Source organism: Argiope bruennichi, chromosome 3, assembly GCF_947563725.1.
Source record: "Argiope bruennichi chromosome 3, qqArgBrue1.1, whole genome shotgun sequence".
Classification (NCBI taxonomy): domain Eukaryota; kingdom Metazoa; phylum Arthropoda; class Arachnida; order Araneae; family Araneidae; genus Argiope; species Argiope bruennichi.
Genome location: NC_079153.1, coordinates 47,579,859 through 47,724,037, shown reverse-complemented (window position 1 = coordinate 47,724,037; position 144,179 = coordinate 47,579,859). Strand labels below are relative to the sequence as shown.

At 30.3% G+C, this 144,179-nt stretch overlaps 4 protein-coding genes across 4 annotated transcripts; all 4 read left to right on the top strand.

Moving 5' to 3' along the window:
* Window positions 1-29,181: 29,181 nt before the first annotated feature.
* LOC129963032 (uncharacterized) lies at window positions 29,182-40,479 on the top strand. Its single transcript, XM_056077043.1, has 10 exons — window positions 29,182-29,299; window positions 30,542-30,682; window positions 31,205-31,345; window positions 32,113-32,509; window positions 35,326-35,588; window positions 37,030-37,187; window positions 38,228-38,399; window positions 38,958-39,132; window positions 39,206-39,360; window positions 40,349-40,479. Exons 1-10 carry the CDS (start codon window positions 29,191-29,193, stop codon window positions 40,408-40,410), a joined length of 1,773 nt encoding a protein of 590 aa, XP_055933018.1. The 5' UTR covers window positions 29,182-29,190; the 3' UTR covers window positions 40,411-40,479.
* A 4,319-nt stretch (window positions 40,480-44,798) lies between these two features.
* Window positions 44,799-58,508, top strand: LOC129962831 (uncharacterized protein CG3556-like). The gene is made up of 11 exons (XM_056076830.1): window positions 44,799-45,025; window positions 47,444-47,562; window positions 48,451-48,591; window positions 49,081-49,221; window positions 50,015-50,402; window positions 52,845-53,107; window positions 54,229-54,386; window positions 56,195-56,366; window positions 56,978-57,152; window positions 57,225-57,379; window positions 58,377-58,508. Exons 1-11 carry the CDS (start codon window positions 44,799-44,801, stop codon window positions 58,436-58,438), a joined length of 2,001 nt encoding a protein of 666 aa, XP_055932805.1. The 3' UTR covers window positions 58,439-58,508.
* A 669-nt stretch (window positions 58,509-59,177) lies between these two features.
* On the top strand, window positions 59,178-85,882 carry LOC129962830 (uncharacterized protein CG3556-like). The gene is made up of 11 exons (XM_056076829.1): window positions 59,178-59,275; window positions 63,772-63,953; window positions 66,702-66,842; window positions 68,749-68,889; window positions 70,541-70,925; window positions 74,210-74,472; window positions 80,200-80,357; window positions 83,890-84,061; window positions 84,579-84,753; window positions 84,827-84,981; window positions 85,791-85,882. Exons 1-11 carry the CDS (start codon window positions 59,178-59,180, stop codon window positions 85,850-85,852), a joined length of 1,932 nt encoding a protein of 643 aa, XP_055932804.1. The 3' UTR covers window positions 85,853-85,882.
* Window positions 85,883-99,315: 13,433 nt separating this feature from the next.
* LOC129963033 (uncharacterized) lies at window positions 99,316-124,128 on the top strand. The gene is made up of 10 exons (XM_056077044.1): window positions 99,316-99,472; window positions 101,915-102,055; window positions 105,959-106,099; window positions 111,563-111,872; window positions 116,084-116,346; window positions 118,838-118,995; window positions 119,903-120,074; window positions 121,871-122,045; window positions 122,126-122,280; window positions 123,991-124,128. Exons 4-10 carry the CDS (start codon window positions 111,799-111,801, stop codon window positions 124,050-124,052), a joined length of 1,059 nt encoding a protein of 352 aa, XP_055933019.1. The 5' UTR covers window positions 99,316-99,472; window positions 101,915-102,055; window positions 105,959-106,099; window positions 111,563-111,798; the 3' UTR covers window positions 124,053-124,128.
* Window positions 124,129-144,179: the final 20,051 nt, after the last annotated feature.

The following is a 144,179-nucleotide window of genomic DNA, read 5'->3' as shown; positions in this document are numbered from 1 at the left end:
TTGTCGAGACAGTCAATAAAGTGTCTTTCTTTGAAGAAAATATAACTTTTGGTGATACTCGCTCAAAATAGGATTGTTAGTTAAATTTGTTAATTGTTGCACAGCCAATAGCCAGAAAAAGTAAATACACGGATATTCTCGAAAAGGAAATAAAAGCAAAGTTGTCAATTTTTCCTCCTGAATGTATGGCGGGATCACGTTTGCTAGAAATAAATCAGAAATTTCCTTCGCTAAATGATAGAAAAGAGAAAATTACCTCGACATCAGGACATCAACTTATCCTTTCTGATTATATTGAAAGTGAGTGGGCGATTGCCTGAAAATAACTATCCTGTTTTCGTCAGAGCTTAATCTACAGATAATCATTTTGAGAAAAGAAAGCAAATAAAACGGACTATTTTATGCATGGTGTTTATAAATATTTAGGAAATATAGCTTGAAAAGATGTTTGCCAGGTTGCAATTGCTTTTACAGATGATGAGTCTAAATATTAATTTCTGTAAGGTGTCTCAGTAGAAGGGCCAAAGAATTTTAGGGGAGGTGAAATATAACTAGGTGACTCGGAATCACAGAGCAATGTTGTGTCGGGAATGTTTGCCTTACGTAATAAATGGCATTCCATGTGTGCCTGATTCCTAACCGTTTGATAAATGAATTTCCAATTCAGTATTCAATAATAAGATTTATTTTTCATTACCTATGACATCACAGCTGTTCACATTGGGCAGAGAGCGATAATTAACCAATGACCTTCAAATTAATGTGCTAGTTGATCCAAAATACATAGTTAATGTAATGTTTCCATTGACTCCTTGAAATGTCTTTATAGGTAACATAAAACGCACCATGCATTTTGAGACCACAAAAATTCTGGCTATTTATTCTACACATTTTTTCCCATTCTTCTAATGAATTGTTTTATCAATTTTCTTGATGTTACTACAGATCACAATAATGGTATACATACGTAGGAGACAAGAAAGATTTTTTCTACAAATAAACTATTCATTTTGGATCTAAATTTTAGGTCTTCTGCTATCAGTTGTGACGTCATTGATTACGATCATGCTGTGCTCACTTGGACAGTTGTGAGATGATTGTTTATGATAATTAAACGGAATGCTGAAATGCAGAAACTCATAGAACGCCTTGGAGTCCTTCATATATGCAGTGCCTTTTATCGCTAAATCTTATCTTCGCATATTGTTCCGAGGTATGTAAATATATCATAACATTTATAGAAGTACGTAACCCTGATGCTGACACACTCTGTATATTCCTTTCTATACTCTGATAGTGTTTTTTTTCAATGCTTGACAATTATGTACAAGTTTGTTATTATATCAAAGATAATTGATTCTTATTCGTAGTAATTTTAAAATGCTATGATGAAAATGTGAAAATTAATGTTAGATATTTTACCCAAATATTCTTTATTTATTGCTTCTTTAATTCAGTATTAATTTTCCTGCAAAATTTTTTGAATATGAATATTATTCTCGAAAATCAAGGATTTGATTATAAACATTTAATACTAAGAATTATAATTAAACAATTGTGCGCAAAATTTGAGGGATCGTCACCTGCAATATGATATATAAAATATTGTTAATAGCAGGAACAAATAAAAATAAAATATATATTGAAACAATTGAGATTCAGAAAGAAATGATAGAAAAAAAATAATACTAAGAGTATAAATTTGAAATATCTTTTAAATACATGATCTTAAAAATCTTCAGAATGAATATAAATGTTTAAAAACTATTAACCAAAATAAACATCAAAGCCAAAAAAAAATAATAATAATTATTGAAAATATTATTTTTGAAAAAATTAAACCTAACTGCAAAATTACTTTGATTTTCAGAAAACAAAGAAACATATACTAATAAATATCATGTTCTTTAAAATGGCATGATAATAGCTTTTAGACGTGATATTGCTGAAGTAAAAACGTTAGTTAATTTTTAATTAACTGACATTTTATTCTATTTTTTATTTTAAAACGTTTAGTGCGAATTATAACTTGCTTCGAAAAACTGCGAATTTCTATTGAAAAAATTTTAAAAATCATTTTTATATGCATAGATATTCAATTTTGCATAAAACAATTTCAATGATTCAAACAATAAACCCTGATTTTGATTCGTTCTTTAATGATTGAATTAGTTGAAATAAAAGAGAATATAGTTCTGTTCAAATGAAAATGCAAACATATTCATGACATCCATGTTATTACAGAATATCATTTCATTATTTCATCAAAATAATGATAATACTACTTTTTCACCCAAGTTTTTGCATGTTATAGTTTTTTTCAACAAGTTTATACTATAAAATAAGCTTTTTATCAGTATATTATATATGGAAATCTATTTATCTGTTGCTTAATATATCGATTTTTTTACAGAAAATAAGCATTTAAATTAATAAGAGTAACATCTTGAGGAAACACGGAATATTATACGTAATAACTCATTACAAGGGAAATACTCATTGCTTTGTGTTAGTAAAGCAATTACATAAATTTTGTAAGATTTAGTAATGTTCGTGCATCATAAGGTGTTTCGAATTTTACTTATAAATTCTAGTTAGAGCACATATAATTTACTCGCGTGCTACAGAATTTAGAATTAATTTTTAATCAGCTATGCAGAGTGGGGAATCCGGATGCGTGAGTCAAATTAATACCGCTTGTGCCTCAAGTAAATGCTGCTTACATAATGAAATGACGTTGCTTGAGGGAATCCGTAATTTAAAGTAACATAAATATACTTAATGGTTTGTTTGGGAAAGATAAATATTTGAGAAATAAATGTTCATCACTTGAACGTAAATTAGACATAATGGTACGGAAGTTTAGCTACTGTAATAAGAGAAATAACGCAGGTAAAAATACAGCTAACAATTTGAACATCACTTTTATTTTTTTAAATGTATACCCAAAAGTAGATATTTATTTATGTGTTAAACAGAAAAAAAAGAGATAAAAAATGTTAAATATGTTCGAGAATTATAAAGGAAGTTGTAATAATGTTATGAAAATTTATTTCATATTATTCAGTTATTCATGTTATTTCAGTAAGATTCTAATCTAACTGAATCAAAATAATGATATTAAGGGTATGAATTATAGATTTCCGACGAAACTCGATGCGAAGAAACTGAATGCGAAGAATTTTGAGTGAAATACACTTTTATCTAAATAACTAGGAATATAATATTCATACCTAATTTTATATTGAATTATAACAAGAATATTGTTTCTAAATTTTATGAAATTTCCTTAAAAATTAAGACACCTGAAAATGTTTTTTAAAATCATTAAAATCTTAAAGAAGTATGGGTTTGAGAAACTGTCATTAAAATATATTTTCTTCTTTTAACCTATTAAGTATTCATTTTATTTAGTGAAACATTTTATAATATCACTTTAGTCACATATAAGCACATATTTTGAAGATGAAAGATTAAAAAAGACCTTTCACAGTCCACAAAGTCCACATTTCCATTATGATTCTAAGTAGAATTAATGAACTCTTATTTCATTTTTAACATATTTTAATTCAAACTTTTAGATTTAGATGTTAAATAATCAGAGAAAAATTTTGTTGATTTAGTAATAATGGCAAATCATAAAACACTAATTGAAACTGATTAAAAGTTGAAACGATTATCGGAATAGAAATTCCCTATTACAAGAATAACGATATGCAAAGAGCAACAATAAAAGACCAAAGTCATTCTTGAATTTTTGTCCAATTGAATCAAAGGATTTTATTTCTTCCGATGAGTTTTAAGATAAAAATCATAAATCCAAACACTTTTCGTAGGCGTATTTAAAATTATGAAGAGATTGTAGTCTTCAAAATAATGCTTAAAAACTTGTTCAACTTATATCAAGTTTAACATTTTCTTTTCACTCTTTATCCATTCTTAAAATAACCAGCAAAGGATATTGATATAAAAGGAAAAAAAAATGCATATTTATAGCCATAAATAAAATTCAAATTAGGAAAAGTTATGAATTCCCGAGCAGCTTAAGCAAATAATTAATTTCTGTGCTTTTACTGCTTACTTATAAATCCAAACTGCATCGAGAATTTGAAAGAATACGGAACATCTCTGCTGATCTATTTCATTAAGTTTCTTTCTTCAATTTTATACAATACCCCTAATTTAAAAAAAATCTATTGCAAACTTTGTGTCATTGTCCATTGTGACACATTTATTCTTTAAAAGAAATTCTTGACATCAATATCTTCTTTCAGGCTCTCTGTTGATATCTTCCACTATGAACAATTTTCCTTACCATATGAATTTTGTATGTTATTTCTTAACAAACTGAATGAACTACGCTTACATGCTGCCACAAAAAAAATTTATCAATAATTAAAAAAAAGTGACTAACGTACTAAAAGTCAAGAATTTTGTCAAATTCTGTACATCCATCTGATAAAGAATATCTAAATATTTTAAGCTGTAATCAGATAAGTTGTTACCCTGTGCCCTTACCAAATCAAAATGACATGGTTCAAAGTAAGTAAAAAGACATAGATTTATTTTATTTGCAATGTAGAAAGTATGCATTGTACAAATATTATGATAAACAATACATTATGACTATAAAAAATCATACATTTCAATATTTTTTGATTAAAGTGTTTACTCCAGATCATAACATTTTAAGAACTTTTTCTTTAACACGATTTATTTAATATTTATAAAAATTAAGCTTTGTAATTAATTTTTCGCTCCTTTACTGATATGGTAGATTCATGAGACTTCTTAAAATTACGAATTCTCGTTGACAATACCCTATTTCAATACTTATAAAACTTAACTGGTATCTAATAGGTAATCTTAATTAAAGTTGAATCATATAAGTGTGATAAGACATGACAGTTGAAGTAAGAAAATCATTTATAATCATTAAGTATTTTGTTTATATATAGGAAATTATAGTTTAAAGCCAAAAAAGTAGAAAATGTATTAAATTCACAAAAAAAGTCGTTTCAGCTACTGAGTTTGTTAAATTTATTGCAGACCAGCTGAACAGTACTAATATCTCGTTTCGAAACAACAGCAGATACACTGTGGCATATATTAGATCCTCAGTCCAAACTATCTGCAAACTTTTAGTTAATCCGATTGAAGAATGTTTAACACACCTGTTTTCATATGCATATTTAGACAAATGAAGATTTGAACTTGCAACTCAGTGATTCCCAAACCGATATATCATCAAAATTGCATAGCGGTGTCAAGTAAATGGGGCAAAAACGTTAATAAGGAGAGTTTAATTTATTCGAATATTTATTTCTCGATGAAAATATAAAAATTAAAAGAAAAAAACCCCGTTAAGTGAAAGGGAATACTTTTTATTTGGTACTTTTTAGTGAAAGAAATTAAAAATGATTAGAAAACAATAAATTTCATTAAATTTGAATTCAATTTATTAAATTTACAAGAAAATTAATATTTCTCAACATGAAAGACGTACTCCAATTTACAATATTCCTATTTACTTTCCCTTTTTGGGAAATTTTAAATGTACTTACAAAAACAAATCATAAAAACATTGGATATTGAAATAAATGTGCAATGAAAATAACGTTTTTATAAATGCCACAAAAAACTTTTAAAGAAATAGAAAATATTCTTAAAATATTTAAATATTGTTAATTAGTACATAGTTAACATACTAGGAGTAATTAGTATGAAATCAATAAAATATCTTCTTAGTGAACAAATACAATCTTTAAAACTAGTCATTTTATAATAAAAAAAGTAATAACAAGAAAAAATTTGAAACCAAAATATCTGCTTACAAAAATCACTTTCCATTTTATAAGCATGTGTGAAGAATTTGTTTTGAAAACTAAACAATAGTCAGAATAAAAAAAAAAATTTTAAAATAAATAATTAAATTTAGAAACACTTTGACAGTGCGAATGAACATGTCACAGCAGTACCATTTAACTTTCATTGACTTTTCGATTTGGACGAAGTATGTGCAGATTGGAAGAAGCATCAAGCAGAAAATTCATGCTTCACTAAACAGAAAATGGCAAGTCGAAGTTATACTAACCTTTAAGTTCTATGTAACAGTTTTAGTGCACTGGGAACAGCTGGTAGTGTTTATTGGACTGTAATGATTCGCTACGTTTCCACGACTGTTTTTATTGAACTCTGTAAAGTAAAGCTGTAATAAAAGAAACTTGACCGCCGAAAAGGTGGGGAGTTATATTTAAGAACAAAGTTATGGCTCTTGGTGGAAGTGTTCCGCTCGAAAAAGAAGTTCCGGATGACTTTCAGCATTATAAAAGGAAGTAAAAACAAACAAATAATATTGAGAAGAAATCGAAGGAGAAGGGAAAATGAAAAAAAAGAAAAAAGAAAAAATTGCAGTCAGAAAATCCAATGAAGAAAATGCTCAGTTGGATTCATGGTTTAATCAAGAAATCTAATTAAAGCAGGCTTAAAAATGAAAGTCGAACAAACTTTTAAGATGAAATAAAAGTAATGAAAGATTAAATTGCTGCTGCTTTTGAGTTTGCTTCACTAAAAAGAAAGTTTTGCTACTGTATATATTTCTCTTTAAGGAAATTAACTTCGGGAAAAGAAAAGAAATTCTATCGATTTTTATATTAAATGGAATTGCTCTTTTTACTTTACTTTTAAATTATAAGAAATTGCTATTTTATGGATATTTAAAAGCGCTATAACTATTGAATATTTTTATCAATTGTTTAATCTTATTTCTTTTGCTGTGAATGCTGCTTCATGCTTTTTTTATCAAATAATTTGTGCCTGTATTCTCAGAAAATTGAAATTATTGATTTGAACTTCCCGTTAATATCACGGCCTTTTGCACTTAGATTCGATAAGAATACTGTTTTGTGTATGAAAAACATATTACCTCAAAGTTAAGCAATTATAAATTTTGGAATTTTAAACCCTGATCAAATTATAAAGATTGTCAGGTTAGACTCTCTCATCTCTTCACAAGTATTCTTCACGAGAAGTATGCATGATTTCGAGAGTGCTAAAAAATAACTGCCCCCTCCCCAAAAAAAAGTTGACTTCAAAGTTATGCGATGGTAAATTTTGAAATTTTTATCCTGGTCAAATTATAAAGATTGTTAGGTTAGACACTTTCCTTTCTTAATAAGTATCCATCACGAGAAAGAAAGTATATCACTTCGAAAGTACTGTAGAATAACTGTGTGTTGGTTACAATGTTATGCTATGGTAAAATTTGGAAATTTTTGTCCTGGTTAAATTATAAAGACTGTTAGATTATATCATTTCATCTCTTTACAAATACTCCTCACGAGAAAGATGTTGTATGACTTCGATGGTGCTATGCAATTACTGTGTCAAAAACATTGGTTTCAAAATTATGCAATAATATACTTCGGAGTTTTTAACCCTGTCGAAATTATAAAAACCTTTAGACTCTCGCATCTCTTCGCAAGTATTCTATGATTTCGAGTGTGCTGTGTTATAACTGTGTCAAAAAGACAATGGCTACAAAGTTATTCAAAAGTAAATTTTGGAATTTTTAAACCTGGTCCAATTATGAAGATTCTTAAGTTAGATTCTGTCATCTCTTAACAAGTATTCTTCACGAGAAGGACAGCGTATGACTTCGATAGAGCTGGCAAGAACTGTGTCAAAAGAGCATTTGCTACCATTTCCTAAATTTCAATGAGATAACCATTAGGTTCCTAGACTAAAAAATTTCTTATCGGCATGGATAGTTCATAATAATTTGGGAATGAAAGTTTGACTTAAATACATTGTTACTTTGTATTATTATTTAATCTTAATATTTGCTCAATTTTCAGAAATTAAATCGGAACATTTCGCACTGATTGATAGATTAATTAACGATGGTATTTATTGTAACTGAAATGTGATATGTAAATAATAAGTTCAAAGGGTATTCAAGCAAAGTTTAATTTTTAGAAAATGAAACTAATAATTTATAGCTTTGAAAACTTTTTCCAATATCGTAAGCTATCTAGTCAAAAATATGCATTTATGTTAAAAATTTGGCAAATAATTATTTTTGAAAATTCTCTGTAATTTCTAGATACACAATTCAGCATATATATAATCTGTATGGTATGAGAGATACTACTACTTGAAAATTCAAAAAAATAAAAGCCATTCCTCATTTGAAAAGTATATGGATAGAAATTTTTAAAACATGAAATACACAATCAAAATGCTGACCTGTAGCAAATAAATTGTATGTATATTTTTTGAAGTGAAATTTGTTAGATGACACATTTTATATAGAGCCTCCAACATTTTGAGTTTCCAACTAATAATCAGATTTGTTCTTCCTAAACATCAATATATTCAAAATTGCCTGTTTATATTTCGCTTACATTTGTCTTTATATTTTTCAGATCCACATTAATTTTTATACAAGTTTTTACTCTCCTCGTCAAACAAGGGGTATTGCATCTTTAATGAGGGAAAAATATCAAGTTCTTCACTCAAATATAAAAAAGGATTGAGAAGGAATCAAACAAATTCCATCGTATTTCAAGCAATACTTCTTTCACATATGTGAATCTTTGTATGTACAGTTTACATTCTGTACCTAAATATCCCATTAGAAATATTGTGAGTAGTTTGTAATGACTGATATAAAATGAACGTGAACATGTGGGCTGTAATTACGTATTCATAATATTTATCACAATCCCTAAGATTATTCGAGAAATGTCAGAATGATGGAAATCTTAGCGTTTGCTTTAAAAAAAATAAGAAAAACTCTGTACTCATTCAGCAGCCATAATGGTAGCCAGTGTTTTTAAGGAAAATAATATACAAAAAAATACATGTGTGTTTTGACATCACATAATCTTAGGCAATACTTGACAGTCTCGAAAAAATTCAGCTTTAAAATTGGTTCTACTTGATCAGTTGATTGAAAAAATGAAATTGGATTTGAAAAAAAAGGTAACTCATTCTCTTAAAATGACGTATATGACAAGCGCATCTAGTTATTGAATTTTTAATTTTTAATCTGAAGTTGAGTGAAAGTATTAAATAAGAAAAAATGCAAGAATCACTTAGAAACAATGCAATACCTTATAATTTCATTATTTTATTACAGGAATTAAAGTAACAAAAAATATCTTAAATAGGATTCGTCATCTAATTAGGAAATTAAGTAAATTCGTAGATCAAATGGTTAAATAAATTGATTTATCTTTATAATACATTTTTACAGACCTTACATATCCAGTTTTCTTAAAAATAAAAACTTGAACAGTTAATTCAACGTTGGGAATTCCCCTGTAAAGTCATTATTATGAATATTAGATGTAATGCATTCTATTCAGTCGAGTAAAGATTTTCTGCCCATACAAATATTATATATTATCAACGAAATTATGATATATAATCTTCCTAATATTTATATGCATTATATATTGCATGGTCGATCAGGGCAAATTTAATGTTGACACTTAGCAAATATAATTACTCACAGCTATTGCGCAGCTGTGCAAATGTTTACAGCCCATTCCATTCTTTCTTGTGGCCTGAGCCTATTAAGAGTAGGAAGTAGACTCATTTGCATCTGCTACGTGGCACTGAGGAATTGTAGTCATGTGTGTTAAGCGATGTTCATTAAGTGCCTGTAATATAGGTGATATAATAAAAACTAATGTAAAAATGGCAAAAGTTTCGGGTGAAAAAACATTTTAGCTATTTTATACACTAAAAACAACTTAAAATTGATTAACTAAATTTTAAAAATATCAGTTCCAATTTTGTATTTAAAATAAAGCCATAAGGCCTCCAAATTTCCTAAACGCCTTATTTCCGGTCAATCTGGTGCAGCTTAATGATCCCTCCCGACCCTTGTAGAAATTTTTCATATCCGAAACTATCTTCATGAGCATGGCCTCCTCCTAAATTATTGGTCTGCAGCCCTTCAAGTTTATAACATTTTAGAGGAATCTATGGTACCATGAGATTTTTGTTTTATCTCCTTTTATATCACAGGCACACATCACTTGACTATTTTGTGCAATAGATTTGTTGAACACATTCAGTCGTATACAGAAAATTCTCACTGCTCCAACAAATCGAATTATTCATGTTATTAAATCGATGTATCAAATAAAAATAATCAAATTAAGTAAAAATTAGAAAGAATATTTGGAACGATTTTTGGTATTATTTTGTTTAATAAAACTTTTCGCAGAAAATGTGAATTCTGATGCTTCTTGTATATTTAAAAATCAATCAAATATAACCTTCCACTAATCGGAAAGTGGCTAGTTTCAAAGACCAAAATTATGTTACCTCAAGTATAAAAGCGTAATAAGAAAACACATAAGGGAAATTCTTAAAATAACTTGTGGCGATCGATTCCATGAGCATCATATTGATCCTAATTCTTTAAAATAACTTTTTAGATGCGATGTTTGCAAATAAGTTCAAACATTTTTCAAACAAAGTGAACTGATACTATATGTTGCACGATAATAATATGATATAAAAGAATATGATATCGTAAAAACAAACACACTCAACTGCGAAAAACGTGAGATGCAATAAAAAAATGGACTGATTGCCAATCCGCAGAAATAATGGAATAAACAGCTGGAGGGTAAATGTCTTTAACCAATACTCTCTGTATATGCATATGGTGTTGCTCTTAGTCTACATAAAATATATTTAAGATTTGGTTTGCCGATCACACTCATTTCTAAAACTCCTTATTACATTTAGTACTTTTGAGTATGAATTTTAATTTTAATTATGTGAAATAGATACTTTTAGTTAGCAGGCAGTTTTTATTTAATTCGTAGGCAATGGTTGAGATATACATTAGTTAGTTACTATCAACTCTGCACATTTAACAGAATTCTTTCAGAAAATGAGTGTTATTAAACATAAACCAATCAACCAAAGGCCATCTTTATCTAATATTACAGCCTTTGGACAAAACATAAACCAATTAAACAAATTTATTTGATATTACACCCGGCATAAAGAATTCAAAATTATGTAGCATAAAAAAAACTTGAATAATAATGAAAAAAATTAATTTTTTTAATAATCTTCTCACAATAAATGAGATACACGTATTGTATTATAACAAATCCTTGACCTTTAACATCTATTAGATACCTCTCCTCTTTAGGCAAGTCCTTTAACTGTATCTGACCTGTGATCGATGCCTCACTCACTGAAACCTGACGTCCAAAGTGACTTCATCTCGCTCCCCTGGAAGATAAATAATTTGACACGAGTTCCACGTGACACACAACGCTTAGTACTCCCCTGACACCTGGCACCGATGCTATTTAGACAGCGTGATCATTTTCCCATCAAGCGTTACGAGCCGGGACAGCGAATCTGCTCCAAGTTATCATCTCTTCATGCGTAGCGTGATCTACGATGAGCGGTTGTGTTATCTTTACAGTTGCGCGGTTTTACTCGATTTGCATGTACCCGTTTTGGATTTATACCCTCCAGAAACAAAAGTTTCCTTTAAAATATATGTGCTCAATTATCCGGGAGTAATTTAAGCTGAATTAGCTGCATAATGAGGTTCTAAAATAAAGATGGTTGGCTTATCACTAGGAAAATCTAAATGTCGAGGTAAAATCGTGTAGGAAAACTTATAAAATTTATTCGACCGTGGCTATATGATGCAAGGTTATAAGTAGATTAATCAATCGATATTTGAGAAAATTTATCGAATAAAATATCAATGGCTCTAAATATTACAGTTGAAATTCTTGTCAGCATCTAAATATTTGAAATAATTACATAAAATATATTTTATAAATGATTATATTACACATGGAAGTGCTACTTTCTATTGTCTGAATTTTAGGACTCCCAATTAATTTGTAGAAATATGCAGTTTTTGAGGTAAAAAGCAATTTACTAATTCTATTAAAAATATATAAAGGGTACAAGAAAGAAATTTATTTTGATTCAAACTTAATTAATAGAATTATTAATTAATTAAGAAATTAATTTAATTCAAAATCTAATAAAAAAATTATTTATTAAGAAGTGAAAGTCCTCAATTAGAATTCTGCAATGCTCAGGAGGTTTCTTTTGTTCATTATTTTAGTAGTTAGAGTGGTATTTGAATAATAAATATTTAATTAGTGCTATTTTAACAATCAATAATTAAGGATAGGTTTTTGAAAAAAAAATTAATTAAATTAAGTTTAATATGGCTTACAATTCTTAATCCTATAATAATTTTAATAATAAAAAGAAAAGTGTGTTTGAGTAGGGGGAAGGATACAGTAGAAGTATGTAGGGATGCTATCAAACCTTTTGATTGAAAGTTATCGAATTTCCTATAAATATAGTTTGAAAGGTTAGAATGTGCACCTTCATATTTTAAATATTGTAATTAGGGATGAGTTTTCCTTGACAATTACAAAAATATATTTACTTAAAATGTATTTCTACATTTATGAAAATTTTGAAAGCCTATTTTATAAATGATGTAAATTTTTAAAATATAATTTTTTTTGAAGATTATTCCTTTTTTTAATGAAATTTTTCACAGTTTTCAAAAATATATTTCATTAAAGCGACAATATTTTTTTCATTATTGCATCAAATATTTAATCTTGTAATTTTCATCAAACTTTAAAATATAAAGAAAGATTGTGGTTATTGTTTATGCATTGTATATGTTAATAATAAAGGGCAATGTGTGATCGTGACATACAAAGAACACCGTAAGACTTAGATACGCCTAATTTTACACAAATTCATTTTATAAATTGAAGTAGGGGCAACGTGTTTTTTGAAATTTTATCTTTTTAAAAGTTTTTTTTTACATTTTTGGTATTTCTTCCACAATAAATGAAAACATTTAATAGCATGAAAGGGAAGATATTTTGAAATTTATAGACAAGAAAAAATAAAATTATTTAAATTAAAAGACATCTATTTAGTTAACATGGATTTTATGATCTGTGAAAAAAATATAGTTGAATTTATTTAAATTATACTATATATTAATTATATCAATAGAAATCATATTGTTTTTGTTGTTGCTACAAATATTTTTTTAGAATTTTATTCCATTGCTGATGATTATGGTAAAAATGTTTTGGGAAAGATTTGCTTTCACGTATTGAGAAAGATTGTGTTAAAAGTATTCTTTTAATAGAATTTTATAAATTTTGAATTACTCATAATCTATACGTTATTGCACATGTCAGTAATGATAAAATATGTCTATTTTGCGTTCATTTATAATATAATTATAGATTTAATGTTATGTTAGTTTAAAAATTGTTTCCTTTCAGTTCTTATCCGAAATGGTACGATATCTCTACAATTTATTTTATATAATAAACGCAATATAATATCGTAAAGTATCGCAACGATATTATTGGGCATGTTTTATCTAACAGTTGATATTGTAGTACAATAATATTTTTTTCGATAAGATAAACTTTTATAGAATAATGACTATAAGCATCATAAATATAAACACAAAATGTTACTGCTGAATGATTCTTTTTTCCATCATCATATTTTAATGAACATGTTTAATTACAGGCAGGAAGTTATTATGCTTGTTGAGGTTTAATCTCTTTAATCTAATCGTTTCAAATGCAAATTTTAGGAGAGATAACAGAAAAGTTATGATATAGAAAAATAATTAGAAAGTATTATAACATAATATACCAAATTTTAAGTTAAAAATATTTAACTGACGAAGTCATTAATTGCAAGTTTAATAAAATATTTAATTTCAATTTTACCAACCATTAGCTCAGCAAAGGTAATTGGCCATCAAAGACGATTAGTGAGAAATGATAGACTAAAATCATAGCACCATAAAAGGAATCTATCAAAAGAATTTGACTTCATTTAGAAGATACATTCATACAATAGTTAGAACAAGTGTAAGATTGTTAAAATATCATCTTCTAGTGTATCGCAATTTAATGTTTAAAAATATAGTTTTGAATAAATATTAAACAATGAAGATGTATAACATTGATAAAATGTAATTTTCTTTGAATTGTTCAAATATGTTAGAAATAAATCGCTTTTACAAGAAATTCAATTAAATGTAAGTACATTTATTTTTACTGTTATCAGGTTTCAAAAAAATTTAAATTATTTTTTATAATTGCAATATGCTTTTTTTTAGTGAATAAACAAACATGTTTGAAATTTGGTAATGGGGCAAGTAGTAACAGATGCAAATTTGGGAGATTTTATTCTCAATTTGTACTTGATTCACGCATTTATGCTTCCTGCATTTAGTATATCATGCATTCTCAAACATCATGTCCATCTCTCTCAGGACTCTAAATTACTATAAAAACATCTATAAAATAGTCTAAATTACAAAGATAAAAAAAATAACATTTATTAACTCGCTTTTTTTTTGTAAAAAATCAGAGGATATAGAAAAGGATTGTAGTATTATTTTAAAATGAAAGCAAGAAGAAATAATATGAGAAAGATATAGGTTTAAGGTGAAAATGCAAATTAGAACATAAATGGGAAAAAACTAATGAAGATTTTGAACTCAATTTTTTAAAAAAAGATGGTATTTTTCCAACTTACTCAAACGTGTATAGCAATAGTGACCTTATATTAAATTATAGCACATCTCATTAGCATCCTATTTTGAAGCTATTTTGGTATGACCAAGTAATTTTGAACAGCACTCAGACAGCATGAATAACGCCAGAGTTGGAATTCCTTCACACTCTCCTCTACCACATAAGGGGAACATTAAGGCCTAACAGATTTAGCTTACACCAAATTCACTTACAGAATAATTCACCGATGAATTATGAAATTCGTAAATGTCTTAGCCTGAAATCCAAGCCATTACTATTAAAAAGCCATTACGATTCAAAATAGGCCTAGAAGGCCTCCCGATTCTGATAAAGAAAAATGGGCTCAGTGCTTAATTAGAACAAAAAATACAAAAAAAAAACACATTATTCTGTTAACCATAAATGTAGGTACAAAATATACACTACAGGAGGCAGTTTACTATATGTTTCTGTTCATTGAAACATTAATGCGGACTGACTTCTATATTAATGGGTTGAATAATTTTATCTTTATTTTAATGTAAACCCCTTGATATAATTTATGATCATAATGTTAAGTGATAGTAATTACCAAGTGCCTTTTAATTAATAAAAAAATGGTAAAAGAAAAAAAACTTTTAAATATCCTTTGTTTTTATTGTTATAATTTACTTCATATCCGGTTCAAGTTGAAACCACCCATCTATTTCTGGTGCTAAATTCAATAAAATTGTTGAATGACTTTTAATGCATATAATGAATGAATAGTTAAGCTATAAAAATAAGTTGTTATAATCAAGAAATCGTCAATACATCTAAAAATATTAACATTTTTCTCCAAAAAAGGTTACAATTAGCCATTTGTTACAAAAAACGTTACAACTAGTAGGGAAGCATCCGTCTCCCCGCTTTAAAATATAAAATTATAAATTTATTAGTTTTTTTCAGTTAGTTTAAAACGAATATGGTACTTCATATACTGAATTCCAGTGGTACAGTTTAGCTCCCGCACTTCAGGTATTTTTAAAATGTTCATACATTTTCAGTAATTATACTGTTTGATTGCATATAAAAACGAATCCGTCTGATATTATATAAAAGAAATACGTTACCTGTTAACCATTAATTTTATTTGCATTTTCACTTTACCTAATTGATTAACTTTTTTAAAAAACTCATCTTGTACATCTTGTATGAATCCAAGTATAAAATATCTGAAAATATGTTCCTGAAAAAAATATATCATATTATTTCAATGAGTTTTCCCTATACAATTAATGAGGGATCAATTATCTTCTCAACAAAAATGAGTGACTGATTTAAAAGTGAAATTATAATTCAGTAGGTGTCATTTGAACGTGTTCATGGAATATTTTTCTGAAGCTGTACAATTTATTCAAAAAAGTTATTCAAATCAAGAAATGCAATTTCTATATCACTAATTTCATTAATATTTTCGTAATTAATTTCCCAAACAATTATACAGTTCGTCAAAAAAAAAAAAAAAGCTTTTATTGCTAGAAAAATCTAGGAAAAAGTTTTTATTTTTTAAAATTTTGTACCCAAATTACAAAATTTTATTAAATAAGATTTGTAATTATGTGAACACATTTTCTGTGGAGATCCGTAAGAAAATATTTAAAATATATACGATTAAATTATATAAAGTATACGATAATTAAATACGATTAATAATTAATACAATAAATAATATGATCGAATTAAAAGAAATACGATATATTTTATATGATTCTATTGTGTAAACATATCAGTTAATATAATATTTATTTAAAGTTTATCAATCACACATAAAATTTAATGTTTCTGTTTATAAAATTTACTGAAAAAAGGATTTTTATTGATATAGACACATTTTTCTTACTTACTATTGGTATTTGAATGCTCTTTCGTTGTCTATTTCAGGAATGATACACATATTATTATTCAATTTTATTTAAAATGAATATTAATAAATAGTATATTAATAATATAAAATGTAGATTAAAATAATAGTATATTCAATAATTGTTATTAGATTTCAAAAACGTTTTTAATTAACATATTGATTGAAATGTTTACAAAATTAATTAGAAATATTTATAAAATTTATTAAAAATCAATATTTTTGATACCTATACTAATTTGCATTTTTCTAGTAGTCTTTATAAATGCATGCAGCTCTTAATGATTACGTAACAGTATAAATTATGAGCATTTCAAAATCTTCATTACAAATATATTTCATTCTTTTGAAAATCTTAATATCATATATGTATGGAACTGCGAACAACGGATTTTATTTTGTTCGGTATTCCAGCTCGGTATTTGTTCGGTATTCCAGCTCGGTATTTGTTCGGTATTTAAAGCTCAGTTTCTCAAATGTTGGTTTCCTTTATTACAAAGTGTGAGTTGCAACTCTCAGTGAACTAAAGTGAATTACATTATGAGTTATTAACAAATTAGTTTTAATTCGCATAATTATACTACTCTATTTCACATGACATTTTTTCTTCTATTGAAAAATCTGGATATCAATACAGAAACAAAAGTTTATCTTTGCATTTTGATTTAGAAATAGGAATATATCTGCTAAACTTTTAGATAAAATTGTGGAATTTTGTACGTAGATGAATGAAAAAAATATTTGACTTATTAACATTTGTTGAATATTGATGGCTGTGTAAAAATTAATGTTTTGTAACTTTTGATTATTAACTTCTTTAGAAATGAAAATAATCTCGTAAACTAGGGTCTTTATTTAATGAAATTTTACAACTGAAATTGCATATCTAATTGTAATATTCAAGGAAATAAATGCTGACTCAACAATTTATAAACCATTTTAATTAGTCACAAATATACAGAATATAATTTAAGCAAAAGTGTCTGATTATATCACCTTTTTAAATGCAATTATAATTTTTTCTATTAGTATACTTACAAGTCAAACTTGCAGTTATTAAGAGTAAAATCATATTTTTTGCAATGATTGTATTAAGACGCAATGCGTACGCAGTGATTTTATTAATGCTTCTAGCATCGTAATTCAACCTAAATTCTGAGTTATTAATATATAAAGATTGAAATAAGAAGGCATCTGTAGATTTTAATTTCAGTGCTTAGTTCCTTTAAAGAACTTTTTTCTTTAGAGGTCTTCATGTATAAATAATTAGCTATATATGTTTATTTGTTATGAATCAGAATAATGGTTTCGTAAACAATTAGTTCTCAATATTTATTCGATATAAATCAGAATGAGGCTTTATGCTTTGTTAACATGTCTTTAGCCTAAAAGAATTAAATACAAAGAATTCAGGTAATCTATTTACTAGATATGAAGAATGACAGATAATTCCTACCTTAGCTTAATTTTCTGCGGAAATCCATCAAACATTATTTATCCTGCATACTTTTATTTGAATTTCAGTAATCTTTGACTAGCATGAGATTAATGATTTTTTTTCTCGTTTTACTGAGACTCCATCTGATTTTCATTCATAATATAATGTAATTTTTAACACTGGGAAAAATCCTTTTTTGAGTTACAGTTTCCCAAATAATTAGTAACTTTAACATACAAATTATTATATTGGCATCTGCATTTTTGTAGCAATATTTCACTATTTACATCAATTATAGTTTAATTCCATTATTTCTAAGATTTTCGAGTGATTAGCAATTGTTTCTCTAATATTTATCCTTCTTGAACAGATAATTAAGAATATTTATTGAGCATTATGTAATTTACTGAAGGAACGCAATTTCATTCTGCAAGCAGTATTAACTTAAGATGTAAGCGGTATTTATTTGGCTGGTCTACATCGGGATTAACCACTTTGTTTTACGCATTAAAGATTAATTTTTAATGATATACAATGGGGGAAAATTGCATAACTCTCCTGACTGATATTCGTGAAATTCACTATTATCTTCGCATGTATGAAGCTTTACGAAATCCTGAAGAAAAAAAGAAAAAAAAAATTGAGTGCACTAATAATACTTTTGTTACGAATATAAGAATGCTTCTTAATTAAAACACCCATACTTCAGAATAAATGTAATTATTTGTTTTTTTAATGATAAAAGAGTTTATTGCTGTTATTAAAGCAGATGGATTTGTTTTATATTATACCATAACCAAATGACAACATCCATGCATATTCAGTGATTTCTACTTCAATAAGATATAAGTTATTATTTCACATATGTAATTTGTTTCACATCTAGTGCTAAAAGCGGAGTAAACAGTATTGTGAAAGCCAATTACAAATAGAAAATTGTTTTTTTCCGGCTAATTGAGCTTATAATGCCGTAATGAAGAATATGACTCCTTAGGATTTTAAATGTTTACCAAAAGCAGAACAGGCGGAAAGCTATTAAAATTATTCAGATTTAATATTTTTTCACAATTTTATGCTTAAAAATAATTTGTCATATCATCATATAGAACAAGTAATACGTAAGAGATTTAATTGAAATCAAACGCAACCAATAATCCTGGAAAATCTCCAGGTCTACATAAACAGTTACTAAAGAATATCATTAAACTAATCTACAAAACTATAAAAGGAATAATTCTTTGTGCTGTCAACTATTATTAACTCATCAGTCAGTTTTTCTTTTAATTTCCACAAAACATTTCCTTTAAAAATGGTAAATTATCTAAGCTACCGATATATAAATAATCTTATTGGTAATATCTAAAAAAATATTAAGCTAGCATTCTTTTTTTAGGAAATGCACGATTTGTGCTGCTTTGCTACTTAATTAATGGCATGCGAAATTCAAAAAAATCCAATTATTACAATATGCAATTAATTAGGCTTTGATTTCATTTTGCAAATTTTCAGACTGCTAATTAGAATGTATTATAAATATTCAATTTTTCTATTTTCAAGAAAAAAATATATAAATCAAACTTTAAGATCTCTTATATCTCTGTCACGTATCCCAAGGGAGGAGGCCACCTAGTAATTCAGGATGAGACGCTTACTGTATGGTAGTTGGTTCTCGTCACCCTTGTGGGTACACGAAAAGATAGGGGTCTGGATCCTCCCATCGATGACGGGACGTATTTCCTTAGGGAATGGTTGTACCGTGAACGGTGATGGCCCTTAGTACTCAACCACAGTTCCATCCAGAGTTGCTGATGAGGCGGTACGGTCATTCAAGTTATTCTGTATGCTTCAGGCGGGGCGGAGTAGTCAGTTTATGATACGTCTATAACGTGGCATTTCCTTTGTTTGATAAACATAAACCCATGCGAAATCTCACATCTGGTGATGTCATACCCTTTTATGTAATACTATATATCTCTTCATCCTGAAAATTGTGCAATAGATTGAAATACAAAATTCACCAATTTTATTTTCCACGTTCTCAGTAGACACATGCTACATTGAATTTTATGAATGTGGTTATTCCAATTAAGGAATAATGTTCCTTTGTTTAACTTTGCATTCACTCAAGAAACCACTTTTCTTCAACTAAAACTTTTTTCAAAATAATTATTAATAACAAAATTAAACTTACATTGAAGATAATGTTTTTTATACATATGCATATTCGGTGATTTAAATATAGTATATAGTAATTATATGATAATTTGCAATGTTATGCTACTTAGAATAAATTTTTATCATTTTTATTTTACTTACAATTTAGCGTTACCTTCTTTTTTCAATGTGATTTCTTTCCCAATACATAAGATTTAAAATAGCCTGAATTGACTAGTTAAAATATAAAAAAAAACCCTTATATATGATTTTTATTTTACAGTATTCCCAAATGAATTCGAAGCATGGCCATTGTACTGAAATTCCGTTCATTTCCCATTTTTGATTTAAATATATATGATTATACACATAACAGTATATTAGCCTTCTATTGTTTTCTTTACAATAGAAACAATGAAATGTTTATGTGTGTATTTTGTGTGGGAGTGAGTTCGCATTTTATAGGACGCATCATTTGAAACAGAGCAATCAAATTTTGCACAGATAAGCACTTTAAAGAGATCAGATTTTAAAAATAATTTCTTTTTAATTATGTCAGTTTAAATTTCTTGAAATTTTTTCCCTAAATTTTGGCATATTTTTAAATACCTTTTTTTCCTAACTTTCAAAAAAGGACTGCATTGTTATTTTGTAATTTGAACCTTTATTATATAAATATTAAATATTCAATTGTCTAGTTTTATTGTAGTGAGGAAAACTAAAGAAGAAGGATTCCGTAAAACTTCTAAGTAGATTGTAAGAAGAATAAAAAATAGTGAAAAAAATACCGCTAAAATTAGAAGGCATCAGACAGTTACGTTTTTAGTAGCATTATGGTGCCATGGGACTGATAAAACATTACAATTCATCACAAAATATAAATAAATGTAAGTCTACTAAAATAATATCATTTGAATATCTCTAAAAATTTGACTCTTAAAAATCGTTTGTTGACAAATTGTCATGAATTGATTTTCAAGAAATTTAATAAAATTAATATTCCTGGCAAGCCAGTTTTTAAAAACCATATGAATGAAATTCTATTCCTAGACGAATTTTTATTCAGTTTTCTGAATTGAGCCTGTAAAAGGTATTTCATTAGCCTGTAAATAAAAAGAAATCACAGAAATAATTCTTGCTTAAGTAATTTATTATAACAAAATCAAAATGTGTTGTGAATATAAAGCGCTATCCTCTTGATGCGCCGTAATTTTCTGGGCTTAGTCATTTTGTATTTATGTAGCTTATTCTACCTAAAATGCATGGCACACTCATCAGGTCTGTGTGATATCATTTATACATCTAGGTACCCATTTAGTGTCTTCCTATCTCCAAAACGACGAGAAAGGGATTGTCTTTGGTGAGTCATAAAGCAATAATTTATGTCTCTGAAATTGACATTAATTCATTACAAAGACTCAATTAATTAATTCGTTTTAAAAAATTAATTAAAATTAAACGAAAATTATATTCCTTGCAAGTAATTTCATCAAACCCATATGAATAAAATTATATTTTTAAACGAATTTTATTTCAATTTTCTGAATTATGTCTTTAAAACATAATTTCATTAGCCTATAAATAGAAAAATAACAGGAATATTTCTTACTAAATTAATTTCTTTACTGCATATTTATTATAAGATCAAAAAGAATTTTGAAGATGAAGCGCTATCCTTCTGATGCGCCATCTATTTATGGTCCTGGATACTATGTATTTATGTAGCTTATTCTACCTTAAAATACATGGCACACATATCATGTCTATGTGATATCATTTATACATCTAGTTACCCATTTAGTGTCTTTCTATAACAGAAACAAGGTGAAATTAATTGTCTTCGGTGAGCCATAAAGCAATGATTTATGTTTCTGCCTGATACAATTGAAGCCATCTTTTCCTAAACAAGATTCGGGATATGGATGGTCGGAATTAGTGTAACTTGCGGTGGGCGGTGGGTTGAACTTTTCGCGTTCTATAAATATTTAACGGGCAGAATTTATAGAGACAATTTGACGCTTCACGTGAAAAATGTCTGATCTAAAATGATGGACAAGTGTGACCTGCAGTATCCAAGAAACAATCTTTTCAGATAAGTATGTCCGGAGATCTATTTCCAGTTAGAAGAAGGGCGGCTATACTTCTGAATATGTTCAATAATAAATTTGGTGTGGAAATTTTCAGAATTTGTATGTTACAGAAACAATCCCACCTTTCAAATTTATATTCATATAAATTTAAACATTTCTTCGCATAAATTATTAAATAAGTAACGATTACAGGCTTTTACTTTTCATTTGCATTCATCTCAAACTGACTAGAAACGAGTTCAAGTCTTAGAGAAAGGATGCTTGTGGAGCCGTAACTGGTCAACGCACGTGCGGATTTTTTTGACCTAATGATTTATCTCCTTTTTTATATTTTAAGTTATTCAATTAATTTATAAAATGTATCACTCATTCCTATATTTTCATAAAGGAGTTAGAAGAAGAAAATCCTAACAGCAAAAATCAATGAAACAAGGTTTCTAAATTGCATGGATGTCGAATTGAAGCTTGAATGATTAGCATTTCAGATACATTTAAAGTCATGTTAATGGCGGAGCATGAACATGAATAGCAGAGATTCAGAAATCCTATCCCAAGTGTTCTGATAATAATAAAAATGTTAATAGCACAGATTCGCCTGATAATGATGAACTCTGGAAACTGATCATGATTTAGAATAAAAACATAAAGCAGATACTGATCGTCCTTAAAAATCAAATCGAAAGTCTTCTTACCTGTGCCGAAGATGTAATAGTGATTCTGATTGATTCATTTAATGCAAATTGCTTAAAGAAACAGAAATATTATGCAAAAGAAGGTAAACTTTTTTTCTAAGTATAGAATATGTAAATTGAAACATTTGATTATATCTATCATTCTTTGATTTTTTAACTTTCTTTTGAAACTCCAATGAATTCTTCTAATAAAAAGAATTTAATCAAATACTTTTTTTTGTAACGTCGTGGAATTTTATAAATTATATTAATACAAGTTATTCAAATCCTTTTATACGGATAGCAATAGAAAGCCCTTCAAATCCATGGATACAAACGTGATTTCTTAACTCTTAAGAAATTGAAATATAGAGTTCCAAATTGTTTTAATTCAGTTTCTTTACAAAATGATTTGCTTTCTTGTATTTTTTTCAAATATATTTCTTTAATAATAAGTTTGCAGCGTTTCCATGCATTTCTAAAGACCATACTCTTAAAAGAATAACCAATAAGAATGGCCTGCCTTAAAGTCTTTCGCGTGCTCTCTAATCCAAAGAATGCCTTGAATGGTATTGAAATTACAATTGTTACGGAATATTAAACTTTTGAGAGAACTTTTTCTAAATATATCATGTAATCCTTGGCTGAAAATCTAATTTATGTTTTAAACGCATTTTTCTCAACATATTGAACCAACATTTGATGAAAGACTACAACTGTAAATAAAGTTACATAACCAAATCAATATATTGAAATCATTGCGTTTTTGAAATATGAAATGTACATGTTCTGAAAAATCAGAACGCATGCAGTCCACCCTTTGTTTGATTTGTTTCAAAATATGATATATATCTAGACTATAGATGTCAAACCTGTGTATCAAATTTTATTTATTCAATTCTATTAGTTTTATATCCATCGTGTTAACTTATATTCAAACAGCCGGACAGACAGACTTATTCTGAAGGGTGTTTCTTCAAAATTTGATAGAAATATACAAATTTTGTGTTAAGTCCGTACACAATATTTCATTCAGCTATTTCAAAGGAGTTTGTATCATTTTTATCACAGAAAAAAAGAAATTTTCCAAAAGTTTGCATTTCGAGCCCAGGGAATTCTAAAACATGGAGATTCGTAAGACCTGGAGTTCAAATATTTTGATGACCAAAGTATTCGCATACGACAAAGTAAAAATGATAGAATGTGATAAAATATTAAGAGCAGTCCTTTATTGATTGTTGTTGATGTTTACCTTTGCAGCACGTCAATCTCCAGAAAAATATTTTTATACAAACGTCTGTACACAAACAAAATAAGCCAGTGACACAATATCAATAATGTATTATAGTGTAAAGCTATACTTTATTATATAATAACGTCTATTACTTGAATAATCATAATTAGTCAAAATCAACATTAATTATTATTTGACCGACATTTTTAATTTCATAAAATGTGTACAAACACAACAATTATACATTAGCTAAATAAATTTGCCTATTATTGTACATATCTTCTGAATAAGTTTATCCAAAGTTTCTTTTAAATTTATTTCTACACAATTAAATCCTTTTAATAAAGCGTAATTGTTTATTTCACTAAAATCTTTTTCATTGTTTTAGGTCTGGCTAAAATGGGAAATTAGAAGCCAGCAGGGCGTTCTTGGATTTAATTTTTAGTTGTTTCATATAGAGACTACGAGGATTTGGATGAATTTCATGTCTTTAATATTTACTTTTTTATATATATAACTAATGTTTAATTTTAAACTTTAAATGTTTTTCAAAATTAGATTTTATTATTAAAGCATGTTCAAATCTATATGCAAGAAAGTATTTTCTATATTCTATATTTAAAAAATATTGAAGACATTTCTGAACAGTTTCTATTTTACAAATAAATGATATTTCAATTTATTATCTATTTTAATCATTCTACTTTCTGTAAAAATAGCCATAGATTGAATTCATTTATTTTAAGCCAATCCATTTCATTCATATCAAGGCATATTGGCTTGATCAGCTAAATTCTATAAATGTCTTTATGAGAAAGTAATAGATGAGTTTCTATTCGAAAATTGAGAAACATGGAAATTCTTTTATATTCTTGATTATATCTAGAATATTTGGGATACAAATGAGGTTTTATTCTAAAATATTGAAACATGACAATACTTATCCATATATATTATTTTATAAATATACTAACAGTACCCGTATAGCATTGCATAACACCTAAGAGGAAAAATAGCTTTAAACTTATGTCTAGCCTCCACCAGATATGACATGATATGTCACGCGGGATCAAAAAGATATTGAGAAATCATCAAAAATAACTATTAAAAAATTTATATCACATATTCAGAAATATAAGCTTTGACATAAAATCATTTGGCGCCTTGCGAGGTTTGTAATGTTTTGGTGGCACTTTCTTTGGGGTTACATGACCACCATTTTTTTATTTCACTGTATGCTACTGTATTTCGATCTTTACTATTCATTTCCCTTGTTTTTTCCTGCTTCGCAAAATCTTTCTGTTAACTTTCATTTTTTGGATTTATTTATTTTTTTGCATGCATTTCATTCTACTCCATTTATTGAATTTATCTTCTATATTTCCGTTAATTTGCTGCAATTTTCCTCGGAAACTCACGATTGCTAACGCTATTGCTGCCGTTCGCGCCACATTCAACCATTGCTCAACAATTTTGTGATAAACTATTTTTTGCATGAAAATGACTGCTTACCAATGCTGTTCCATATTTAGACTGTTAAAATGGTTTCAGTTTTCCCTTGTAAACAACACATGCCTTTTGATTCATCTTTTTCATTTTATAGCTGGGCTAATCTTTGATTTACAGTCGCCTTGCGAGGTTGTAAATTTTTCGGTGGCGCTTTGGCTACCATTACCCCTATTGCTGCCGTTCTCACCACACTCGGCCATTTCGCTAAAATTAGCCGATAAATTATTGTTTGGCGAAAATGACTGTATATCAAAGCTGTTTCTAAAGCTGAACAATATGGGCAGACTATAAACATTGTTCCTATTGAAACCGAGACATCATTTCTGTAATCCACACATGGATCCAGAGCAGAGTACTCCTTTTTGGACCAAATATCAGTTCTTTCACTTCTTCTCCTGTGTCCAAATTTAAATGCCTTTCTCTGTCTGCAGACATGCGGAATTCATTCTGTCTCTGTAATTCAATTGCAGTGCGATTAAAGAGAGACTGTTTCTTCGCTCAGCAGAAGAATCTCCTTTGAAGAAAGTGTGGACATTCTTTCTGATATTCGCTAACCTATTGTTTTTTTCCTCTACATTTTCATTATCGCGCAACAGACGAGGAGTTTTGGCATTTCATGTGCTCCGGCCAAGGATGGATTTCCTTTTTTGTGGGGCATAATGAATTTTGAATCGCTGTTTAAAATCAGACGTAAACAAAGAAATGTATCACATATACATAACAAAATTCTTGCTACTTGTGCATGCGCAGTTGAGATTTCCGTATATGAACGGATAATAGCAAAGCCCAGATACTGATATTTTACGCATGAGGGAATCGTAGTAGGAAAATAATTAAATTCGTAATTATAACACTCTTTTTTATTTTGATATGACTTCAATGTACTAAAACCTTCAAGAATAAATGTTCTACTGCACCTATCAATACTGTTCAAATATCTCCGAAATTAGTTAAGTATTTCTCGAGTTTTTCGGGTTTAAACATACAGACGCTTTCAGGAGACTTCATTTTATACTATGTTTAAATAAAGTAATATATATACTTTATATCTGATATAATATATATTTATATAATATATATACTTTATCTGATATAAATATATAATATATATATATATATTTATTTATATCAGATATTTATAATATAATATATAATATATAAATATATAATATAAATATATAATAATATATATATCTGATATAAAGTTATATAATATATATACTTTATATCTGAAAGTAGTTTATACATATCTACAAGGAGTGTTAAATGAAAAGATACGATACATCGTAACAGCGTAACTTTTAACATATTTGCCTATGCCGCTATGGGAGAACGCAGCGAGTGAAACATCTAGGGATGCGATTGGAGTCTCCAGAGTAGGTTGGAGCATGCGCAGGAGACAGCAGAGGCTCTTATAAAGAGCGCCATCTAATTGACGCTATTTGTTGAATTCCTTTAGCAAAAAGAACCATTAACTCCGATATGAACTGTGAGACATTCCGGAAACTATGCAGGTCCATCAAGAACAAAAGATGATGACTACTCATGGAGGGTGTGGTTCTGCTCCATGAAACGCTCGTCACACGTTCCCAGGATCACACTAGTGGAACTATCCAAGTTCAAATGGAAGCAGCTCACGGCCATCCACCCTATAGCCTGGACATGTCGCCCTGCGATTTCCATATGTTTGGTCTCCTGAAAAACATCTGAAAGAGAAACGCTACAACTCGGGCGGCCAACTGAATTACGATATGAAGGACTGGGTCTCGTCAAGGCCACATGAATTCTGGGAAGAAGAAATTCTTCGGCTCGTTAATCAATGGGATCGTTGTGTTCAGGCCTATGATGTATACTTTGAATAAATATTCTGTTTATATCCACAACGCCATTTACTGCCACTTTATTTGAGCACCTCTTGAATTTTGAATATACATAATACATATATACTTTACACATATATAAAGTAATATATATGCAATTACTTTATATATGAAAATACTTTATACATCTATATTTTGATTATTTTTGGAGCATTTCGGATACAACTGAAATTTCAATAAAGCTATTTTGGGTCATTAGATATGGATTATGTGTTAACATTCAGATTTTTTTTTTTCATTTTTTTTTTTTTGTTAAAATGCAAATGATAACAAAAAAAAAAAAAAAAAAAAAAAAAAGAAGCTTAAAGGCCGTTTAGAGTAAAAATGGGAATATTTCTGACAGCAACATGTCAAAATTAGATCCATCTCAAGTGAGATAGATTTGATTTGAAAATTTTATCTATTAATAACAGCTCAGTTTAACCCTCCAATTGGAATATTCATTATCATGACCACTTAAACTGTTTCGTGTATAGTTTAATCTGTTAAAGAATCCTCCATAATGGTAAAATTTCCATTTTTTTTTTTTTGAAACACCATAGAGTGAAGGCACGGTTCTATTAAAAAAAGATCAAGTTCATTGGTTCTGGTATAAAATAAAATTAATATTTGCCATTTTGATGAGGTAAATTCATCCTGACTTGGTGCAGACGACATCTGAAGTATCATAATTGTAGAATTTTTACAAATCATAAAATGATGATCCTTAGAATAATTGCCTCATTAATTATAATGAGTAACTAATTAACTCTTATTAGTTACAATGGAATGTTAAATCTATCTAATCACTTATTACCATTTTTCTATTTAGATTTGTGTAAAAATTTTATAGTTTTGGAAAGATTTTGAAACCTGTTATAAATGTTCCACAAAATAATTGTTAGTTATTGTCCAGACATTTCATTTCTCTCGTTATTAGTATGAAGATTTATAATCATAAGTTATCAAAAAAAATCTAAGATAATATATATAGTAATCAATCAACTCCAAATATATATAAAAAATCAATAACTGCCTTCTAAATTGTCTGTTAAAATTCTTTAAGCCGCTTAAATTGCACAGTGACAATTTTCAATCAAAAATATAGCAAAACTACGAGAAGCAGGGTTTTCTTGAACAATAATTTACTTTGAAAAAGATAAATAGGTAAGAATTAGACTTCTAAAAAGAATTCCAAATTTTTATTGATCCAACAATGCCGTTAGTTTGCAGTCAGAATACATATGGAATGTAGCACCTGTATAAATTTTATGATTAGAGGAAACCAATCCTGAAGAAAGAGTCATAGATAGTAGAGGTCATAAATATCATGTTATGAAATTGAAAATAATTTTTGACAAATGATAAAAATATATATATAATTGATAGAGGATATTTGAAAACGATATTTTGATAAAGTAAAACACAAAATTAAAAGGGACGTTAAATATCATTCTTAACAGCAATTTCTAAAAACTTCCCCTTTCCACTTAACCATGTAACGGATTCGAATATATATATATATATATATATATACCGCTTTAGATATTAAACGATTTTGGAAAATGGCGTAGCAGAATCATCTAAATTTATATACTGAAACATTAATATATTAGCTAAACATTTATTCTTTATGAAAAAAAAATTGCGTATTATTGCGGAAGGTGACATGCTAATTATTTGGCGGTGTCACCGCTATCTCACTCAACTCAATAACACACCATTAGTACTATATAAGACTATCATGCTGTGGCTTTTGTACATTCTACAGCTTGCACAAAGTCTTGCTTTTCCATACTTCAGGATGAGGGTGCTTATTTGTTTAATATTTGTTTTTGTTTCTGTCGCCAGTGGTGAGTCATTTCATATTGATATATTTTTCTTGTTACTTATATATATTGCAATGATTATTACGGTTCCGTCCACCGGACAGTAAGTCTGTATGGATTGCATCGATATTGTATTTTAAGGATTAACCTTCCCTCCTTAAGTAGGATCCTTTATCGTTTCTAACTGTAACATCAATTGAAGCAATATACGAGTTTTGAAGGTGTCGTATGCCAGGTGATGAGGGAATATTGAGTTCTACATTCAACAAGGCAGTCGCCTCGGTCTTTTTAAATCATTAAGGTCGGAATTTAAATCATTAAGGAGTAACTATGCATTAACAAGATCATGTACGTTGCATCTTGAACTCCTTTGTGCATTGCGTTTTCTCTTCAGTTAATCCACTTAAGCTTGTTTATTGTCACAACAGTGCTGATTGAAAGTGCTGAGAACTTTTTTGGAACAGATTGTATATGGGTAGAAGATTAAGCAATTTATTTCTTTTAATAACAATGTAGCTCTATTGAACTTCTAGCTAGAAATCTGCAATATTTAAAAGACTAACTTTATCGTAAAAGAACTTTATAATTCGACTGAAAGTCTCAATGCCTGACGATATATAGTATTGTATCCAATTAACTAAGCGATTACGTATTCATAGAATAAGACGGGCCATTCTCCTATCTTTACACTTGCTACCAAATTATTTGAACACTAATATTTTTATCTTCTGTTCTTCCCACTTAAGTCGAATCATTGACTCTCCTCGACCCACCCGAAGGTCAAGCATAAAGATAACTGAATGGCCTAACCTCCGCAACAGCATCATTGGCGGGAACCGAGCCCTAAGGGCCATAACTAGGCTCGGTACAACCATTCCCGAAGGAACTACGTCTCGCCATCGATGGGAGGAGCCAGATCCTCCACCTATTTATGTACCCACAAGTTGGAGAGAGCAAAGCACCTCATCCTCATTTCGAGGTGACCCTAACGTACTTAACCCCCCCCCCTACCCTAAGGAGGGGGTTTAAGTAAAAATGCATTTTTCATTCTTAACCTACACCTTCGGATATATTGGCGAGTTTGACTTGTGCTTCAAATTATTTAATTTTTACACTTACAATCGCGATAAAAGAAACTTTAAATATGCGCATTGCTATCTCAATTGCCCACCCTCTATTAAAAGAGTTATTCTAAATCCCAGGTGTTGTACACTTTGGAAGTTCATCAAACTCGTGTGATGAAGTTAATTTCCGTTCTGTTTCTAGGTTCTCAAAAGTGCTCAGAATACGATTTCCCGTGCGATGATGGCGAATGTATAGATTCGGCACTGTGGTGCGACTCGCAGAAAGATTGCAGTGATGGATCAGACGAAAAATATTGCAAAAAATCTGGCTACTTTAACAAAGGTACGCATTCAATCTTGCAACTCTGAGCAGTTCCAGATGCAATCAATATTTTAAAATAAGAAAATGGCAATCGTATAAATTGACGTTCAGTTTTATTCAACTGTAAGCTTCAGCTCTTATCTGCTGGCAGACTGGATCGCGTATTAAATCAACTTGAAATTAAGAATCCCTTGATACGAGATCAAAATTATAATTTTTAATCTCTTTACTATATTCTTCCGATCTTTTTATATATTACATTTCCTAAAACTTTGTGACACTTCAGATATAAATGCTTTTTCATCAACTAGACCTTTTGACCCTAGTGCGTCTTTTTTGTATAAAGGAATAATCTTAATGTATTGCATCGTCAATTTTGGCGCAAGTTACTCTATAAATTGATCTTGCCCTAGACTAATACTCTCATTCCTCATTTTTGTATATACATTAAATGATATAAAATGCAGATAGAAACTTCAAGAATAACTTCTGGCTACATTTTATAATGTCGTCGTAATTTTCATAACCGAATTTTCTCTACAGATCCTAACAACTGTCCGTCAAGTTACTTCAAATGCAACAATGGACCTTGTATACCCCTAATCGGACGATGTGATGGGTACGAGAGTTGTGAAGATTCGTCCGATGAAAAGAACTGTGGAAATCCAAGCTCTGCTGAAGAAAGTAAGTGCTTTAAAGCCCAATCCTCAAAATGGGTAGATTGAAGACGGGTATTCAATATTTATTGCAATACTTGTTGGCATTATAATTCCATGCATTCTATTCTCCTAATGTTTGGAGAAATCATGACTATTCTTGCAAAGTAGCACCCAAATTCCCTGAAAATGGGCATAAGATCTTCCCGATCTAAGCGACTACAGTTGTTGTATATGAGCATTTAGTAAATAAAGATCGTCTTTAAAAGAGGATCAATTTTTGTTAATATTCTAACTCCAAAATTTAGATAACTTTGCATTAGCATGTAAAAGACGGGGTGGAAACCTTTATTCCTTATTCTTGTTTTAATGCTTCCTCGAGGAGGTATGCCGGATAAATTTATCTACATGGTACTCCACGAATCTAGCTAAATTGTGTGTACCACGAAGCTAAATTAAATATTTTCGTAATATTCGGCATTGAACCAAATTTGTCTTGTAAAATTTAACATCTTCACAAAGGAAGAATTTTACTCTACAGTGCGCCTTGCTGAATACTTTCAATCCGAATAAAGACTACAGTCTTTTCTCTAACTTGGGACGAACATATTTATAACAATAAAAACGAGTGCAGTTGCACTGTCCGAATTTGACTAGATAAAGAGAAATAAGTTATGGGGGGGGAACCGAATCCAAAGTTATAAACTAGTTATTAATGTTGGACAGTAATACGTGGAGATATTAAGTTCCAGTATGAAAATAAGTTTCACATTTTTATTCAAATTTGTTTTATAGGTGATGAGACACCTCCTTCCTCTACTCCAGTGTCTCCATTGGGAGTACGGATGTCACCAGCAGCCGCATCAACCCTACGTACTACCACCACGACCAAGCAGCCTCTGGTTAAACCAGAATCTCGTGCTCCGAAACATTCTGACACTGCTGATGATGTGCACTTCTCTGTTCAGACTGTATATTCAAATGTGCGTCCTTCTGGCTACACTCATCAGCGCAACATGGCTCGCACTTGGCTTATTTCACAAAGGAAAGGCGACTTTGGTTGGGGAGATGAAACTCCAAGGGCTGTAACTGCTCTATACCTCTCTAATGTGCAACAGGCGGCCAGTAGAAATGAAACCGACTTGCTAATGGTGAAACAACTTGAAGTACAGCTTTCTTTAGACATAGCCAGGTAAAACCGTTCGCAAAAGACTTTGAGTAAAGGCATCTTCATTAAACGGAATTCCGTTTCTGAATTCCATAAAACCACAAGATTATGGATCGTATTTAGCTTTTAATTGTACTGGTTTTTTAACTGATCAATCGATTTTTAGAAGTGTTCGTAATTTTACCGAGCAATCTTTCATGAGATCCTCTTAGTGGCCTATTGGCCTAGGTCTAGACATCGATAATGTCTGGGGTTAGTTTTAAAAAGTGTGCAGACTCTTGTCACACATCAGTGTTTACATCACACTTTCAGCGTCCCAATGCTGTGTGTGATTTTGATATTCAAACAAAACAAATGCATAGAATTTGCAAGAAAGTGTTACGGGCACATGTCGGAGGTCACTTGAAGACCTCACTCACTCAAATTTTACTTTCGAAATGCAGAATTGACAGTTCTGCATTTCTTTGCTGCTGAGTTTGGTCTACAAGCTTAAGACTAAGGCACTTGTATACTGGGACCTTTAACCAGTACCAGACGAAAAAATTTTGGACGTAAAAAGCAAATTATGTCCAGCTTCGTTATAATCAGTGTAGGCCTGCATTTCTAGTCTACGCGAATTAACGAGATTCTTTAGTGAAAGCTTAAAATCGTTGACTAAGCCGTTAATGTAAATACGATCGCAAATTTTATCTATACCCAAATTAGATCTTGGATTTTAATGCGAGTATTTTAACAATTTTGTCTCGCTGTAAATCGAAAGACTATGATCATGTAATTATCATTTGTATTGACTTTCCAATTTGGCTGTCGGTTTGTATGAAAATTGTGTGCCTCTGTTTATTTTTTCTTCCGCACTTAAATCGCGCTTCATCGGACCGGTTTTCCTCATGGATAAAATGTTTATTACCAGTTTTTGAGACTGATTATAGTAATATTCTCCTCTAGGCTAATCTTTATTCCGGTGTCCAGTAAAGGAAATGTCCCTTATTCGTACTTCTAATCCCTTAAATCCCAAGCTACTTCATTTCGGTCTCTCTGCCATTAAGCTGGTCAGTTCGGCCTAACTATCGGTAGACGTGCCTGATGGTTCGGTTTACATGGCTCCGTCTTGCGGCCTGAATTTTCCTGTTCATAGTGTTGCGGTTTCGTATCCCAATTCGCTCACTGTCCCATCTGGCCAGAAGATAAATATTTGGTGTAACAATTGAAGATTTGTATTCAAGCTTAAAGAATTCCGGAAGATTGCATTTTAGCTGAAGGTCGCGTAATCGCAGCATCCTTTAACGTCTCGGCATCTTGTATTGTATTTATTTTCACTCTCGTCGCTCGTTCCGAACCAATACACGCATCGTATTTAATGAAGGATAAGCTTGGAATCCTAGTGTCTCACAATTCGCTGATCTGGCCTAGTAACTAGAGAATCTTGCCAATGACGCTCAATATGACCCAGAAGAATCATCGGTTACACACGAGCAGTCCGCTTCCGTTTTCTTTGTTTCAAAGTAGTTCGCAAATTTTTGTAGACCACACGTTTTGAACTTTGACTTGAAAATAAATAAGTGGGCATGCGAATTAAGTTCAGTCCAGGCGTCCGAAGTTAACTCGTTGGAAAGAAAATGTGGACAGTACAAGCGACCAGAAATCGTTTACGGCTGGTCTGCATAGACTGGTGTCGTGTTTAGTGGGTTATTGCTCTACTGCTTTTAGAATGACTTTCTAAATTTTTGACACTTAAAAATCGAACTCCCCGTGTTACACTAGCCATGTGATTAAAAAAAAAACTTCTCGTTTATTCTTTACGGTATTGTGTAGACGCTGGTCCCAACTTTCTCCGTCTGCCATGAATACATCTTCGTGGTAAACTTTTTAATTTTGATCGGATGTCGTATGTTCTTCCAAATTGTACAAAGGAAGAGGGCAGGACATTTATCTAGAAATTTCAAGTCTTCCCCTCATTGGGAATACTTCCAGGAGTCGCTTGAATGCTTATGTAAATTGTATAGTGAGGGAAAACTTCATCTACCTCGAACAAGTATATTTTGCATTCGCGGCATGCGTTTCGGACACTTGCCACAATCGTGTACCAACCGGACGCTTTAATACTTATTTGATTCTGTTAAATTTTTGCTCGTAAACATCACTTACGCTTACTATTATTCCCAAGTTTAAACGCACAATTCTTAAGGCCGTAGATTCCAAGAAGGGATTATTTGGTTCGAAAGTGCATGATGCCCTAACTTTCCTCTGAACTAAACTTGGTCATTTAATTACAGCTTGAAGTTGGATGGACTTTTATTCACAACTAATATTTGTAATTGGTATTGTGAGATTTGAGCAATTCAAAACTCAATCGTTTTGGGTTAAATTAAAATTTACCTAAGCGTGAAAACCATGATAATACCTTGACTCTTCATTTTTGGAGCAGACGGTCATAGTGTAGATCGACAATTCTTTTATTTCTGCTTATCTTTCACTTGCACTAATTTGTTCTTCATCCGTATACTTGCACTAATTTGCTCTTCATCCGTATCTGGAGTTTAGAGTCCTACATGGCTAATTTCGGAATTTATTAAGTTAAAATACTATCCAAAACATTGGAATTCACATAGGCTTCCGCATATTGCTCAGTGTTGCCTTTTATACACTGTTACTCTCGCAACTCGCATTTGTGCGAAGATGAATCTAATTTGAAATGTAGTCGGGTAAATCTTAAACTATTGTGCCAGGATTTTAAATAAACTACCTTTAAAACAAATTAAATGACCAATTCAATACTGGCGATATTAGAATTTGCAATACTGTTATTACTTATTCTATCTAAATATAGTATTTTGTTTCAGAAACGGAACGAAAGTTATGAAGCTGACGAATCTTGCATTGTATATAAATGCTCTTATGGCTAGCTGTAAAGATGCTAAGAACTTTTATGGTGAGAACTTGGTTCAAACTTTGCGTAATGGTGTGGATGCTGCCCATAGATCAGCTGAATTCATTAACCCATCTGTTTATCTGACTCTCTGTATCAACAACGCTACTACTTATGATGACACAAGGAAACTACACGACATATTTACAAGCAAAATTGCCTCCATGGTTAGAATAGGTAAGCAATCTGCAACTTCCTGTTCTAAACCCAACGATTACAAATGAAAGGACCTGTTGAGTTTGGAACAGAACGGCTGACCGGGGAACTCGACTAAAGCGGGAAACTAAATTGCAGTTAGCATGGCGTGAAGTAACTGGTTCACCTGCATTTAAGGTTTCGTAGCCCAAAATCTTTGTTGGTAGACTATCCACCTGAAATCGAATATATTTTTTCCTCGATAGAGAGCACGCATGTGTATTGGTATGACATGTGAACTTGAACGTTTTAAACTTTAGAAAATGCCATTTAGATAAACCTATATTCGGCGAAATATTTTCAATTCTTAAAGCCTAAACATCAAACTGAAGTTCTAAATTGGCGTGGTTATTTAAATTTTCATTGAAAATTTAACGTACTGTATAACATCGCGTATCATTCTTCCTTTTCTACGAATTTAATTATTGCTTATTCTTAAACTTCCTGAGCACATTATTTTCATAATCGTAGAATATATATTCTTTCTGTAAATACTGAAACTAAACTTGAATAGATCTTCGTTTTTAATGGTATTGAAAATGCGAGTTACGCAATATGTTTAATATAAAGAGTTTCAATTATTGAAACAGTGGGACTCGCTGTCTTGGACGATATCAAAATTCACTAGTGAGCAATTGTTATAAGCATTCGAGTAGATTCCAAAAACTATTTATTCAAAATTGACTATTTACTTATTCGAAGATTGGGGGGGGGGGGGGGTAAGCAACAGGCATGACACTCGCTTTAATTTACCTTCGCGTTCGATAATATTATTCGGTAGAATGTCGTGCTCTTATACATTTAAATTCGTTCTAATTTACAAAACTCTTAACTGGAAATTTCAAATGATTTTTTGCTTTAACTGAAATTTACTATCTTCAATCTTGTATTCGAAATGAAGGTTTAACGAATACATTACGCTAAACTTTCAGAATCATCGTTTCTTGTGTGAGAATCAATTCCTTTAAATACAAAAAAGTTGGAACGAAGACCTATATGTAGAGACGCGTTTTGTTATTGCAACTTGCTGAAGTAAATAAGCACCGTTTATGGTGAAGTCGACTTTAAGATTCAAATGTAATTTACTTGGAGAATAGTGCAATCTATACTGGACTATTTTGTTTCGAACTTTTTTTCTTGTATAAAATGAGATTTTATTAAATGGAGGGTCTTTATGCCGGAAAAACTCGATGTATGAGGGATGGTTGATCACTGTAGGTGAAGAAATGCAAAAAGTGAATAGTGATAAAAGTGCCTGATGTACCTACTAGCGTAGTTGTAATAAAATGTAGAAATTTATAGTGATTTGGTGCCTCCTGACGGAGCTTTCGAGTTTTAGATAACATGGGTACTTACCGATGCAGCAATTTTATTCTTTGAAAATACTTGTTTTGGATCTTCAGTCATTTCTATATTCTAACAGATATCCAAGCACTGGCGCTGTTGACTGCTACTTGCATTCATGGAAATACGAATTTCCTTGCTGCATCGATGTATGACGGCTTGAGAAGTCGGTTTATTCAAAGAATGAAGGTCGGTGGCCTGCCAGGAAATGTTTATGAAGCGGCTTTGATCGCACAGGTAAGATTCTTGCTAATATATTCGAAAGCCTTACAGCTGCGGAGACTATTCATTGACGTGATGCAGGCAATCACTAAAGCTTAACATGAAACTTCTCAACCTCTTTTCTATATGTAATAGAAATGGAATTTTTAAGATGGTAATATCTAATGAAATGTTGTGCGTACTTGAAATGTGTTTTCGGGTTGATCTTTAATCTACGCGATTGTTTGATGCTGACAATTGATTAATTTCGTTAATAATAAAGTTAAAATCGGTAGAAATGTCTATTATACCATATGTCAATCTTCATAGGGTATAATAAAGAATGTAATACGATTATACACTTTAAAAACGTCTAGCTCAAATTCGTAGGTTAGAAAAGCTTGCCTTGCATTTTATATTATGAAAGTACCGTATACTTAAACTCTTAAATGTAATCAGTCCGTCTTCTGTTTGGAAAAATCTGGTATAATATAATCAATTGTATTCTCTGGGAAATGAGAAATTCCAGCGGTTTCCTGGAGTTTTAAGTTACTACTTCATACAATTTTGTCATCACACTCTACCAATAAAAAATGATCGTCTTCTGCTAAACTACAACGTTGGTTTAGGATAACTATAATAAGTGTAATCTAGTTTGATATTTAACATTGTTGAAAAGCGGATTTAGCTCTGAAAATTCAACTGGGAAATGCAATTGCATTTTTCTAAATGCAGACTTAATCAAATTTTAGATTTCTATCTCAGAATTTTACGGAGCTTGATTTAAAAACTATTTCGGGAATGAATGCGATGTAAAATTTTATTTGACTTTTCTTACTCTGACTACAACGTTGAATTAAATCTCTTAAAGAGGGACATTTAATTTTGGAATAAACTGTCAAAAATATATTCGAAGTTGGCCAATTCTTTGGTCCCCGAAGGTAATAAAGTCTGGAAGCCTCTAAAGGCTAATATTTACTATTTTTAACCAAAGGCTCGAGCTGCATTCATTTTAATACCTGTAAACTACGCTACTGAACTAAGTAGTAACCAAGCTACAAAACCTTTGGTTCTAGGCTCTCCAAGAAATGAAGGTAACCCAGCCAGGCCTACTGGAATTCATACTGAAGCAACAGCAGGGAGACGGCTCATTCGGTAGCATATTAGCAACATACTTGGTATTACCCGTTCTAGCTGGTCGAAGTTTTCTGCAAATGAACGACCACTGCGGCCAACGGTACATCTCGGGTAAGTTTCTGATTTGTTGCTTGTCCTAAAGGCTTCTGATCTTGCTATAGATTCCGATTGGCATTAAGCTTGTTATGTAACTGCTCGACTCTTAAAACGATCTGTTAATTTTGAAATGTACATGTCGAATAAAGATAAATTTAAGTTTCTTGCTTTCATGAACTTTCTAGTTTTTACATTAGCAATTTAGATTCGAATCGTCACGCTATTCATATACAGGGATCTCTCGATAAATATTTAGGCCTCTCCCAGAAGGAGGACGAAAACAGCGAGGTGTTCAAGTACAGACTATGTTTGAAGCCTAAAGGAACATGTCAATTCCTGACTTAATAAATCATGCTCCTGTGTTTTGCTGAAATTAAGTTTTTGCTTTCATAAGTTACTGTATCACGAAAACCAAGCAAAACAAACGACATTTGATACTAGATAGTCATGGTGTTAAAAAAAGACGGAATTTCCTTGTTTTGTCAGAGAATAATCGTAACGAAGTTAATTTTCAGTATGTCACTCATTGTTGAGTAGTATAAAATGACTCTTTCATTCTGATTTCTCATTTAGATCTTGCTCCTCTTGAGGTACTGAAAAACTCGAAGCGTAGAAAGATATATGTACAGTACGCTCTGAACTATGGAAATCCTCCTCAAATATCGCAAATGATCCAAATGCAAGTAGCCGAAGGGATCAACTTCTTGGATGTCATGAGACTTGCACAAGAAGTCAATCCAAAATACAGGTAAGGCTTTAAGTTTGTGTATTAGCAATTTAATCCCGAAACCGATGTAACGATCTTCGTTGCCCTTTTGCAGGTTTTTGTTGGATGGCCATCGTGAAAATCCAGTTGTTTATTCAATTGGTGGTATTCCCAATGATGCTGAAAAAGGAATGTTTTGGACACTCCACTTGGCTTCCAATAGTAACAGGGCTAGAGGTGACGCAGGGCGTCTTACTCCGTATTCAGGAAGTATGCATGATCTGTTAAATAGCAGCTGTGTTAGTTGAGCTTATACGCATTCTAGCCAGTCCAAGACGGTATAATTAAAACGGCGCGCTTTCTTATTGTTGAAGCTCCAGAAGCTGAGATCGAGGGTATATAAATAAGAAATCGAACCAGTAACAGCGTAGTATATTTTTGTCACGAGTATCGGTTTGCTTTAACGTATTAAACTAAAAGAATAATTCCAAATGAGTAATATTTTAAACTGCATATAGTTAATTGTATAATTTTCTTGCTTGTAAATGTTATCTCCTCATTAAATATTGCATAATTTGCTATATGTCTCCAAATGTTTAGTATTTCTCGCAAGATATTACTCGTATAAACGAGTCCTTTGAATTGGTATAATTTAGTTACTGACTCCAATAAATTATTGGTATGATTACTATAGTGAAAGACGGGATAGTTTTGGAGATGGGGTGCAGTGAATGAGATTTGAAAATGGGATCAATATTGCTGTAGCCTTCCTTTGTTCCAGCTTTTAATATTCAACACAAATGCATTATTGAATTATATTGCGAATGGGTGTGCGATCTTAAGTAAATTCTTCCACTATGTTTGTTATCTACAAGAGGTACTTGGTTTTAACCCTTTGCCCTGGAGGCCATTTTGACGCTGACGGACCAGCAACTCGACGTTTTGTAATGATTTGAGTTTCTTGGCTCTAATTTAAAATGATTGCATACAATTTAGCGGATAAAACTTCACACACCAATACAACATACACACGAGCTTTTAAATATGTTGAGTTTTTAAAAGAAAGTTATAGCCGGGCATCAATTTCCGCACCAAAGAAAGTGTGTAATCTAGATTTGCGTCATTAAATAATATGGGGGTGTCATCTTTCGAGGGCAAATGGTTACACTTTTGAAACAAATCTTTAACAGAAAGAATTGTGTAAAATATATATTGTATAAAGGACACTTTACATTCTAATGGGCATCTTCTCTTTCAGATATCAAGGAATTGATTCCTCATGCCGGTGACGAATTTGTTTTTTGGATGCGATCCCTATAATTCACTAATAACGTTGTTTTTGTTATTTATTGCGGACATTTAAAACTGGAAATAAACTAATCGTTTTTATTTTGTGTGAAGACTGTTCTTTAAGATCATATAATTGAATTATCTCTTACTCGAAGACATCGTCTATTATAAGTGGTCGAATAATTTACAGATATCTGTACTTGACAATAGATCACGTATACTTAGCGAAATGTTTAGTTTGTTTCGGAGTAAATTTACTCTAAATCTTAACTATAAATCGATAGCGCGTTCAAGCAACGCACTCAAACAATTATCTGATTCTTATTTCAATTAAGGCACGTCTTCAGATATAGAATGTAGTGCTTGCTAAATGTAAACATTTAGCGTAACCAATTTAGAATTGATTTTGAAGCGCATGCATACAAGTTCATTCCTGACCACCAAGGCGAATATTTTATCAAACTGTTAAGATATAGGCTAATAACTCAACACAAGTTAAAATCTTGGCAGCTCCTGATAAAATTCCACAATAAGACATTTAGGATTTCCATTTAAGTATGAGAAATTAGTAAACGGGTCAAGGATAAATGTTATGAAGCTATAATTAATGCTAGGTTAACTTTGTAACAATGAACTTTCTTAAACGGACCATTTTTCTGGAAATAAATCAAACTTGGAAGTCTCAGACTCTATTCCATTATTGGAAGTATGCGATCTTTTCCCAGCATGCCCTTTTTGAACTGATGCAACAGTTGATTATTACGTATATGCTAAAGCAAGCACAAAAATTAGTTTTTCTATTTACTGAAATAAACGGGTGCTGTAATATTTTTGTTTGATACAGTTGAATTCTAAGGAGTATGCACATCTCATAACGTCAGTGGCTACGGTGGCCTGATGGCAAGCTTTCGGAATCGGAGGATTTTGGGTTAGACCAGATTCCACAAATGCCTTCTGGTGAGCTTTCAATCTGTCCATGGTGTGGTGAGGAATCTTGGAGAGGGGTTGCCAACTGGGATGTCGTCCACGTCATCTGACAGTGGTTCACATTTAGAGGTCCGTCCTAAAACAGGCCTAGTATTGCTTCGGAACGGAACGTTAATATAACTTAACTCGTCACATCTAATAAGATGGTATGCAAGTATTCATCAAGGGACTACCATTTTCCGATTTGCGCGCATATTTTGACTTGTGCATCGAATTACTATTTCAGAGTGCAAATTCGTCTAATTAAAATTCTTGTTTATTACTCCAAAAAATAAATATGCAATTTTTAAGTTTGATTCGCCGAAAAATTAAATCGACGAATTCTTATCTCTCTGCTAGTTATTTTCAGCAATCAATATTAAACCTTAAAATAATGATCCGCCTTGATGGTGAATGAAGACAATGTGTGATCGTTACTTACAAAGCACACAGTAAGATTTAAATACGTTACCCGACCTCAATTTATAAAATTAATTTGTCAAATTAAGCGTGTTTTTTGAAATTTTAGCTTTTTAAAAGTTGCGTTATATTTTGGTATTTCATCCACAATGAATGAAAAGATTTAATATCATAAAATGGAAGATATTTTGAAATTTAAAAAGAAATTCATTTTAAAATACATATATTTAGTTAACATATATTTTATGATCTGCGTTTCCTTATTTAAAAAATAGTTTTTTTCTTTTAAATTACACTTTATATAGTGTCTTTTAAAATCGTACTGTTTTTGTTGTTGCTACAAATATTTCTCTATAATTTTATTCCAATGCTTAAGATGGTAAAAATGTTTTGGAAAAATTTGCTTTCACGTATTGAAATATTGTTTTAAAAGTATTCTTTTAATTGAATTTTGTAAGTTTTAAATTACTCGTAATTTATATTTTATTGCACAGGTAAGCAGTGATAAAATGTCTATTTTGTGTTCATTTTTAGACATTCCTTTTTTATAATGTAATTATAGATTTAATGTTATGTTAGTTTAAAAATTGTTTCTTTTCAGTTCTTATCCGAAATGGCACGATATTTCTACAATATTTTTTATATAATAAACTCAGGATAATATCGTAAAGTATCGCAACTATATTGTTGGGCATGTTTATCTAGCAGTTGTTATTGTAGTACAATAATATTTTTCGACTAGATAAACGTTTATAGAATATTCACTATAGATATAAGAAATTTAAAACATTCTATAATAAAAACAAAATGCTACTGCAGAATTCTTTTTTTTCAATCATCATATTTTTAATGAACATGTTTAACAGGCAGAAACTTATTATGCTTGTAGAGGTTTAATCACTCGAATCGTTTCAAATGGAAACTTTAGAAGAGATAACAGAAAAGTTGTGATATATACAGAAAAATAAATAGAAAAACTTCTAACAAAATATACCAAATTTTAAGTTAAAACTATTTAACTTAAGAAGTCATTACATAAAATATTTAATTGGAATTTTTCCAACCATTAACACAGAAAAAGTAGTTGGCCATCAAAGACGAAGAGTGAGAAATGATAAACTGATATCACAGCAACGCAAAAGGAAGCTATCAAAAGAATTCGACTTCATTTAGAAGATGCATTCATACAATAGTTAGAACAAGTGTAAGATTGATAAAATATAATCGTGTAGTGTATCGCAATTTAATGTTTAAAAATACAGTTTTGTATAAATCTTAAACAATGAAGATGCATAATATTGATATCGAGGACTTTTCTTAGAATTGTTCAAATATGTTTGAAATAAATCGATTGTTCAAGAGATTCAATTCAATGTAAGTGCATTTATTTTACTGTTATTAGGTTACGAAAATTTTAAAGTATTTTTCATAATTTCAATATTTTTAGTGAATTAACAAACATATTCGAAATTGGCAATGGGGCAAGTAGTAACAGATGCAAATTTGCGAGATTTTATTCTTAATTTGCGCTTTAATCACGCATTTATGCTTCCTGCATTTAGTATATCGTGCATGCTCAAACATCATGTCCCTCTCTCAGGACTCTAAATTACGAAAGGAAAAAAAAAAAAAAAAAAAACATCTAAAAGAGTTTAAATTACAAAGAAAGATAAAAAAAAAATAATAACATTTATTAACTCACTTTTTTTTTGTAAAAAGTCGGAGGATAAAGAAAAGGATTGTACTATTATTTAAAATGAAATCAAGACGAAATGATACGAGAAAGATATAGGTTTAATGTAAAAATGCAAATGAGAACATAAAGGGGAAAAACGAATAAAGAGAATAATTTATTCAAATTTTTAAAAAATAGGACTTTCCTCCAGCTTGCGGAGACGTGTACAGCCGTGTTGGATTCGAGTTCTTTGGATTGCCAGTTCGAATCCCGTCGGCCGAAGGCTCACCGTGTGTGTGGTGGCTGGCACGCGTATAAATCTGTCGTGGTCACGAAGTCCTCCATGTGGAGAGTAATACCACTGGGAGTACTGGGTCAGGGATTATCGTTGTCTGATTCAGGTCTAAATTACGATCTATGCAGGAGTGAATGAAGTCCACCCCGTAAAAAGGTTTGTGGCGTGTGGGTAGCTAAGTCGGTCCTTGATGGCGAAGAAACTAGAGATGCACTCTTGGCTTAAAATCACTGACTTCTAAAGTCAGTGGGCTTGTCTATGATAAGTGTCATTAGTTTGAGTTGAAATACACAGTATTTATACTAATGTATATATTATACAATGTAATATATTTCTTTAATAATAAGTTTGCAGCGTTTTCATGCATTTCTAAAGACCATACTCTTAAAAGAATAACCAATAAGAATGCCCTCCCTGAAAGTCTTTCGCTTACTCTCTAATCCAAAGAATGCCTTGAATGGTATTGAAATTACAATTATTACGGAATATTAAATTTTTGAGGGAACTTTGCATTTTTTTTTTCTTCTAAATCTATGGTGTAATCCTTGGATGAAAATCGAATTTATGTTTTAAACGCATTTTTCCCAACAGATTAAACCGACATTTAATAGAAGACGACAATTAAAAATAAAATTACATAACATATTTAATATATTGAAATCATTGGGTTCTTGAATTATGATGTATGCATGTTCTGAAAAATCAGAACCCAGACAGTTCACCCTTTGTTTGATTTGTTTCAAAATATGATAAGTGTCTAGACTATAGATGTGAAATCTATGTACCAAATTTTATTTATCCAATTCTATTTGTTCTATATTAATCGTGTTAACTTATATTCAAACAGCCGGAAGACATACTAATTCAATTCATTTTCTTTTTGAATCATTCTACTTTCTGTAAACATAGCAATAGATTGAGTTCATTTTTTTAAGACAATCCATTTCATTTATATGTAAGGCATAATGGCTTGATCAACTAAATTCTATAAATGACTTTATGAGAAAGTAATAGATGAGTTTCTATTCTAAAACTGAGAAGAATGAAAATATTACGAGCAACATGCACGTCCAACTGTACAACGACCCTGAATCAGGTGTCTTTGCAAATAAAATTCTGCATATTGGAGAGGGAGAGGATACAGATTGGATAATTCTATTTTCAGAAGAATTTTCCTATTTAGTGGCTACAGAAGATAAACTTATCATGCAAGTTTTTTCCAAATTGGAGGTTAATATAAATAATGGAGAATGGTTGTCTGAGAGGGCAGTGCTCTCGCCAAATAACGAGTGAGTCAATAAAATAAACAAAAAAAAATATAGACATGATAGGCGTAAATTCAAAACTATACACATCCATAGAAACTGTAATGGCTAATCCAGATAGTACTGCCTATCCCGTTGAATTTCTCAACTCATCAGAGTTAACAGGTTATCTTAGCATAAGCCGGGGCTTAAATTTGGCGTTCCAGCTCTGCTGATGCAAAATCTTGAAGCACAAAGACTGTGCAGCGGTACCAGTCTTCGTATAAGTGAGCTTGGCAGTAATATTATAAAAGTTACCATTACAACAGGAGCTGCTAAAGAAGACAGCGTTTTAATTCCCCGCGTAACTGTTATTCCAAACAACTTGCCATTTATTTTCAAGAGATTGCAATGTCCCTTAAAATTGGCTTTTACAATGACGATGAACAAATCCCAGGACGAAACCAAGGCTTAATGTTGTATACATTATGATATTAGAACAAAAATAAATATTGAAATTTTCCCATAGACCTCTCTCAAACAGTTACAAGTTTCTTGATTATACCATATCAGACTCTGCTTTCAACAACACTATAATGATACGGTTTGATAACATTTTACATTTTGATCAGACGGTCAGTTCTCATTCATACACATCAAATTTCCACGCGAACGAAGTCGCGGGTAATAGCTAGTATTTTTATATTCTTGATTATTTCTAGAGTATTTCGGATACAAATGAATTTCTATTCAAAAATTGAGAAGCATGAAAATACTTACACATATATATTACTTTTTACATATATGAAGTAATATATATGTAACTACTTTTGTATATGAAAATACTTTAAACATACATTTTTTGAATATACATAATACATATATTCGTATACATTTATAAATTAATAAATATGTAATTACATTAGATATGAAAATACTTTATACCTATATATTTTGATTATTTCTAGAGCATTTCAGACACAACTGAAATTTAATTAAAGCTTTTTTGGATCATTAGACATGGATCCTTTGTTATCAACATTTGTTATTTTGGATCATTTGTTATCATGTAGATTTTTTGTTAAAAATATAAATGATAACAAAAAAATAGAAGTTTAAAGGACATTCAGAGCAAAAATGGAATTATTTCTGAGAATACAACGTCAAAATTATATCCATCTCAAGTAACACATTTGAAAATTTTCTCTATTAATATCGTCTCAGTTTAACTCTCCAACTGAAATATTCGTCACCATGACCACTCAGATTGTTTCGTGTATAGAGTTAATCTGTGAAAGTACCTTTCATAATGGTAAAGTTTCCTTTTTTAAGAATCAGAGTTAAATATCGTATTTATTTACAAAGTATCGAATTCATTGGTTCCGGCATTAAAAAAAAAATAATATTTGTCGTTTTGATGAGATAAACCCATTCTGATTTGGTGCAGACGATATTTCAAGTACCACCATCTTAGCATTTTTATTAATCATGAAATGATGATCCTCAGTATAATCACCTTATTAGTTACAATGGGTGCTTAATCTATCTAATCATTTATTACCATTTATTTATTTTAATTTGAGTAAAACTTTTAGATTTTTGGAAAGATCTTGAAATCTGTTATAAATGTTCCAAGAAGTAATTATAAGTTATTTTCCATGCATTTCATTTCTGTCTGCACTATTATGAAAATTTGTAATCATAATTATCACAATTATTATAAAAAATATCTAAATATATAAAAAAAATCAATAATTGCCTCCTGAAAAATTTGTTAATATTCTTTAAACCGCTCTAGTTGCCTACTGACAATCTTCAATCAAAGCTGTAGTATCACTACGACAAGCAGAGTTTTCTTAAACAATAATTTACTTAGGAAAATAGAAAGAAGTAATGATGAGACTTCTAAATAAGATTCCAAATTTTTATTGATCCAACAATAGAGTTAGTTTGCAGTCAAAATAGATATGCAATATAGTACCTGTTTAAAATCTATGATTAAAAGGAGTCAATCCTGAAGAAAGAGTCATAGACAGTAGAAATCATAAAAGTCATGTTATGAAAGGGAAAATAATATTTTGACAAAGGAAGAAATATAATTGATAGAGGATATTTGAAAACGATATTTTGATAAAGTAAGACACAAAAATAAAAGAGACATAAAATATCATTCTTCACAGCAATTTCTAAGGAACTTTCACTTTCCTCTTAATCACAAAAAGGATTCGAATATACTTACAGCTCTAGGTTTTAAACGATTTTGGAAAATAACGTAGCAGAATCATCTGAATTGATATGCTGAAACATTAATGTATTAGTTAAATATTAATTTTGTATAAAAAATATGATGTATTATTACGCAAGGTGACATGCTAGTTATTTGAGCATGGCAGCACTATTTCACTCAACTCAATAACACATCATTATTACTATATAAGGCTATCACTTTCTGGTTTCGTTCAGTACATTATACAGCCTGCAGGTTGGACAAAGTCTTACTCCACCCTCCCCTCATTTTCAATATGCGATTGCTTCATTGCTTCATTGTTTCGTGTTTGTTTTGTTTGCTTCAATCCTCAGTGGTGAGTAATTTCTGTTATATGTGTGTCTTAATAAACCTTAGTGGGTATTTATACAACCTGCCTTACAGGCGTGAAAGCCTCCAGGGCTTTCATCGATGTACTATTTTAAAAATTTCTTCCTAACCCCCTTAAAAAATTAAACTTCGTTTTGCTGAATTATTCTTGCTATATAGTACGAGAGGTTAACATTTTAGTAAATAAATACTTGTTTGGATTTTATTAAGTAAAACCTTAACTATTGTGCTTAAGGGAAACGCGAAGCAGTATTGGCTTTGTATCCGCTCTAACATTGAGGTAAATAACTAAGTCTTTCACTTTAATATTAATTGCAGCAAAATCAAACTTAATAGTTTTGTCTTTATTCTTCATTAACCTGCAAAGATAACCGAGTACTTGGCATCATGGCTTTTTCAATATGTCGGGAGTTTAGACCTTCCGGGAGCAAATCCATGCTGCGCATTAGATATCCTGTTCAGATAATCTGTAATTTACTGTTAACTGTGTACAGTTTTCTTTCGGTATGCATTTTTACAGTTGAGATGAAAATAATGAAGATGGGTTTGCATCGTCAAGGGGGCGATATAGAATGTTATCCCGGTTTCTATGACAACAGTAGTTTAGTTAAATGCTATGTTGGTTAGAAACTGTCCTCAAGAATGTCTTTTCAGGGAGGATTTTTTGTCATTAAAAATTGTAATGAAAATTGTGTATGTCTAGAGTCGGCATAGTATTAAGTCCACTTAATATATAAATACGGTGCAGACTATTTGAAACTCGATTCTTATGTTGGGTGGGAATTAAATGGCTAATTTGGCCATTAAATTCCATAAATTCATCGTATGGCCTTTTTAATCCGTCTTGTCTATATACTTTAATTTTCGTGTTTAGCTTCACCACAGTGCCCGGAATACGACTTGCCGTGTGAAGATGGCGAATGCATAGACGGAGGCTTGTGGTGCGACTCCAGTGAAGATTGTAGTGATGGATCGGATGAAAAGTGCTGTAAAACGTCTAGTTACTGGAACAAAGGTACATCAAATTTCAAAACTCTATAGTCTATATTGTAACGATTGGTTTTTGTGGGGAAATTGGCATCCGTACAGGTTTGAGAAATTTAGTTATTTGAGTTTTGACTCCGTAATTAAAATTGCTTAATCGGCAAACAAATCGGAACTAAATTTATTACCGATTTCAGCTTCTTGTCAACATGAGTGGAATATAACTTCTCAACTTTCTGCTTGCTATATTCGGCATATCGACATTCAATCCTTCGTAATTGTTATACAGAACATCATGTATAAACATTCTTCCTGGCTTGGCAATTTCCAGGTTTCTTCCATTCTGAATAAATTTATAATTGCATTTTGGCTATGTTTATCCCACAGGAGTCTTGTACCATAATGCCACATCTTTTCAGTGTTCCGTATAGGAAATTGGCTTAGAGAAAATTAACGATAATAACCTCTTGAATGCTTTTATTTAAAATGACGTGATAAAGTTCTGAATTTTTCCACACAGATCCTAACAAATGCCCTTCAAATTACTTCAAATGCAACAATGGTCTCTGTATACCCATAATTGGTCGATGTGATGGATTTTCGAATTGTGAAGATTTTTCTGATGAAAAGAGCTGCGAAAATCAAATCTCCTCTTCTAAAAGTAAGTGATTTGCAAGTGAGTATTTAGAATGTCTGTTACCATCAATATAGGAAGATTGAATGCGTGTCTTCATGTACTTACAATCATTGAAAATAAAGAGGAAGTAACTTTCTCAACTTTTATTTTGGGAAGTCGTGCCCTGTTTAATGCAAAACCAACTTTTCGAAAAGATGTACAATCTTGTGTACCGATCTAAAGGATTATAGTTTGATAATACAAACGTTCATTGATATTAAAAAAAAGTCGTGATAATAAAAAAACACGAAAGTTCTTATCTCTTCAGTTTCAATAGAATTGCGTAATAAAACTGAAAGCGAGGGCTGCAACCCTGATTCTCAGTGGTTTGATTCGGTACTTCCTCGAAAGGAATTTTCAGATATACTCAATCGTATCTTTCATCGCGCTAGCTAAACCAACAATTTGATACTTGACCGGAACTAAAAGTTCATGTTAACCAAGAACACATTTTATTCTAATATTTGGCTTATTAAATAACTTCAGTTTGAATTAAGACCTCCTATTCTTACAGAATTTTGGTCTTATGCACTTGTTACAATCGAAACGTGTGCTGATGTATTGTCCAGATTTGAATATTGATGTAACGGCCAAAGTAACTCTAAATCCATGTGTTACACAGCTAGAGTAAATGCAATTACGTAATTTCTTGGGCTGCTTATTTGTGGTAAAAGCAAAACCATGTGTTAGTTAATGTGATTAAAGCGGGCCTTAGTAACGGTATAATTTCAACTGGAATTGAGATGCTTTAATCTGAATGCTTACTAAATACTTTTAGGTGACGACATATCTGTTCCCTCGAATCCAGTCTCTCCACCGGAAGTACGGAGTTCAACAGCAACCGCATCCACAACTGCACGTACCACAACCAAGCAACCTTCAGTTGAATCCGAATCGCGTGCGTCGCATGACACTGCTCATGGAGTAGACTATTCTGTTCAAAACGTATATTCAAACTTGCGTCCTTCTCATCCCTCCTCTCTGCGCGAAAGGGCGAGAACATGGCTTCTTTCACAAAGGAGAAGCGACTTTGGCTGGGGAGACGAAACTCCAAGAGCTCTAACTGCTTTATATCTCTCTGATGTACAACAGTCGAGTAGAAGAAATGAAATCGATATGTTGATGGTGAAACAACTTGAAGTGCAGCTGTCTTTAGATATAGCCAGGTAAAACTGATCTCAAGATTTTACAAGAATGTCTTTTTACTAATTATAACTATGAGGGGGGATTTCATGGAATTCACGAGTTTGTAGATCCTATACAACTTTCAATTGTATTGGCTTTTAAATTTCTGCCTGGATTTTAGGGAAGTCGTTTAGCATTCTAGGAAAATTCTTACGGTGGTGTGGCATAAGGCATATGCCTTGGCTTAAGGCTACTCTCCTTTAATCGTGGTCTAGTATTAAAGTATTAGACTCCGTAAGATTTTCAATGTCGCAGAAATAGTATGCAATTATTGATATCGATCCTCGTTGGAGATGCATGAATTTTGCTACCAGATGTGGAATGAACAAATTATCACAACTTTTACCTTTGAGATAAGGAAATAACTTATCTTGTACTACGGAGCTGCTGTTTGCGAGCTAGGATTGTAAGTGTGCTGGTACTGGTTGACACATTCAAGTACATTGACATTTTAAGCTGGAAAATAATAAATTCGTAATAGAGGGTGTAGAAATATCGCAGTACTACTCTGAACGAACAAGAGGCTTGTTTACTAAAGTCGTAAACGTATATAATTAAAGGCACAATTTTTACTCGTATACGATTTACAATGTTGTTCTAAAAGCTTATGTCGATGTTCGAACAATCTAGTCCCTCTACAAATGTCCACATTCGAAAGCGGAAGAGATCGGGTCCATGTGAATGTATTGATTGAATTAGTTTTCAAGTAGAAATTTAGCTTGGCGAGAAATAGAAAGTCGACAAGTTTATTTCCCTCCTTCCCCGCACTTTCATTGTGCTTAACAGAAACTTGCTTTAAAATTTTGTAGCATTTTCATATCGGCCAATTTTACTTCGGGTGTCCAATCTTAAACACTAAAAGAACCATCTCGAACTCTTGTCTCTAGCACTTTAAGATTAGCCAATTGCATTTGCTGTCCACGCCATCCTGTCGTCAAGCGGACGAGTCCTGGCTGTTTGCCAATATGTGACGCAGATATCACGGTAACATGTCTCAGTCTTAAAGGACTAGATTCTCTTCGTTCGCCTTTTCTCGACATGTCAACGAGCCGGACTCCAGTTTTCCTGTTTATATTGGTATTCTGGTTTGATTGGCCCCCATCTGCTTAGCACAAAGGCGCATAGACCAACGTTTGGAACTCGATTATAAAGAAGGCATTTTCAAGAATTTGACTACATGTTATGCCTCAACTGCATGTGACGTAATCAAAATGAATCTTTACCCCAACCTGGTATTATAACCTACATGCATTTTCACTCCGTCTTTTAAATATCGGTGCGGAACGACATTGATGTTTGGTCGAATCAACTTGAAGGCATCTACAAAGTTGTTTATGTGTAGTCTAATACATACCTGATATTCGTGATAGGATCATTTAAAATTAGACCTAGGTACTAAATGTTCAAATTTATACGAATCAAACTGCTTATTCTCTTCTGTCGGCTTCCAATTATTGCCGATGATTCTTCCAAAAGTCACTCGAATATTTCTGCTCGCCCGACTTCCAATGCAATTTCTGTAATCATTTAGTGCAGGGAAAATTCTGCAATCCCGAACTACAGTGGATAGTACAATAGTGTCGCTTATTCTGAAGATTGTACGGCGCTCGGGGAGTAATATTGTGATGAAAAAATGATTGACCAATATGCATAACGAAATTTCTAGTTTACAACTGTCATTTCCGCTTTAAATTGACCTCGAAATTCAAATGTTGTAACTCTTAACTGCATCTTATCAACTAGAGAGCTTAACTTGTGACCGTAGTCTATGTTAATGATGCATTTGGAGCGAAAGTACACGGCACTTTAGAGGTACTAAACTGTTCTGAACTAAGTGATTTTGAATTTCGAGTTGATAATATCCTTAAGTTGGAGGGACTATTATTTGTAATCTTTGGCAACTGTATTGTTGAGGCTTGAATTAAACTGTTTTTAATTGGGATATTGCTTCAATTTTTTTAAGCCATCATTATCTTGCGTTTTAGCTTAATTTTGCTCTTGAAGGCAAGAATTATCATCTGTAAACAAACTTTAGACCATTTGGAAATGGTTGTGATGGATTATATTCTCTCTTGCACTAGTTCATTACGGGAAATGCGTGGGAACCCCTACATTATCGAATTCGGAAGTACTACATTGTTAAACCTATATTCCAAAAGGATGTATTCGAGTTTATGTAAGCTTTAACTAATTTACTGGGGAATTTTTCCTACAATTCCATTACTCGCAGTATTAAAACTTTGGCGGGAAAATCGTTCTGAAAAAAAAATGGAGAATACGTCCTGATAATTGTGATGCGTTATTGCGCCAGAACTTTCAATTGACATTTTAAGAAGCTATAATTTGAATAATGTAGATGTATAATTTGTATTGGCACTATTGCAAGGGTTGGATGTAGATTCTATATTTTCCTCTTGTTTCAGAAACGGAACAAAACCTATGAAGCTGACGAATCTTGCTTTTTATATAAATGCTCTTACGGCTGGTTGTAAAGATGCTAAGAACTTTTATGGTGAGGACTTGGTCCAAACGTTGCGAAACGGCGTTAATGCTGCCCAGAGAGAATCCAAATTAATTAACCCATCTGTTTATCTGACTCTTTGTATCAACAACGCTTCAACTTACGATGACACAAGGAAACTACATGACATATTTTTAAGCAGAAATGCCGCAGTTAGCAGAATAGGTAAGCAATTGGTAATTCTGTTTTTATCTCGGCTGTTCCAAACAAATACTTTTAGTAATAGCAAAGTATGGCTCTTGTGTCGGAAAATGAAACTCTACAAATTGAGAATTAATGACATTGCTGCGACTACCCCAATCAAACGTAAAGCATTGGGTCCAATTACTGTACTTGGTTTCTTCTAATACTATATAATCAAAATCGATGTAATAATCGATAGTCAAAACTCCAATTGTCTATCCGAGTATGGGGAAGATGTAAACGGAAAAACTAAGTCTCGAATTGTATGTTTTCGCTTGCCCTGAAGTTGAATTGTGGCAATTATGACTTTGGTTAAATAGAGTATAAAATCGCTGTTTAATTCCGGATTAACCTAATTTAACTTCCAGTTAAGAGCTCGATTCCAAGATACGCTTGAGATAAATTTACTATTTTGAAAGTAATCGTTGTAATATATTCCAAGTAACATTAAGTATACGACACATTAATATTCCAAAGTTGCTGCTTATTTTAAGAGAGAATTTCCCTAAACGTTAAATAGAAACAAAATTTGTAAGACAATGGCTGTTCATTATAGCTTGCTTCAACGTAATCTTAATACGCTATTTATGGTTGAATGTCTTCACAACCATTTTTATACTTAACTATTCTTTTTCTGTTTATTTTCCCAAATTCAGATTAAATGGGATGTCTTTATGTGGAAAAATACTCTAGGAATCCTATGCAGAGGGGGGATTTCAGGTAAAGAGTTCAAGTTCCATTTCAACACTTTCTTAAACGGAACTTGAAGTTCCTGGTATTGTAATGCAGACATCTTTAAACCTGAGGAATACACTACCTTCCGTTTGCTAGACATTCAAATCCTTCAAGCTTAAGCTATTTGGGGCAATTGCCTTCCTTCTGTTTATCGCTTATTGCATTGAGATGGGATGAATTCAGTCTTAAATTCTATAGGTCTTTAGTGACTCGCAAATTCTGATCTGCTGATACAGTTATACTATGGAGAGTTTGATCATGACGAGTCATCACTTTGGTCTAGAAATCTCCCTCGATATAGTCTGAACATTAGTGAGGTAGCAATTCCTTTTTTTGAATATTGTTTAATAGTTTCTATACTCTAACAGATATACAAGCACTGGCGCTGTTGGCTTTTACATGCATATTTCGAAATACGAATTTCCTTGCTGCTTCGGTGTATGATGGCCTCAAGAATCAGTTTGTTCAGAGACTGAACGTTGGTGGTATACCAGGACATGTTTACGAAGCGGCTTTGCTCGCACAGGTAAGACATTTTTGATAATATTCCAAAGTCTTACAAGCTGCAGTACCTATTCATTAGCTTGCTACACGTATTCGCAAGAGCAGCATCAAACCTTTTAATTTCATCAAACCTTTTAATTTCACACGATCACGTTTAACTTGACTCTATAGAGAGGGGGGGGGATCTTGTCAAATGAAACGCTGTGTATACCACTAGACGAGGTTTCTTTTAACTCCGACAGACTACTTCTGATATTTACTATATCCATCGGTAGCAATCGAACGTTTATCTTCTGACATAGGATAATAAATGAAAGGGTAACAATTATAAACGTATCGCTTGAATTTATAGTTAAGATCTTGCAGCTCTATTCATGAAATTGAGTACAATATGCATAAACTCGTCACCTTTCGCGCTATGGTAGATCTGACGTAACATAATAGATGATTACGCTCGATAAGGGTACTTGGTACCCTGAGAATTTCACCAATTCCATGGAAGCATCAATTTTGTAATTTTGGGTGACATTATTTTTGAACCTTTGACTGTTCACACTGAATTTCAAAATAATAGCACGAGCGCTTAGTGAAACGGAATTTTCTCCATGATATAGGGCGCAATGCCCACTTCCAGTGTTTACATCATTCCATGTGCAGGTTGAATTTCTCATTCTTAAAAATGTAACTTGAGGTTCAATACAACGGTCTAGAATTTTCGTTGTTTATTAACCGATATTTAATCAAACTGCAGATAATAATTTGACTAGATTCTGTCGAATAAAAGGAACTTGATTTTAATATTGCTTTATATATAAACGGTCCTTAATAAAAACAATGTTAATACAATAGACATCTTGGAACTTGCAATAGAAACGGCTCGTAAATGTTTTCTCAAAACAATATTTTATTTGCAAACGTATTGAAAATTTTAAAGCTGTCCCTTTCGATTTGCTTTTCTAGGAATTGTGTATGTTACATAATCGCATTCATTAGTCATTCAGCGAATCGCATTTAATTTAATTAAGTAGAATGTTTTGTATATTCACTTAAATGTATGCTTAATAGAATAAAGAATGGGTTTGAAGAATTTTTTCGAGAAAATAGATAAAAAAAAAAATCCAATCCGTAATGTTAACATAGTGCCGTTCCGTTAAAAAAAATTGGAGAAACGATTCAATATCGTACTAGAAGCACTCTAAAATGTTTAATATTCTTAAATTTAAAATGCAATTTTCTGAATCCGACATTTCAGAAATTTAGTTTCTCCAAAGTTTTGAAATTCACTGAACATGATTTTGGCTCAAAGTTCTTTGAGGGGGGGGGAAAAATCACTGCTATAACTTAAATTCGTAAGTAGTAGGAGTTTGGAAGTCATTACTTCGTACCATGTTGGTACTCTACCAAAAACAGTAACCGCCATTTTGCAGCACTGCAAATTAGAGAATTGCAGCAATTTTGTACTTCATTGTGGTGATATTCAACATTGTTCAAAAGGCCGCCAACTGGAAACGAATCTTCGATTCCCGAAATTGTCACTGAAAAACGAGACTAAATCGCATATTAGATGCATGTTTATAGCGATATTCTTTGTTACTTGATACAAAAATCTAATCTTTCTGATCGAAGACGATTTTCAACGACTTAAATTTGGATCTCTTGGAGGATTGTTTAAATTTGGGAATATGAGTGTTAAGCTAGCCAGTTGGCGATTCCCTACAGATAATAGTGTAATAGTATGCATCTAATAACTTCCTTTAAAGGCTCGAGTTATATTCATTTTCATGTATTTTCTTCCCAGTATTGTAACTCGGCTATCATGTCTTGTTCTAGGCTTTACATGAACTGAAAGTGACTCAGCCAGGCCTACTGGAATTCATACTCAAACAACAGCAAGAAGACGGCTCATTCGGTGGCATATTAGCAACATACTTGGTATTACCCGTTCTAGCTGGTCGAAGTTTTCTGCAAATGAACGACCACTGCGGCCAACGGTACAGCACAGGTAACCGTTTCTGATTTGATGCTTGTCCTAACTGGATTCTGTTCATAATAGTTTACGATTGGAATCAAGCTCGTAATATAGTGTTCGACTACTAAAACTATTTGTTAATTTTGAAATGAATACATGTCGAACAAGAATTAGTCTATTGTTACTTCTACTTTCATGAGTTTTCTAGTTTCCACATCAACTCGCATTGTCACACTATTCATATTCAAAGATCTATCGAGACACGATTTGTTTTACTTGAATTCGTAAGTAAATAGGCTTCCGCAGAAGACAGACGAATAGGAAAATTCGGCCTTTTCAGTTAACTTGCGCTTTAACGCGTCGAAGTTATGTTTAGAAACTAAAGGAACATGTCTATTCCTCCCGACTTCCTAAATCGTGAATTTGTGTTTCGCTTAAATAGACTTTCTGCTCTCATAGGTAATTACATCCCGAAAAAACTAAAACGACATTTGATCCTAGATAATCTTGGTGCAAAAACTGAATTTCTTTGTCTTCGAAGAGGACAATCGTAACGAAGTTCAATTCTTGATTTTCAAATTATCACTCATTAGTGAGTAGTACAAGGCGACTTTTTTATTCGATTATTCCGATTTCTTATTTAGATCTTGCTCCCATTGAGGTACTGAAAAACTCGAAGCGTAGGAAGATGTATGTACAGTACGCTCTGAACTATGGCAATCCTCCTGAAATATCGCAAAGGATCCAAATGCAAGTTGCAGAAGGTATCAACTTCTTGGATGTTATGAGACTTGCTCAAGAAATCAATCCGAAATACAAGTAAGGTTTGAGTTCGTGAGTTGGCAATTTAATCTTGAAACCGATGTAGTAATATTTGTTGCCCTCTTGCAGGTTTATGTTGGATGGTCATCGTGACAATCCAGTTGTTTATTCAATTGGTGGTATTCCCAACGATGCTGAAAAAGGAATGTTTTGGACGCTTCACTTGGCTTCCAATAGTAACAGAGCTAAAGGTGAAGCAGGGAGACCTACTCCGTATTCAGGAAGTGCGTATGATCTGTTAAATAACATCTGTAAGAGTGCAACTACATACCAGTTCAAATCGGTATAATTATCAAGCGTCATTTCCTTTTGAAGCCTCAGAATAGGTGATTATTGGAAGGTGATACGATTAAGAAATCGAATCGATATTCTTGACGAGAATATTCTACGCTATCATCTATTTGTATTAAATTGAGAATCACAAACGAGTAACATCTTAATTTCGGTTAATTGTTTAAATTCCTTGCTTATAATCGTTAAGAGGCAAACTTTCGCCCCCTGAATGAGTATTGCATGAATTGCTATATATTTCATCAAGTGTTTAATATTTTACCTAAGATATTGCGTATAACGAATTTTTTAAACTCGTAAGCTTTAATTACAGACACAAGTAAAGTATTGGTATGGTTACTATAGTGACAGGTACAACTTTTTGGGAGATTGAGTGCAGTGAATAGGAGTTTAAAATATTACTGCAGCCTTCCTGAATATGTCCAGCCATTAAATATTCAATAATGCGATTTTGTGTTGTCATAAACTGTGTATTGGTGTGCCGTCTTGAGTAAATTTTTCGTCGACTGTCTCTGTTATAATGCAAGAGGCATCTGGTTGTCGTAACCCTTTACTCTCGAGGCCATTTTGTCGCGGACGAATCAGCAACTCAAGACGCTTTGAATTTTTTTGCTCCAACTTTACACGATTACACAACTTAACGCATAAAACTTTTAAGTATTAATAAATTGAGGGAATATAAACCTACACGTGAGACTTCAAATGTATGTTCAGTTTTCAAAAACATGATGGTTATTGCCAAGCATCGGATTTCCTCACCAAAGAAAGTGAATGAGTCGTCTCACGAACTGCGGCATTAAATTACGTGGCGAGTCACCTTTTGAGGACAAATGGATAACTTTTGAAGCAAATATTCAATAAGAATTGTATAAGATATGTATTGTATAAAGTGGATTTTACCAAGTTTCTAATGGACATCTTCTCTTTCAGATATCAAGGAACTGATTCCCCATGCCAATGACGAATTCGTGTTTTGGATGCAATCCATATAATTCCCTAACAAAGTTGTTTCTGTTATTTATTGCGGACATTTAAACTAAAAATAAATTGTTTTTAATCTTTTGTGTGAAGACTGTTCTTTAAGATGAAATTGAATTATCACTTTTTCGAAAAATCGTCTATTACGGCTATTTGAAGAATTTAATGAAGTTTGCAATTGATTACATGTGTAAATTGTTTAGCTTGCCTCCGAGGAAATTGACCTGATAAATTTTAGTATTAAATGCATCCCGCTTTCATGCAACACACTCCAGGAACTATCCAATTCTTATTTCAATGAAGACGCGTTTTCTTCAGATGTAGATTGTAGTTCTTGTAAAATTGATTTTGCTAAGAGTTTTTAGAATTGATTTTGCAGCGTATATGAACAAGTCCATCCCTAACTCCAGATACCATTTCATTCGACACGGTTAAGATGTAGGCTAATAACGACAATTTTAAGGCAATACTTTTAAAATTGCTGACGAAGTTCCACAATAAGCTTTAGAATTTCCGTTAAAGCAAGGGAAATTAAACTTGCTTCTCGTTAACAAGTCACGGATAAATGTTACGAAGTCCAAAATGAAGCTTTAATTAATGCCAAGTTTCATTTCTAACAATGACCCTTCTAAAAACGGATTATTTTCTGGAAGTAAATCAAACTGTAAAACCTCCCAACATGTCCTCTCTTGAACAAAGATTGGTCATTCTGGCTGATGCAACTTGAATTCTAAAGAGTAGCCTAATCCCATCATGATAATGGGCCACGGTAGCCTGATGGCTAGGTTTCGGCTTCGGAACCGGAGGATTTCAGGTTCTAGGACCGATTCCACCGAAGTGCCGTCGTGTAGGCGAGTTTGGTGCACGTTAAATCCGTCAGGGTCAAACGTCCTCCTGGTGATGTGGAATCTTGTAGAGGAGGTTCTGACTTGGGTTCGTCCTCGTGTTCCAACAGTCGTTTAAAATTACAAGGTTCGTTCCGAAATAGCCCTAGTGCTTGAACAGGACGTTAATATAACTAAACTCGTGATGACAAATAAAACAGTCCCTTGATGGTAAAAACTTGCACATTAAATTTTTTCTGAATTGGGTCATATTTTCCCATAAGTATCAAATTGCTTTTCCGAGTGCAAATTCATCAAATACAAGTCCTTGTTTATTGCTCAAAAATATATATTTTAAGTTGGATTCCCTCCAAAAAATTAAATCTACAAATTCTTATCACTCTGCTGATAATTTTCAAAATTAAATTTTAAGTTCGCCATCAAGATGGCGCATCATTTTGTCTCCTCTCGAGTACAAATGGTTAATACAATGCATCTCAAAAGCATATGAATAGGCGATATTTTTTAAATAAACAAAGCAATCACGAAAAGGCATGGAATTAAAGTTCTGTAAAAATTGTTGCTATATCGTATATTGCCTGTCAAATGTTAAAATAAAATATACCCGAAAGATAAGAACTATAGTTTTATTTCCAGCGTAACGAATTTTACGTTCTATACATTTGGCGTAACGAGTTCGAAGACTAAAATTACTGCTCGTTCTTCGCTTTTTGTAGTTGAAAATGCTCCGCAACGTCCAATTTTCTACTACTGAAATTTAGTAATTAAAAGGTCAATGTTAGATTCTGATATAGAAAAGCAAATTGGCATATTTGGAATTTGCCGAGTAAAGCATCTTGGCTGCAAGATTTGGAAAGCAGTTTTACAGCAAAACCTCTGTCCGTGATATTACATATACTTGAAAAATTTCAAGACCTACTGTTAACCATCACATGGATGCAAGCAAATTTCATAAATATTGCATAAAGATGCGGAGTGAAGAAATATAAGTAATTGCCAGATCTTGGTAATTAGTGATCATTCCATTAATAGTTTGTGCAGTGTAATAAGCAACTACCTATCATTGGTTATGATCAAATGCTAGCTAACGTGCTTTTACTAGCTTATTAATTTTTCGTTGAGAATCGCAAGTCTATTCGCGATGCATTTCAATTATTTGCCTTGAGATTACTCACAGGCAGTTTCAAAATTGCGAATGAATCTTTCGTTTGAAAGTTATTAATGGATGGCAATGATTACCTCTTCATTGAATACTTACGGTCTTTCAAATCCAACCAAATCACGAATAGTCTTTCATGGCATTTAAGTTAAAAATGTTAAGGCTAATTCTTAAAGTTAAGATAATGTTGTTTAGCCCCCCTACCTTTCCCTATTGTGAAAATTAAGCCCCCTATCTTTCTCTCCAGAAGATTTTCCTACTTTTCGGATTACATAATGATTCTTTTGCAATAAAATTTATATTGGAATAAAATTCTCACCTATTGTAAGAATTATATGCCACTTATAAATGAATATAAGAATGAAAATTGAATGGGATTTTCAATTAAAAACCACTTAAATTTTTTTTCAAATATACTCGTTCTGTTTCTTTAAGTGTCTATAAAATATTCTAATTTGTTGTTACAATACCATAACTATTTTAAATAAGTGGAATGAGATTGTCCATCAAGACACGGTATGAAGATTTTACATATACCATAGTCAAAACAGAAAAGCAAAGTGCTAATTAAATCTATATAATTAGATACTTCGCTAATCCAGTTCTTCTAAAAATCCGGAATTATGTGAAGGATGAGGAAGAAGCCTGAAAGAAAAAAATAATCCACTGCCTGTGGATGAATTTGACAGGTTGCAAGTTTTCGTTTGCTACTCAGTTTTGAGGTTTTCAATTTTTATTATATGTAGTGAACATTTAAAATTTTTCTACATATATTTTTATTTTCCAAAACTATGGAACATTTCCAAACCATGGAACATTTTATGAAATATATAATTTTCCGTTTCGATTATATTTTAAGGTGTAAATATTCTAAGTTAAATCAAACATTTTAAATGACGCTTATTATAATATAGATTATGCATGGCTCACCCAAAGTCTAACTGTATTTTTACAGCAAACTAAGACTTACCTGTTAAGAACGCAGTTTTAAGTATCATCGATCCAACAAAAACCATTACCATACCAAAACATGGTTGCTGAAAGCCATAATATACGTTCAGTGATATTCATTTTTTGCAAGATCTATTTTATACTGAATAATTCCTTATAAACTCTGAATTATTTTATATATGAAGTATTAAAAGAAATTAACAAAAAATAACACATCATAATATCCTTTTTTGATAATAAGCAGATGTAAAACAGACAGACGATATATTAATAATTGTATCAGGGAGTTTCCGTTTTTGACTTTCAAAAAAACAGTATGATTTCTGGCAAGCATTTAATTTTATCATAAACAACTTATTCAAAAGAAAAATTCTTATTGATGTAAGAAAGTATAGTATAAAAAATAATAGAATTTCTTCGTTTTTTCCATGTATTTTCCAAAACATGTAAAAGCAATAATTCAAACATGCAATGACTTAAATATCAAATTATGTATGGGATTTCGTGTAACAAGCTCGGTGTTGTGTCAAATTTTTGTTTCAATCGTTTGAGAAAAATGTGTCTGAAGATCAAATTTGATTTGGGATATTATTAATTGCTTCCCAGTGATTAATTGATCCCCCCCCAAAAAAAAACCTCGCCAGAGATGACACGATAAATCCTGTAAAATTGTTAAATTCATCTAAAAAAATTAATATTTCGTAATTATTGAACGCTATACCATGCAAGAAGTTCTCTGGCACAGCAAGTTTATTAAGACAAATGTAATTGAATTTGCTTTAAGAATATATTCTAAGCATTAAAGTTATATATATATATATATGTGTGTGTGTGTGTGTGTGTGTGTGAGAACTGCTGACAGATCCCGTATCCTGTATGGCGACATGTTGCGTCACGTCATTAATCACGTGATGCTTTCGCGCCATAATTGGCAAACGAGAGTGGGGTAGTGAGTCTGTAAGACGTACAGCTCACGCTCATGTATCTTTATATGTTTTATGTTAGTATAGTAATGTTTTGTCCTTTAATTATAATAAATCTATTATATATATATAATTAATATATATATATATATATATATATATATATATATATATATATATATATATATATATATATATATATATATATATATATACAATATAAATTATAATCTACATTAAAAAAAAGTGTGATTTTTCAGAACTTCTAATCTATTGTGGTAAATGATATATTGGCAATTTTTTTTAATTGTTTTCTAAATAAAATAGGAGATTACCGAGATTTATTTTAACAAAAAGAAACGATTTTACTATAAATGAAGCAACTTCTACTATGTGGATTATGAAAGGAAAAATATTTATTAAAAATTTGAATGAATTTTAGACCTGTGTGCGTCTTAAAATATTAATTTTACGGGTATATTGTTGATTTGATGGATAATATATTAACTAGAAAACGAAAGAAGTTAGAGAGCTGAAATTTAGTATATATATGTGTTTACAAATTGGAGATTTCAATGTTTATTAATTATTTTTTTGCACAGCTTGCCTAACAAAATTTTACCAACTGTTCTTTTGCGTATGGACGCTAAGAACTTATCGAACTAATTTAATGGAATTTGGCATTTAGATGTAACATTAACCTTTTAGATACGTTTAATTTTTCTAACAAAATATATCTCATTGTTTCCATCTCTATTTGCTTTTCTGCTATGTAACTCTAAATCTCAGCAAACTATATAAGTTACTTTTAGTAACAGCCATCCGCTGGGAAGCGAGTCATACTCTCATGGGAGCTGAAAGTACATCATTGATAGAATTGAACCGAAGATAAGAAACATTTACTTGGTATACCAAAAAGCAATAACATGCTATGCATGTTGAGAGGAAGAAAATTAACTCGCCAACTCAAAAATGCATTAAATTTGAGAAATTAAAGCATTCATTTTCCCATTTTTAGTTTTAAAATCTCTAACATCATTCAATAAGGTAATTTAGCCTTTTGCCGTTGTATGTCTACTCTCAGCCAACAAAGCATTTTGACCGTTCCTGTCGTATGTCTGCTTTCAGCCACCACAGCAGAGAAACATACTAAACTTATATTGTATTCGTCGTATTTTAATCACCATTTAGGATACATCTGTTTACACTTTCTATGAAAGAACAGAATCGCCAAATAACTTATTCACGAACCAATGCGGTACTTCTACCATTTCGTGATAACGAAACCTAATATTGATAGAGCCGCCTCTGACTCGCCATGCAAGACGTCGTAGCGAGTCAGTTGCATCTCGTACGTAAAGAAATAGACAGTCTTTAGCGATACTTCATAACATTGGAAATAGTATTTTACAAATTGTTTTAGATTTGACATTCTCGCTTTTTAAGATATTTCAAAAATAATACTCCAGAATAGCCGAACGAAAGTTACTAAAAGAAGTGTACTATGAAACGGAATTTGAAATTGATTTTCGAGATGGGGCGTCATTGAGATCTGGAAGACCATCGTCTTTAGATAGAGAGGAAAGACTTGATGGCAGATTACATATATTGCGACTGGAAGACGCTGTACATTGCTGTCGAGACGTCGCGAGTAAAGATTGTGCTATCTGTTCCAAAAGAAAAATCAAGAGTGGAAGATGTCAAAGGAATTATTTGAAGCATTTTTCATCGAAAACCAGGACTTCACATTGGAGACTGTTTTGAAAGATACCACGTGATGGCGAATTATGTACTATAATTTTTACAATAAAACATTACATCAAAACATATTATTACGTTTATAAAAGAATGAATAAATTGTGTTTTTCCTTCATAATCTTGATAAATATGCTCACTGCTCGCTCAGCGGAAATTAATTCCGACCAGCACGACACCTACGTCCAAATTTAATACGACCGCAAAAGGTTAAAATACCAAATTATGTAATTAGTATCATTTAGTCGATAATACAAACACTAAATATGATATATATGGGCGTCGTTAGTATGTATATCTTCCCAGCTATTTCTTATTTACCCTGCTATCATTTAATAAGTATACAGAAGTTAGCCAAGTAACTGTTACGACCTCATTATAAAATACAAATCAAAATCATCATAAACATACATATATTATATAAATATAATAAATAATTAATTATAATAAATAAACAATTATTATATAAATATAATAATTGCCATTGAATTAACCCGTTCATAACGCAAAATGTTGTACATTTTTCGAGTATACTCATCAAAAACAGTTAACTGGATAAAATGTGCATTCTTAATAATTTTCATTTTTTTCAGGCGAGTTTAAATCTGTTTCATTACCAATAAGAATTTCAAGAATTTTTAATAAAGAACATCCTAAAATTAATAAAATAAATTTATTAAAAATAATAAGATAATATTTATTAATTATAAATTTATAACATAATATTTATAACTTTCATAAAACTTTTCCTGAAAGATTTTTCCACATCCATCGTTTTAGTAACAATTCATAAAAAGGACTTAACATTTTGCATTTTATGATAAATTATCGAAAAAGAAAATAATAATAATAATAATAAAACTGAGAAACTGGTTCCTTTTCCTTATAAAATGCTATATTTTTATTACTTTTTTCGTTTATGCTAAATAATGATTATTTGTTTTATGTCTTCGACATTAGAAATTACTTCTGCTGAACGTTCAGTAAACTTAAAACATAATGCCGTGTTATAATAATAGCTCTTACTCTTCATATAGTGATTTATGCATAACACATACAATAATTTAGCAGCCCAGTTTATACAGAGCAACCATTTGAAGACAGATACAGGAACTGACAATTTCAACAAAAAGAAAGATAAGTAGTTAAAAAGATTAATATTTTTCAGCCTCACTAATATTTCTAATTATTTTCTAATATAATCATTTCTAATAATTCAGTCTAATATTTGTCATCAGCTATCAGAAATCTAAATTTGGCATGAGATATTACAAAGTTTCATTTAAGTAAAATCTACATTGTTTAATATTCTTCAAATCAATACTTCTTCATAATTTTTAATGATGATTTCGCTAGTTTTATTTAGTCCGAAGGACAAAAACTAACAAACAAAATGTCGCCGAAAAAACGTTTAATGTCGAAGATTATTATTATTATTATTATTTTTTACGAAACTTAAAAATGAAGAAATTCTATTATTTTTTATACTATACTTTCTTATATCAATAATAATTTCTATTGGATAAGTTGTTTATGATAAAATGAAATACTTGCCAGAGATAATACTGGTGATTTGAAAGTCAAAAACGGGAATTCCCCGATACAATTATTTATATTTCGTCTGTCTGCTTTACGTCCGCTTATTATCAAAAAAGGATGTTATGATGCGTTATTTTCTGTTAATTTCTTTTAATACTTCATATATATATAATTCAGAGTAGGGATCATTCAGTATAAGATCGATCTTGTAAAAAATGAATATCACTGGACGTATATTATGGCTTTCAGCAACTATAGTAACGGTTTTTGTTGGATCGATGATACTAAAACCTGCATTCGTAACAGGTAAGAGTTAGTTTGCTGTAAAAATACGATTAGACTTTGGGTAAGCCGTGCATAAACTATATTATAATAAACATCATTTAAAATGTTTGCTTTAACTTGGAATATTTAAAACTTAAAATATAATCGAAACGCAAAATTATATTTCATAAAATGTTATAGGGGGTAATGGTAAGTTTTGCATTGCTTTTAAATAGGAATTATGATTTGATATAAGAAATATATATTTTTTAATATTTATTTATAATGTTTTAAAATTAAAATTATACAAGAAAGGGAATTTATTGATTGCTTTATGTAAGAAAAATAAATACAATTTTTTTTTTGTTTTGCTAATATAATTCTTATTAGAATTATTTCATGTGCAGATATCGGCTGTCATTTTACAAAGAAAGAAATATATTTTCTTTCCATTTCGTTTTCATGGCTGGAAGATCCGTTTTTGGCTTTATGTGTATCAAAAATCTTATTTCATACTTTCAAATTAATTGTATTGTCATATTTACTTCTCAATATATATACCACTGATGTATATTATTAGAACTTTTTTTTTAATTAAATGGCCTCCATTTCAATATTTTTGTCCGGTTTGTTAAAAATATAATTTCTAAGGTTTAACTGATATATTATTTTAAGAAATGCCTAGATTTTAAGCAATAATATTTTTTCAGTTAAGGGTGTCTTAAATTAGACTTTATGATTAATAAATATTATTATTCTTTCATTTCGCTTAAAAAATATTCTTTGTTTTTTAGAAATAATTAAAAAAATATTCTTTCTTTCATTCATAATCTGTGTTTAGGATCTCCTGAATGCTCAGAATACGAATTTCCTTGTGACAATGGTGATTGCATAGATGCAAGATTTTGGTGCGATAGTGTTGAAGACTGCAGTGATGGATCCGACGAAAAGTATTGTAGAAAAGCTGGTTTATTTAACAGAGGTGAGTATTAAATTTTACAAATTTGATGAATTAAAAATCATTTATTGTTGTCCCTAACTAGTTTATAGTTTCACATGTGCAGTATAAAGTGCTTAAGAATTAAGTTTCAGAGAAGTGAAGCCACGCAAACAGTGCGCTTTTAATAACATGATTGGAAGATTCTAAACAGAATTTGGTCTTTATTTAGCTTAAGACTTAATATTTGCAAGTCTTAAATTTGAAATTTTATTCTTGTAAGAGTTGTATCATTAAATTTAAACTCCTTGTTCAGGCTGATGAGAGAAACTATATATTTTGGACTTTACTTGTTATAAGTTATATATGCTTTGGGTAAAATTAAGAAATATCCAATGGATTTGCTTCATTGCTTTTGACTCATAGTTTCTAAAAGCAGAATATTTCACTAGTTTACTTACAATTTAACTTATTTCATGTGTTTAAAGATTGAATTTAAAATTGATATATTTCATTAATTTCATGAAGTGCTAGAAAATTAAAAAATGCCTGTTATCAATGTCTATATAATAGTTTAATTTTTTTCAGAATTATCAGTTAATCGAATAATTTTGATTCTGTCCTAGAAATGTACATAAATTTTTATTAGCAAAAAAAAAAAAAACTATTTGCAATATTTCGATTTTTTTTAATTAGGAAATATAAAGTATTGAACTTACTTAATATACTGAAGTATTGTAAAGTTTTTTTTTTTTTTTGTAAAAAAATAAAAAAAAAATCGTGAGATGCTGAAAGGGCCATATTAAGAACACTGTAAATCTTCTGTTGTAATGTATTATTGATAATTTTATTACGAATGAATTGATTATTCCAATCCATATTATTATATTTCTAGGTCGCTTCATAATGTTTATTAATTTTGATACCTCTCTCCCAATTCTGTTTAAAAAATAATTCTAATTTTTATTGCTTTGATAAAAATATTTTTAAATTATTTTGATCGTTGGGTAGTGTAATTGATTTTTCCATGACATTATTGTTCAGTCCTATTAATGACATTATCTTTACAATTTTGACTTAAATAACATTAAAATTTACAAAATAACAACAAATTTAATATGCACCAAAGAACATCTCATATTATCACTTATATACAACAATCTGTTATATAATTGTGATACATTCAAATCACAATCTGTGATTTGAATATGATCAATCTAACATCACGGACAACTTCCATTTGGTATTTAATTGTTTTAAATACGCACTCACTAAATTCATAATGATATATTCAAATTCCTTGTGAATACGCGTCTTGAACTCTTGTAGATCTGTAACCTCTGGTTCGTATTTGAAGTCGGAATGATTTGTCACAGTTGTGATTCGTTCCCTTAATCTCTCCGGAAGTGTCACTGCATTTAAATAGATATGACTTCGTCTCCATGAATTGAATTACACATTGAGCTTTCTCTGTTGCGACCACATTTTTTGTCAAATATACATCATTTAGTGAGCAAATAAATGAATCAATAAAACTTACGAAATTTCTTGTCTCAAGTTGCAAAACGTTTGTTATTACCTATTATAGTTTTGAAGGTATTATATTCTGATGTTTTAAATACAATTTGTGGAACAAATATAATGTAGAGACGGTTCTACTCTACATGTTTTATTTGAAATTCCGTAAGGTGATGTAGTCTTTGATATTTTTGAATTTTTAATTTGAGAATAAAAACAACAAGAAAGAACAAAAAAACTTTATGCAATTCCATTTATTGCATTTACATATACTAAATGATACATCAACTATTTAGCTCTAAGAGCCAAGTGCATTAATAATATAAGGGAATAATAGCAGTATCCTGTTTTTTTGTAAATGACGAGTTTCATTGATTTCTTTTAGAGCCAAAACTGACTTTCTCAATGCATAAATCCTAATTTTTTTAAATAGATCCGAACAACTGTACCTCAAATTACTTCAGATGCAGTAATGGACCTTGCATACCAATTATTGGCCGATGTAATGGTTTCCCGGACTGTGAAGATTCCTCAGACGAGAGGAATTGTGTACAACCAAGCTCAACTCCTAAAAGTAAGTTCTTTGAAATATCGGAAACCTGAACTATTTAGAGCACATTAACAATTTCACTATGCCAAACGATGAAATACACTCTCTCAAAACGCTTTTCATATTCAATATTCATGACTCTCCTCGTAACAGCATCAAATGGCCTTTCATATTATATATGGATATTCGAAACAGATATTTAAACAAGAAGAATTTAAAATACCAGGGTTGATCCAAAAAAAGTTCCCAAGCAGCAGCATTTGGAAAGTAGAAATTGTGGTTTGGAATATTGTTACCTAGAGTGGAGACAGATGGCTCTAGTTGTTTTTAACCGGTGATTCGAGCAGATAGTGTTAGTACTGAGACCTCAAACAAGACAATAATGACAAGACGTCTAGAGAAATGGTTTCGCACAGAGGTGCGAGCCTTGATAGGATTTCTATGGGCCAAGAATGTGTCCCCATCGGACATTCATAGACAAATCCCTGAAGTTTACGGGAGGGGGGCGAAACAATGAGTAGACAACAAGTGGAGAAATGGTGTCATTCTTTTGAAGCAGGCAGAGAGATTGCTGGAAACGTTTAGGTGGGGGGTCTGGAGCCACCCCCTGTACAGCCCCGATTTGGCTCCCATGGACTATTTCTTTTCGCCGGCATTGAAGTAAATCTTCTCCGAAACAAGGTTCATATCAGACGGTGATGTTCAAAAAGGTGCCGAGAACTGGTTCAATAGCCATGGATCTAATTATTACCAAGACGGGATAAACAAATTGGTCCAGCGGAGTGATAAATGCCTAAATAAAAAGGTTTGGTGATTATGTAGAGATTTGACCACCGCATATGTCTCTTAATTACCATTTGTATCTTGTGTCTATTTTTGTTAAAACATTTTTCCTTTGCTTTGTAACCTTTTTTTGGATCACTCCTCGTACAATCTTTTGTACTTTGTTAGTAGCTTATGAGCGAATTTTCTACATCATCAAATATTTGACAAAAATAAAAGGCGACTCGTGTATCCTGCCATCGATTTTCTTCAGACAAGTTGTTGAATGTATTGCGATCATTTATTGCTAAATTTCCTATGTTTAAAGATATATCTTAAAAATTAATGTGAGAATTGGTGGTGCCAGTTTATTTCTCTTGTATAGATTTATTGTGTGTTTTCTTTAAAATATATTGACAACAAATCCTGTTATCTTTGAAAGCACCAATACAACATGCATTAGTAGTAGAATCCTACAATACATTACACTCTCCAAATCTAGGACTTCACATAGAATCGGTAAAACCAAAGTATTTGTCATTGAGAAATATATTTATTACAATCTGCCAATCGCAGTTTAGAATTGAATAATAATCTAAGCATTTTTCCAGTTCTTCTGATGCAATGCAATATTCCGTACAAATAATGTATTTAGATTTAAGACCTCTTGACTTCTCTCATAGCTGGAAATGGATTGGGCTAGAAAGTGTTAATTTTGTGTTATACCGTACATTGTGTTATACCACACATTTTAGCTCCTCATTTTACATAATAGCTAAAAATAAAAGTGACTGCAAATCTCTTTATTTCTGGATTGTAATAATTGAAGACATAATCAACAGCAATTTTCTGAATGTTTTCAAATAGTTCTACCACTTTTGACCAATTGTATATCAAATAACTTTCTTTACAGGTGATGCCATGTCTTCACCTATTTATCTTTTATCGGAGACAAAGACAACAACGATGATTCCCACGACGACAACTCATGCCACGACGCACCAGCCTACAATTAAATTAAAATCACAAACATACCATTCTTCTGTTAATATTAATACTATGTTGCATAATTTTCAGAATTTATATTCAGATTTGCGTCTATCTGACTATTCCAACCAGATCCAGATGGCTCGAAATTGGCTTCTTTCACAAAGAGGAAGCGACTTCGGCTGGGGAGATGAAACTCCACGAGCTCTAACTGCTTTATATCTTTCTGACGTGCAGTCGGTCAGTAGAAATGAAAGTGACATGCTGATGGTGAAGCAACTTGAACTGCAGATCTCTTTAGCTATTACAAGGTAAATATTTTTTTTTTGAAAAATGGAAATGTATGCTATAAATAATGGCGTTTTTTTATCCATTAAAATTGATGAAACCAAATTATATATAACCCTAATAAACCTAACCATCAATAGATTTGTTAATTGTTCACAGTTTTAAATTACGACCTCATTTCTAGGAATTAACATATTTATATGCTTATGTATACCTTGGCGACCGAGTTTCCTAATTTAGACTTTAGTATTTAATATTAGTTTGAAACAAAATCAATATATAAATTATACTGCGCCAAAGAATTAGTTTTCTACAATTCAAAGATTAACATAAACAATTTCAGCTAAAATAATATAGTGATGAACAATATTAAATTAAAATTAAATAAAACAGTCAAAAATAATCCCACAAAAGGTATTTCTAATTAAAATATAAAATCTTATGTATTTTAAAAGAGCAGAAATATTAGTATGTAGATTTCGGGCATCATTTTCAGAATCGCTGTTGTTGTTTTGATATCATCGTTAATAATTGAGCTTTCAATTAATGAGTCAAAAATTGTATCATCGCAATTGTTCTCCTAGAAATAGATACTTAGGTATGAATCCGGAGTGATGATTTGTCAGAATGGTGTCGTTTGGTTATTTAAAGAAGACCAGGCTTTCATGGTAACTTTGGAACTATCTAATTTGCTTTAAGCTTCCAAATTCTACTCGTTATGGCAATTGATGTAAAGGCAGTATTTTTATTTGTTTCTTCAAGTTGAATTAAGGTATGCATGTTTGACAAAATAAGAAATGGGGATCTGTACGCATATTAGCCCGTTCATAGTGACGTATTCCTACATGAGATGATATCCAGTAGAATGAAACTGCAAAATCCCAAGAAGATTATAATAAATTATAAATCTTTAAAATTCATTGGATAACTATTATTATGAAAGGATTTGAAAGACAGTATAACATTTAAAGTATCAATCTAAGTATAGGACATTGATTATTTATATAATTACCACTGTGCCAGTTGAAAATCTCCAAAAAAGCATGCAAAACTGCAGTAGTTGAAAACATGAAATTTTACTTAGAAAAATCACCGCAAATAGGATATGGATGGATACCAAATATCCATCAGTATAAACAGGAACGAAAGATTGAAAATGAGACCTGCGCAGAAGAAATATTTGTCGATAAATAATATTTGCCTTGTCTGATTTCTTAAAGTTTCCAAAAGGATTAAGAAAATAAAAGATCCGGATTTTCCAAGGAGGAATATCATTAAATGAATGTGAGATTATTTAGAAAATAGTTCGTAGTCAAATTAAAATATAGGACCAAATGTCTCTTAGCCTGCTGTAAACGAATTAGAAAATAACGAAACTTTTAGTATGGATGGCTAAGATGTGACTCAATTCTAAAATAATAATAATATAAAGAGAACGTACTAAGTTCAGAATATTAAGTCCGGCTCGTGTCATTCAGCATATAACCACACTAATATCCCCCCTCCGCCTAACTGATTCTTTCGGATTGAATCCCATTGACCGAGCCAAGGTGATAGCAGCTCTGGCGTTTAAAAATGTTGAGTCCTAAGGACTCCACCGGCAACGGTACAACCCTTCCCGTCATCAATAAATGGTAGCCGGACTCCATCAATTCTGTACCCTCCTGAATGGCGAGAAAAAACCACCATACCGGAAGTTTCTCATTGTCATTTCTGCGGTGCACGTCAGTGGAGGACATTCAGCATAAAAACTGAATCTTGGGATTTTCATACAGGTAAATTTGCAGTGAATAGGAGACAATGAGCCTATGACATCTTCAGCCTATGACAATAATTTAGCCCAATTGCTTGGATGGTTTAAAGTTTCGAATGAACTGTCGAATTTTGTTGCGACTCTATCGTTAATTGAGTCTTTTTGACTCACATTTTTTGCCCAATACCATATGTTGAGTCATAATATTAGTCTTTATCTATATTAACAATATCTGTATCACATCTATCTGTATTCACATCCGCGCTAATTTAGATTTGAGGATTCATCAATTTCCTTACAAGTATTCTTATGAAATTGTGGCTTTGAGCTAAGGAAGTTTTCTCTAACAGTCAAAGCTGTAAGTAACGCGTGAAGGATCTTAATGGTAGAAAAGTGGAATTCATCTAATTTCTATGGTTTAATGTGTGTGATTTTTTTTCTTCTCTTTTTATGTAGGCAAAGTTGAGAAATGAAAACCAATGAACCGGTTAGCTATTTAAAAGTGTTAATACTATTTTAAATTTTGTATAATGAGGCAGATAATACCGTAGTTCAAAAATTAGCATGTATATTTTACATTTGTTTTGAGCAGCAATAAAATTTACGAATTAGGTTCGAATTTAGGTTCTTTAATGTGTGAAAGGTATTCGTGCCGCGCAAATGTACTAGTTGTTTAGATTGTATTATACTAGATAAGAAACTTTATAGAAAAAGAATCTGAACTGATTTAGTTATAGAATGAAGCTGAACTTATTAATTTCTTCTGCTTATTTTAATATCTTGTGCTACGTGAATCGTCATAGTCGATAGTAATCTTTCCTTAAACAATATATGCAATTCTAAAATTGCTTTCTGTTATCAATAAATTGGCCTATAGAATAGCATGTTAACAATGTTGTGTATTGCCACCAGCAATCATCATTTTTTCCTGTGTATAGCCTTGATCGACGAAGACACAAAGAGCCATTGTGATATTTGTCTCCTTAAATCATGCTCAATTCCTTCCAAAAATTACTTTGATCAATTCCTTTCATGCAAAATTTAGAAGTTATTGTTTAATAATGCAAGCAAAAGCAAAAGACTAACATTTCGATACTCAGGTTTTTTTTTCTTTACATGACTTTCTTTAAGGCATTTGTCATTTTCTTAATTCCGGCATAGAGTGATCGATGTTTAATTCTTTAAGGTATTATTTAAGTGATCTGTCATTCGCCATCTGCATGATATTTGTATGGCAATTTGAAATATTCAAATTACAGAGCTTTATGACGCATTTAAGATTTTTAGATGGTTTCTGATAGTAAGGCGGATGATGGAACTGTCTACTTTCTAATTAACATGTGACTAATTACCTAATTAATTAATTAATTAACTAATTAACATTAGTATACTTATGTATACTAATTCTAAATTGGTAATTACTTTTATTAATTGTGTTATGTAAAATTTTCAAGGCTCATTTGCGGTGGATCATAAAGTAGATTCATGAATTCAATCAAAAACATGATTGACGTACTTAGGTCCAAATAAAAATCATGTTCTTTTTTGTTTCAGAAACAAAACGAAGGCTATGAAGCTGACGAAACTTGCATTGTATATAAATGCTCTTACGGCTAGCTGTAAAGATGCTAAGAACTTTTATGGTGAGAACTTGGTTCAAACTTTGCGTAATGGTGTGGATGCTGCCCATAGATCAGCTGAATTCATTAACCCATCTGTTTATCTGACTCTCTGTATCAACAACGCTACTACTTATGATGACACAAGGAAACTACACGACATATTTACAAGCAGGAATGTCGTAGTTGGTAGAATAGGTAAATAATTCATAACTTTATGTTCTAATCGCAATAACTACTAAAGAAAGGATTTCTTATATTTGGAAAATACACAGCCAAACATGGCTCTTGCTTCAAAATCGCAACTCAACCATCTACAGCAGGGGTTTACAACATTGTAGCGAGTATGCGAATTTAACATAAAGCAGTTAGTTCAATTACTGTATTCAAAATTTCTTTGTCCAAGAATTTTGATGGATGCATGTTCATGTTTAGCACATGTATCACTATAACAGATGATGGGTAAAATTGAACTGTTTAGACAATGCCATTGGCACCTTGATAAATTTTAAATCGATGTTCATTTGTATATTTATAAGCATAAACATCAAACTGAAGGTTTAAAACAGTGTATATGTTATTTTTAAGCATTTCTGGAGAATTTTATGTCTAATATATTATGAATTATTCTTCTCTCACCAGACGTGTAACTTGATAATTTGTTATTTATTGTTAGATATCGCGTGAACATAGTTTCTTTATAAAGTTGAAAATAATTAAAATCAAACTGAGGAAAGTGTTAAAACTGAACACTTCTTGGAATATATTCTCAATGTTTAAGGTATATAATTTCGTTTTTTACGATATTGTAAAATTATATTATTTTTTTCTTCAGATTGAAACGGTATGAGACTTATTGTGCTGATTTATACTGGAATTTAATATTGATCAATATAATAGCTTCCGGTATTCAAGTTGGTTCCAATTGCTATACATCCAAAATTAAGCATAATTATCTAGTTGAATATGGAGGAAATGTAAAGAATATACAGTAGATATTTTAAGCCTCAATTCGTCTGTTTTCCATTTGCCTTTAAGTTCGATTGTGGCAATTGAGTCTTCTTTTAGATAGAATATCGTTCTCCTCTGAAGTTAATTTCGGATACTCGTAATTTAACTTTGAAAATTCCCGTTAAGAATGCGATTCGGAGTTGATAGGATTTTGGTTTTATTTAAACGTTTGCTGTGTTCAAAGTAACTCTCACAATATACTCGAAATAATAGCTTTAAATATATGGCATATTGAATATTTCCCCAGAATTATTGTTTCTTTTACGCGAATTAAAATTTGAATTAACACGAAAAAGTAAAAAGCTGAGTTTTCTTTAAAACAAAGGTTGTTTAAATGCTGTTGTAGTTTGCTTAAACACAATCGGAATATGGCACTTTTACAATAAAAGTTGGAGGAACTCTACAAAAGCAATATTTTTTTATTTATGTTGTGTTGTTGTGACTTATTCACTTTACAAGCAAATTAACAATCTTTTTTATTTATACGCCAGCTAACAATGCATTTTTGTCTACATTTTCAAAAAGCTTATTTTGCCATAAAATGTGATCTAGGACAATTTTAATAAATTGCGTGTTTTTTTAGTCACCCAGTATATGGGGGTGGTGAGATTCCTGGTAAAGGAATGCAAAATGACGAATAATAATGCGATATAACTGTATAAAATGTTCGATTATTGTTGCCTCAATGTTAATAAATGCATAATTTACATTATAATAACTAAATATTCAGCGTTTAAATTATTGATAAAGTAAATTTTTTTATAATAAAACATCAAATTAAAGTAAGCTTAAATAAACTTGTTCTAGAATTTTACAGTAGCAATAGATCAAAAGTCTTGATAATTTTTGAATATTGTCTCATTGTTAATATTGCATTCGGCATTTCTCGATATTAACAATATTAAACAATACTTAAGGAAATATTGTGGCGTTCTTGAAGGTGGAGAGATTCAGGGCAGATTCGGGGGAGGGGGGGGGGCAGCTTAGCAACAACTCTTCTCTGAAATTTATTCAACTTAAAGCAATATAGATATCTGCTGCAATTTTGAAGTCTTTTATATAATTCTTAAATTTTATTGGTATTCATTTTCTTTATTCAGATGGCTTCAGTTCAACATTCGTTAACATTCTGAGTGCACTACCCTTTAATTTTTAAACTCAAACGAAAAAAATTGTAGATAACATATTTAGGCCTATAGGTGTACACAGGTTAAATTTTATGAAGATTGTATTTATCAATTTGAGGCTGGGGGAATTCCATATCCTGTAACACTTCGCCATTTTGCGATTAACGAGCATTGCAGTAAAGCTCGAAAACGTGAAAAATCTCTAGAATTCAATTTTTAAAACCTACGCTCTACTTTTGTAACAGAAATAGCATGAACGAATGGGCTGCAAAAGGAGATCCGTTATTGGAGTGCAATTTTTGAAGTATTTTTAGTGTTTCGAAAAAAAAAAAGTTGATGTCTCCAAGCCATTTTAAATACAATTAGATAAAAAATATATATATACAGTTAAATATATATTAAAGCTTGTTTTCTATTTTAAATTTAGTGTGCGGCAAGAAATGTCGGACGAAGTTATTGCATCACAGAATAGAAGTTAATCCATTTCTTTTTCATTTTTGTTCATTTATTTTTGTCTACCACTTCAATTATAACATATTTTATAATGTATCTTTTAGTTTACGTTATTATTTTGTTTTATTTTTTTAAGGTGCGAAGCAAAAATTATGTTATTTTAGAGTTGTTTAAGCAAGGAAAACGACAATGTGAAGTCATTCTTTTGTTTAATATGCCTCGGAAAACCGTGTTTGATGCAATATATCATTTCAAAGAGCTTGGCAATGATGGTAAAAGCCCAGGAAGTGGACGAAAACGGATAGTGAACACTTTTAGTGGCCATAAGGTTATCAAAAACGAGTTCAACGAAATTCGAGGCTTTCCATGAGAAAGATCCTTCTTGAACTGGGAATAAGGGACCGATCAGTGGAACGAATGGCAAATACAGAGCTTGAACTAAAGCCTTACAAGTTCCAGAAAGTTCGGCTTCTCACTGAAGAAAACAAAATCTCTGGGGCCAAACTCGTGTGGCCCCAGAGACGCTGAAGACTTTAGAAACGGGCCTCAAGTCAGCGCTGAGAGAGATTTCTTTTTAATAATGAGAAGCTCTTTGCTGTCCGAAAGCTCAGAACTCCTAAAATTATAGGATATATTCTGGAGCCGCTCCAAGCACTTCAGCAAATGTTGAACATCACAGAAATTCAATGTCGGTCATGGCCTGGGGCGGACTTTGAGTAAGCGGAAAAACATTTCTTTTTGTTGTGGATGAGATTGTTAAAATAAATCAAAAATTGTACCGACGGGACATTCTAGAAGCTGTTGTATTTCCGTGGGCAAAAACGCACTTTGGTAATGTAAAGGTGAGTTTCAATAAGGCGCCGCACCAGTTCACAAGTCCCTTAAAAAGGAAGAGTGGTGAAAGGCCCATTTTCCTGACGTGATATCATCAGGAGAATGGACACAATACTCACCGAATATCAATTTCATGATTATAGTGTATGGTTCATTTTGGTGTCTAAGGTAAGGTCGACACAAAAGTTTGGACTGTCTAAAGCAGTGGCTTCGGTGGGAATGGTATAAATTAAAGGCAGAAGACTTGCGGCTCACTGCTGAAAATTTTAATAAGCGTTTGCGCCTCTACATCATTGCAAAAAGCGGCCACTTTGAAACAAATTAAATTTATTTATTAGTAAAAGTCTACTCTTATTATTATTTGTTGTATTTTGTTAATTAATTAATTTTTTATCAAGTTATATTAAACATTGTTTGTTCGGGTTTTTCTGCCGCACCCTATATACACGCTACACTATTATATAAAACGAACATTAGCGAAACCCAAAATAAAGAGCAGGAGACTCCATGCAGTTCTAAGTAAGGATGACCAAGGTTACTGACAAAAATGTGGAATGACAACCGCAGAACTTCGGACCCATATTAAGAGTTGATAATTTTCAAAACTTCTGAACCTCTCAAACACGATTATCATGAGAGAACATGATGTTAGTTTGGTTAGGGATTTTTGATGCTCGAAAACGCGTAGGCAATAAATAAAGCACAAATGGCAATTTTCATCATCATCTTTTTATCGCATATATTTTTTACCAGCTTTTACAAGTATTGCATTATTATCACGTATGCTTCTTTGACAGCAGATGCGTTTTTAAAAAGTTGACGAAGAACTATTACATCATAGCTGTTATTTTCATGGAATATGATTTTTTTCGGAGGAAATTAAATAATTTAATTTTTATATTATGTTCAAAATACTACACTCGCGTTTAATAACAGTTTTGATAAAAGTATTTTCACTTTCCCCCAATGGAGAAATATCACTTCATTCATACTTAAGAGGGAAACATTGAAGGATTTGACTCCTGTTCTAAGATAAATCCATTATGAAATTGTTTTATGATCTCAGAAATTAGATAATAGCAGTTTCTGTTTACAAAAATACTGTTTTCATAAAAATTCTATATAAATTAATATGTTTAAAAATTTATTGGTAATAAGTTTATCATTTGGGAATCCTTCTGCTTCCATACGTGGCATTTCTGTTTGTCAGAACACGGTGTTGCTTTGGGGGTTTTGAAGCATTAAATATCGTAGGCAATGAATAAAGCCTAAATAGCAATTTTCATTTTCAATTTTTTTCTTTTCTGGCAAAATAGTTTTGGAGCTCCCGTCAATCTCGAAAGAAAAAAAAAATCGTTTTTTTTAAAGTTGACGCATGCGCATTACGTCAAAAATTTTAAGCCGGTTTAGACCATATTCTAGCTTTTCACTTTTTTTCTTGGCTTGCAAAAAAAGTTTTGGAGCTCTCGTCCACCTCGAAAGAAAAAAAGCATCGTATTTTTTAAAAGTTGATGCATTAATATCATCACGTGATCAAACAATTCTCCCATTATAACTTGAAATTTCCGATATCAGATTTCAATTTTTCCTTGAAATGAGTTCATTTTCCCCAAAGAAAGCAGAATAAGGAAATGAAGACACGGGTATTCTCTTTTCGTCATAGCATCATACCGAAAAACATTATCGGCGCAGTGTTCAAGCTGAGGGAATACCTAGTTTCATTCAAAGATTATGCTTATGCTTTCTGTATAAAAAATTATATATATATATATACATATATTTAATAAATACTTGAAGATACAAACTACAAAATAACATTGAAATTATTCTTCTAACAATTATTTTATACTAGAAAAAAATTATCAAAATTCCTTCAAAAATTAGTCTTTATCACAACGCGCTGTAGCAAAGAATTGTAGATCAGCTTGATTTTAATTATTAATTATTATTAAAAAAGAAGGTTAATAGAGAATATTATCGTATTTTTCCATTTATAGTTGAATTTAACAATTTTAGAAGCGAGCGAAGTTAAGTTTGCTGTTCCACGTATTGGAACACTGCGCCACAAAGAGTTAGTCTTCCCTAAACGTTTTCACCATCACAATACAGAAGTGTCTTGAATAATCAGTACTACCTACATTTATAGTTAGGTTGACATGTAAATCCTTCCAATTTTGTAATCATTTTAGTCTATGTAATTCGAGTTTTTCAACGGAATTGTCTCTTGTCACTGCGTGAAATAGTCTGACTGAATTCAATGGATTCATCTTTAAGTTTGACATGTTACTAGTGGCTCAAAAATGCTTAGCATAACTTCTAGAATAGTTATAATTAAATGCGAATTTTAGTTATGAACATACATCGGTCATTATTGATGCCGCAATCTGACTTTTTTTAAATATTCGGTTTTTAGATATCTCTCGATATTCTCTGAACATTAGTGAGATGCAATTTCATTTTTTGAATATTGTTTTTGATGTTAGTTTCCATCCTCTAATAGATATTCAAGCACTGGCGATGTTGGCTGTTACATGCATATTTCGAAATACGAATTTTCTTCCTGCATCGATGAAAGAAAGATCGAGTAAACAGTTTATTCAAAGAGTGAAGGTCCGTGGCCTTCCAGGAAATGTTTATGAAGCGGCTTTGATCGCCCAGGTAAGAATTTTTTGATAATATATTCGAAATTTCAACTAGCTCCAACGACCTATTGACTAGCACAATATATATATATATATACTAAATAAATGTATACACTAAAATGCAGGATATTACATTATGGTGAGACGGCATATCTTTGGATTCTGTTATAATCTACAGGGTGTTTATAAAGTCCCGGACCCATTTTGATGTTTAATAACTCGTAAAATAATAAAGATATAAACAAACTTATGGCATTTATTGATGAAATAACTCATATATTTTCCTTTTCAGGTTTGAATATTTTTACTTTTGTAAATATTGTCTGCACATGTGGTTAATTTCAGATAATTTCATTTTCCAGTCTAAATATCTGTACTTTTCTAAATATTGTCTGCTTATTAATTGCATTTTTCTCTCTTTTGTTTTTGGCAACTATTGCAATATTATGTTTACTTTGGATGTGTTTGTTCTATATAGTACTTTTGTATGTGATGTTTTATTCGAGCGGATATTAAGGAGAATGCATACACCACAAGAGAAAGCACAGATTTTATGGTGGTTCATAGAAATGAAATCGATAGTGCAAGCACAGAGAAATTTCAGAAGAATTTACCAAAAAGATCCTCCATCCAAAAACAGCATCTTGCGGTGGAAAAAGAATTTTCTAGAAATTGAAAGTATCGAAGATAAGAAACTTTCCAGACGTCCTTGCACAAGTGATTTTGATGTTGAGCGTGTCAAAGAGACATTTTTACACAATCCTAGAATATCTGTGAGATCAGCGGCAACAGAATTGGATATGCCAATTTCGACGGTGTACAAGGTTATTAAGAAAAAATTAAGACTGCATGTATACAAAGTTCAAACTGTTCAGGTTTTGGAACCGAACGATAGGCCTAGGAGGATGGCCTTTGCAACAGATATGCTAAGGAGGATAGAAGATGCTGCTGATTTTCTGAAGAGCATAATGTTCTCCGATGAAGCATCCTTTCATGTTTCTGGCATTGTCAATCGCCATAATGTGCGCAAATGGCTCTGTGGATGCCGACATGCTTGTCGCTACCTGGCGTGAAATTGACTATCGACTTGATATTCTCCGTGCGACGAAGTGGGCACACGTGGAAGTTCATTGACAAGGGTCATGAAACTTTTTGAGTCTATTTAACCATTTATGTTACTAATTTAAATCTATTTTTATTATTTTATGAGTTATTAAACATCAAAATGGGTCCGGGACTTTATAAACACCCTGTATATAATAAAGCTCAATGTGTGTGTGTTGGCGCTCTACAGGCCAACAACCTACAGCTACCAAATTTCTCACGTGTATACCTTGGAGGCCGGGAATGTGCACCTGGGGGTTATTTTTTCGAATTTTTAATTAGAATTTTATTTATTAAAAAAATAAGCGAAATTGTGGCGTGTTTCTGCTATAACTTCCGAAAATATTACCGCACAAAAAAGATTTTTGCATGAAGTTAAAGATCAAAAATTTATGTTTTAAATGATACCAATGTTTTAACCTTAAAATTAAATTTCTATTTTTAATGAATTTTTAAATAAATATTTTAACTATATTTTTCAACAATTTTTTTCGTACAAAATAAAAATAAAATTTAAGCTGCGCGAGCACGTTTCGCATTCATGGGAAAAAATTAGCTTTTTTCAAAGTGTTGCTATCCATTGATTAAAACTCCAACTAAAATTAAATTAAATCTTTTTGGAAATGAAATCTGCAAAAATATAATCTTCGGCACATGTCTGTAGGAAATGAAACAAATATGAAATATTATTTTTTTTTAAAAATAAATTCAAGAAAAACTAACTATTTTCTGATCTTTTACACTCTCTATATTATTAATCCAATAAATCAGTTTTATTTTAAAGCAAGTTTTGTTTAATATGAACAGGATATCCATTCAAATCAGGGCTACACAGCTAATTTGTAAACCTTTAGTAAGACACAGATCTGCTAAAATGGTCTAAATGGAAAATGATTATATTTTATGTAACTTGATTCAATAAATGCTCTAATAAATAACGAATTTTTGATTTTACATAAAGCTTCTGCTGTGGAAATCACGAATAACAAAATGTTCTTGAAACACTAATATTTTAAATAAAAAGAGTTAATTTCCAATCAACTAAATCAATCACTTAAACTGACTGATTTATGAAAATTTGAATAGCACTATTCAATAAAAAAAAAAGATAATTTTAGATTATCCATCGATCGTTTCAACAAAAATACGCCAATCAGCGCGCAGGTTTCTCAAGATTAATTGGCCTAAGATTATGAAAATGTTGAGTTTTTCTAAATTTTTAACATTCAAAACTTCATAAATAAGTCTTAGTTGATCGTTGAAAATAGAAACATTCATTCATTTATTTAAAATTTGGTGTGTCCAGAATATTTCTCAGAATCTGATACCTTACTGCATTAAATTTAGACTTCATAATTTTTAAAATATATTTATAGGCCGGAACAAAATATTTTTATTGATTTCATTTCAATCCTTTTGAAAGCAAAACTAAAAACTGAATTTTATGCTGAATCTGAGAAATTTTTGTTGAACTATTGTTTGAGATATTGCATAAATTATGAAAAATATTTTGTAGTTCACATAAGACTTAAATTCCGAGCGATTCTGTTTGCAATACTCATATTCAATAATAATAATAAAAAAAAATAACAATAAAAATGATAAATAAAATAAAAAGCTTGGTTTCAGTAAAAAATATCTTTAAACTAATTGCAATTTCAGCATTTCCACTTTAAATTAAAGTTGAAGTTTTATCGGAAATGACAACACATTAGGAAAATATATATAGTAAATTAAACGAAACGATCTAAACAACAGTATAAGTTTGGTATGACTATCAACATTTGAAGATTAAAAATGTTTTGTTTGAGAAGCTATTAAGAAACCAGTTACTTAAAATATTTAATTGAAAATCGTAGCGAGCGGTAATACTGGCGAACCGACTGCTCGCCAAAGGCGGCTAGTTTTTCAATAAATCAAAGAAATAATAGTACTCATAAAAGGCCCAAAATATCCACCCTTGTGATATTAATATACTTTTTAAATTTCTTAGTTTAAATATGGTCTATTGTAGTACAATTGACTTAAGTTGGTCACACCTAACGAAATGTTGTGCCTACTACTAGACGAATATATCTCTCATTTACGATATGTTTTTAAAGGGGACTGAATCACTTTTTATATGCATTCTTATCTCTTAATTTTTCTAAGCTTGATGCAAAGAATTTATGAAATTCATGATCGAATACGATGCAAACTTTATTAATGTATTGATTTGTTTAAAATTGGCTAAAGCGTTAATTTGGATCACTTAGAGAAGGGCATTTGGGGAACACCTTTAAACAGTATATTGATACTTAGTCAATTGGTGGGCTCCCAAAAATAAAATCTGTCTGTCACTGATGGTTAATACTTGATGTTTTAAGTAAAGTCTCGAGTTTGTATTCATTTTAATGCATTTTATTCCCAACATTTTAATTGAACTACAATACTTATTCATCTAGGCTCTACACGAAATGAAACTCACTCAGCCAGGTCTACTGGAATTCATGCTGAAGCAACAACAGGAAGACGGCTCATTCGGTGGCATATTAGCAACATACTTGGTATTACCTGTTCTAGCTGGTCGAAGTTTTCTGCAAATGAACGACCACTGCGATCAACGATACAGCACAGGTAACAGTTTCTGATTTGATTCTTGTTCTAACGGAATTCTGTTCATACAAATTCCTTCATGGAAATTTGGAATTTCAATGAGCAGCTTTTAAAACTATTTCAATGATTTTGGCACTAAAAGAATCAAATAAAATGTATCATAGACGGGAAGCCTTTACTCATGAGTTTTCAATTTCATGATGTTTCTGGTTTTTATATATTAATAATTTACACTTGATTCATCACAATTTTCATAAACCAAAAATAACTTCAAATCATTTTCTTGAAGTGGTGTGTCATTAAGCTTCTTCATGGAGACGCTAAAACACAAATTACATTTAAGGACTAAATGAACTCTCTTCTTCTTACTTCTTAAATCAAACATTTGTATGTAACTGAACTTTCTCGTGCATACCAGAGTTGATTATTCGTGACGAAACTAAATTCTTAATTTGCAGCTTGCTTACCATGATTTACGAGTGAATAGTGGAAGATATTGCATTGATTTCAATTACTGTTCTGACGTTTTCTCATTTAGATCTTACTCCTCTCGAGGTACTGAAAAACTCGAAGCGTAGAAAGATATATATACAGTACGCTCTAAACTATGGCAATCCTCCTGAAATATCGCAAATGATCCAAATGCAAGTAGCCGAAGGGATCAACTTCTTGGATGTCATGAGACTTGCACAAGAAATCAATCCAAAATACAGGTAAGGCTTTAAGTTTGTGCATTAGCAATTTAATCTCGAAACCGATGTAAAGATATTTGTTGCCATTTTACAGGTTTTTGTTGGATGGCCATCGTGACAATCCAGTTGTTTATTCAATTGGTGGTATTCCCAATGATGCTGAAAACGGAATGTTTTGGACACTCCACTGGGCTTCCAATAGTAACAGAACTAAAGGTGACGCAGTGCGACTTACACCGTATTCAGGAAGTATGTATAGTTTTTTAAATGTTATTTATATGTTATATTTGCAAACTAATGAATTGATTTTTGCTGATTCCAATGCTGAAACTTTATTGGTATAATCACCATTGATTTCCTTTTAATTTCGTATTAAAAAGAAATGTAAAGGGGCCTTGGAGTTTTTAAATATGTTGAATATGTTTTTAAATATGTTAATATTGTTGAATAGAAAGTATTTTTTTACATCGAACAAATAGAGCCCTTTTCTAATAAGTACACCTGTTAGTTTTTTTTTTCATTTATTTTTTATTTTGATTATATCAAAAATTCTTATGGAATTTAAAATTCGTGTCTAATTTCCTTATAAAAAAACACCTTCCTTAATTGTACATAAAACGTGTTTTCAGTATATTTTTAACCCTTAAATACTTTGATTATACAATCCTGAACTGCTCACACTTTACACACTGGGAGCTTTGTTTGCAAGCGGATATTCACACTTATAGTTATGATTATTAATGGAAACTGTTTAAATTAAGATAGTTAACTAAGCAGATTAATACCAGTGTTATAAGAACCAATATAAACAAAATAACTTTAGCAGATTCAATGAAGTATTTTCTCAAGCAGGCGAGCCGAAAATGCAACTGCTAATTAGTTACCATGATTTTATTTGAGATATATTTGAAATCTCAGAGTCCAGCTTTTACATCATTGATTTAAATGTAAATGTAATGAGCGCTTTTCTTATCTTTTATTTCAACTCTTTTAATGAATGGTCTTTTAAGAAATACGGCTGTTTTATCAAAATGTGTAATAAATACCTTCTCTTTTAGATATCAAGGAGTTGATACCTCACCCTGGTGATGAATTCGTATTTTGGATGCGCTACATATAATTTTCCAGTGCTACTGCATTTGTTGTTCTTAACATTCATTGCAAAAACTTGATGCTTATAATACATTTATTGATTTTCTATGCTGTTAATTTGTATAAGCATCCTTATTTCACTAAAATTTATTAAGGTATCCTACTAGGTTCGGAGGGTAATTTAAAAAAAACATTTTTGAATATTTACTTGATGTTTTTATATTAATATAAGGATAAATTGATGAATAAAATGAAATTATTTAAATATATATGCAGCCTTTGAAGAAGAAAAATTTTGTGATGTAAACTTTACCATTTATTTACTAAAATTAGGAATTTTCAAGGGAAAAATATTGTTACATTTATTATTTTTTAAATTTTACATATGTAATATATCTTAGAGTGTAACTAACTATTAACTTAGAATCACATTAAAAAATAAAATTTGTGGATGTAATATATAAAAGTTGCCTGGGACATATTGGAAATTTTTTCAACAGTAATTGCATTTAACAATCGTAAATCCACTTTTAGAGCATTCAACATCAAATCTAAAATTCATAACATTTTGTTACATAACAAGCCCTAATTAATAAATTTCATTAAGATATCATTATTATTTTTTGAGGTATGGCGATATTCTTAGAGTAGAATTATGAAAAAACTCTTTTTTCAGAAAATGTATTAAAAGTTTTTAAATTATTAAATAAAGTATCACTAATGTGCCAATAGTTTGTTGTAACTTGGTTTCAAATTGACATGATGACAAAATAAAAATATCGCTGCAAACCAAAACATACATATTTTTTAAAATTGTAAATAACAAAAATGTCAGTTTCCATCCAATTTCATATTTCAACGTTTTAGGATAACATAGCCTGGTATATACCTCTTCTTTATTATTCTTTATTCATTAGGATATTCTCCGACTGGGGGAGGGGCTCTTAATTGGGGATGAGAAGCTTCCGATACGATGGTAAGTTCTCTCCACCCTGTTGAGCACAGGAAAAGATGGGAGTCGGCTCCTCCCTTTGATGAGAGAACCTACTTCCCAAAGGAAGGGTTGTACCGTGGCCGGTGATGACACTTAGGCACTTAGAACTCAACCACAGTTCCCGCCAGTGTTGTTGGGGCGAATCGGTCACTCAGATTTTTCGTTGCGCCTTGGGGCAGGATCGGAGTAACCGCTTTAAGGTTCTTAGGGATACTTCTATAACACCTTGTCAAAATCTATATAAATATTTATGTTATTCTGCTTCCAAAAAGAGCATTATTTAGCTATTGAATTTGGCAACACTGCATTTGTGATATGTGGTTTCTCTTCCAAAACGTAAACAAACGCTATCCTCTTATCGAATACTAGCCGCCTTTGGCGACCAGCCGGTTCGACAATCTTAATGTTCATTAAAATTTTCATAATTAAATATTTTATGCAATTCCTACTTTAATAGCTTCTTCATCAAAATATTTTAAAACTTCAAATTTTGATAGTCATATAATTCACTCATAATATTATAAAGGCCTTCAGTCATAACAAATATGTATCTCTCTCATTTTCTGTTGGCTCCCGTAGAATTTATGCATTAAATTAAAGTGGAAAGAATTAATCTGCAATTAATATAACAAAAATTTTTACAGAAACAAAGCATTTTTTTATAATCTGATTAATGAAAATAGAGTCACTCAGCGTTTAAACTTTATGGGCACTAAAGAATATCTTTTTCAATTTACGTATTTTCTCAAGAATTTGTCAACAAAATTTTCTTAGATTCATCATGAGCAGATCGATTCATTAACAATGTTTACTTTTAAATGCATCAAACACTAAGAAAATGAAACGAATCGTTTAAAATAGACGGTTTAAAACAGGTTTTAAAAAAATTACTTAAAAAACGATGCACTTAAAACTATAAGCCATATACAAAAAAACATATAACTAACATAAATACAGTTTAATTACAAAAGCATGCAACGAACACTAAAAAATATATAAATCCAGTTGATAATAATCCGTTGATAATAATTCGTCAACACAATGCGGAATTCAGAACACAAAGCGCATGCGTGAATTTTCAACGCCAGTTACGTAACGCAAATACGTGATTTTTTTTCTACGCCAGTTGGGGTAACGCTATGCGGATTAGAAATTTTTAATTTCCTTTATTCTATTTCATTTTAATTCAAAAGTACTTCAGAATGAATCTGAAGGATCGATTAATTAACAATGTTTAATTTTAAATGCATCAAACATTAAGAAAATAAACAGAATCGTTTGAAATAATCCCCCGAAAAATACTAACCCTAGCCTCATTACTGTTGGGAGAAAAAAAACGGAAGCCTTACTCATTTGGCGGTGGCGAAAATGGAAGATTTTTTTGGCAGAAAAGTTGGCGGTGGGGAAAATGGAAGATTTTTTGGCGGGAAAGTTAGTTTTTAATTAATAATTAAAATTCTAATTAAAATTTCAAAAAACGGGACCCCAGGTGCACATTCCCGACCTCTAAGGTATACATGTACCAAATTTGATAGCTGTATGTCAAATAACCTGGCCTGTAGAGCGCCAACACACACACACACACACACACATTGAGCTTTATTATAAGTATAGATTTACTGTTGTTACTTAAATATATATCTCAGCCGAATTATCATCGGAATAATAAAGTAAGACGAATTCATCGAACAAATGAACATGTTGAAAACTCATTCATAAGAAGAACCTTTCGGAATAAACAAAATAAAGTTGTATACATTTTAATTCATGGAACGAAGTTTTCTAACAATAGAAACATTGCCGAATTTCGTCGCTGATTAATTTCCTATTTTTGAAAATAGCTAACACTCAAAATGTCCTATTACTATTGCACAAATATAATTTAAAATGTAATGCAATAGAAATAATGTGGCATCCTTTTGTGACAAGATTTCATCAAATTTGATTAACTTGAATAAATTAATCTTATTAATTCTCGCCGTCTTCGGCGGTTAATTCAGTTTATTAATATTATGTTCATTGACTTTTATGAAATACATCTTATCAAAATAGGACACAAAATTATAAATTCAATTTTGATTTTTAAGCATTGCCGAATTATATAATTTTGTATTCTAACATTTAAATATATATTTTTCTTATACCAGAAAATTTCATTTAATTTTTGATGTAAAATTAATGTTAACAGTTTATTGTATTTGAAATAATTGAAACTTGTTTTAATTAATGAATATATTTAATTCACAAAATTGTACCTTTATATAATTGTGCTAAGATGTCACATAAAATTTCTTTATTTTTAAATCTAAATAATTTGTTTTTAGAATTCTTTTGAATTTATCTTAAAACGGTGTGTCTTTTTAATTTATCTTAAAGCAACTGTGTCTTTTCTTTTTATAATTTTCATTGTTGTTACCTTCGTTTTGCAAAATTCTTATAAAATCAAGAAAAAGGCTTTTTTTCAACTTATGTCAATCTTGATTTGAATTAAAATATCATAAGCAAATGAATTATTCATCATAAGCAAATATTATAAGTCACTTATAAGACATTGCAAGCAAATATTAAAAGCCAATTATAAAACATTACAAGCAATTAAAAGTCAATTATAAAATATTAAGAGCAAATATAAGACATTCTAAGAAAATGAATTTTTAGAATTTCTATGTACTTATCTAGAGGTTGGTGAAGGTAAGCGAACAAGGGTTGGAGTACACTGGTATATAGATATTTCAGGTGACACTGCACTTTACTAAATGCATGAACTTGCCTTTCCAGAATTGCCTAGGGTGAATTTTAACTTTAAATGAACTGAGGTTCTTACAGTTTTTTTCCATGCGCAATGAGAAGGAGAAAATCTATGTAAAGCATATTTCATTTTTCAATCTTTTAAAGCATATTTCATTTATTCATTCAAATTGTATATAATTTTTATCATACTGGCTTGAATTTTTAAACAAATATAGATATGTAGAATTCTCTTAATAGTGTATACAAAAACAATTAATTTGTCCAAATTCAAATGCATTATAGCATGGTGTAAATGGATATTGAGATTAATGTCAAGTCTGAATAAATGTAAATTATCACACAATTTCATCTGGACTTTTGAAACAAGATCTTTATAATACTTTCTATGTAAAACTATTTATTTTCTTTAAAATATCAAATTTCTAAAAGGCTGACTCCTCGTGATTAGTAAAATTATCAATGTAAATAATTTGAGATAGGAAAACTGCTAGATATTAACTGAAAAAAAAAACTAATATAAAGCTTTAAATGATCATAAATATAAAATTTAAGATTATACTCCTAAATCATCTAAAATTACTGGTTTCTAAGCGTATCAAATGTTTGAATGAATCCTGATTTTCCTTCTTTAACACAATTACATGATGATGTTTTATATTCGAACACTTGTAGTTGACATTATTTCATTTTAACTTCAAAACTGTACATGTATTTCGAAAGGCCGGGATAGACTCGATGGTAGGGTGCTGGATTCGCATCCCTTGAGTTGTGAGTTCAAACCCTGTTAGCCGAAGACTCTCCATGTACACGGTGACTGGTGCACGTATAAATATATCGTAGCCACAAAGTCCAAAACAGCTGGAACAAAGACAATACCGCTGGGGCTACTGGATCAGAGGGGATCTTTCTGGTCTAAATTGCAATCTGTGGATGCGTGAATGAAATGTTTGAATTAAGTCAGCCCCGTGAAAAGGGGTGTGACGCATGAGTAGCTAAGATGCACTCTCGGCTCTATATGGTGCTACTGAAACAAGATGACTCTAAAATTTGGCTTAAAAAAGCTGACATCGTCAGCGGGCTTGTCTATGACAAGTACCATAAGCAGCAACAACATGCGTTTCGTAATTGAAATATAACTTTTTGGAAGTGGCATTCAACATTTGGAAGAGATCGAGTTAGTAACTGTATGTGTAACGTAATTTAAGCTTTAATCAGCTAGCATGATGAGTATACGCATCACATTCTATCGTTGAAATTTCAGATGCAATGGTCAATATTTATTTTTAATATTGTTAGAAATTATGACAAACGCTCGTACAAAGTAAGCGATTTTAAAGATTAGCTAAGGTTGACATTTACCATATATATATTTTTTTAAATCATAGACGAATAATTTTTTTTAAATGGAAATAAATTCACATTAAAGTTTGAAATTTCGAATCTATGGAATACCAACGCCATGTGTCTTGGATAATATCTTAATTAGAGAGTACACGAGAAAGATTTGCAGAGACTCTGGGTCTTTTTTTTTTTCATTTAATTGCATAACCTTATACGAAATGCTTATAATATTTCCACAATTAGATTTAAGTGAAATTTTGTATATAAAATTAGAAGGAAATTCTCGATTATTTGAAGAATTTTATGTAATTTATAAGCAAACACTATAATGCAATATGAATGAAATTTTCAGACTCACAAATCATTAAGGATTAAGATCAAGAATTGCATCTTGTTCACTTACTAACAACCTGTTCATGGAGAAAATTATATATAAAATCGTCTGTATCATAATTCTCTTCCGATAAAGTACGTCTCCAAAAGTTGCAAACCAATTTCGCATTTAAAATGAACAGGTCACGTGATGAAAATATATATATTTTCAAAAGCATTCGGTGAATATTTCTATGTATTTTAACGTCTTTACACATAATATGTGCAGTGCTACATAATCATAACATTTTCAGATTCACCTAATTTCAAAAGTCAATCATTCAGGACCCTGCATATACATTCTGAGTAAATAGAGAGATTATGCCAAAAGTTTTTGTAGCTGTATAAGAAAAAAATAAATAATAAGAAAAAAATCGCGGTGAAATTTTATGAAAAGTTGTGGCAATGGATCACAAATATTTGCTAAGTATTAATAACACTGTCTTTAACCAGTCTAAAGAATGTATAACGCATTCGGAACAAAATGAAATATAAATATGTAATATCCAATTTACCTTTAGATATTGAGGATTAAATATAATTTAAATAATAAAGCAGTAATATGCTGATTTCCGCATTTCCGAATTCGCATGAATTATTGAAATCTACGCGGGTGTCCTTTTTATTTCGGATATTACCTATTTTAGAGCATGATAATTCATTGCAAGAATGCATATACAATATATGTGTTTGCGTGCATAGACAGTGTGTATACTATACAATTCAGAAAGAAATAAAATACGTGGTGGGGGATAAAATTTACCAATTTGTTTTCAAAAATCAGTTAGGATTAAACATCAGAAATTTATCAGGTAATAATTCTGCTAGAGTCTCAGATTTGGAATTTATTACAACAGATGTAATCAATTATGGAGATAACAGTGCAGTTAAATACTAAAGCAGTAATATGCTGATTTCCGCATTTCCGAATTAGCATGAATTATTGAAATCTACTCGGTTGTCCTTTTTATTTCGGATATTACCTATTTTAGAGCATGATAATTCATTGCAAGAATGCATATACAATATATGTGTGTGTGCATAGACAGTGTGTATACTATACAATTCAGAAATAAATAAAATACGAGGTGGGGGGATAAAATTTACCAATTTGTTTTCAAAAATCAGTCAGGATTTACCATCAGAAATTTATCATGTAATAATTCTGCCAAAGTATCAGATTTGGAATTTACTACAACAGATGTAATCAACTATGGAAATGACAGTGCATTTGGCCTATGATTGTGGAGGAGATATGTTAGAGAGATAAATGAGCAAATTATTTCTGTAGAAACTGATCACTTACACCTGGCTATACCAAATGGCAAATGGCATTTGTAGATTCCTCCATATTTTCGTTCTAGTTAGCAAAGTGTTGAAAATACTAAAGACTGTAGATTCTAAAATTGAATATATTGTATCCATAGAATGAGAAATGAAAGCAAAACAGCTTTTCAATATTTTTACAGAAAAAAAAATTCAGGGAAATATGATTTGACAATTACATTTTAATATATTTTCATCAAAAGATTTTAATTTTATATGACATTAGAAGTACCCGGCACAGCGTTGCCCGTGGCATAACATACAAGATGAAAAATTAGCTTTAAACGTACCTAAATGTGGTAAATACCTAAGTGCGGTATTCTTTCTCTGCAGTTCGTCAACCGAACATTTCTTTGTTCTGCCTTTTCATTATAGAGCAACAAAGGAAACGTTTTGTGATTTAATGTGCTCAGACCAAGGTTGGATTTCCTTTTCTGGGTGCATAATGAGTTTTGAATCGCTGTTTAAAATCAGACGTAAACAAAGAAATGTATCGCATAAGCATACCACAACTCTTGTTATTTGCACATGTGCAGACTGAGATTTCCGCTCAAACGCGGATAAGTGCAAATAACAGAATAACAGATACTGCTGTTTTACTCATGCGCGAATCGTAGTTCTAAAAATAATTAAAATCGCAATTATAAAATTCCTTTTTATTTTTATTTTGATATGACTTCAATATACTAAAACTTTCCCCAATAAATTCCCTACAAAATGGTACAAATATCTCCAATATTAGGTAAATATTTTTCTCTTCAAATATATAGATGCTTTCAGGTGACTTCATTTTATACTATGTATAGATTTTCGTTTAATATGTAATATTATGTATTGATATGAATAAAAAATTGCATATTAATGACAGTGTCTTAGACAAAATTGCTATTTCCCCAATCCTTTTCCGAAATTAAAATAAATGTAAATGAATCAATTTATACCTAAATTTATTCGTCTGGGCATACATTTCTGAATCTGCCTTCAGGAATTTTGTAGCCATTAAATAATTTCAAAGTTTTTCTTTATTTAAAATATTGTGGAAAAGCTTACAAGCCAGATAACAGCTGCGGGACGAGAGTAATTACTTTTGTCTTGTGGTCTTGTTACTCGGCTGCGAACCACAAAGTCCCATGTTCTATTCTAGCCAATTCACCAATCATCCATATTGGCGACCCGGACGTGATCCACAATATAATACCATGAGATAAAAAAAAAAAAACATTTTTTTATTCTCGATTAAGAAATATAAAATTAAAAACGCGTTTGAACAAAAAAGATAAGATTATATATCAAATGAGAGTATTATCGTACAGAGAAAATAATTCTATAATTTCTTTCTCTAATTGTTAAATTAAAAATTAAATTAATAAAGTGATGCTCATTCGAATTCTACATTTTGCCTATTTAATGTAATTTTTTATAGAAATAGCCATAATATGTCTAACAATGTTTTCCTGGAAAAAAATAACAATAAACTTTATTCATGATATAGAATGATTTTGACCATTTCTATGAAATAATTATAGTTTTATATTAGATAATATCAATGAGAATGTTTTGATTCTTTATTTTCACTAAAGCTAAAGTTCAGTGAAGAAAGAAGAACTTGGAAGAAATATGAATATATGTCAAATCCATTATTTGGAATAAGAGTCACATTGCACATTTTACTGGAGAAGGAACCATCAGTTTCAAAAAATATTTTCACTTCCTTTTTCATATCAAATACATTTTTTCTTTCATATCGTATCGTTTCTTCATACCGATTCCGGTGAAGATAATAGAGCTTACGCTTTACAAGCCACATATCGTTTCAGTTCATCTAAAGGTGATATAAGTAGAAGCGTTTTCAGTTACATGTAATGTAATTGGTATTTCAATTATTTGTTGAATAAATATTAAGATTTGACACATAATATCTATTTTGGATTTTATTACGGATTACATTTCAAATTTCTTATTATATAAAAAAATTATATTTGTGCTTCATCTCATAAATTTATAATGTGATCGCTTGTTTACTTTTTTGTGAATGAAACATTTTGAAATATTTAGTAATATTATTAGTCTAGAATCGATAAAAATTAATAATGCAATTAGCATTAAGCAAAATGGTAATATATCAACCTGTCTATAATACGGCACTTTGTTAATCTAAGCCTTGCAAATATTAGGCGCTATGAGAAAGGCAAGTTAAAAGCGTGAAAAGGAAATACGTTACTGCATATTAATGTCTTTGAATTTCATAGGACACATATATAAGGCTGATAATCGTATTTTATGATATATCGTAATATCAATACGTAGAAATTTTTTTTTTGAAATTTTATACATTTTGAGCATAAGCAGGGATATTGGTCTTAAAATGCATTTTCTTATATAAACCATCCTTAATCAAAGAGATATCTGCAAGATTATTAAGACCTGTACTTTGATTCATTTTATATCTATGTAGCAAACATTCATCATTGAATGGTATTTATTCATTCACATTCAATACCCACTTATCCGTTAAGATGTGCGTTCAGTTTAAACATAAGCTTTAGCGTCAGCTTTAATTCTTCATAATACAATGTTTTTATTTCATTTTAATAAATAAATTAAGAATGAATTTAACAATTTTTTGTTCCAAAGTTGATAATGTTTTACTTCTTTATAATTCATTGTTTTTACTTATTCGTAATAAATAAATACAGAAGGAATTTAGCAATTTTATTTCCCAAAACATTTATGCTCACTTCGTCTTTTAAAAAAAAAAATGAAATATTGGACTTTTGGGAGTCAAGGATTTACAATAAGTTATATGATGAGGATAGCTTGAAATTGAATATATATATATATATATATATATATATATATATATATATATATATATATATATATATATATATTCTAGCTACAACGGAAGGCAGTGAGAGAGTGTTTTCACTATTAAAATTTTTAACTGATTTGAAAAAAAAAAGCGAAACATATTTTATTTATAATACTTGAATGATAGAAAGGGAATTATTATAATCTTCGCCAGAGAAACATCCCATTATTTAGATAAATCTTTTTGGTTTAGGCATACCATAGTCCTAAACAGCAATTTTAAGGAAATATGTCTGTTTATCTGAGAATACAATAAAAAAAGCCACGAACTAGGCAAATGCATCTTAAAGTGCGTTTTTACCACTTTGAAAAATGAAAAATGGAATGAAATTTGACATATAAACTATCTCCAGAATGTTATGTCTAGGTAAATTTTAGAAAAAGCGACAAACAGTTAATTTTCAGCAAAACATTAATCAGTCGCAAAAAAAGGTTGTTTTTAATTACAATTATTTACCAGAGCGAGCGAAGCATATTTAAATAGGAGTAAAAGATATAACAGAGATTTCGTTTTAACTATAATAATCACTATTCATTTGGATCACCAGAATTGAGCTACATTCTGTAATCACACAAGAGAAATTAGGTTTATTGACATATAAAAAGCATGCTTATTTTGGCCAGAAAATGTACCAGAAGTTGCGTTTATATGAATTTTCACTCTTTACGTCATTGAAAATATAATATCAATAAATCAGGACGGAATGCTTAAATATATATTATATACGTACATAATGAAATATCTTTATAAAAATTTAAATATTAATCAATTTCCTAATATTTATTTTTAATTAGGCCATGATACTTTATTCTTATAGTGTCTTTTATTTCCTGATCCTAATCGCACTTTTTTATTCATTTACTTTGAACACGTGATCTAAAATATTTGCTGAGTTTCGAGCTTCTTATGCTCTGTGAGAAGGAATAAGATTCTCTAACACCTTATCATTCCTTTCAAAAGTACCTAAGATACACTTTAAAAAAAAAATCGACACATAGGAAAACAATTCCCTATCATAATCTCTTAGTAAAATCACTAAAGGTTAAGAATTTCTGTCACTTTGCTGTTTTGGTGCGACATGCTCCATTGTACAAATCTTTGCCCTCCCATGGAAAAATAAATTGAAATTTATTCCAAAAATGTCATTTTTTAAACCACACTTCTGGAAAAATTAATATATATATATAGCCATGTCCAAATACAACAAGAGAAATAAAACAATATAAAACTCAAAGTAAACCGAAATAACATGAATGCTGCCTAAATATAAGGAAACACAAGAAAAAGAAATACAAATACAAATGCGAAAAATCCATATACAAAATGAAAATACAAAACCAAAATATAAATACAAATGCGCAAAAAGGAAGAGAGAATACAGTAATTTAAAAATGCAAAAAACTGAATATATAAAATTTAATTAGTGTTTTACTTGTATTAAATATTCTAGATGTAGATTTATATTAGTAAGAAACTGGAAGAAACTTGTTTTCAGAAATTTATGTATCTGTTCGTCTATTTACTTGTGCATACGAAATCTGAAAATCCCAAAGAAATAGCTCAAATGACATTTTTAGAAAAAATTTGGCTCATAGATCCGTCACCAGAGTTTTATATATGTTTAAATTTATCAAAAGAAACCGTCAAAAAAATTGCCAACATTTTTATATGCTTGTCTAAGAGCACGAGAAAAGTGTAATACAAAATCACAAAGAGCTAAATGGATTATCGTTAGTAACATATTTCTTTACCCATCTGGCGAGTTTTCATGAGAGTTAAGTGTACCAGAAATTTCATTTGAAGATATAGTATTTAATATTTATTTGGTACGTTAAAACAAAGTAGTATATACTATGTAAGCGCGTAAAACAAAAAATAATTGTGATTCTCCCAGTCTAAAGATCCTGCCAATTTTGATCCAAATTTCAACCCGAAGGCGTGCATGTAAAAATTCCTGCAACATTTTATAAAAAAATATTTAAGGTAAAGAAATCGAAAAATTCTCTTTGGTCAATATTTTTATCATCTCAGATATAGTTATATCACCATTACAGATTAAAATAGTTACCTGTTGTTGCTTTTTCTCAAAAGATCTTTAGACTGTCTGCTACGGTAGATTGTTGACTGTCGAGAAATCTATAATAATAAAGGGATAGAATATTTTTTTAGAAAGTCCGATGCAACCTAGAATGTGTTCCGCTGAAGCTGAATGGTCACAGCATTTTTTACAAGTGGGATGGATTTTTTCACCATTTTTTTAAAGGCACTTAAGGAGGCCGCTTTTTAGTTTAGCCAAAGCAGTCTGGGAGCCACGGTCATATTTGATTTCCAGCAGAGTGACAAGGAATTTTCCTGTTTACTATTGGTGAGCATGTGGAATACGCCATATTAAGCCGAGCTTAGATCTTTTCATTTGAACATAGTTCTTGATAAGTAAGCGAAGAGCCAATGGCCGTTTCATTCTCACTATCAATTGACCTCTTTGCTCAATCTATGAGCGATCTCATTATCACTGATGTCTATGTCTGATGGAATCCATTGAAGGCGAACGTCGTGGTTCTAAGAGATTCTCCTTAGTTTGAGCAGAAAAAATACGCTGGTGTCAAAATATTTATCTTCTTCCAACTTTAAGGTACACTGAAATCAGACGATAAAATAATAGCATAAAGTAGTTTTTAATTATCCCTAATCTAAGCATAACATAAATTTCATTGAATCAGTAAATATCGGTAATTGATAGGTAATCGTGAGATTTTTAATTAAAAAATATGTTTTATTTTTTTTTTTTTGTATAAAAGACCTTAATAATTTGTAATTAATTTGTTAATAATTTGCAATGAATAATAATTTATCCATACAGGAAGAAAAACACGATATTAAGAAGATTAATGTTATTATATGTTTCTATAAAGCCTATTTATGCATTATTTTAAATTCGTGTTTGAAAAATAATACTTAATTTCCGTCCTACATATTCATAATTTTTCATTTTCGATATTATAAATGACTTATGATACACAAAGGAAAACATAATAATTAATAACATAAACATAATAATAAGGAAACCATATACTACTCATAAAATAAAGCACTTACAGAAGTAAGTAATATACATTTTTATTACTTATAAAAAATAATAAAGAACATAAAATTTATTATATGTTCTTTGAAAGGAAAATGTAAAGATATAATATAATTAATATTTCAGATACAACTTGACGTAAATTAATAGGAACTTTACAGAATCACGGATTTTGATTAATTTTAGCTATCGTAAGTATATAAATGTTAATTTTATAAAATTTGTTTAATTTTATAAAAATTCAATTGTTGATTTTATAAATGTCGATTCTCTCTTTTTATAAAATTTGAAGCTTAATATTTGTCAGCTTATATTATTTAAAATATATGATTAGCATATAAATTTACAAATATTCTTCCAAGTAACATCTGAATCAGTTAATACTTTAATAATAATTTTTTTTCGTATATTGTTAACTATTTCCACACAATTGTATCTTAAAAAGAAACAAAATGTCGCAAATTAAATGTGGGATATCACAGATGGAAAAAAATAATTTTCAGATAAAATTCAAGAATATAAGGAAATAACATAACTCCATTAATTATAACATTCGAAATATTAATAAATTAGTTTTGATAAATACACATGCTGTTATCGAAAATAGCATTATTATTGATGCAATTCCAAAACGGGAATTCCCCGAAAATTGTATTAATAAACTGACAATCCTTCTTGCATCCGCTCTTTATCACAAAAGGATGTTATGATAGATGCTTTAATTTTTTTTTTACTATTTGTGATACATATATATACATACATCAGTCTTCTAAATGTTCTAAGCGTACTTCTTCAGTGTACTAAGTAACGTATAAAATGATGATTAGTACTAGACGTACTTTCTGGCTTTCAACAACTATAGTAGCCGTTTTTGTTGGAACACTGGTATTAAAAAGTACTTTTGTAGCAGGTAAGTCATTGCTATAAAGGATAAGTCATATATAATAAATATTATTTAAAAAGATCTTCGAAGTTTTATACATTGTATAAAACTTTATACAAAATTAAATTTGTGTTGATGACATATTTTAGAAATTTATTTTCTATTTTACAATTTATTCATTTGTCACAACTACTCTTATTCTCCAATAGGAAACCTTAAATATTTCTGCATTTATTAAATTATAAATAAATTTTAGGAATATTCAATTACTATGTCCCTATAAAAATGAAACAAAAATACTTTATTATAAATTTTATAATTTTTATTAACATTAATTTATTAATAGAAAATGCTTGGCTCATAACTCACATATAACTCATATCAAATTGATTTTTATATTCACCTTTATACCCAATTACCCAATTTTCATTTTCAACCCTCATTTATACTAAAAATTTTAATTCATGTGCCTTACTAAGTTAGAATGCCATATTTTGATTCGCATTATGTATTTTATTCATATATATATATATATATATATATATATATATATATATATATATATATATATATATATATATATATATATATATATATATATATATATATATATATATATATATATATATATATATATATATATATATATATATATATGATATGATATGCTGCAATGTTGAATGGGTCAATAATTAAATAAAATTTCAATCTTTTTCATTAATAAATACAATGACCTATTTTTATATTATTTAACTACATTTATTTGCATTTTTAAATAATAATATGCCTACATATACTTGCTTAATTTCTTTTATGAATATTTTGGAGCATTTTCATTCATTAATTATTTTGTCCAAATAGTGATAAATTTTTTTATCATCCCTTCATGTATATTCATATTAAAAAAATCATAATAAGGGTTAAAATCTTTTTTTAAGCAAATACTTCCTTCAGGATTTTTCACATGCATTTAAGTAACTTTCATGCTCATTTAAATTTTTCTCCCTTAATTAAAGTTATTATATATAGTCACATATATTCTATAAATGCGAATGGATAATTTTACATCCTGTAATTTATATACCTATTAAATGATAGGGGTTCAAAGTATTTTTTAAATCAAATACTTCCTTCAGGATTTTTTATATGCATTTCAGTAACTTCATGTTCATTTAAAAGTTTCTCCCTTTATTCAGAATTGTTATAGATAGCAATATCTTTTTATACATGAGAATGAGTAATTTTACATCCTGTAAAATTATATATTATTACTATTTTATGTTCATATTATATATTATTATTATTATTATTACTTTATATGCATATTAAATAAATTATAATATGTATTAAAACTATATTTAAAGCAACTACTTCCTTCACGATTTTTCATATGTATTTCAGCAATTTTCATGTTCATTTAAAATTTTACTCTTTTATTGAAATTTATTATATGTAATCATATTATTTTATAAATGAGAATAATTTATTTTTACATCCCGTAATTTATATCCAAATTAAAAATCATAATATGGGTTTAAATTATTTTTTAAGCAATTACTTCCTTTAGGACTTTTCATAATCATTTTAGTAATTTCCACGTTCATTTAATCTTTTACTCATTTATTCAGAGTTGATATAGATAGCCATATCTTTTTATGAACGAATGAATAATTTTTAACCATCTAATTGATATATATATATATATATATATATATATATATATATATATATATATATATATATATATATATATATATATATATATATATATATATATATATATATATATATATATATATATATATATATATATATATATATATATATATATATATATATATATATAATTATAATAGGTATTAAAATTATTTTTTAAAGCAACTACTTCCTTCCCGATTTTTCATATGCATTTCAGTAATTTTCATGTTCATTTAAGACTTTACTCTTTCATTGAAAGTTATTATATGTAATCATATTTCTTTTTTATAAATGCGAATGAATTATATTACTGGTGATATTCACCTGTTATAATTCCTATCAACTTCAATTTTTTTTTCTATATATAATTTTTAAATAGTTCCATCATACTTAGTTCTCTTAGTACAACTCCCCATGTGGTAAGAAATTATACTAGGCCTTTCATTCATGGGAAATCACAATCGCTTGCCGTGACAGGTATCTTTTTATGGAAACTATTTCGAATATAAAATTAGACATTGCGAGCTTTTATCTCCAATAATGAATGACAATTCTATTTAGTCCAGTTATTCATTGAGTTGCATCTAAATTCGTTGCCATTACATGATTATCAAATGTTTCAATTCGTTACTTTCAAAACTCTACACAATTACCATTCAATCTTCAAATATCAAACCAGAGTATTCTATCGTTTTATTAGAGCATATCGTGTTAGAGAGTAGCATATTTTTCAGATATGCTACTCTTTCTTTAATTCGTTTCTGTTTCTAGGTTCTCAAAAGTGCTCGGAATACGACTTCCCGTGCGAAGATGGTGGATGTATAGATTCAGCACTGTGGTGCGACTCTCAGGAAGATTGCATTGATGGATCAGACGAAAAATATTGCAAAAAATCTATCTACTTTAACAAAGGTACGCATTCAATCTTGCAACTCTGAGCAGTTCCAGATGCAATCAATATTTTAAAATAAGAAAATGGCAATCGCATAAATTGGAGAAGTTTAGTTTTATTATACTCTAAAAGCCCGTCTTATCTGCTGGCAGATTAGACTTAATCATTAGACATGATTAAGATTAAGATTAGAGGCGATTTAAATGAGCATGAAATTAAGAATCCATGAAATGATAAAAAAAATATATATATACTTTTAAATTTGTTTACTATATTCTGATAATTAATTTCCGATCTTTATTTATCACATTTACTGAAACTTTGTATTGTAAAAGATCTAACATACGGAACAAAGATGAGTATTAAATTTTATAATTTTGTCTAATTTAAAGTTTATAATTATTTATCCCTTCCATATTTTATTTAATACTATACTAATTGATTATAACGCACCAAAAGTTAAAACTTAGGAGAAGAAAAGCTGCAAAGATAATACAAATTTAATAACATTGTCTGAAAATTCTATCTACAGTGTTGTCTTTATACAGGAATTCACTTGCTGTTTGGACGTTTTAATTTTGTATTTTTTATTTCTTGTTTTAATTGTGTCAATGAATAAAAAGTATCTTGCTATTATCAAACGAAAGAAACAGAAGACTTAATATTTCACTTGCTGCAAAATTAGCACTGGGCATTCAGTAAAATTAGTATAGTAATAATAGGTAGCGTCGGATGAAAACATTTAATTTATTTTAAACCATCTCATCCGTAAGTAGAATATTTTCTATCAATTTAATTCTATCGCAGATGCAAAGATGGAATTTTATAATTAATGATTTTCACTCACTCTATGATATACTAAAAAACTAATTGATTTTTTATAATTAATATTTTTACTCACTTTCTCATATGATAGAAAAGTAAGTGCTTTTTATAATTAATATTTTTCACTCACGTTCTAGTATGCTATAAAATTAATTGACTTTTATATTTAATGCTTTTACCTTATTTTCTGATATGCTAGAAGATTACAAATGTTATTCCTTGATGTAAAGATAATAATTTAGTATTTTTAAATGATCATTTAATCGAATAATTATGATTTTATCCTTGTGGTATTGTCGAAAGTGTACTGTTAATAAACCAATTACAATTCTCCCAAATATTTAATATTTATGGGAACTAAAGTGATAAAAATATGAAAATATTTTTAATATTCTGAAATCCATTATATTTAGTGCACAGTTCATTTCTTCTTTTCTTTTCCATCAAAGCAGTAGTGAAAACTTGGAGTGAAGAAGGAAAAGTGCTAAGAAAATGCAATTAATATGTTTCATTAATATCGTATTATTAATGAAGCATAATATCAATAAGTTTCATTTCTATTTGTATTTATATATTCGCTTTGACCTTCATTACTCTATATTTGCTTAATTTATTTTTATTTTTTTGTACATTAAAAATATATTTAAATCCTTTTTCATTCTTAGTGAGCGAAATCAATATTTTAATGAAGTTGCAATTCCATTTTATCATTCAAAAATATATTATTCAGACGATTCTACTCATACGCTCTTATTTTAGATCTGATATGTCGATAAAGATTTTCATATTTTATAAAAATGTTAATGTTTGGATTTTCGTATTTTTTTTCCAATTTCGATAGGATAAAGAAAATATAGAAAAAACACCAAATTTCAATTATTACATTTACTTATGCTTATTGATATAATAATTATAGAAATTCAAGATTTTTAAATGTCATTTGTTTAGTGAATTACAGTTGCATTAAAGTCAAGTTAATCACACCGCCATTATCATTTCCATGTGAGAATTTCTTTAATACATATTCCATTACTTTTGTTAAAGGTAAATTGGTAAGGTAAATTTAAAAGGTACTTTGATAGAGTTTTAAAATGTAATTCAGGTAATAACAATAAAATATATGAATTTAATTAGTAATAAATTTTATTTTTGAAAATTATATTTTATCTCTATTCTCTTGATAAATTTGTTTGCAGTACAATTCATTTCTGAGATGTTGTGTTGCTTTAAAAAGAATAAATAGAATACATAGACATTTAGACAATTATATTATGTGCAGACATATAGAAATACATTATATATAGAGAGACTACGAAATGTAGCCGATACATACATTATAAATATATGTTGACATATATAGATATATAAATCATGTTGAAGTATAAACAATTGTATTTTATTTGCATTATCTTAATAGATTTTTATGCAGCGCTATTCATCTCTTAGATGATGAGTCAACACAAATAGGAATATATAGAGTATGTAGATTGTATATATTGCTATAGAATTATTATTAGAGAGTCCTATCAGAAAGGTTGAATTTGTCGACATATAGAGATACCTTATATATATATAGACTACAATATACATTATATATATATATATATATATATATATATATATATATATATATATATATATATATATATATATATATATATATATATATATATATATATATATATAGGCAATTGTATTTTTGTTGCATTTTCTTCATAAATTTGTTTTAGGCGCAATTCATTTCTCACACTAAAAGGAATTTATAAAATATGTAGACATGTAGACAATTGCATTAGAATATGGAGATTTATAGAGACACATTATACATATATAGATTAAAAGATATGAACTACAACATACATTATCCATATATGTCTACATATCTCCTATATAGACATATGTAGACATGTGGGCAATTGCAATTTTGTTGTATTCTCTTGATAAATTTTTTGCAGCGAAATTCATTTCTGAGAGGGTGAGTCACTTCTAAAAGGAATATATAAAATAATTAGACATTGAAAAAGTATTTCGAGTAAATTTGAAAATATCTTCAGAAAAAGAAAAGAAAACCAATATTTTAAGTTCAAAAGAAGTTAAAAATAAATACGTACAAATTTAAAGTTATGGGTGCTTTACTTTTTAGCAAATGATCATTTAAGATTTAAAAATGTATTTTTAGATTCATGATTCAAAACTTAAAATATGTTGTTAGGAAGTCCTAACATATAAAATCTGTTAATTTGATATTACGTGGCAATCATATTGTCTATCAAAATCATTAGATTTACAGGATTTGTAAAAACGTAATTATTTAAAGAAATTGTCCCTTGTTTTTTCTTGCTGGCATACCTCTGGTTTTAAACTTAATTTCATTTTAGATTTGTTTAAGATTACAATTTAATTGAAATGAAAATTAGATGTGTACCTTCCATATGAAGTTGAAATTCATAAGAGAAATTATAAGTTTTGTTGTTTCATCTGTATATTTAATTCATTGAATCCTTTAGGAGGCATTAGGATGGTTATTTGTTTGTTTAAAATTCAAACAGACAGAAATATCAGCTATATGTTAGACAGAAATATCAGCTACATATTAGACAGAAATATCGGCTACATGAATATCAAACTCTAATTTACCACTTAATGTTGTAAAAACTATAAAACTGTTTACTGTTTTTTCCTAGAACTCCTAATCAATTCTTGAAAATTAGGTTTCAACACAGATAGGAATGCTACTTGCATCAAATTGCAATTTAAATCTAATGTAAAGAATAGAGTATGCATTTTGGCAATTCTGTATACAGTTATTATCAAAAGCTGGAGTTTATTTTGAATCAGTGAATGGAAACTCATATTTATTTACAATATCATTCTAGAATGTAAATAATTCTAGAATGTTACAAATATTCTAGAATTCACATATTTTTTTTTTTTCAATATTTCAATATTTAGTGTCAGAAATGAAAATTGCTCTTACATCGGCCATTAATGCTCTGATGTGTTGAATTAATTAGTGAATATTTTGTGATGAAACAAACATTTTTTTACTTCTTATTCTTATTTTAACCTTAATTATATTTCTTGAATGATATTCATAGATCCTAATCATTGCCCTTCAAATTATTTCAAATGCAACAACGGGCCTTGTATACCTTTGATTGGAAGATGTGATGGTTATGAAAGTTGTGAAGACTCCTCCGATGAAAAGAACTGTGGAAATCCGGATTCATCTTCTGAAGGTAAGTATTTTGAAAGTATATATGATGGTTAATTGGAAAGTTGTAATTTATCGGTTTGATTACAACATTTAATGCAAGTGTACTTTTACGTAACTATACTAATGTTGTTTTCATCTTAAAAATGAGCTTCCAAATAAGATATACAGTTCTCCAAGGATTACAAAATTGAGTATTGGAAATATCTTTGATTGGGATTTATTTCGTAGATTTAATTAATTAAAATATTCGATAAGCGATTATTCTTTTACAGAATCTGTTTAAATCTCTTATATTTAATCCTTTACACAATCTTTTATTTAATAAAAAATATTTAGTTACAATAATTGGTGTTCAGTTACTTTTTCAGAAAAGATTTTCAGAAAAGTATTTGGAAACCAAATAAATGAAAACTCTTTAAATCCTTATACTATATATATATATACACGAGGACTTCTAAAAAGTATCCGGCCTATGGACAGCAAAATTATATTATTTACGTTAAGGCATTTGTATCCCAATTCCCTTCAAAGTAGGCCCCTTATGCCTTCACACACTTAGCCCACTGATCTTTCCACAAACGAAAACACTCCTAGAAGGCTTCTTTTGGAATGGAGTTCATTTCCGTTGTAACGTTCTACATTATCTCTTCTCTATTCAAAAAACGGGATCCTTACAACGGCCTCACCGATTTTGGAAGCAGCCAGAAGTCGCAGAAAGTTACATATGGAGAACAGGGGCGTTCATAAAAAACTGGAATTCTGTGTTTCGCCGAGAAATTCTGGATAAGATGTGGCAAATGAGGCAGAGCATTGTCATGATGCAATTGCCAATTTTTCATCGCCAAAGGTATTGTCTTTTGGCCCAAACTCATCTCTGATTTAGCATAGAACTTGTTAATAGTACTCTTTTATTACTGTTTTACCATCCAGTGCATATTCGTGACTGTCTCTACCGATGTGTGACCCTTTATGAATCGGTTAAACTACTCCTTTCACATGCTTAACTCCACCGTCTCCAGACGTTTGCTGAATCTTACGAATTGCTTCTTTTTGAGAATCAACAAGATTTTGACAAAATTTGAGGTAATCTCTTAACTCAACTACATTAGTCATCGTGAGAAAAATAAAAAATCTGACAACATTTTTGACAATACTTTACACAGTTGTCCGTAGAAAGTGTAAACGCATTCAAATACGGAGATTCTCGATAAAATACGGTAAATTCTCCCTTAAAAAACAAATGTAACTGAAACAATTATATTATCATTGCTAATTTCGGAATAGCTTAATTCATTTAAATCTCCAGATACTTCATTACTTAGAATGTCCAGATACGTAGTTTATTCTTTAATTTTATTTTATAATAATCCTTACATTTTTAATAAATAAAAATATGAATTTGCAATATATATCTGTAATTCTATGATTAAATACTTTTTGAAAACCAGGTAATTATTGTTGCAATATGAAATATGGAACAAAAAAAATCGATGTTTTTCTGATATTCACATTATTTCTAAAGAATCGCCTTTAATAATTTTACTTGTGACAGAACATTAAAAGTTTCGTATTGTATGAAATTATGAGACAAGAAAATATTTATAATATATAGAGTCGATTCTAAGATTCATTAGATCATTTTGTGGCCCAAACGTTTTGTACAATATTTTATTATATAAAACAATATTCGTAATAATGTACAATATTGTTTAATATTGAAAAATATTATATTATATGTACAATATTGTGCTACCGGCTGTGGTACCTGGGTCAGGAATTTCATATAAAGAATTGAGTGTGAAGAAACTATATTTTCATGTAAAGAAACTGGGTCATGAATTTAATGTAAACCGGGAAATTACTCACTTTGTTATGAAAAAATCCACACTGTTAAAGCAACAAAACAATTCGTATTTTGTTGCTTTATTTTGTTCTAAAATTTTGATTAAAAATAGTGTTCTTTTTTGGCCATAACGAAAATACAATGTTGATTATGTCGTTGGATGACATTAAACGCATGCATTTTTTTATGTAAGGCATCAAAGAGAGAGAAATAATTGATTTATTCAATCAGTTTCTGAAGCTGAATAATAAATGTAAATTCCATCATTCATTATTTCGTCCACAAGTTACTCAATGGCAGTTGATGTGTTATCAAACTTATAGCCTCCCTAGCATCGAACAGCTGGCTTTCCCTAATAGCACACATATATTGTACAATATTGTATGACATTGATCAATATTCGTAACATTGTTTAATATTGTGGAATATTGCTTAATATCATATAATATCGCACAGTAATGTACAATATTGTGCTACTGGCTGTGCTACGGGGCTATACTATAGGGCTGTCGGATACATCATCGAGCACTTTTTATTTCTATGCGAAACGAGGGCAGATGAGTGATGTATGAAACTCATATTAATGCTAAAGCCTCCTAAAGCTTCTTATACCTCGAATTATAAATGTTTATCTATGTGAATATTGGGATCTATTTCTTCTTATTGAATTTATGAGACCACCCTTTTTCTTCCATATCCTTATATATTTAAGCCGCATTCATAACAAATGCCAAATTTTTGAAAGACATTAGAGAATACAGAAATTCTTATTTGAAAATAATCAGATGAGAAGTACCTGAGGACAACTTTAAAATAAAGAGAAAAAAAAACACTCGTTCTCTGATTCACTACTTAAAACTGAATTTAAGTGCATTTAGTTTTCTACTCAAAAAAGAATTGATTTCACTAATTTTGTAACAGAATTCTTATGACACAATAATTATTTTTTTAAATTTCAATTTTCAAATTTTCTGTTTTATGTCTTTTAAAAATAAACATATTTTACAATTGTTTACAGTGACGTTCTTTTGCCGTAATATAAAAGTGCAGACCTTTATTAATTTTTCATGAGGAAGAATAGTGTATAAATTTTCGAAATCAAAAGTATTAAGTTTATTAATGTTGTTATCTTTAAGAAAATCCAGTACTTGTTTGTTACTAGAAATAATAAAGTTGTCTTCAGTTTTTATTTTGTCCAGGATAATTTTTAAGTATTTAAAGAAATGTTTGCCCGTATACTAATTATAACTGCCAGTGCTACAGGTCACGTGACAATATATATGACGAATATTTAAAGGAAAATATCATTCCTAAAAATAACTGGCTTGAGTTATGTAATTTTAATATTACTGAAAATTACGTTTTTCATGGTATTAATTTTTATAAACAAGTCAAGGGCATTCCAATGGGAACAGCTTTCTCAAGTGCTTTATCCAATATTTTCCTACATTACTATGAGAAAAAAATAATTAAATACAATTTAATAAACGGGTGGAGATATATTGATGACCTACTTTTGATTAACTTCGACAATACTAATATTGCTACTAATTGCTCACCAAGAGATTTAATTCTAACGGAAACAAATAAAAATCAACTTGAGGCTACCTTTCTGGATTTAAAAATAGAAATTGCTAATGATAAAATAATAGTTGGTATATACGATAAAAAGGAGGAATTCAACTTTAAAATAACAAAACTATGTAACTACCATTCCAATCTAAACTCTAAAATTTTCAAAAATCTAATTTTCTCACAAGTTAACAGGATCAAAAGGGTTTGCAATAATAAAAATTCCTACATTGAAGCATCAAACAACCTCATTAAAAATTTAATTAAAAATGAATTTCCTAGAAATTACTGTAATGACAATTTTTTAACTAAACAAGGTATGGTTTGGGATTAAACCCTTGGCTTAAATAAAAATAGATCTTTCCTTGCATATTATATCACTCAATAGATGGCGCTGGGGGCCTACAATTTCTTACCTAATTTACCGTTAATGTTTTTTAAAAAGCGGGAATCACAATCGATAGCTTAAAATTTCCTTGACTGCTAATGGTAAGTTCTTGCCTTTTCGTTTTCCCGTTAGTGCTTTTTTATGATATTTTTGTTATTGTATTTTTACTTTGTAGTGGTTATTTTCTTCTACTTTGTTGTTTTGTATTTTCCTTTCTGTTAAAATGGTATATCTCTTGGGCCTAATTTCAGGGGATTTTTGGGTCACGAGGAATCATTATTAGACCTTTGTCTGGATTTCCTCACAGAAAAAATCCCTTTCTTTGAATCCCTGCCTGAGGGTGACCCTTGAAAAAGTCTTCAGGCCGGATTCTTTTTTATTTGGTTTATTTGATTTTCCTATTAACTTGATTTTTATACTTTAGTATCAATTCATCTGTGTTTTAGAAGTAGCTGCAGTTGCGCTCTCTAAATACTATGAAGTGTCTTTCATTTTCCGGTTTTAGTTTGAATAGGTAATAATTTTTAATTGCTATTTCGAAATTGTTTTGTTTCGTTTTCATTTTAGTTTCGTTTTCAAACTATTCTTACTTTAGATTGGTTATATATATATATATATATATATATATATATATATATATATATATATATATATATATATATATATAAATTGAAAAAACAAAAGATAAAAAGTGAAAAAAATTAAAACTTTCATTGTAACTACAATTTTACATTGTAATTTTGCATAAACCCTTGGTTTGCTGTTACTGTTCAAGGCATAAAATGGATAAAGCTGGAAAAATGCCATTCTTATCAGCGATGGTTTTGCGCTTTAGTTGTGAAGTTATTTTATGAAAACAAAGCTAATGTTGCATGTGCACTTCGAGTGTTTGGTCGATTTGATAATTCATGCAAAGGACAAGGAAGTAACAAAACATATCGAAAATTTTGTTGTACCCCAAATGCAGCATCAGTTATTTACCTTTATCCGAAGCGCCTCCACACATTGGGCTCTGGTACATCAGTTTCTTCGGCAACATTTTACTAAAGGTAGAGTAATTAAGTGTGCGTTTCCGGTAGCCTAACCATGTCGTCCTACACATCCTAATACTAGTGATTTTTGGCTTTGGAGATACTTAAAAAAATCTTGCTTATCTGGGACGTCTGGTAGCCTTGACAGATTTAAAAGACAGTATCACTTGCATGTGGGAAGCCTCTCAATCAACCAATTACAATGCACGGTTAAACACGCTGTCCAAAGAATGCAGACTTTAGATCTGTAGGTGCAGAACAATTTTTCACACATCAAACAATTGAACAATTTCCTCACATCGATACGGTCCTTGTGATTGAATGTTTGATACGTTCGAATAAAATATGTTACAAATGTATATTTTGAATCTTTTCAGAATATTTTTGTTACATAGAACCGCCTGTCGTTGTTTCTGGAATTAATTGCTTTTCACGTAATCCATTTATCTATGTCTTGAATTATATGTTCAAGAATGTTGTGGCCTATACACTGAGTAGTTTGTTGTTTGTTTTAATTTTGATCACTTTGTATATAAAACTTTTCATCACTTGATATAGTCAAGTTGTTGGCTATATATTTAATTTGCCATCAAACATCAAAAGAAAAATAATTTTTAATATGTATATTTCGTTTAAGACTTCTGTTTTCAGGTACAACCAAGCATAGGAATTATGAATGATCTAATGCAATACAATTCTTCGCCTCTCTTAATGCATCAGTAAATTCTATACAGCTTGAGCAATATTTAGGATTGTCTGGTGCAGATATTTCTAATCAGCAAAAAAAGGCTAGAAACTGGCTGCTTTCTCAACGGAAAAGCGATTATGGATGGGGAGTTGAAACTCCTAGAGCTTTAGCAGCTCTGTGTCTCTCTGATGAACAACCAATGGTCAGAAATACTGAAAGTGGCATGTTAATGATAAAGCAACTGGAGATACAGATTTCTCTAGAACTTGCTAGGTAAGGCAAATTTCTTGGTTCATAACAACATGAGGATATAAAATATAACATATTTCATTCTAAGTCATAATGGAATATGTTATTGATATCTGTGAATTTACTTTTGCTAAAGAATTTAGCATGTACAGTGTTCGCATGGTAATTAACACTGCATATATATTTTGAATATTCGCTATAAAAATAACCCCGTTTCAACTTTTAGCACAATTAACGAATATATCCGGAACTATGATCTTAGAGTGCCAGGATAGAAGTGGGAGAACAAGACCCTGTCCTAACAAGGAAATCTATATATATTCCTGTGTCCTTTCCATTCAGATTCCTCATTTGAGTAGAATAAGAATGGGTCTTTACTAGGTATAATAAGCGAAGTAGAAAGTCTTATGTAATTCTGAGAAAATCGGAGGTTTAATAGATTCACACTTGCATTTATTATTTTCTCTGATTCATATTTTCTTTATGTATTGTAGGTGGGATATGAATTATTTATTGCTTATTTAAGAGAACGAATCTCACTACTAGTAATTTTTTTTATTATTATCTTTATAATTCAAAAGAATAGATGAATAATGATTTCTTCAAATATTTAAAATTAGTTATATACACTTATACTATCTATACTATAAATAATTATACTTCGGTAACTTGCAGTTTCATAAAAAGTGAAATTAAGCAACATAGATAAAACAATCATTGAACGAAGACTATTAAGTTCCTTCCTCATAAAAAAAATTGTATAAAAAAGTAATTATTTTGAAATTTCGTTCAAAAATAGATGGTGGAACTGAATGTAGATTATATATCTAGGAATATTGAGCATACAATAAAATAAAAATTGTGGAAGTCTAACCATCGTTTAGGACTGATGGGTAACTGGTTCTATGATTTGGCGAATAATTTTAATACGTAAATGGAATAATAAATTTTAATTTTAAAAAATATGTTGTTATATTTTTAATCTCTTCCCATTCAATCGGATAATCAGAGAAATTATTATTGAGAGTATTTTTCTCCCGCTTATCTGTCAAGTCAATGTGGCGCAACTCATGTCAAGTTAAAGCTTTGTGGATACTGCCGTAAGCATGGACATTATCTTCAAAGAATTCTAAGCAAAATCTTATTTTCTACGGAGAAATATTATAAAAGTAATTTTTTTAGCCAAAATTCAATATTCAGCAGAAAATGTTGCAAAATCTTGACACTTCTATGATTAGAATGACTCAGACGATAAGAAACGGAGTTTCAAACAGCAAAATTCAGATAACACATCCCATGGTTCTAAGTGGAGTATATAATTCTTAATTTTTGACTGCATTGACAAGTGAAACACGAAATTTTTTTCAGACTTGAGCGAAAAATTTGTATCACGGCTTCACGTATTGGGAATTTATGTCCTGATTTTAAGAAGGGATGAAGATGCATTGTATCGATGAAAGAGATTATATATATCCCTCTAGTTAAAAAATAATTAACATTTCACCGTTTTCTAATTACATAAAAGAACCAAATTATATAAATTTGGAGAAACTGGGACATATATAAAATGTCAATAGCTTGGAATTATGTACAGTAGTCAAGAAAAAAATAAGGGACACCTCTGTAACTTTTTTATTCATTGTCGCATCTTCACAAAATTGCTGTTGATGTAAATGGGAACCGGTTTGTTGAGATAGGCAAGCTGATTGACTGATTTAATTTACGGCTATCACAAAATTTTTCCAGTACGAAAATCAAAATTTTTAATACTTCGATTTAGCAGGTCGTTTTATATATGCGTATCAAATTTCGCTCCAAAATGTGTAGTTGTTCTAGAGATATACTTAATTTTGTTTTCTGCAAACTCCGATAAAAAGGAGACAGCGCATCAGGAATTATATATTAAGTAACTATCTGCTTTTTTAATAGCGCCGGTAAACAGAAAAGAAACTAATTAAACATTCCTATAGCCAATCGGTCTTGCAATTAAATTTTTTATCATCTGATTGAAAAAACGTTCACTTTTTAAAAAAGAAAACAAAAATCATATAAAACTAAAATTGTCTGATTTGAAAATAAATTTATTATTTATCTAACTACGATATTAAAATTGTCGTAAAAGCTTGCGCTTCTTGAAGAATAGATCTGTAAATATAAATATATTTAATATACGGTCTCTTAAAAAGTGGACGTTGCAAATCGGATGGGGTAATTTTGCACTTTTTGTATATATTTAAAACAAAATATTTGAAATATGTGCACAATTTTTCGATTTCATATATTTTAAGATGTGAGCTTTCACCAATGTAAAAATTGTGCTGTGTTGATGTTCACCTTTTTCCTCCTTCATGTTTAAAACTTCCTTAAAAACTTAATTTTGAGTTATTTCTGCATTTGTTTCATGACTTAATGAAACATGATAATTTTCTTTTTGTGAGTGAAAAATGTTTTGAAAAATATATATTAGATTTCAAGATATCATCGAAAATGCATTATTTCCTTTAACATTGGTAAAGACATTTTCCCAAACCCTATAACACTCGAAATTATCATCAGACTACTATAAAATTTCATTTAGAAGTAAATTACATGCTGATAAACCGCTTCAGATAAAAATTTCGATTTCGGTAATGGGAAAATTTCGAGACAGTAGTGAATTAGCCATGTTAATTAACTCTTAATCAATTTGTTGGTTGGAATAAACCTGTCTCCTCTAGCCGTTTCCCTCGACATTGATTTTGTAAAGATAGGACAGTAAATAAAAAAAGTTACAGAAGTGTCTCATTTGTTTTACGACTGTACCAATGCACTTGTTCTGAATCATACATAGTCTCTAATTACTCTCAGAGTAATTTTTGTTTCATAACAGTCATTGATAATTTTTTTCCATTCATATGATGACTCAATCTGAAAGGATATTCTGATACCAAACACCTCCAACTTTCTTTTTGATAACAATGAATTCTTCTTTTACAATTTTCAGAGTGTTGGGGGGCGTATTTCCGAGTAAGCGCCTGCTTAGGCATGCTTCTCATCAAGAATAATAAATTTTGAACCACTGAATTCGCTTAATACTCACTACCCTGACTTTATCTTAACAGAATTTACGCATGTGAGTGGAGCGGTATATTTGTACAGTTATCAAAGCATTAGACACGGTTTTCCTCAGAAAACTCGTTCGTTACAGAATTCAATCTCAGTATCTTTATTATTCCACTTTTTCTAAATCAAACAAAACTTTTTGTTTTACATAAAGAAAGTTGTGAATGGATAATATCATGGCTAGTACAAGGGGTGTTCAAATGCAAGGGTAAGAAACGTCGTACCTTAACATATCGTGCCTATGCTGCAATGGAAGAACGTAGCGAGACATTTAGTAATACGATTGGAATCTCGGGCCTATATCGGAGTATGCGCGGGAGCCCGAATGCGCATAAAGAAAGTCATCCAATTGACTAATAATGTTGAATTCCTCGAGCACAAAAAAAACATTAACTCCGATGTTTACTGTGAGACACTCCGAAAACTACACAGTTTCATCAAGAACAAAAGACTGGGACTACACACGGAGGTGTGGTTCTGTTCCATGATAACTCGCATGTACACGTCTCCAGTGTCACACAGGCGGAACTGGCCAAGTTCAAGTGGCAGCAACTCGACCATCCATCCTACAGCCTGGACATGTCACCCTGCGATTTTCATGTGTTTGGTCTCCTGAAAAAAACATCTGAAAGGGAAGCGCTTAACGCTTCAACTCGGACGGTGAACCCAAGGATGCTGTAAAGGACTGGGTCTAGTCTCGGCCACAGAAATTTTGAGAACAAGGAATTCTTTGACTCGTTAATCAATGAGATCGTTGTGCTCAGGCCTATAGTGTATACTTTGAATAAAGTCTTCATTTATACCCACGTTGTCGTTTCGTACCTTTTCAATTGAACGCCTCTTGTAGAAAAAACGGTGGCAAGCAATCCTACTTAAGTTCAACGTCCTCATGAACAGAATACTTGAAAGTTATCAGGGCCCTTAAATTTAAAATATACGAATTGATATAAATTGAAACATCCAAAAGTCGTACTCATAAACACTATTTTATACATGCAAAATTTATATATTTCTTCTTGCAGCAATAGTGATCATCTTTTGTTTGATAAAAACGATGGAACTTAAACTTAGTAGTTCTCTAATTGTGTACTTTAAAATTTTAATCTTTATTTTCAAAAGTATTTTTTTTTCAGAAATAGTGCAAGACCCATGAAACTGATAGATCTTGCCCTATACATAAACGCACTTCTTTTAACCTGCAAAAATCCAACGAATTTCTATGGGGACAACCTAGTTCACATGTTGCGCAACGCTGTCGATAATGCACAGAGGGAGGATACGTTTATTAATCCATCTGTTTATTTGACTCTCTGCACCAACAATGCTACTACTTATGATGATGCAAAGAAGCTTCAAGACATATTTTTAAGTCAGAATGATACAATCAGTAGAATAGGTAAGCAAAAAGTATTTGCTTTCTGTCATTTGAATTCAACTGAAACTTAAATTATTGAATACAAATATTAAATTGACATCTATTTGCTAATTATTGTAAAAAAAATATATCACTTTTATTACTATTCTTCTTCTTATTATCATCATCACCATTATTACTGTTATACAGTACAGTAAAATATACAGTACTGAAATGAAAAGAAGAACAAAATTGCCTTATTGTCATCTATGAGTTTATTTTTCCTTAAAAGAAATTAACATACATACATATACATTATTAGCGTTTTATTTTACCACATTATGCGTGATGTAAGCGTTCAAAGTGCGCACCGTTTGGCTGGAGACGGTGTTCATATAATTCATGCAGATTCTCAAACATATCCGGAGACAAAGGTTGCTGCAGACTCTTGCAAAAAAGAAAGGCTTTTCTCACGTAATGTAGGCACAATTCTTGGTGGATCCTCACAGTCGAACACACTCTCCTTTAACTTTCTCCTTCTGTTGAACCAGTACACTTCCAGAACGTCGAAAATTCGTAACAGACAGCATAAATGTGTTACTTAGTGTCATCTTATTAAACTTCTCTTGAAATTGTTTTGTTGTTTCAAACTCTGTCCACCTTCACGACCCCTTCCGTATGAGCGAAAATAACGCTCGACTGTATATACTTTCTCCTCTGTCGAAAGACCCATTTTCAACAATAACTGCACAACACAACTTTCTTTTCACTACTACGAACTCTCGTAGCTGGAGCAATGCCTCGTTGACAAACGCAACTACGTGTTCCAGATACCCGAGTTTCAGTACTGTATATTTTGGCGAATACTGTACTTTTAATTTCTTTTTCAAACATCTGGATTTAAAATAGCCAATTAATTAGTTGAAGAATGTGTAAATATAATAATATCAAGACACTGGCATGCATAGGCTCTCATCAAAAGAAATCATAGCTTTGGGCAAAAGAAATCACTGTTATCAAATAGTATTCAGCATGCCTTGTGCGATCTTTAAATTGAGAATGTTCTGTTTGATCTTTATACGCTTTAGCTTGAGCTTCGTTGAGATTATTCTGAAACCCAAATCATAAGTAAAAAAGAAATGAACGATTAAATGTTGAGTTCCATCTCCAAAACCAATTATCTGGTCATTATTTGACGATTCCGCATCACTTATATCCTCACGTTTTCAAGATGATGTCCTGACTGGGTATTGAAAGCAACGAACATTTTTCTGATTAAACAGGCTTTTCCCTCCACTGATGCACAACCATATTTGAATCAATATTTGGTATTTATTGTTCCGTTCTCAAAGGCTTATCTAATAATTCGGATTGTTTCCACTAAAGCGTACATACAATTTAAATCGTTAGCATTTTTTTAAATTTTCATATCCATTTAACGCCATGGAAACGATGCCTAAGAACATAAGGAATAGAGATACAACGAACTTCTCGCAGGTGTTTTCAGGTATGTTGAGAATCATGATAAATCAGAATCGCTTTGAAGATTCATATTGATGAAATATTGGAAAATGATCGTGATACAGAATGTGAACAAAACGTAGATTCTCAAGAATTCTGAATCTCCCTGATTGAAACTGTGATTAAAAGTCATCTTTTTGCAAAAAATGGCACATATATTTATATAAAAAAATATTCTTATAAATTGCAAAAATTGTTTTGAAATTGTTCTTGTCCGCCTGATTGCAGATAAAAATTCATGCATTTATAAATGAAATATTATAAATGAGTTATTTTTAGTATGCATATAAATATTAAAGAAAAAATAAAGAATTTTCAAAATCAAATGTAGCAAATTATGTTTCCTTTAAAAAAAAGAAGAAAAACCCGTAAAGTAAATTTTATGTAAACTATAACTGTTTATTTTTTTAATACTTTTTTTACAAAAAAAGCTACTTATTTAAAAATAATGTTTTACATGAAATAAATATCTTCCCAGTAGCACCCCCGAATGAGGATGGGATGCTTCCCACATGGTGGTTGGATCTCGCCACCCTGGAGGATAAATGAAAAGGTGGGGGTCTCGTTGACGGGACGTACTTCCTTAGGAAAAGGTTGTACCGTGGACGGTAATGGCCCTTAGGACTCAACCACAACTCCCATCAATGTTGCTGTTGCGGTGGTTCAGTCATTCAGTATTTATCATCCATGTGTCTTCCGACAGTTTGGAGAGTCGGTGATATGAATTAAACGAATGAGATGAGAAAAAAAGAAATGAATATAAACAAAATGTAGAGAAAAAAGAGGCATGCTCTATCTTCGCTTTCCATATTAAAAATCGCGTTTCTGTTTTGCATCAAACATATCTGCAAGAAAAAGCATTCTTATACTCTATTATTTATATATATAGCTAAAGAAACAATGATTACGAGTCTGAGAGTGTGGTATGAAAATGACCCCGCCTGCTTGCTCGGACACTTTGGTTTCAAACGTTTCAAAAATGAATGTGTTTTAACTAGCTTTTTTCTTCTAGACATGCAAGCCTTAGGTTTGTTGACTGCTTCCTGTATGTTTCGAAAGACTAATTTTCTAAATGCTACGTTGTATGACAACATTAAAATGGAGTTTTTACGAAATCTGAAAATCCATGGTTTCCCAGGAAACGTGTACGAAGCAGCTTTACTTGCTCAGGTAAATAAGACATTTTCACGAAATATTATGTCTTAATTTATTGCTTAATCCGTTCGAGCCGATTGTCACGTATACGTGCCAACAAGAAATGCACTCATTTTCCGACCGACACGCTGGTATGCCAGAGCGTTTCTTGTTCACCCCGAGCCTTTACACATTTGTGCCAGTGTCCTGGAATGTTTTAAAAACTATAACTTTTGGCAGAAGATGACATGTCCATATGATTTTAGATATATGTGAATATGACCTTCTACTCAAAATGAGAGTAGCATGACTCACATGCAAGTGGTTATTTGGTTATAAACATAAGAGGAAATGAATGATTTCGAATGATATGCTTTATGGAGGGGAGTTTTTATTTTCACTACTGCATTAAGTATTTCAGTATGCAATTCAGTTTTTAGTGGATAATTAGATCCAGTAGACGATTATTTTCTCTTTTTACCTTTAGAATGTCGAAGCGTCGAAAATGTTTAACTGAACTTCAAATAGAAGAAATGATGCAAATTATTTCAGATATAGATTTCGAAACAGATTCAGATAGTAATGATAGTGATATTATAATATATTACAGAATATTATTAAACAGCATGTTGATATTTCGGTAATTTTGTGAATTTTGACCTAACAGCTAAAACCCCTCCATCCCTAGACATACACTCGCGAAACAGACTGCCGGCGTCAGTGATAAGAGCGCGTTTGTGTTCCCGTCGCGAAAGGGTTAATATCAGTAAAATTTCTGACTCTTGTGTCATTTAGTTTAATGCATAATAATTTAGATTTTTCATTAATGGCAAGTTGAATCTTTCTTTTATCAATCTGATTTTCATATCTACATATCTATATGGATATTGTATATGATTATCATTAACGTTTTTTTAGTGCTCATTAACATTTGATTTTACAGGCTCTGCAAGAAGTTAAGGTAAGTCTCAGAGGCTCAACAGATTTCATTCTAAGGCAACAAGAATCAGATGGTTCATTCGGTGGCATTTTAGCTACTTATCTTGCATTGCCGGTTTTAGCTGGAAGAAATCTTATTCCGATGAATAAACACTGTGGCCAACAGATTATATCAGGTAACAAAGAATTTAACATCTGAAATTTATGTATATGCTATCCCTTTTTCAAAGATCTTAAAATACTCAAGAAAGTATTTATCTTGTTATGAATCTATAATATTAATTCTTGTAGTTTCATGGAAAGTTATAGAATTTTACGAATATTTTAATGGATCTTCAAGAGACTGATCTATGTCATCCATCCCCCTCCGACCTTGGAGATCAATTATTAAATTAATGTCGAATTTAGTAAATTTGGTACACAAAAAATTGAATGACTGTCGAATATACAAAAATTCCCGCTGTATCTCTACAAGATGCAGGATCTATAACTTTATAGAGAATGCGATATCCTATCTCTGAGTCTATAAAAACATAAGATAGATCTGAAGAACTGCAGTAGAACGAATTGTGTTTTTACAGTGTTGATCTCTAGAGTGTTCTTTGTGAATGTGTTGTGTTGTTGCAGTTGTTAAGTAACTATTTACTACTTGTACATATACTTTAAATTATTGTTAAGTGCTGTTTTTGTATACGTTTTAGTACCTGAGTTTCATACTTTTCGAGAATAAATTATCTTTATCCGTTATAGATCTTGTTAGATTGCTCAAGGAATTTCCTTAAAAGTATATATTCTGTATTTAAGTATCTGTTGTATGAAAGCATTTTTATGTCTCTTTAATTTTTGTGTTCTCTATTGAAAAGTCATTCATTCATATTTTTCTTTTTTAAATGAGTACTTTAAAACATAAAATTGCATTAAAAGCGCTTAGAAAGAAGCGTTTAACATATTTGAAAAATAAAAAGTTGTATGAGAAACATAATTTTATATTAATACATTATCGAATGTAATTAATATAATTCATTTTTCAGTGCATCACATTTGTACTTACAAAGTCAAAACGTAACTTTTGAGCTTTTATTGGAATTAAGTGATGAAAATGTTTGAGGAAATTGTGATAAACTTTTGTAGAGACAGTAGTTGTATGGTATATTATTAAATAAAATACTTAATTTGAATTCAAACCTGAAGACATGATGTAAAGTTACTGACTATCAGAAATACAAATTTCCATATGGTTTTTCTGCTTCGAATTACGTTTGAACACTTCCGGAAAAAAATTGAAATGGTTGAAAATGCATTGGTTGCATTATAGCCATTAGTTTTAATCCATTTCATCCACCATAAATTAATTTCGCACTAGCCCTTTAAAAAAAAGAAAGAAAAGTCCTGCATTTGAAAGCGAAACAAATGTTAACGTTAAATTCAACAGCATCAGTTCGACTGAAACGTATTGTAATTAGACTTAACATTTATAATGAAGTTTCATTGGACAATTATTCGCATATTTTGTACTGTAATTGTACAGAATATCTCAGATTAAATATGTCATTCAATTTTATAACTTTATTATTTTAACAGTACTATAACTTTATTTGTGTTGAGATTTCTCTTTCTATGAATATTAATTCCAATTTTAAAAGATAAATTAATTTGAAATCATATTAAAAGCATATAGATAAATTATTTTTAAATCATATTAAAATCGCATTGATAAATTAATTTGAAATCATATTAAAACCATATTGATAAATTAATTTGAAATCATATTAAAACCATATTGATAAATTAATTTGAAAACATTTGAAATCAAATTATTTCCCCCTTATATTTACAAAGTAACAATTATAAACATGCATTTGTTTTAGAACCAATGAATATTACATTGAAATTAAAATCTTTGATTGCAAAAATATTCCATGTCTGTAATTCTGCTGAAATTGTATACCCTAATGATTTCTAAATTATTTAGATCTCATACCACTTGAAGTACTGAAAAATGTAAAACGCAAGAAAATGCATGTCCAGTACTCTTTGAATTATGGATATCCACCTGAAGTAACACAAACTATCCAGATGCATGTGGCAGAAGGCACAAATCTTTTGGACCTCATGAGATTGGCACAAGAAATCAATTCGAAATACCGGTACTTACTTTATAAATTTAAGTTTCCTATCTATGTTCTCCTTCGAATTTTATCTAGTTTCTTATTCTTTCGATATGTAGGTTTAAGCTGAGTGAAAACCGTAAAGTTCCGGTAGTTTTTTCTATTGGTGACATGCCCAATGACGTAGAGAAAGGAATGTATTGGATGCCCTACAAAGCAGTTGAAAACGGAAGTGAAATCACCAATGATAAACATTGGGTTCCTTACACTGGAGGTATGCATTATTACAAACTAAAATTGCGTTTGAAACTTAATAGCTTAAAGACATTGGAACTTAAATATAGCATGCATTTGAGAAATCCAGTAATTCCATTAATCCATTATATAATCCAAGATAAAATGGAATAAAACAATTTGCACACCAATGAATTTGTTTTTGTTGATTTTGGAACTTACCATAGACGATTTTAAGCCGGGTTTTGGCGACTCTTGTTTCAGTAACGCCATCTGTGGAGTATTATTAGCGCAATCTTCAGTAGCGTCATCTAGACGTACGTCTTAGTTACTTCAAGAAATTTGTTCAAACATGATAGTCACCCATGCTGGAAGCTGTCCCTAATGAGTGACTGTATTTCGCATTGTTGTATTAAAGAAAGCGTCGCTGTGATAGTAAACATTTTAACTAAGTGATTCCCAGAATATCTATTTCTAGAGCATGTTACCTCATAAAAAAGTGTATAATTTCAAAATTAGCAAAAATATTACGCATTGGAGTTTGGGCAGTTTCTAGCCGAAATCTTTAAAGAATTGTTGCACTTTAGCCATTATATGGCAATGTATGGAGTGTTTCGGTTTCTTTAAATTTTATTGCAAATCTCTAATATCTGCATTGCTGTCGTCCCTGACAATAATAAATCTTTCATTATGATAGTGCAAACTTATCGGTGCGTCTACAGTCTTGAAATGGCAGCGAGTTTTAACTCTATTAATACTGAAAGGCTCTAAACGTCAGTGTTGCAGGTGGGCGTCCAGGATGCCTGATAATCATAGCAGAATTTTCTGCAGCATCAACTGAATGCCTGAAGCGCGTTCTGTGATCTTTAGATGTGCCCATCCAGATGTGTTTAGGTGGGGGGGGGGTGTTTTGAGAACTCTAAAAAGGTATCAGATTATACATTTGCTTAAAAGTGGAGTCCTATTTTAAATACCAATTTCTAAATAATATGAACTATCAAAATAGTTCTTAAGAAGAATAATTTTTATATTTGAACGAAAACTTTTTCAATATTCTGAAGTTGCAAGCTCAAATGATCCTCGGAATGAGAAATTTGACGGAACAAACGTAATAGATAAACTATGTAGAATCGAAGTGCATTCATAAATATACAGTAAGAATATTTGAGACTATGCATCTTTTCATAACATAAAACAATTTGGTCATTTGTAAATTTAAAGAATTTAGCTCTGTAATCTATCAATTATCAGTCGATGAATTCATTTTTTTTTATTCGGAAGTAAAAAAAAATCATTTGCCTTCATCCGCTGTTGACTGCTTACTTCAAAATGAACTTCCTCGTCTTTCGTGCTGCTTCAGATTATCAAAAAAAGCCAAATATCAGGCAATATTAATAAGGAAGGTTAGTTGGCTACTTTTCATTTCGGATTATTTGAATTGTATATACGCAATCAAATAAAAGATTTTGATTTACAACTTATAATTATATTCATTTCAAATTATTTAAAACTTAAATATTGCAAATTATTTGAAACCCTGAGAGTACAGGATCATTTGAGTATAAATATATAAATGGAAGGTTCATTTCTTTCTAAAAAGGATTGTAAAAGAAAAGTAATTACTCTTTTTTTAGCAACTCAACACTATTAAAAGATACAAAGGATTAATTTAAAAGCGAACTTACAAATAGGTACTAAATCTATTTTAAATATATTGTCCGAAAATTATCACTGTGTCTTTTCTTTTCAGACATCAAGAAGTTGATTCTTGCAAATGGAGATAAAGTGTTGTTTTGGTATAGGCCATTGTAAACATCATTTGTTCTCCGTATTAGTCACTATGTATTAAAAACAATTAGTGCATAAAAATAAACTTATTTTCTAAAAACATGGTTATTTATTTGAATAGAAAGAACTGTAAAAATAAACAACATGTTTGCAAAAAGATATGTATACAAATGTCTATATGCTAAGGCTATATTTATTCCTGTTACTGTTAAAACATTTTAAGATTCTTAAACATTGTTATGCTATTCTCATAATTACAATACAATATAATACAATTACATTACAATATAAATACAGCTTAAATAATTCTGAATGAATTCATTATAGTGTTCGATGGTTTAGTTTAGTTAACGTCCCGTTTAAGGCAACACTACGGCTGTTTTGGGACTGACCTCGTAATGTTGAACCGCTGTCAGATGACTAAGATGAGACTTGAGCTGGCACTCCCCCTCTCCGTACCACACCACACCAGCGGAAGGAAATTTAGCCCGAACAGTTTCAACGTGCATCAGACCCACTTAAAAGACGGTTCTTTAGTGGAATCGGGTTTCGAACCTAAAACTTTAAAGTTCGAAAGCCGAGACCTTACCACTAGACCCTACCACGGCCTTTAGTGTTTGAAGTTTTTTAAATTTAAAAAAATGGTTAGAAATGGCTTTTAAAAATTAAATCCAAATTTGTTTTTTTACTTTCGCCAGTTTTTAGCAAAATAATGGGAAAATAAGATAATATCAAAATTGTATGCCATTTTTTTTAATACTTTCAATGTTTCTGTATTTTATAAAGCAGAAGGCAGAATAAGCACTTCAGTTATTAGGAAAATTCATTTCTATAATTTTTTGAAAACATAATAGCTCAAAAAATGGAGCAACCCATACAGATGGAATTTGTTATTAGATTTCAAAACCAAAACTGCAAGCTAATACATTTCAAAATTTTTAGTCTTCATTTTCATCCGTTTGCATAAGAGCACGATAACTTAAATGCCGACAATTGAAATCTGACAAATGATCCTGTCAATGACTTGTTTGACTAAAATATTGGACCAAATCAGTCAGAATGCTGATCATTTCTTGCTGTCTTCGAGCAAATGTACTTAAAAATGCAACAAGCTAAAAGGTTAATTTTAATTATGCTTATCGATCAGAATAAAAGAGCCTTTGATTAAATTGGATCTTTTACATAATTTTTATCAAAACTGAGAGATGCCGACCTTTGCACACTGACTTAAATATTTATACAATATATAAATATAGGATATATAGTTTATACGATAAGGGATTAAAAAGATACTTAGAATCAGAAAAATCCAACAATTTAGAAAGGAAAAGGGAGCAACCAAACTTGGATTATATAATATTTAGTCATTGCATATGAAATATATTTATTATATCACTCCATATGAAATAATCATTTTTTGCTCACTTCGAGCAAATTTTCAAAATGCAACAAGTAAAAATATTAATTTTAGTTATGTTTATCTATAAGAAAAAACGAGCCTCTTTCTTATATGACTCAATCGAATCATTAATTTAATTTTTATCAATATTTATACAATTTATACAATATACGATATATAGTTAAACGATATGGGACTAAAGATCCTTGAAATCTGAAGATTTAATCAATTTAGAACTGAACGGGAGCAACTAAACTTGGATTATAAAATATTTAGTAACTCCTAGTTACTCCATATGAAATATATATATATATATATATATATATATATATATATATATATATATATATATATATATATATATATATATATATATATATATATATATATATATATACTACTCCATATGAATTTTCACATTTACATAAATAAAAATGACATTTGCTCATATTTCAATTTCATTAAAAAATCTATTTTCCAATATTATTTTATGAATCTTTCATTCGAAATATTTTACATAGCATTTACATAAAACCTAATATAAATTTTCATTTCAGTGTTAATTATAGTAAAATAATAAGAAATAATAATAAGAAACAATATTTATATTACCTTTCGTATGGCATATAAAATTATTCTGAATTCAAAATTTCTTATATTTATAATTATTATATATTTTAATTCAATTTCAAAGCGTATTTTTAATCAAAATGCCTTAATATGAAAAATTCTCAACATTTTTCACTATAAAAACTATTTTTTAAAATCTTATAGTGAAATATAAATAAAGAAATATAATATGATATAATAATCAAATCGTAATTTTTTATAACGAAAATTAATCTAATAATGTTAAAAGATAAGATTTTAAATCTTAGCGATCAAATTTTTGAAATCAAAAAAAAAAAAAATGTGGGGTATCAAAATTTCTCGAATAGAAATTCGGCAATATTATGCAATGAAAAGATATAAAATAAATAATTAAGGTTAAAGCTTCACTGAAATGCTGAAAAATTAATGATATTTGGAACTAAGAATTCAATAAATTAATTAATAATATAATTTACAATAATATATTTTTAATTTGTGTCATTTTATAATCATGGAATTTAATGTGAAGAAAAAGTAGTATTCTAATTTTTAAAATCATGAAAGGGAATTCCCCGAAATATTTATTAATAAGACGGCAGTCTCCTCAACGTCCGTTCTTTATCAAAAGAGGATGTTATGCTACGAACTTTGCTATTATTTTTTCATCCTTTATCTAATATGTATATACACTTCGGATTGTAAACAGCATTATTCTGAAAGATAGACATCGTAAAACATGAAAGTTATTGAATGCAAATTGTGAATTTCAACGGCTGTAGTGACAACTCTATATGGTGTACTGTTGCTTAATGCGCAGTCGCAATTGGCAAGTATTTTAACACTATAAAAATGTTAATATTCATATCATAAGCTTTCATATATAATGTTTCATTAGATAATTTCACTTCAACTTGAGACACTTATTACTTGTAAATATAATTGGATATCAAAATTTCAGGTTTTTTGGCAATAAGAATTAGATATTTCATAATGCTTTTAACTTTTTTTCAAAAAAATGTTGCTGGTTAGGACTGTTAAAAAACTAAATTCATAAAACAGAAGGTAAGTCAGCCATGCGTTACAAACTGTATATGCATTGTAACTGAAACACTTCAACATTATTTCTGCACTGATTCTACTTTTTATCAATTTTCAATTGGAATAATTATGAATAAGTTATACATAAGTTTTAATAAGGAATAAGCATTGCTATAAAATGCTAATGGCCATAATAAATTTTCATGTATAATGTTTCATTAGATAATTTCACTTTAACTTGAGACAATTATTACTTGTAAATATAATCGGATATCAAAATGCCATGTTTTATTGAAATAAGAATTAAATATTTCATAATGCTTTAATTTTTTTCTCAAAAATCGTTATTGTTTTGGTCTAATTAACTGTTAAAAACTAAATTCATAAAATATAGGGTAAATCAGCCATAAATTACAAACTGTATACATATTTCAATATTATTTCTGAAGTAATTCCACTTTTTACAAGTTTTAGTTGTTATAACTTGAACAAATAATGAATAAGTAATGCCTAATTTTAAAAGTCTTGTTATTTTAATATATAAAAGAAAATTAATTCATGATTTGCTATATATTTTCAAGGCTATTATGAAACTTCTTTTTGTTGAATTAATAACATAAATGTGCCACTAATGAATAACTTTTACATTTTTAATAAGCTCCTTTGTTAAAGTTATCAATAATTATCTTACAATTAGTTAATGCTTGACTTTCTACAAAAAAAATAAAGAAATATATCGTTCATTATTTTTGTTTATTTGTTCCCTCTTTATAGTTTAAGTTTAATTCCCTTTTATGCCAGCAATATTATGCATGGTTCAAATTATATTCATACTCACAATTATATTAATTATCTGGTTATTATACTTCATATTGCATATAAAGTTCTTTTTTTTATATTTTATTCATATTTATTTATTATAGCTATGAATTTAAATCATTGACCTTGTGTCTATTTTTTGAAGTTTTTCATGTACGTTTCATGCTTCATGTAAATTGAAAAGTGTATTTCTCTACATTTAGAATTTTGTTATTTTTATGCATTATAGAGGGATTTGATAAACTTGTTACCCTTTAAAAATGATAGTATAATTACTTACTAAAAGTCATGTACCATATTCCAGGCATTAAGAATTAAGATTATTTTACTTCTTCTAATCATTATAAAGCATTATTTAAGGTAATAAAGGTGTTCAAATACAAAAAATATTACTTTCGGTTTAAAAACATTTCCTGTTAAAATTCATTTTTTAATTCGATAAACGAAGAATTAATTTTGGAATAATATTTTCTCTCTATCATTGATTTTTTTTAAGATTTTAGCTACCTTCAGAAATTTATTTAATTTGCCATATCCTAATTGTAAAAATATAATTTTTTAATTAAATTTTGAAATCGATATGCATAATTTAAAACTAGAACTAAATGCTTAGATTTCAAAACTTTGTATGTTTCAATATAATGAACATAATCTCGAACTATAAGTACTTGTTTCCATTTCTGCAATTTCCCATACATTTCCGCAATTTTCTCTGTTTTAACAGAAGGAGTTTGTGCTTACATTCTCAGCCAGTTTTTTGTTAATTTTCTTCTGTTCTGTATTTTCATTATATTATTGAAAGGAATGCAGTTAAAGGAGCACAATTCACTTAAAACTCATGCAAATATTTTTCTATCTTTTTTTTTTTTTTTTTTTTTTGTGAATCCAGGATTATGATGCGTTTGTAATGAAGGCTGTTCAGATGGATCGAATGCAAAATATTGCATGAAAATTAATTGGTACACCTTAGATGAATATAAAATTTTTAAACGCTGAATAACTTTAAGTCTACTGATGTTTATGGTTTCATTAGTTGCAAAATTTTCACAAGTTGATTATGAAGTGCTTGAACTAAATGCTTAAAGAAGTTAAAATATTGTAAATAACATATGTATAATAAGTGAATCAGATGATTAGATGGAACATTTTCAACACTCTCTAATTACAGAATAGACTGTATTTAGCCTGTTTTTGAAACAATATTTTGAAGTATTAATTTATGTAATTGTATTTATTGGTCAGAATTGTATTACTGGGAAATCCATCTTGCTCAGATCAAATGAGAGAAAATGAAGAAATAATTTTCCGCTTCCGACCAATTAATTTGCCTTGAACTTTAAAATCCACTAATATATGAATGCGGAAATGCCCTATTACTTGCATCTCGTAACTTTCTTAAGAATACCCTTATTCCAGTGTGCTCGTTCCAAGCAATTTTTATAAGGCTATATAAATACATGATCCCTCGGGGGGGGACTTCATAATTGAGGATAAGAAGCTTCCGGCATGGTGGTTGGTTCTCGGCAACCTTGTGGGTATGCGAACTGTGGAGTTCTGGCTCCTCCCATCGACGACGGGACGTATTTCCTTAGGGAAGGGTTGTACCGTGGCTGGGGATGGCCCTTAAGACTCAACCACAGTTCCCGCCAGTGTTGCTGTCGCTGCGATCTGGTCATTCGAGTTTTATCCTTGAACTTTCCGGTGGGTCGGAGATTCAGGCAATGACTATGACTATATAAATACATGTATGAAAGCGGTTTTCGCATCTTTGAATCTTTTATTGGGGAATTCTAGAAATTGAATATCAACTATTAGAACTCCAGATTTGGTTTGTTTATTTTTACTTACAGAATTCGGTTATATGTTCAAAACATAAACACAATTTTTTTAAGCTCCACTATAAACAGTGTCAGAGTGGTCCAAAAGTGAATAATGAAATAATTGGAAAAATTTCATTAAAAAGAGTTAAAATTTGAGTTCAAAATCAACACATGTGATGTTTGGGGAGGATTAGATTCCTATTCTAATGGCAAAATCAAAACTTCACTTTCACTACATTTTCCAAGCTTCTATATCACAAAAATTACAAGAAATTTACCGTGTACTTGACCACACAGATGATGAATATTTAATAGATACTTGACTTTCTGTGATTCCAATTTTATCAGCAACATCCTTACCACCAAATTTAAATAATAGTGTCTAAATGTATTTGAAATATGGATTGATTTCAATAAACTATTGAAAAACTTACCAAGTACCGCAAATATCATATACCCCAAAAAATCTAGAACCTTATAGTATTTTATGATAAAAATACTATAAGGATAAAATAATTATATCCTTATTATTGGATCCGTGAATTATTTTTTGGATCAATTTTTGAAAAAGAATTTACTTGAATTAAAAACGATCAAAACCATGTTTTTAAGCTCATAGATAAAAATTGGTGTGTTTAGAAGGAAAAAAAAGATTCTATGTAAATTTATAATTCTGAAAATCTTTGTTATTCTATAGAAACCATTTGAACATTCACATGAAATATTAATTTGCTGTTTGAAATAGGTGTATTAAGTAGTTACAAAAACTCTCCACCAATATACAAAAACCATTATTTAATACAATTGTTACTCATTATTTAACAGTCTAGAGCGGTCAATTTTGGCTGATTCATGTACCATATTAATTTATCTCTGAATTTTTAACATTCCCTGAATCCAATATTTCAATATATAGATCTATCTGTAGCCTAAAATTAATGAAATAAACTGGAATTCAGGTTACATTTGTTATAATATATTGTATACTGAAATTGACATTTTTGTTGAAATTTAAAAATAAAGTTTTGAAATTCAGTATATGTTATCTAAAATGGCGTATATTTCATTTTATTTTATCTTATCATAATGGTAACTTGAGAATAAATTAGAATTAATGACTCTGCAAATAAAAATACTTTGTAACTGAAATTTAAAGAATTTAGAAAAATCCTTTGCAATACATGTTATAATTCAATTTGTTTGACACATGGAAAAATTTTCAATATCTCGTTACTATAATTTCCATATGAGTGTTTATAATATTATATATTTTATATTACAGAATTTTCATATTTGGATTGCTAATTTTTTTATATTTTGCATAATTTATTTCTAATTTATAATTTATACATTTCATATTATTTTATTATTTTCTTTTTTACGTAATGCGTTAGAAACAGCATCGAATCATTCCCTTTTAAAATAAGTATTTTTCTTGACGATATCTGAAAATTTTGGGCGATGTCTTCAAAGTTGTTTTTTTTAAGTTACACAAAAGGATTAGAATTTAATAATGTAAATTAGTATATATGTGTTTCTTGGAGAAGAAATAAATTAGTACAGAAAATTTCTTGCTATAGAAAATTGTATTTGCTAAATTGGCATCTAAATCAAGGATTTCATTCTTGAGTCTTCACTATTTTCATAATTATGATTTTGTTTACAAATACTAACCAATGTCCTTCGGTTTACTTCAAGTGCAAAAATAGTCCCTGTATATCATTAATTAGGCGATGTGACGGTTATAAAGACTGCGATGACTCTTCCGACGAAATTGGTTGTATGTATTAACATTCATTCTCCTGTTGTTCTAAAAGGACCGTGTTAGAGACCGATATCGATGAATTCTATATCGTGATGCAGAAGTTTTACTTTGTGAACAATTTTTAAATTTCAGGTTCTATGTTCCATAAATATTATTCTATTAATTAGGAGCCGGAATCTCATTGGTTCTTAGAATAAAATTCTTTGATATATTTTATGAATAAAAATATTAGAAATAATAAATAATCCTTCTTGTAAATACAAGAAAACTTTATAGCAAGAGTTTTTCATGCTTCTTCTGCATAGTTTTATTTCAGAATTATTAAAATTAACTATGACTGAAGCTATCGAATATGTCGTTACCGATTTGCAGTTATGCTCCATGTATAATAATAATTGAGGAAATTTTTACCAGCAGTTTTATCTTTAGAGAATATGAAAGGAGAATACATTTGCAGACAAAGTATTATAATTCCACTTGCTGTGTCTTTATCTAGTCGAGATTCAGCTGCAGACAAAAATGTGGAACAAATATTTTTGAAAAATCAATATGTCCATCAACATAATTTTATTATACAGGGTAATTCAAAATGAATATAGCAATTACAAACGGCTATAACTATATAATGAAAAAACATTTATGGATAAAATTGACACATAATGTAGACCAAAACTTTGTGTAAATACATCATTGATGTTCTATGTGACTTTACTTGGCCACACGGGCAATATTTAGGTGGTAGTCCATTTCACGCCATACATTCCTGAAGCATGTCTTCAGTCACCGACGCAAGCGCATTCAATTGTTTTGAGCAAGGGGAGCACATACACCCTGTTTTTCACAAAATCTTAGATGAAAATCCCAAGGTATCAAGTCCGGAGGTTCTTGAGGTTCTCTGCATTTGGTGGTTCTTGATTGTAACGCTGACGAAATCTTCTCTGCGCTGTGATGACAGAATGACAATTGTTAAACTCTAACATGTAAAATGCTTTCTGCATGGAACTCGCTATTTTCAATAATGAAACGCCCACAATGTTTCTTGACGTTCCGAAGTTTCACTTATTCATGCTTGGGCTTCCTCTTCAATAAACTTGCGCCTTACGTAAAGAAATTTTGAAGTTTCGTCTACAATCAGTGTTAATCTTATCGATAAATTCTTTTTCATTAAATAGTTATAGCCGTTTGTAATTGCTATATTCATTTTGAATATATATATATATATATATATATATATATATATATATATATATATATATATATATATATATATATATATATATATATATATATATATATATATATATATATATGTTCTTGAGAAGCCCCGATAGAAAGAAGTCCAGCGGTGTTATATCTGGTGATCTCGGAGGCCATGGGATTGGTCAACCTCTTCCACGCTATCTATCGGGAAAGTTCTCGTCTAAAAAGTCACGTACAATCATGCCTCAATGTGGGGGTGCACCATCCTTTTGAAATATCACATCTGGCTGATGTTGCTGCATTTGAGGAACCGCATACATCTCCAGCATGTTAAGGTATGTCACGAAGTTTATTGTTGTTTCAGCAAAGAAGAAAAGTCCAATAACTTCAGTATGTGATAAAGCGCATCAAACATTCATCTTTGGGCTATCTCTTTTCAATTCTCGATATTCGTGCGGGTTCTCCGAGCTCCATATTCTACAGTTATGTTTATTCACTTTTCCTGGCACATGAAAAGTGAATTCGTCACTGAAGAACCATTTCTGAAGGTAATTCTCATCATCCTCAATTCGAGTCAAAATTTGTTCAGCGAACTCAAAACGGCGCGGTTTATCATTCGGGGGAAAAGCTTGCACAATTTGCTCTTTGTAGGTCTTTCAGATGAAGGCGGTTATGGAGAACGTTCCATATTGTCGCATGCGGCACATGTAACTGCACAGCTGCTTATCTCGTTGATTTTCATGGACTGCGAGTAAACGTTTCTTGGATGCGATCAACATTTTCCTGCGAAGTGTTCGATCTCCCCGCTCCCTTTCGGTGTAGAACGCTACCCGTTTACTGAAATTGTGTTAACCAGCGTCTGATAAAATTATCCGAAGGAGGATCTTTCTTGTTCGTGGTCCTGAAGCGACGTTCAGTAGTTATGACTGATTTAGTTTCGAAAAACCACAATACATACATTGCTTTTTCTTGCACAGTTGCCATTTTTATTTATGACGTCATAATTACCCAGACTACAAATGCTCTAAGATAACATTGTTGCCTCGTGTAATTTACGAATACATAATCGGTTTTTGAGTAATATTTTTTATTCGAAAGTTATGAGGTACGGAAACCGCGACAATAATTAATGAACATCCTGTATATTGCATTTCATTTATCATTGGAACTCCTTTTGGCTTAGGAATAATACATATAAAAAATACCGGAATACCGACTTAATTGATATATTAAATACGTGTTTTTCATCTTAATTCATTCCAAAATGGCAATAATTTACGGACCATTTTTTATCCCGAAATTTTTCAGATACATTATGCTGATTCAGTGTTCAATCAAAATTTTCAAAATTAAATTGTATAAATCTTATTATGAAAATATTCTGATCAAATTTCGCAATCAATTCTAAATAAAAAGTTTCTGTATGTCTTAATCAATCTGAGGTATTAATAAAAGAAGATTAAACCCACTATAACTATAGTTCGACGTATTTAAACATAGAAATTATGTTTTAAATTTGGTGCATATGTTATATCTATTTTAAAATCTACCCCCTTCACCTTGAGGAGTTGGATAAGAGAGGATTTACATCTTTTCTTAGTTGGCCCATTAGAACGAAATGTAATATGTTTTGTTGGAATCACCCCTACAAAATGATTTTTTGTCAATTGATTCATTTTTGCATGTATACAAACGCTTTTAATTTACCTTATGAGGAAGGATTAGATTATCGCTTATTTACTCTTAAAATATCATTTGCCAGGCATGATATTATTAGCAAGTTTCTCCAGGTTTCATTAAAATATATTTAACCTTTTTCTACTCATTCGATTCATGTCTTAACGTAACTTAAACAGAGGTTTCGTCTGTACTTTATTGATTTATGGTACATTTAATCATTCAATGAAGAACATGCGTACCGAGTTTCATTAAATCATCCCTACAATATTAAATTACTTGACAATCGATTCCTTTGTATCATATATACAGATGTTTTGAGTTCATCTTACGGTTAAAGTTCAATTTTTTTAAAAATCGTATAGCATTTAATATATGTCAGGTATGACATTATCAACATTTCTGGATTTTCATTCAAATCATTCTAACCTTAATCTAATCACTCGATTCAAGTCTAATTCACTTAAACGCAAGCATTCAGCTACAATTTATTTACTTCAACAATATGTTTATTCGGTCAATGAGAAACATGCACATTGATTTTCACCTACATCAAAATCACCTATGCAGTAAGAAATTTCTTGTCAATAGGCTAATTTGTTACATGCATTCAAACATTATGATTTATGAGTAATTTAAAGCAAATAATGATTTTTTTTTTATTCTCCGCGCCTTTATCTTGGTTAGAAAGCATTTTCTCTGAATGTAGAGCAACTTAAGCGTCTGTACGGCGAATATGACCAATTTAAAGGACAGCGTCAATATTCCCGGTAAAATTGGTAATATTTATTTTGAAGTGGACGACGGGAGCTTTAATTCTCTTCGACATTCTATTCAATCTGTTTCTGTCTCTAGTTTCTCCTAGAACAGCCAATATTTGGAGTCTATTCCGGCAGTACCGATAAACATAATCTTCCGCTATAGTGAAAGAAAATCGGTGTTTTGTTTTCAATCCTCCAAAGTAAGTTTCGCATCGATATGCCTCCAAACAAGGAGTATTGGTAAGCTGAATTAAAGCAGAAGGCTATATCGTTGTTTGGCGACGAATTTGGGGCATAGTAAGAGAAAAGGTGTGCTTGATTTTAAATTTGCGGGTTTTCTATACGTATTTACTATTTCTGAATGCTAACACTTTCTGAAGACGACATTTCCTAAAGATTCAAAGTGATGGAGATGATAGAAATACCTTGTTTTTATGATTTTGCGTGCATCAAAAAGTATACCTTGAATGTTACTTATAGTTACAGCAACCTATGATAATCTTTCAGATTTATTTCGTGCAATTCGTTGTTGTTGGTACTTATCCACATACTTACATCATTCTGTAAATGTCAGTGGTTGTTATATCTTTAGCAATAACACTTGATAGATATTTTCAAAGATGTTTTTCATGAGTTGGACAATTTTATCATATTCACTCATGTCATTAGTTACTCGATTTCACAAAGCTAAAAAAGAATGTCTGGCTGGCTTGTTTCATCTGTCATTTGAGCGTTGGTTTTCATTTCTCTTCGGTTCTATGTACTGGCAATAAGTTATCGGAGAAAATGGTCTTATTGTGAGTTTTGAAACCTTCTCATGATGCGATTCCACTTTCCTTTTTTTAATACTATCGCTTTTTCGTGGTCATTAGAAAGAAATAGGCATTTGCATGGCTCATCAGCTCATCCCAAAGAAGAATCCTGCCTTAGAAACTCAATTATACTAATCCATTTTCTGGATCTTGTTTTGCATCATCAGAATAGTTGAAGAGTTATCTGATTTCTAGATTAGTGGAAAAAGATTTTACCGTAGTCAAGGGCGAACTTCTTTTAATTGTCATCATCACTTAACCATTTTCGAAAGTTCAGATTTCAATCCTTGTATCATTCGGCATTTTTATAATTCTAATTCCAGAAGGGGCTTTCAAAACCCTGCGCCTACAAGTGTTGCGAATAAAAGTTAAGAAATGTTATTTTATAAAATTGTTCTCTTTACTTAAAAAAGAGCACACTCATACTTATAGAGCAAGGTGGAATCTAAAATTCAAAAGAAAAATAACACTTGCAGCGTTTAGAAACTTCGAATCAATCTCTACATAATGCTGTAAACAAATGTAGTCGCTTTTTTTTTTTTCGTTCATTCAACCATTCTTTTCTTCTAATTATAAAACCTCAGTGCACATACGTTTAATCATTTTTGGAATAAGAAGTTATATATTTTGTAGAATTTCAATACCTTTTTGAATGCAAACATACATAAATTAGGGTTATTAGGGTTTCACAACAGATTCGGTTTACAAAATACGTTTTGTAGCCCAAGAAAGTTATGTTTTTCAAATATTTTTCATAGGCAAATATATATATCTCTTTGCTCACTCTAAAAATATTTTTATTCATTTGAAATGTCAATATTTATTTCTATCTACTTTATTATTTTTCTTTTAAGAACAGTTTCAAGCTGTACTGTTGTTCAACTATTATAACAGCTAAATAATGAGAATCTTGGTTTCAATCTTCCATTTTGAAATCATATTTAAATTTAATATAATCTGGCTTTGAGTTCAGTGAAATTAATTCCGATCCAATGTCTGCTTATTTTTTATGTAAAATAGATAATTTTACAAAAATACTCATATTTGGGAAAAAAATACATATTTTTAATATAACTTATTTAAAAAATTATTTTTTAAATATTTTTCAATGAACATTCTAATTTAATGGTCTCTGTGTACTATTAATTTTAATATTAAATAGTATATTATTTGAAAACAATTTCAAAGCTTATTTTTCTGTAAAAATATTACTTTCTTCATAAGTTTGAAAAGTGAGCAGTACATCGATTCTATTTATTAATTTTTGAGAAAGTAGTGCCCTTAGACGCAGACTAAAATTCGATTTTATTCGTATTAATGGCTTTCATATCGAATGAAAGATTGGAATTAGCGAATATAGATGCTGTAATTTGTCTTCCGAAAATAAGGTCTAAAGATATTTCCTCCTTCAAACTGACGATTCAAGTATAAAATCGTAAATAAATGCTTTGATTGCAGTTCTGCTATTTACTATTGTGTTTGAATGAGTGGATTGATGTTTAAAACTGAGCTATACATTTGAAGCATTATGAACTATCTTTTGTAAAATAAACAGCAATTGCAATATTGCAATGATTTAATTGGAAAAATAATGATTTATCTCACTAATGGTCATCTAAGAAAGCTGTATTATCATGTGAGAACATGATGCTGTTTTCTTACGGCGTATATCTAAAATACGAACATTTCATATTTTAATCGATATTTTGGGTGCAAGAAAGTTATCAGCCAAACGAGTGCCTCATTTTCTGACCTTGCATCAAAAACTGCAGCGCATGATGGTATTGAAGCTGTACAATTCAAACCCAACTCATCCTGACATATACATAGACCCCTTCCTGATGAGACATAGATCCATCTCTATACTCCAGAGACCATACAGCAATAAAAACAGTGGACAGCAAAGGACGAATGAACACCAAAACAAGCAAAATGTGCACCATCTGCTGGAAAGGTTATGGAAACAGTTTTTTGGGACATTAAGGGAACTTTATTATTAGATCATTTTGAAAAAAGCAGTACCAACAATAATGAATATTATTCTAATCTTTTGAATTAATTGCATTCCAAAATCAAAGAAAAAAGACCAGGTTTCACCAAGAAGGAAGTCATGTTAGGCCAATATAACCTGCTTGGTAGAGCGTCGGATTCGCGTCCCATAAGTTGCGAATTCGAACCCCGCCGGCCGAAGATTCCCCTCGTGCTTGGTGGCTGATGTGCGTTAAATCTGTCGTGGTCACAAAGTTCTCCATGTCGAGAGTAATACCACTGGGGGTAGTGGATAAGGGGTGATCATTCTCTGGTTCAGGTCTAAATTACGGTCTGTGGTTGAGTGAATGAAATGCGTGAATGAAGTCCGCCCCGTAAAAAGGGTTGTGACGTGTGTGTAGCTAAGTCGTTCTCTTGGCCCTAAATGGCGCTACTATAGAAACAAGAGGCGCTCCCCCTCAGGCTTAAATCGGCCGGGCTTGTCCATGGCAAATGCCATAAGAAACAACAACAACAGGAAGTCATGTTTCACTAGGACAATGCTTTCGTCCACGAGGCTGTCATTGTGAGGGCGAAACTTCACGAACTGAAGTTTGAAATTCTTCCTCGTGCACCCTATGTTTCTGATAAGGTCCCCTCGTACAACATCTTTCCCAATCTCTGAAAAAAATTCTGACTGGAAGGAAATTCTGTTCTGATATTGAAGTCATCTCAGCGACAAAAACCTACTTTGAAGGTTTAGAAGAAAGTTCTTACAGAGCATTATCCAAGCATTACCGCACCAGTGGAGCAATTGTATGCTTTTGGAAGAAGACTACTTTAAAAAATAAAGAAATCATGAAACATTTTTTTTTTATTTTCCTTGTTTGGCCGGAAACCTTTCTACCCACACTCGTACATAAGTGAAAATCATATGGGGAAGTGTGGTGAGAATTTGCATGGTATTACCAGTTTTAAAGGTTGGTATTGATAACTAGTTTTTTCCATTGAGACATACATTCCTTTACTAATTCTTTTTTATCTCCGCTGTTTCCATTTACTTACATGAAATTTTTTCACAGTTACTGTTGATTTATGTGTAATGACCGATTCAATTTCAATCAAATACTTCAATTTTATCTATGGGAATTACTAGGAAAATTATTTTTGCATCTATTGTCAACTCTTAAAGTCAGTCCTTTTTCTAAAATCCTGTATTTGAAGCTGAAAATTACAATGTTAAATGTATGAAAAACAATACGAAAATAGCTGAAAACTTCTAAAATGAATCTCGGCATTAATGCCCTTATTAGCCGTATACTTGTAAAGTTATAAACCAAATATTATCTTTTCAGTTTTTGCACTGGCTGTAAATTCAGTATTTTTTATTAATAAATATGTCACTAATTGAATAAGTTAAATGAGATTATAAATGTTATTTGATCATCTTAAGTCCAAATGTCTTTTTTAGCGAAATCAAATTATCTGAGATAAGAAAATATCTTTTAACGTCCATTTGACAAAAAAATTAATGAAATTTGTAGACTAAAATGTTATAAGAATTAAAAATTTAATTAAGGTTTGTTATTAGTATATGAATTGGAAAGGAAGTAATTTCTCATTGCTTTACTAGATGTCACTATGAAATCTGCAATGAGAGAGAGAATAACAGAAAACTACGTATGCTATTTGTGGCATTTTCCAATGTGTATAGCATATTCAATCAAAAATCAGATACTTTAAACGGAAAAATGATTTTTATGGGTGAACAAGCAACACTATTTCTATAGGACAAATCTTCAACGATAAAAAAAATAGCCGTATGTAAAATAGAAAAATGTGAGAGATTTGACAAAACATTTAATCTTCAGTAATGTTTAGATGATTTTAATGATTTTTTGTTAATTTTTTTGATAGGATAAAATATTATCACACTTCTGAAAGTCCACTGTTTGAAAACTTTTTCCCTAAATTCCAATGCCGTTTTTTTTTTTTTTTTTTTTTCTTTTAGCACATGATGTGGTTTTGGTTTGATGTTTCGAAGCTTCAAAATGCGTAGTCAACAAGTTGATGATTTATAGCTTTTGAAGCATCAATTTTTGGCTTTTAGGGTTATTAGAAAATATTGCAGAAGGATGTCACATTTGGGGATTTATCGAAAACTGAAGTTACAACTTGATTTCCAAATAAATTCATTCTCTGAATTTTTGCGAATTTTCTTAATTAAAGTCCTTTGCCAGTTTAAATCGGTTTGAAACAATCACGAGTCTATCATATTATGCATGCGTCGATATTTAGAAAAAAACGATGTTTTTTTTTTTTTTTTTTTTGTTTTTTTTTTTTTTCCATCTTAAAATCGGTCGAGCTCCAAAACTTTGTTTGCGAACAAGAAAACTTGAAAATGAAAGTTTAAAAAATGTATCATTACACACACACACACACCCATATATATATATATATAAAAAGAAAGAGAGAGGGAGAAGGATAGAGAAGTCTCGTTATTATTTGTAGGAAGATTGCATTATAGAATGTATCCATTTTTTTAAAATTACATGAATTCATTACAAATTATCTATGCTGTTATCTTCCCTAACAAAATGTGTCTATATCGCATATGATGCGAATTAATTGGTGCACTGCTGCGCAACTACTTTTATAGTGAACGTGTTATAGTTACTAACGGAAGTATACTTCTGGATAACTCACGTATTTTTAAATTTTGATTCCCATATATCGAAATGCTTGAATCTTTGGTTTATAGCGTAAAATAATTCGATTTATCCAACACATCAAGAACTAAAATATCTGCAAATCAGCCATCTTTTAATAAATAATGCCATAAATATTAAATATTGTTTAATTTTAAAAAAAATAATAAAAATTAAATAATGACATCCAAAACGATATTTCTCTCCAAAATTTTTCACATACAGTGGAGATTTAAAAATGGACATGAACAAAAGGAAATTTGTTTGTAACATTTATATTTCATACAATTTAAATTGGTAATATGTGATTATATGAGATAATTTCGCACCGCGAAAGAAAAAAAAAATATCAATCTAAAATATATCTTCAGTTTAATGATCATAATTATAACAATTTTCAAATCATAATTCTGACTGATTCATCTTAAGGTATATTTTAGGACTTCATAATAGTATCCCTTTTGTCGTTAGTAATCAAATTTGGACATTTTCTTTTCAGATATCAAACAAATGATTCTTGGAGATGGAGATAAAATGTTATTTTGGTACAAACCAAACTTTGTGGTGAATAGCATATAAGCCAGTTAACAGCCCTACTACCCGAACAGTTGTTTTGGTATAATGGTTATGTTACTGGACTGCAAACCACAAGATCCCATCCCCGCGCATCTCAATCCGCCAAAACTTAATTTTATTTTCGTTTCAAATTCCGGTTGATTGATAATCAAAGGTAAATGCAAATTATCTTCATTTCAAATATCTTGTCACTTTATTTGAAACTGAAGAACCCTATAAAGTGTTTTTGACAAAAATATAGAAATATATAAAGATTTATATGTATTGCTTTTCATAGCTACATTAAAATATTTTAAGCATTAGAAGTGTTATTTTATTCTTAAAAAATACAGTCGAAATAATTCAAAGTTGAAGAATTATGATGCTTACACGACTTAAAATTGGTAAAACTTACATGATGATTTCTTCATGATAATTAACATAACTAAAATTATTATATATGTCTTACATCTATTTTCTGTTTCTTAAATCACATTATGACTTCTTTATTTTTCGGAAGAAGTTACATAATTATAAGGTTTGTTCTGAATTGTGAATGAAAGTAAACACATTTTTGTTTACTATTTGGCATTAAAATTAACTATGTATGATATTTTATTGTTCATACATAGTTAATATAATATTCTTAGAAACTTTTGTGATAAAAGGAAGCATGAATTAATTTGTATTTGCTAATTTCATACCTTTATCTTGAAGTTATTTTATATTAATTTAAATCCAAATAAAAGAGTTTCTATATAAAACTAATGCGAGTCAAAATATGCCATGTTTCTTTTGTTGAAAGTATAATCTTGATTAAAATTTTAGTTCAAAATCTGTCAGACAGTTTTAAATTTGAATTCAAAGCGTATCATGACAGAGGTGACTTGATGATAAATCCAGGATCAAAACCATAATCATCTAATGAAACATCATGATAGCGATCATTGAGCCTGTTCAATCTGTCAGGGTCAAATGAACTTCCGGTAAAGTATCTGGAAGCTTTAGCGAAGTGCTGCCTCAAATTTCATCCTCTTCTTCTGACCATAGTTCAAGATTCGAAATTCATCTCAAAATAGCCTCGTGATTCTTTACTATGGGAAGTAAATTTAATTAAATTGTATTTACTCAAATAATAACTGAAAAAGAAATTATTGTGTTTCAGAGTTAAGTGATAATTTTATAACATTACAGGATAAATTGCAAGAATAATATATAATGTGTATAAATTAAGGTAGGGTCTAAAAGAGATTCAGTACATATATATATATATATATATATATATATATATATATATATATATATATATATATATATATATATATATATTATATATATATATATATATATTATATATATATATATATATATATATATATATATATATATATATTATATATATAATATATATATATATTATATATATAATATATATATATATATATATATATATATATATATATATATATAATATATATATATTATATATATATATATATATATATATATATATATATATATATATATATATATATATATATATATATATATATATATATATATATATGCAGTGCAAGTATATGTTGCATTTAACATTCTTTCGTATTTTATCTCAAATATTACAGTTCGATTCTTCTCAAAAATCTATTTACGTTATTTTCTAAATAGTGTTTCCTCTATGGAAAAAAATACATTATTTAAACAAGTATTAATACATAAGTAACTGAAACTTCTCATTTTCGATATCGTTTATTTTATTCTTATAAAAATAAAGACATGCACACAATCATGAATTATGAGAATAGAATGTATTTACGGAGTCATTTTAACTTATTGATTAAGATTTAAAATAGATGTTGGGACCTATGTACATCTAGAATCGTCACCAGAAGGAATAGAGCTAGACACTAAGACGCATCTAAAAGCGTCGTCGAAAAGTGTTAATATAAGTACTAACGCACAGCTAAAAGCGCTGTCAATAGTAATTTTTAAATTTCTGAGTATGAAGGGATTTGATATATTGGAAAATAACTCCAGTTCAGATTTCACATTTATTTTATGTTTTTATAGAAAAGATTCATAGCTATATGTATAAAATTGTATCAGAAACAGTATTAGAAATGAAATGTTATTATTTCTTCATGTTATTTTCATGACAAAGCCTGATTTTAAAACAATTTTAGCATACTTTATTTATTTTCTAGTGGTATGGGAGTCCAGTTCGTATCAGAAAAAGACATTTATATCAAGACGTTCTAATTAAAATATGTCTTATGGATAGTTAAAACTAGGATATTATCGTTTTTACCGGATATTTATGAGTTTTCCCCTCATTTTCTGATTCTGCTCCAACTGAAATACAGCAGCTCAAGCAACTATACTTTATTTCAGTCAAAAGATGATTAATTGATTACCTCGGCGTGTACACCTCACAAAAAAGCATTCCCGAACTGAAATCCTTGGAAAGTTTCACAATGTATTAATTCCATCTCGATTCTTCTTCCTCATATTTTTTCTTTATTGGCGTGAGATTAATGTGTTGGCGAGAGAATTCATCCCCTTGGCTCGTTCGATAGCTGCTATTTGCTGAGACCAGCGTTATTTATTACGAGCTTGAAAGGCGCTCCTTGGAAGGAAAAAAAACCCAGCCGTGTCCTTAGAAAAGGAGAGATGAACAAAAAAAAATGGCTAGAGAAAAATGGCTTTTTCCAGAAAGGATTGCAAAGGTCTGAAGGGTCAAGAGGGAAAAGTGGTCATCCGTCATTGAAGGAAGGATGGCCCCTACGAATGTCCATCTGCTTTCCTCTTGAGCCCAAAAGGTTATTAGTCTGTCGACAGATATAGAAAGATTCGATTGATGTTACATTTCTTTCTTTGTCATCCGCTTTAACATGCAATCAATCTATCGACGAAAGGTATTTTCAATATATCTACAAAAATGAAAGTATCATTAGCATGGAATGTGATGTGCTTCCAAGATCTACCAATCATTCCTCCAACATAACTTTGTTAACGCAACGAAAAAAAAATTCACTGAA

Excerpts from the sequence above, each read along its gene's own strand:
- LOC129962830 (XM_056076829.1), top strand. The coding sequence starts at position 59,178 with ATGATAATGGGCCACGGTAGCCTGATGGCTAGGTTTCGGCTTCGGAAC. Across the intron at positions 63,954-66,701 it reads TTGCTGTCGAGACGTCGCGA|GATCTCCTGAATGCTCAGAA; the intron begins GTAAAGATTGTG and ends ATCTGTGTTTAG. Across the intron at positions 68,890-70,540 it reads ACCAAGCTCAACTCCTAAAA|GTGATGCCATGTCTTCACCT; the intron begins GTAAGTTCTTTG and ends CTTTCTTTACAG.
- LOC129963032 (XM_056077043.1), top strand. The coding sequence starts at position 29,191 with ATGCTGTGGCTTTTGTACATTCTACAGCTTGCACAAAGTCTTGCTTTT. Across the intron at positions 32,510-35,325 it reads CTTTCTTTAGACATAGCCAG|AAACGGAACGAAAGTTATGA; the intron begins GTAAAACCGTTC and ends ATTTTGTTTCAG. Across the intron at positions 38,400-38,957 it reads CGGCCAACGGTACATCTCGG|ATCTTGCTCCTCTTGAGGTA; the intron begins GTAAGTTTCTGA and ends TTTCTCATTTAG.
- LOC129962831 (XM_056076830.1), top strand. The coding sequence starts at position 44,799 with ATGCACGTCCAACTGTACAACGACCCTGAATCAGGTGTCTTTGCAAAT. Across the intron at positions 48,592-49,080 it reads GTCTAGTTACTGGAACAAAG|ATCCTAACAAATGCCCTTCA; the intron begins GTACATCAAATT and ends TTTTCCACACAG. Across the intron at positions 56,367-56,977 it reads CGGCCAACGGTACAGCACAG|ATCTTGCTCCCATTGAGGTA; the intron begins GTAACCGTTTCT and ends TTTCTTATTTAG.
- LOC129963033 (XM_056077044.1), top strand. The coding sequence starts at position 111,799 with ATGGTCAGAAATACTGAAAGTGGCATGTTAATGATAAAGCAACTGGAG. Across the intron at positions 116,347-118,837 it reads TGATACAATCAGTAGAATAG|ACATGCAAGCCTTAGGTTTG; the intron begins GTAAGCAAAAAG and ends TTTTTCTTCTAG. Across the intron at positions 122,281-123,990 it reads TTGGGTTCCTTACACTGGAG|ACATCAAGAAGTTGATTCTT; the intron begins GTATGCATTATT and ends TTTTCTTTTCAG.